The 144179-nt window shown below is 39.9% G+C and overlaps 1 protein-coding gene, 1 long non-coding RNA gene and 1 pseudogene across 5 annotated transcripts; 1 reads left to right on the forward strand and 2 right to left on the reverse strand.

Annotated features, from left to right (window-relative positions):
• Positions 1–14992: 14992 nt before the first annotated feature.
• Positions 14993–87699, reverse strand: LOC122068794 (SH3 domain-containing protein 2-like). Of its 4 annotated transcripts, none has more exons than XR_006137244.1 (10): positions 87321–87698; positions 62150–62263; positions 61933–62002; positions 61701–61849; positions 44657–44758; positions 44377–44577; positions 28237–28299; positions 27934–28083; positions 16631–16727; positions 14993–15359 (listed from the first exon to the last, which is right to left on the reverse strand). XR_006137244.1 is itself a non-coding variant. In XM_042632700.1 (10 exons), exons 2-10 carry the CDS (start codon positions 62230–62232, stop codon positions 15243–15245), a joined length of 1020 nt encoding a protein of 339 aa, XP_042488634.1. In that variant the 5' UTR covers positions 62233–62263; positions 87321–87697; the 3' UTR covers positions 14993–15242. The 4 variants fall into 4 exon arrangements, 3 of the variants coding, with proteins under 3 accessions (XP_042488634.1, XP_042488633.1, XP_042488635.1); XM_042632700.1 differs by having other exon boundaries at positions 16631–16705; positions 61933–62012; positions 87321–87697; XM_042632699.1 differs by having other exon boundaries at positions 16631–16705; positions 87321–87696.
• Positions 87700–108002: 20303 nt separating this feature from the next.
• LOC122068792 lies at positions 108003–116072 on the reverse strand (annotated as a pseudogene).
• Positions 116073–121003: 4931 nt separating this feature from the next.
• On the forward strand, positions 121004–123416 carry LOC122068793. The gene is made up of 3 exons (XR_006137243.1): positions 121004–121138; positions 122935–123010; positions 123275–123416. It is a non-coding gene; the product is annotated as an uncharacterized LOC122068793 (long non-coding RNA).
• Positions 123417–144179: the final 20763 nt, after the last annotated feature.

Below are 144179 nucleotides of genomic sequence, written 5' to 3' on the forward strand. Positions count from 1 at the left end.
GGAGTCCAAATTCATTGTATATCAAAACCAAAATCAAGATATCCAGTCCCACAGTCAAAGTGGCGTAAACCAGTTTTGCATAAACTGGTTCGAAAGACCTAGTCTAGGGAGACTAAGAATTGCCTAGGTTGGTTCAAAAGACCTAGCCTAGGGAGACAAGATTTGCTTATACTGGTTCGAAAGCCCTAGTCTAAGAGAGAAGAATTTCCTAGACTGGTTCAAAAGACCTAGCCTACGGTGACAAGAATTACTTAGATAGTTCGAAAGACCTAGTTTAAGGAGGCAAGAAATGCTTAGATTGGTTTGAAAGACCTAGTCTAGGGAGACAAGAATTGCCTAGACTAGTTCGAAAGACCTAGCCTAGGGAGATAAGATTTGCTTAGATTGGTTCGGAAGACCTAGTCAATTGCCTAAATTGGTTCGAAAGACCTAGCCTAGGGAGACAAGAATTGCCTAGACTTGTTCGAAAGACCTACTCTAAGGAGACAAGAATTGCCTACACTGGTTCGAAAGACCTAGTCGAAGGAGACAAGAATTTCTTAGACTGGTTCGAAAGACCTAGTCTAAGGAGACAAGAATTGCTTAGACTGGTTCGAAAGACCTAGTCTAGGGAGACAAGCATTGCCTAGATTGGTTCGAAAGACCTAGCCTAGGGAGACAAGATTTGCTTAGAGTAGTTCGAAAGACCTAGTCCAAGGAGACATGAATTGCCTACACTGGCTCGAAAGACCTAAACTAGGGAGAAAAATTTCCTAGACTGGTTCGAAAGACCTAGGCTAAGGAGACAAGAATTGCCTAGACTAGTTCAAAAGACTAGTCCAGGGAGACAAATTTTCCTAGACTGATTCGAAAGACCTAGCCTAGGGAGACAAGAATTTCTTAGACTGGTTCGAAATACCTAGTCTAGGGAGACAAAAATTGCCTAGGCTGGTTTGAGAGACCCAGCCTAGGGAGACAAGAACAGAATCAACTACTAACATCCTTTACAGGAATGGTGCGAATCCCTACAACCGTTGGCCCAAGAATGGCATGAAAAAGGATTACCAAACCAAGTACTAATGTCTTTTGCAGGTTTGAAAGTGCTCAAATTTCTTTCCTCTGATCAACAGTCTAGGTAAGATCCTAAACTTTGAGTAGTTAAGAGATATTTTCTGTTATATGTTCACCTCTATCATAGTTGAGCAAAATGACAATAGTACATGCTCTTGGTGACAAAATGTGGTCGTTCTTTTCTTTGGCCTTCAGCTGTGGCACAGGCCTCGGCCAAAGAGGAGCATTCTGTAGACACCCAATTTTGTCACCCTCCCTTGGCTATGATGACTTACGGATCATAGACATGGCCTTTTGCTTTCGATCAACAGAGATGACAACTGACTGAGGTAACCTAGCCCCGAAACACTCGTTTCACACCCAGAAATCCTAGAAACCCTAGAAGTCTTGGTGTCAGAGAAAAGAAAGGTCCAATTATGACCTCACATATATGAAGGAATCCAGTCCAAAGTGCAGAGAAAGTGCTCAGAATCACGATTCCAACGATATATGGTACATCAAAATCAGACCGACGAATCTCCGGCAATCATCACCGAAAGATAAAACTCATGCACATCCATGCACACCCCCGTGCACACACCCACATACACCCATGTACACACCCGTGCACACTATGCACACCCATGCACACACCCGCACATACCCATGCACACCCCTGCACACTTATGCACACACCCACACACCAACGTCCCCGGCCCCTTGCCCTGTGCTCCTTGCCCTGTGGCCCCTCGCCCACTATAGCTCTACCCTGCTCGCATCCCCGTGCCGCACACCCACAGCCCAGCTCCTAGTGCCCATGACCCTAATTCGGCTATGGGATTTTGGTGGATGTTCCCTCTTCACCCGCTTTCGTACCCCGCACCACTCTGCTAGCGTACCCTATGTCGTTGCACCTTATTAACTGAAAAACCATCTTTTCACCCCATTGGCTAAGAAAATTCCTTTTTCACCCCATTGGTCCAAGAAACCTATAAATACCCACCTCCTTGAAATGACGCACTTGAGCCACTTGGTGAGCACCCTTGTTGGAGACATCCTGCCCTTCTCTCCCTCCCCTTTAAAGTTCTTCCTAATTCCTTCGAAGTTTTTTGGAGTTCTTCAATGATCTTTGAAGTTCTTCAAAATTCTTCCCAAGCCTTCCCAAGCCTTCCCAAGCCTTTTAAGCCCTTCTATAGCCTATTCCCAGTGGAAGCTCTACCGGAGTTCCACCTCAGCCTAAGCCCTCCTATAGCTTATCCCCAGCAAAAGCTCTGTTGGAGTGCCATCTCAGCCTAAGCCATCCTATAGCCTATTCCTAGCAGAAGCTCTACCGGAGTGTCACCTTAGCCTAAGCTCTCCTTTAGTCTATCCCAAGCGGAAGCGCAATTGGAGTGCCACCTCAGCCTAAGTCCTCCTGTATCCCCTTCCTAGTGTAAACTCTGTCGGAGTGCCACCTCATCCTAAGCTTGGAAGTAGCCTTCCCTACCTGAAGCTCTACCAAAATTTAAATCCGAAAGTAACCTTTCCTAGCTGAAACTCTGCCCGAATATTACCACACACAGTATCTCTCGAGAAAGAAAGTTGGAGGTCAAGACCATCTTCCCCTGAGTGTGGAGAATCCATAAGAAAGTTCATACCCGCACCAATCAAGGGTCCACCCCTCTTGACCCGAAATAGGGGTCAAGCTCAAGTATAATCTCTCACCTAAGTTAGCATAATGTAGACTCTTTATTGACCTTGTTTTAGTGTACACAAGTAATCAATTCAGTTAATGTATATGCGTAATAACTCACACCCCTATGGGTCACTTTTCACTCAGTGACCTCCTTTCTTTGTCTTCTCTCCATGGCTTGTCTCACTAACCAGTCGACTCTCCTTACTCTTTGTTAGTCGGATGGTCATCCTTTTGAGCCTTTATGTATTCCTTGAGGTAGCCATCCTTGAGGAGGTCTTTAATATCCCTCTTCAACTGCCTACACTCATTAGTGTGGTGACCTCTATCTCTACGAAACTTGTACTATTTCTTGGAGCCGCGCTCCTCAGGCTTTCGACTATATGGGCTTTGACTAGTGTATGATCCTCTTGTCTTTGATCTCTATTAGAATTTTGGACCAGGCCAAATTTAATGGTGGGTTGTCAAGACTTATCGCTCATGACTTCTTTAAATCTCATGCATCATCTTTGGTGCACGTGGTGGTACTCTTCTCATCCTGGTTTGACAATGTAATACCCTTATGTGCTACCAAGTTCTCGTCTATAGTCATATGCTTGTGGCAGTGCTGCAACAACTTGGTCTTTCCTATAGGCATCTTCTTGGACAAGGATTTGATGAATTCCTCAATGGAAAAGAGCATTGTAAGCTACATAATCCTTGAGATTCTTGATCACTATGGTTGCTTCCGTGAACCTGCTGAGGTAGTCTCACAATGCCTCTTCGTGGCCTTGCTTTGTGGCGAAGAGGCTCACAGAGTCTTTCTGCTGGAGGATGCAACTCTGAAATCTTACCATAAAGGCCTTATCATAGTTATTGATGCACTTGGGCTTTATGGCGAAGAACCAAATCAGAGAAACTCCATTCAAAGAGGCTGGGAACACTCGACACAATGTCACATTAGAGTTCCCTTGAACAGATATGATGGAACTATAATAACGCAGGTGATCCACTGGGTCAATTGTTCCATTATATAAGACGAAGCTTGGCATTTTGAATTTCTAGGGTACAGGAGCGTTCATCAGCTCATCAAATAAGGAATTGTGGATCAAGACAACTGGCATCCTAGTGGTCGGCTTCTTCAGGATGTTGACCTTCTTGGAAAGCTCGCAAATGTGGTAGTCCAAATTACTTTCTCTAGTTGGACATGTGGTTTTAGTGCCTTCCCTTCCTTTTTGTGGATGATCCCCTTTGCCACTTCGAGCAAAGATCATGGCAAGCTTTGCCTCAACGAGTTCCTCCTTTTGGGGGGACTTAGCCTCATTAGGGATCAGACCTTCTTAGTTAGCCGGATCTCCTTGGTGGCCTGTCCCCATGGCACGGATCCTCTAGCCGATACCCATGAGGTATCGATGCTTCTACTGCTAAGGTATCGCCTCTTGGGCCTCTGGAGGGTTATGTGTGCTTGCTAGGGGTTCTCGCCGCTCAGCTGGCAATGGGTCATGTTGTCGGCATGTAGAAGGACCTGTATAATTGCCCTCATCTCTATTTCGACCAATAGGTGGTAGATTGTGTCGGTGTGTATTAGCAGAACCCACACGACCACCATCTTCGTGTCAGTTGGAGAGTGGTGGGTCTTTCAGGTGTGTATTCCCACAACTCATGACCACCATCTCTACATCTGTCAACAAGCGGTAGGCCGTTCCGGTGCATATTTGTAGAATATGTATGACCAACCGCTTCTCGAGCAAGCCTTGGTCTTGTTGGTAACACTTTGATCGACTGGACGACAGGAGGTGGTACTTTAAGAAGCGCTAATCCGAACTGCAAAATTAGGTTTCTGAACAACGAGTTCATCTCCAACACTTAGAGTTTCTATGCCTACAACTATGAATTTGTGGTAGGAGAGCTAGGGTCTAATTGCTCTAGTGGTGGAGGAAGGATTCCCACAAGTTGTGGGGTGGTGTCAGTGTCCTGCTAGGCTCCTTACTAGCTGATCCCTGCTTGGTCGTCCATGGGACAAAGTGATTCTAGATCTAACCAGCTAAACACATGCTCTTCCTTGTGGCCATGAGATAGTTCCTTTGCTTGTAAGTTTCCCATGGACGACTCGAATTTGTTGCAGCAAGAGATCGCCATAGGATTTCCATGCAACTTGCAAAGAGGAATAGACAAAAGAGAGTGAGCATCGGGTTGATCCAACAGGAACTCTTTGATGCCTAAGTCAGATCTCTTTGAAAATAGTATTTCATGGAATTTGGGTTTACCTGAGTATTTATAGTTGTAGCAAGACAATTGTAGAGAGTTTCCAACTTGGTACTTGTCCCAAGGCTGGTAGGAGTCCAAGTGTAGTAAGAGTTATATTTGAAGTGTGCGTAGATAGGGAGTGTCTTGATCGGTGAGGGATTCCCCTTCCTTTTAGGGATGATTGAGAGTCCTTTTTAGTGATAATCTACTCCTTGCAGGGCGGTTAAATATTTGACTAGGAGTGAATCTCCTTGCTGGGAGTGAGCTATCACACTTATACAGGATTCTTCGAGTGCCTACAAGTAGCTTAGTAGCTCAGTCACAGTTCTCTGAGCATTAACAAAAAACCTAGTAGCTTGATAAGGGCACCATGAGCATCCATGAGTAGCTTGGTCGCTCAGTTGTTGTCGAGCTATAAAGGTATTCCAATGACAGCTAGTCCTTGGGTGAGCCTTGGTTCATCTGCTGTCTCCTGGGACCAGTAGGACCAGTTTGATCCTGGTTTGCCTCGTCTAGTTCTGGTTCAAGTGTCATGCTGGTATTAGTGAGCATAATTTTTCCCTAACAATATCCAAAAAGTTATCATAGATTTCCAATCTTTTCATCCTCTGTGCCACTCTCAGACAATATGTCTTTGGGGCATGTCATATTCTCCTGTTCTCTCTGATAAATTGATATATTGTGGGTTGAATAACTACTAGGGCTTAGAGTTGATTTCACCTTATGCCCACCATAAAAATGAGATATCTGGTTATTATCTTGTGGGTACATTGCTAACCTATTCGATTTGGCATCTACGAAACAACATAGTATATTTGCAAATTACATAAATGAAATCCGAATCAGACTCTTCGTCATTTTCAACAGTTGATTTTTTGAACCTATCTATGACCAAAATTATAGTAAAGCAGTGCCAGATTATTCATCTTATAAAAACCCAATTATCTCTGGTTCTAATAATAATATGTTGCTAAAATCCTCCATTACGTGGTTTGATGGGTTTATGGAGAATAACTCAAGGATCAAATAGATTAGTTTCTATCCATTATTGATGAACAAGGAGAGGCACTAGCACGTCATGCCCAGAGTTATCAATTCGGCCGAATAATTCGCGAATTATTCGGCCGAATCGAATTTTTCCGAATTTTATCAAAAATTCGGACCGAATCCGAATTAAAAATAAAATTCTTTAAAATTCGTGACTTTTTCAAAACTGAATATAAATCGCGAATAATTCGGACCGAATCCGAATTAAACCGAATTATTCGGTTTATTTAAACATTATTTAAAAAAAAAAACAATAAAAAAAAAAATTTTTAAAAAAACAAAAACCCAATAAGCTTTTTTGACCGCTTTTTTGACCGAATCCTTCAATTAATCATCCGAATTATTCCGAATAATTCTCCGTCCGAATAATTCCCGAATCCGAATTTGTTAACTATGGTCATGCCCAAGTGACCCTCCTTGCATTGGGAAGATCTCCTCATCTTTTGATTTATAAATCATAGCTCTCTTCTACATTTCCAATTATATTTCTTCCTACATTGTCGAAAAGTCTATTTTTATTTTTATCTCAAAGTCATCGATGATTATATAATATCTGATGGTAGGGGCTACATACATTTCTTTTTCCGAGTGATGTAAAATTCTCCTTTTACTTGTCGGGTTCATCATCTTAACTTCTCCATATTATTGAGTTGGGAGCGGTGAAAGCAACAAGAATGCACTTGAAGCCAAACTCAAAAAGTAACCTAGTTGGTAGTCGATCCGGTGCAAGATATCAAAATGCAACAACAAATTTTATTGTACTGCTTGGAAGCTGATGTATATGATGGATGGGACTGGAAAACTTTACAGGTGTTGAATGTTTTATATTTACATATATATATATTAACATCTAAACAATTGCAAACTCACTCACACACTCATTGGGGCCATATTGGGTTAGCTAACCGGCTAGCTCATAAGGCGACCTATGAAAAACTATCAGGTGAGTATGTATGGGACTATAAGTATTGTCATTATCTTTAATTAAAATATCTTTCTTATTCTCGTATTTTCTCCATTTGCACTTGGGCTAGGCCTGGGTTTTCAAAAAATCAGCCCAGGCTGAGGTCCCCAGGGCTTAGCCCCCTGTTTATTTTTAATCCATACAAGCGAGAGAAGGTACCCAATAGTGCATGTACACACTAGCACCCATGACTAATGGAAGGTTGCGCGGAGTATCTTCAGTGCGAGACAACATAGTCTTTTTACACCTGCTTTGTCTTGGCATAGGTACACATTATTGGATAGCATTCTTTCTTCCATATATATATATATATATATATAGAGAGAGAGAGAGAGAGAGAGAGGAGAATGTTTTCTGTCCAGGATTGTAGGGGTTGCACCAGCTCAATGGTCAATGGGAGCAAACCTAGAAGTATCAACAGTGTGGGCATTTCCACCTCTCATGGGGGCATGGTTATCGTTTTGCCTGCCTCCATGGCTAATTGCAGCCCTACACTCCTAGAGATAACATTCACCCATATATATATATATATATATATAAGCAAGAGTATGCTACCCTGTTGGCCTTGCACACCAGTGCAGGGGCCAATGGAAGGGCGCGCAGTAGCAACTTCATCACAAGGGTAGCAATCTTTTTGCACCCACTGTGTCTAGGCAACTACTTGCACCAATGGATAGCATTCTTTTTTCCTATCTATATATATATATATATATATATTAGTAAAAATGCACATGTGACCATATAACCGGGGAGAAAGAAATATAAATTGTGGAGAAAGGGAGTTAAGAAGCTTAATCAAACATAGAAAGATTTCCAACAAAATACCATAGGAATTGTGTTAAAAAAAAAAATTAGTGAAGAAACAAAACAATTGATAACATCACAACAAAAGTATACCAAAAAAATTGAAATAAAATTATAAAAAAAAAAAATCATTAAAAAACTTTACATGTAAAATAAGAAAAGATAGTATTGAACTATTAAAGAACCATAAGATGAAGTTTGAATAAATAACTTACTAGCAACTAATATCACAACATAACTATTTGCTATGGGATATCATACATTTTAAGTTCTAACCATCACAAAATCACATCTCTTTTTATGTTGTAATAAAATGTTATGTACAGAAGTTGTGGGTGACATGGCATGGGGTAGTGGGTTAGTAATTATTTTTATCATTTTATATTTATTTTTTAAATAATTATTGAGTACTTTTAGAAGAGTAATATGTTACGTGGGAAGTGTTGTACGTGGGTAGGAGTTATTATTTAAAATTTAAAACTACTTATAATCCTATTTAATGGGATAATCTTGAGTGAAAAAATATACTTAAAAGACAAAAATTATTCCTACAATTTATCTCTTGAGATAAAGAAATCATGGTTTCCTCAACAAGACCAAGAGGCGGGCTACCTCCCAATTAGTCAAGACATATTTATCTGTAAAATTATCTATCCTTTAATTTATTAATTTATTTCCTTGTTTATTTTCTTCCTTCAATCTCCTATTTTCTCTTTGTTTTATTCACCTTATCAACATTTGAGGAAGGAGATCAACCACGCATACATCAAGTGGTATCAGAGCCAAATAAAAGATGGTGGAGGAGGAGTCTTCTAGCATATATGAATTTCTTCTAAGGAGTTCTTTCTTCGACATAGACTTCACTTTTCATCCCAAAAAAATACAAGTAACACTTGACCAACAAATTCATGAAAAGAAAGTTCAAATCTTTATCCATTGGTAAAGCTTTCATGGTTGAAGTAAGTTGGAGGTTTAGAAACCATAAAAATTCAAATTCCTACAATTTGGTCTTAAGGACAAGACCAATTTTAGGGGGATCGATTTATTACGTACGGGAGTTTGGGTGACTTGGCATAGGGTAGTGGGCTAGTAGTTATTTTTATAGTTTTATATTTATTTTCTAAATAGTTATTGGGTAGTTTTAGAGGAGTTATATATTATGTGGAAAATATTGTACGTGGGTATGAGTTATTTTTTAAAGTTGTAACTGCTTATAATCATATTTAATGGGAATATTCTCAAATGAAAAAAGTAGACTTGAAAGATAAAAGAGGTTCCTACAATTTCTCTCTTGAGAGAATGAGTTCATGTCTTCCTTAATAAGGCCAAGAGGTGGGCTACCTCCTAATTAGCTAATATATAATAGCTTCGTCTCTAAAATTATCTATCATTTTAATTTTCAAATTTATTTCCTTGTTTATCTCATTCCTTCTATCTCATATTTTCTCTTTGTTTTACTCACTTTATCAACATCCCAAGAAGGAGATCGGCCACACACGCATCATAAAATATCACAAAAATCATTACCAAAAATAAAATATCACAAAAGTAAGAGATTTTTAAAACCATGAGAAGTTTTGTAATATAACATATGTGGGCAATCTTTATGCATTAATATGGTTAAAACTGTAGAAGAAGAATAAATATTTTTAAGTGAAAAAGAAGCCTAAAATGCAGTGTGGCTCCAATGCCTAGATACAAAGTTGGATGAAATGCCCATCCCACCCCTCATGAAGGGTAGAAATTCCATTCTTGTTGATGCTTCCACTAGTACACCTATTGGACCCAGTGCTAGCGCAGGGACCATGCTGCCTTTTAAGGAACTTTCTCCATATTTTCAGTTATTAAACAAGCATACCATTTAAACTCCATTCAACCAAAGAGATTCATAATGAGAGAGAGAGAGGCATTACCTGTAATTATGTTATTGAAAATCCATTCAACTACAAGGATTCAAAATGAACCAAAATTGAGAGACAAAAAAAAAAAAGTAACGTTTTCTACTTGTATTATTTGTTTAGCTGGTAATCCCTGTTGACAGAGAATAACATTTGGCAATCTCTATGCATCACTATACTTAATGATCAAATATTTTCAATTATTAAACAATACATGCCATTGAAAAAATTGTTTCATTTTATAACAAAAAAGTGAAAATTGTGGCTACCTTTTTGTGAATATAAAATTGTTCTCATATAATAAAAACGTGAAAATTGTGGCTACTTTTTTGTGAATATAAAATTTTTCTCACTCATAAGCCTTTCAATAGTATCTCTAAACATTAAATTTGGTTCAATCAGCATTAATGTCCTCAAAAAAATTATTAAAAAAAAAAAAAACGTAATTTTTACAAACAATTAAATTCATAAAGATAATAAAACATAATTCTAAAGAAAAGAAGCAAAATGATTTTATATTATTGAAATTCTCTCTCTTTTTTTTTTTTTTTTGTAGGAAAGAAAAGATTTATTTATTGAGAATGGATTACACTTCTGGAATCTGAAACAACATCAGCACATACACAGGAATCGGAATTGGGCCAAACTATCCTATACGAAATAGATAGAGCCCTCCTAGAGGATTGAATGGTTGAGAGAGAACGCAATAGTGGACCCTATATTGGATGCAATATAAAAAATAAACATATTGATATAGTTATAATGGTGTTGCACGGAAAAATCAATTTCAATTAATTGAAAAGCTTAGCTTTTTTGCTTACCTTCGAGGGAGCATTAAGAGATCAAGAGAGCCTATTTGAAAGAAAAATAGTAGATACTATAGATGGTTAGGGTGAATTGGAGATTGTGTGGACAGACGCACGGTCCCAGGTTCGATTCCCCATCATGGAGACTATGGCAGTGGGTTGTTACGCTTATCTCTTCGAGGATTAGTCAAGGTGCGTATAAGCTGACCCGAACACCTTGGTTTTCGTTTCAAACACAAAACGAAGTCTCTTTCCAAAGTTTAATCCTTTCAGCACATTAACTGATTAACGAGGTTTCACTCTACACTAACGACATTGTATTAATGCAAACACGAATACAAGGTTCGATAAAGCAGACACATCAAAGTTTGTGAAATCTTACAGTATAGGATGACAAAAGAGGCATTCCCATGCAAAACAGTTATGCCCATAAAATTAGCCATACGTTGTGCAATCAAATTTTTAAAACCCTGATCTGAAGGAACCTAACATTTTTTTTTTTTTGGGTTAATGCGAACCACTTAAATTCATATATATCAATTTCAGCACTAAAAATTTAGACTGATTCAACTGACTTTTCAATGTTGCCCCAAATCAAATTGGTCTCAATCACTTATCTGAGTCAGAGAAAGCTTCAAGTGTAAGGTTCACGTTCACAAAGCCTTACAGTGACCAACCATTAATCAACTTCAGTTTAAATTGGAAGATTAAAAGAGTTGGAAGTTTTACAGAAGGAAAGTAAATAATGAAAAAAGCTGAGTCATGTAGATTTCGGAACCATGACGACAAGGATTGCCTTCTCATTGCACAATCTATAAATGGGTCTTGAGTTTCACACCTTGTTTAGAAAAGTCAGGGAATCATTAAAGTGAACTGAAACCCTAGGTGCCAAAATTTCAGAGTCTTAAGCATTATATTATGCCCTTCAAAGAATTAAAATTTTCCATAATTGAACAGATATAAGGACAGATAAAAAAGCAATCACCTTTTGACAAGAAGTAAAGAATCTAGAATCCACAGGCTAAGAGGAAGATTCAAACCCATGTCTTTAGCATAATCAATCATCTTAGAAAATATGATACCAAACCCAATAGGAGAATGTTGCTTCTTATTATTTGCTGAGGCAAAGTTGGACAAAATAAAATGGATGCCAGTGACAGAACTGATAACTTAACCTATTTTAACAGACAAAGATGGAAATTGAAGTGATAAGATTGGACTTGAACAGATTAGTTGTAAATACCCTTTTTGATAAAAAAAAAAAAAAAAAGGGCTGAAATAGAGTTGAGTTGGGCCGGGTTTTAAAACCCCAATCCAATCTTAGGTTGTTGGAATTTAAATGGTAATTTAATTTAAATTATTATAAGATTCAAATTACTTTTTGGTTTCTTGTGTCTTTTCATATTTGACCATCTTTCTATCTTTTTGTATGACCTCTCATATGTTTATCTCTATGTATTCTCATAACATATCTTGTATTTACAAATAATACTTAATATGGTCTCTTCATTTTTAAGACTTTATCTTTTCATCTTTGGGACTCTTTACTTTACTTTATGAGAGTCTTTGTCTCTTCATTTTGAGGGACCTTATCTCCTCATTTCTTTTCTAGAAGTCTCTTTTCCTCTATAAATAGAGGGGATCTCTATGCATTATACACACCAATGTTCAACTATAAAGTCCACTCAAGTTATGGTGTGTTGTGAGAATTGAGATATTGTTTTACTCTTATTTTGAGTGTCTATAGTGTATTTTGAGTTTTTCATCTTTAGTTTGAGCACAACATGGGAGTACTCGAAGGGGTCTAGCAGTTGAGTGCACAACTATTAGGGGTGCCATTGGGTTGTTTCATTTTGGAAGTCGATTCGTAATTCACCCGGTTACACCATTGGGGGCGTCTATGGTCTTAAGGAGAGTGTCAAGTGACACGACTCAGCCCATCTATTTTACTAACATATTTTGTTACAGGTTTTCTAAGAGTTCATGGTTCGAAGATCTCGTGAAAGCTCAACAACCAAAGATAAGTGTGCTCTCTCAATATTTTGATTGAACTAATTTTCTACATAGACCCAAACCAACCTTGTTGGGTTCATGTTCAAGCCCAACCCTGTCGGGCTCAAGGTTGGGTGAGGTTGACCCTTACTACTCCTGTAATTTTTTTTCCTACAAAGGGTTAGAAATGTTAAGCCTATACTTACCAAAAGGGAGTGGGGAGATATTAAGATTATGGCCAGCCCTTATCCACCCTCAATCCATAAATTTGCACCAAGCAAGATTGTCAATTTGGTTATAAGATAGACCTTCTAATCACCTAGCAGCACCACATCTCCCAGAAACTGGACATGCCAAATTTTGTCCCAATTCTTCATGATTACTACTATAACCTAGTGTTCATATCAATACATGACAAGATACAAAAAAATAGCTTACGTAAAGAAAATGGGAGAAATAGTTTGGCCATTTGGTCATCTTAGGTCAATAGGTAAGAATATGTGGCTTGTGTAACACATGATGTGGGTTGAAGTCATATAGACAACTTGTGTACTGCCTGTGTAAGGCTTGTGTAACACATGATGTAGCCTAAGAGAAGGGAAACACTATTACTAAACACAATAATAGATCAGGGTTATAATCGGGCCAGGTCGGGCCGATTGGCTGGTTTGGACTGGGCCTAGCTTTCAACTCAGGCCTAATCGAGCACTAATCAGAGTTGGCTCGAGTTGGACCAAATTAACCCTCATAACCGGGTTAGACAGGATTCGGCCTTAGGGCCAAACTTACACCCCTACTTTTAACATGTTCTTCACCAACATTCCAACGTTGAGTGCAAGCACACATGCCCAATGTGGAGGACGAGGCATCTTTAATACGTATGGATTGGGAATGTGGAAGACCCCATCAGCCATCAGGGAGCTGATTCTCCAATATCGAGGTCATACACTCAGGGAAACAAGAATAATGAGGGGAACATGAAGAAGGGACCACTGTTACCCAAGTAGTGTCATAGGAAGAAGCCGAGAGCTCAATCTTTGTGATTAACTCCCTAATTAATTCTTTCCTTAGGCCCTTGGAAGCAATTTAATAGGATCAAATTATTTTCTTCATTTATACATTCATCGAAGAAAAAAATTTCATGAAATAAAGGAAGAAGAGGGTCATCATACCGCAGTTGCTATTTAGATCTTTGGAAAATCTTCAGTCCATAATCCCAAGAATCTAATCAAGAAAAAATAATATCTAAATGGAGAATTGCCAACAGGAAAAGTAATCAAATTATACAATATTTGAACACGTAGAGGAAAAATCTCAGATGGGTCCAAGGAGAACAATCAGGTACGGGTTAGCAACCTCAGGATGGGTGGATTTTTTGTGAAAACAAGCATAGCCGTTGGATATGTGTCAATTGCCCAAGTAGCTATGGATAAGAGCTGAACGATTGTACTCGATGATATGTGTTTGTAAAAGTTCTAAGAGAAGTGAGAGTGGGAGTTGACGAATGAAGATCGCCAGGAATCCTTTGCTCAAATATGCTATAGATTGTTAAATATATATATAGTTCAAGAGAACGGCACTGACTGGTGCATGTACACACAAGCAGATACAACCAATGATAGGACACACACAAGCATCGTCAACGCAGGGCAACACGATCTTTTCACACCTGCTATGTCTAGGTGTAGGTACGTGTCAGTAGGTAATGTTCTTTCTTTTATATATATAGATATATATATATATATATATTTGCTATAAATTGTAATAAAAGTTTTAGGGTTATATAATATTGTACAACAGAATGCTAACCGGGGGTGGGGCGATGAGGATGGCCAAGAATCCTTGGTCAAATTATAGATTGTAACAAACCTTTTCCCCTTTTTTTTTGGGGGGGGGGGGGGGGTGGAGGTTGGGGTGAAGATTGTAATAAAAGTTTTAGGGTTATATAATATGGGCAAAAGAACACTAACTGTCAAGAGGCTATTGTGATAGCAAACAGGTCAATGGAAAATTAGGTAGAAGCACCGGCCACATGGGGGTAGGACTATCTTTTAATGCAACTAGTGTTTGGGTGTAGAGGATGCGACAGGTTAGCATTATTTTTTCTATATAATATAAATAAGCATACCAAACTTATTTCTTATTATATAATCAATCATATAAATAGTAACCAAACGAATATTATTTGCTGTCCATAATTTATTATAATACCAAAGAGAGCCTCATATCGATTTGAGGTGCACACTTTCAACAAGGAATACAAAAATAGTAGTTCAAATACTCAAACCTGCCAAAACTGAGGAAAAGAGGAAGATGAACAGTCTTGAGCACCCAATAAATTAGACTTTTAAGATCATCTGGCTTGGTCAACTTCTTGCATCAACCAAGTTGTTGAAATCCCTTCTAAACCCACGCCCCCCCACCCCACCCCCCCCCCCAAAAAAAAAAAAGGGGTTTTTCAAAACCCACACCCATGTCTACCTCACGTTTAGAGCAGCAACAAATTTAGATTTATATATGACATTTGTGGCTGTAAGACGGGTACATGTGCTTCTGCTACAATCACATAATAATCACTTATTAACCAAAATAATTGGAAGTTACAGAAATAGACCCTCTCTTAAGACATAAGAACACCTCAAGACTTGGAAGGCAATCTTTTACACCATTACGTATCTACAAAGAGCTTGAGGTTTATTATGTACCAAGAAGTAACATTGTTACAATGTGGTAGATACAAAAGGAACAGGATATGGGAATGCATATACAATATAATCAAGTGAGGAGGTTTGGCACCAGGACGGTTATGTTGATTCAATTGCATTGCTTGTTGGAGTTTGATCTCGTCTTTCAATATAAGCAGAGGGAAACCATCCAGCCTTGCCCTTATTCTCACCTTCGGACCATCCGTTAGGAGCTACCTGGTGAACATCACATGAAGAAATAATATAAAAAATAAACGAACTCCAAGGAACTCGATGTCAAAAAGAAAGGGCCTAGCCTTCCATCTAACAGCATCTTCAAATGTTTACAGATTGATAGAACCTAATTAATTCATTAGTACCAGTGCAGCAATTAGGAGCACATTGGCTCAATCCAAGAACGATCAACAAAGGCTGGTGTTGGGCCAAGGAACAACATTGCTTGAGATTTGAGCAACCTGACTCAACCCAATGTAACTCCATGTTTCATGTAACATATATATCCTCCATCCCATCTTAAATTGCATTTTATAGCTTCATTATGTAGTTCAGACATAACTTGCCCGAACCGATCAAACCAGCAGCTAAATGATTCAATTAGTTCCACTAAGTTTGGGTAGAACTTCTGATTAAGAATCAAGGGCTGGCTCTGGTTAAATGTTGACTATTCAGTTTTGGGGTTGACTTTGGTCAGCTATATGAGTGTCCAACTCAAAAGCTTAAGCTATTAAAAGGAGAAGCTCATCTGACTGGTTTTTGAAGGCATCCAAGGCTCTAGAGTTAGTCAACATGGGACTATTCCAACATTCACCCCCGACATGTTGCCCCTTGTATGGGTGGTAGTACATGTGGTATGTGTGACCTCTCTTTCGGATGGCCGTACACGAGTGAATCATTGATATAGTAGGCCTGGTGGTTATAATACCATGTTGAAGTATCAAAACCAAAAGCTTCAGCTATTAACTGGAGAGGCCCAACTTGTATATGAAGACATCCAATGTCGCATAGCTAGTCGATGAGGGATCTTTCCCAACACTAAGCCTTTCCTTTGAAGCTGCTTCCAAACTTCAGGTCAAAGCAAATTAATACTGGAAGTTCCCATTGAATTTCATGATATAAGCGTTTCCAGTTCAGTATAGACACATGCAGCAGTCACTAATATTGCCAGCCTAAATTTACAAGATGGATTTTGTGCTTGACAGACTGACACAACACATCTAAGCTCAGTAGTCAATGAATATGAAATATCTGGTATGTCCATCATAGCCAGGCAATACGACATATGGACCACCAAGGCACCAACATATCAATCTAACTTCATTTCCACCTCTTTGACAGATCATGATCCAAAACAAATCAATTAGGGAAATCCAAACTGGCCAATCCAGTATCAGAAATTGGACAGTTGCGGGGAGAAGAGTTAATAAATGGGAAGAGAAACGCTGCACCAAAAATGTGCTACAGCATTGATACAAGCAAGTTTTTAGTACCTGGCGAACCACAACGTAGTCACCAACAGAGAGACTTAGCTCCCCATCTGCTTGGGCATCAAATGGGTGCATTACCTACATGAAGAACAGTTGAGAGCTATCACCCAAGAAAGAATCAGTTTAAAGAACATAAAATGGGAAGAAAAAAATATTATAGATGGGGAGATGCAATAATCTTATAGAATCAAGGTTCAGTTAAAGAACCTTCTTGTTTTCAAGATTCTCAGAACATAAGTCCTTCAAATTTTCATAAAAATATGGTTCAAGGTGAGATTAGTTTACAGGCATGCAAATGACATAAATTAGTAAATACACAGATAATTCAACCCATCATTGTGTTCAATCTAGAAAGGTAGTTTACACTTGAACCTTATTGTACAACAGTTACATATTACTCATCCAAGTCAATCTAGGGATGTGGAAGTTATTGAAACTTGATCACATCCTATAATTGCTGGTACTAACAACCTTTCAGGCTGGAGGAGTCATAAGACTGCAGGGACCACATTGTAATGTTGTGACCATGTTTTCTGGAAATGCTCTGATGTGATCAATTTTTCATAAGGATATTGGATAGTTACAGGTAAAAGGTTCGCATGGGATAAGGTAATTCACATGGGATAAGGAAATCATGAACTTTGACCGATATACCTTGCAGCTCGTACTGTTTGTTGACCATAATTTATGAACCCAGTTACCATAGGGAGCATATCGTGAATATTACCATTTAAGGCTGGAAGAAGTAAAAACACTTTTTAAAGACTTACAATGTGCAATGTGTCCATATTGGAAGAGTACTCTGAACGCAAGTGAGAAACTGAAATATGGTCTGCTGAAGAGCTTCTTAGGCAGAAAAGGATATTTGAAGATGAAGTATTTAGCATTATGGATGTCCTATGATTTGGAGACCAATCTAAGTATTCCCACGATATGCCTTGTATAGTATCCCTATAGAGGAAGAGTCCTCCCCCATATTCAAACAGTGATTGATCTGTTTAATCTTCAGCAAGTAGAATCCAGTTACGTTGAAAAGCGGTTGTGCTGCTAACCAAGGTTCGAAATCTCGTTTCGTTTACCACCGAAATACCAAAATCTCGGCAAGATTTCAACGAGTTGGGTGTTTTTTTTTTTACAAGGTTGACTGTTTCGGTGGTCAAACGGCCATATAATGACCTGAAACTTGGTGGGGAGCTTGTTTTAAGGTAATAAACATGCTTAGAACTTGAATTTGCAAAAATATTAGAACATGACAGTGTTTTAGAGTTGCACCCTAGTTTGGCAGCAACCGTCGAACTGTTCTGAAGATTTTATGAAATATTGCTAGAACTAGATATAATATGATAGTAAAACAAGTAAATAATGCATCTAAGCCATGATCAAAACATACCTTAACATTAATTAAGTAATATTTAAAGTACTAGAGTAACATACTATGCAACTCCCTAACTCCCTAACTCCCAAGTCCCAACTAAAGCCATCCACTGAGCTTCTTACTCTTAAATCTCAAAGTCCCAAATGGCAATATCCCAAGTCCCAAACATATTAGTCATACAACACTAATCATAATGACTGTCAACTAGAAAGAACTATGACGGCCTAGTTGGATTCCACACCTAATACGATAGAGTCAACGTGCATTTTCCTCTGATTGCACCACAAATGCATGTTACGTCATATTCTGAGAGAAGAATCGAACGTAGTCTTCCACAACTGCCAAAAAAACTGATTCATCTACATACTAAAGGCAACCTATCCGAGGGTATGTGTTACCACCATAGTACGAAGAAGAAGAACCCGCCATTGAGCTATTGCCAACTGATGCTTCCGGCAACATGTATGGCTGGGCTGCGTAGGAGAATAAGCCGTCTACAAAGCCACCACCATGTGTCTAGGTCTGGGAGCTATAGTCAATACTAGGAATGGATGAACCAGAAGTATGCCTTATCCCATTTCTGGACTCAGGAGCTTCAAATCACATGGCTAGTTCTTTTGAGTTGTTTCATTCCTACCCTCCGTGCTCAGGTAAGGACAAAGTTCGTGTTGTAGATGGATCCTTATCCTCTATTTTTGGGAAAAGGTCTGCTCATTGTTCTCCTACCATATCCCTTTGCTCTGTTTTATATGTGCTTAATCTTTATGCTAATTTGCTTTCTATTTATCGTCTGACTGTTGAACTAAATTGTTGTCTTGTTCTATTCTCCTATTTGTGTTTCAGGGATCTGGTGATGGGGCAACGATTGGCTATGGTAGATGATGGGCTGTACTATCTGGATCCACATCTCACTGCTATGTCTTTGAAGGTTTCCGCTCATACTCTTTGGAGAGATAGTGGTCTCCAACAACTGCATCGCTAGCATCATAAACTTGGTTATCCCTCTTTTTTCGGATTTTGAGTTTACTATTTCTTTCTTTAACAAAGCAATGTAGCCTGGACAAGTTTGTTTATGACATTTGTGAGCTAGCCAAACATACTTGTTCTTCTTACTCCCCACATTTAAATTATAGTATGTTCCTTTTGTATCATTCACTTTGATGTTTGGGGACCCTTTCGTACTATAGCTCGGGGTGGTTACAATTTGTTTATTTCCTTTATTGATAATTGTTAGAATAGGAGTAAGTATGCCGCAGGGGCACATTGGGGCTTTTCCCCTTCCACCGACCCAATTCAGAGTGGGGAGGCTGGATTGGGGGGTATCATTGTAATTACCTTATGTTTTTAAACTGTATTCATTATCATAAACCATCTCAGACCATTTCAGATCACTTGATCCCATACCATCTCAGATCATTTAGGCTGATATCATCTAAGCAGGAATTGAAGGCTTTGACAGAGGAGGGGTAAGTAGGGGAGCCTCCCTATTTCTCATGGGTGAATCTCACCACATTAAAGTTACCAGCAATGCCCTAGGGAAGGTAATTGGGATGAGGGAACAACGAAGGTTGTCCTACAGGAAGCCTAGAAACAGCCCTGTTAAGACGATAGATGGTGGAGAAAAGAAAAACGCTACAACCACTAGGGTCAGAGATGCAAAGCTGGATGCATTGAGAGGAGGAGATAGCAGAAACCATGAGCTTGGAAGGATTCCATAAAACCCAGATGCAGCTATTGGGACAAGATGAGTAGTGGTAAGGAGAAACTAGGAAGAGGCACTGGAAGAGGCCAGACGAGAGGTTGGGAACTCTGCTTTCAAGGAGGCAGCAAAGAACAAAATGTCTGGCTTTGAGATAGGATTAAATAACAGCGTGCTTGGCCAAGGAATTTGGATCACGAATATTCCAAATGGACTAGGGGTTCATTGGGAGAGAGGGATGGCGGGTAACAAAGGCTCAGAGTAGCTAACAGAACTGACCTGAGTGGTGGAAGCCTGTTTCTGACAATGCTGATGTCTTCTATACTCTAGGAGAGTGGGCAATCTATTGTTGGAGAGGAGCTATTGCACTGAAGGGTGATGATGCAGGGCTGACTAGTTGGGGGTTGTAGAGCTATTTCTGGAGGCACTAGTATGGTAGGAAGCTGCTGGTTGACACAAAGTAAGGAGCTGAGAGCCTGGTAGTCCTGGCTGGAGGACGACAAACGGCTATGAGAGCTGATGGACTGATTGCTGCTGGAGGTGGGATAGCTCCCCAATCAAATTTTACTCAAGTTGATCCTTCACAAGATATGATTGATTACAATCAATCAAACCTCCATTCAAAAATCAGCAAGCCAAAGGATGAAACCACCCCCTCTATGAAATCCCGGAACCTTTAGGAAGAACCTGTTACAACCAAATAAGAGGGGCTGTTACTGGTGATAGTGATAGCAGTGATCGACTTGCTTGTTCAAGGATCAAGCTCTGATACCATGTAAAGAGAAGATAGAAAGGGAGAAAGAGAGAGAGGTGATGGTGGAACTTGGGAGTCCCAATTGATGAGATTGAGACTTCCCTACTTCCTTCATTATATAGAGACTAACTATTACAGAATAGGAAACTAGAAAGTAAGACTGTTATAGGAAACCTACAAACTAGAAAGTAAGACTGAAATAGGAAAACTACTAACTTACTATCTCTAATATGATTGGGTCCAATAGGATCACAATAACCCTAAGGGGAATTGTGGCTTGCGCTAAACAGCAGGCCACGATTCCTCTCTTTCCTTAATGATCGACTTCTAACAGTATGCAAGTTGGGCATGAGAGAGATCTATGCGCCAACTTGAGGGGTAGTGTTAAGGATAGGATAAGGATGCCACCTCGTATATGTGTCTACACACACTACCTAGCCTTGTACTGTTTTCCGTATTTGACACCCTTTGTATTGCATATCTACATTATAAATAAAGATGACCTGTCATATCTGATGAGCCAAATCATTCTCCAATTCTCTAGTTATCAACTCAACATTAGCTCCAAATGGCCGAAGTTGATTGTCACGGAGACCTAAATATCAATGTACTAACCTCCCCTCTCCCACCCAAAAAAAAAAATGCCATATCTAAATGTCAAGCAACGCCACTTAACCAGATGGATAGTATGTCAGATCTTCAAGTTTGCTGTCAAAAATATATAGCAAACAGGGAAACTTGACTCCAGTTACACGATTTCATTCTATATTTGGTGCAACGGCAGAAGAGAACATTATCTTGACATTGGACTGGCGAAAGTTCTTTAAGTTATAATTACACCTCACCCCACTGGCCAGGTAATTCCTAATATGAATAGGAAGATCATGGATCCATCCATGATCATAGTTCGAAATCTCGCTATTTCGGTTTTCCTTTTTTATTTTTTATTTTTTATTTTTTTAAACGAAATAAGGTACGAAATGAATAATGTACCAAATTTTGGTATCGTTTTGGTATCTCGCCGAAACGATACATTCCAAGGCTTATAAATACATAATTTCGTTGAGACAGTCGAAATCGCCTGTCTCGGTGGTTTCGGTTCCATTTGCATATTTTGACAGAAAAACACTTCAACAAGCCTCTAATTAGCCACATCATAACACATTTTGACTTCCATTGGACTCCTACAAGAACATCTACACATTCAAAGCTTAAGACATCTACACATTCAAAGCTTAGGAAAGGTAAACTTCTTTCTCTAAAACCTTTTTTTTTTTTTGAAATAGTATATAAATACATGTTGGATGCTTGTAGATTTTTTATATGTTAGACACTAGAAGCCGATCTATGACCTCACGGAGTCGAATTTTTTTTTGTTGGTACATAAATTTTTTTTTTCTGATTTAAACATTCATTTTCCATTAACATATATTGTTACTTTTTATGATAAATATTGCTTTGATGGATGTCAACTATATATATGTTAGTCACCAATGGCTGTTTTACGACTCCGTCGGAGTGAAATTTTTTTCCAGCCGGTAATTATTTTTTTTTTTTTTTGAAAAATATGAAAATAGATTAATAATTGAAAAATAATTTTAAAAATAGGGAAAAATATTCTATTTTGATTTAAAAAAAATAAAAATAGCAGATTAATATTAAAGTGTTTTGGAGTGTACTATATATTTTTTATGTTATACCATATTTGATTTTGTTGTATTATGTCATTAAAATATTTTCTAAAATTGATTAAAAAATAATTTTATGTAAATATAAAATATAAGCAACTACCATATACTTGTAAGTTAATAATGACATTCTTTTTTCTATGCATCAGCATCGGGGTGATATAAAATGGCTAGAGGAGGCGATGAGGAAGGTGAGAGAAGAGGGAGAGGTGGGAGACGTGATAGTACTAGTAGTCGTGATAGTGGAGAAATTGCATGGAAACACAGAGAGCCGATTGATGGCGATAAGAGGCATACAAAATGCAACTACTGTCATAAAAGGTTTATGGGTGGTGGGGCCACAAGACTTGAGCAACATCTGGTTGAAAATTTCAAAGATGTGGCTAGATGCAGTGAAGTGCCTGATCATATTGCCAAGATCATAGCTGAAGACATGAAGGGAGGGAATAAGAGAAAAGTGGCGAAGGAGAAGTTGAGGATAGAGTTTGAAGAGGCACTACATGCTCCCATGCATCGATATGTGCCTGATGATAGTGATGATGACAGTGATGACCCGGTATATGTGCCTGATGACATACAAACTGAGCAAGAGGCTAGAGATTGGAGGCAGGGGGCAAGCATTGAGCTGACAAAGTCTTCGTGAGGATATGGAAAGACGTAAACATGGAGGAGTTGGTCCATCTAGAACAGGTGGTAGTGGATCTTCATAGATCTCTTTGCCCTTTAGGAGATCACAAAGTACAAGGGCAGCCCCACCTCCAGTAGTCCCACCTCGTGTGGACCCCGTTCTACAACAGGATCCCCGTGCGTACAGGAAAAAGGGTAGTAAACAACGTAAGATAAAGAGGATGTGGGGTAACATGGAGGCTTATGTTGGGGAAGCTGTGTCTAAGTGGATGTTATTTCATAGCATCCCAGCAAACACCACTACAGGTCCCTATTACCAGTCGATACTTGATGCTGTGGTTGAGGCCGGTCCAGGGATAAAGGGGCCGACTACATATTAGGTGATGAATGTATATTTTCCTAAGGAGAAGAGTGAGTTGAAAGCATATACTGATGAGTTAAAAGTTTTGTGGGATAGCTATGGGGTAACCATAATGTTTGATGGTTGGACAGGGCCCACGAGAAAGTCCATCATCAATTTTATGGTTTTGTGATGGTAGAACCATTTTCCTAAAGTCTGTTAATGCATCTAAGAAAGAAAGGATGCAAAATATATTTACAAGCTTTTGAAGGAGGTTGTGAAAGAAGTTAAGATAAAGAATGTTGTTTAGATTGTGACTGACAATGGAAGTAACTACAAGAAGACCGGACTGAAATGATGAACAACCCCAAATTGCAACTCTTTTGGGCTCCTTGTGCAACACACTGCATTGACCTAATGTTAAAGAACATGGGGAAACTGAAAATTGTGAAGACTATCGTTGAAAGGGCTAGGCAAGTGAGCACATTTGTCTATAATCATGGGTTTTCATTGAACCTATTGAGGGAGAAGTGCGGGGGTGCCTTGGTCAGGCCCGGTCTCATAAGATTTGCTACCAACTATATTGCACTTCAGAGTTTTGAATCCAAGAAAGTTAGTCTTCGATCTATGTTCGCATCTGAGGAGTGGTTTGGTTGGAGGGAAGCAAGATCAGCTGGTGGTAGGGAGGCATAGGCAACCATTTCATCAAAGGAGTTTTGGACATAGTTGGGTAAAGTGGTTAAAATCTTGACACCAATTGTTGAAGATGGGGGATTCTGCTTTCAAACCCACCTTGCCAAATCTGTGGCTGCTATTGCAATGATGAAGGAAAATTTCTATACTGCCAACCCACGTGGAAGTAGGAAATTTGTGGAAATAATAGAAGAACGTTGGGAGCGCCAGCTTTCACATCCGTTGCATTAGGCTGATAAGCAAAGCTAAAAACATTCTTTTATGTGATATAAAAATGCATTAATGTTAACATTGACAATAATATGTTTTGTCACATTTATTTTAGCATACTATTTATACCCTAGGTGTCAATACAACAAGAGACTTGCATTGGATCCGGATCTTCTGGAAGCAGTGAAGCAAGTGGTTGCCAAGTTGCAATCAAACCCCGATCTACAAGCCATAGCTAATACTGAAATTAGTTTTGTACTACTATTACTAAATGAACCTAAATTTCAATATAATGATTGTTAACTAGGGTCCTATTTGTAAATTTATTATAGACGAAACAATTCAAGGATGCATTAGGTAGCTTCGAAGCTCCCGCCGCATCTCAAGTCGTACGACTACTGATCCTGGTATAAAATTCAAATTTTAGTATGTTACTTATACAAGTGTTAAGTGTTTTGGAACATAAATAATCTCTTACACTTGTTATAACTTGTAATGCAACTAAATGGTGGGTGTTGTATGGGGGTTCAACACCGGAATTGAGGAAGATTGCCATCAAAGTACTCTCCCAGACATGTTCTGCATCTGGTTGTGAGAGAAATTGGAGCACATTTTCACTCATCCATTCAAAAAGGCGGAATCGATTAGGTTCACAACGTCTAAATGACTTGGTGTATATGCATTATAGTATGAGACTGAGAATGCAGCACATACGCATGGGAATGGATAATGATAGGGGCTAGATCGAGCTGGCTGATGTTTTCCAGATTGACTCAGATGAGGAGGATCCTCTAGTGGACTGGGTGAGGGATAGAGGCGAGCCATTAATGGATCAGCCTTGAGGTAGGCCAGACCCATATCTAGTGCGAGAGATGGCGGTCGATGTTGGTGATTATATGGCTATAAAGGGAAGGATACATTCACAGACCCCTCGACCATTCGAGCCTGCACCTAGTAGGGATGATTCAGATGAAGATGATGATTGGTCCATTTCATCGGGTGGTACCCACTCCCAGACTTATACACAGCCACAGACACAGACACATGGTGATGGTGATGGTCATGGTCATGGTCATGGTGATGGTGATGGTGATGATGATGACGATGATAATGGTGATAATGGTGATGGGGGAGGAGGTGGTGATAGATTTGAAGGAGTTCGAGAGCAGTATGAGCAGGCCGAGCTAGAGCCAGAGCCGGTGCGATTTACTGGGGGAGAATCAGTTTCAGTATGCCACATAAAATACTGATCAGGGTGTACCCCCATCAAGTGGAGGGAGGAGTTCAGGTTAAACTAAAGGGCCTCGTCGCCGATTCGATGGAGATGGTAGCGAGATTCTATCGATGTTGATAATCTATCTACTTCTATTGGCGGAATGAGTTTGAAAGGAGGGGATAGTCATCCTCACAGTGAGAGTAGAGGGAGGGGGCAATGAAGTGCCCCATCATTTACTGAAAAGAGCACCTGGTTAGAGTATCATAGACCTTATGGTCAATTAACTGGGATGGGGCATACATCTGGTTCATCCATTCCTAGTAGCAGTACTGACCATGGCTCCCAGACCCAGTCACATGGTAATGGAATTGTGGACAGTTTATTCTCATACCCAGCTAATCCGTACATGTAGTCGAAACCATCAGTTGACAGTAGCTCAATGGCGGGTTCTTCTTCATCCTATGGCGGTGATACATTACCTCGGATAGGTTACCTTCAGTATGTAGATGACAGTCTTTTTGGCAACTATAGAGGACTACGTTCGATTCTTCTCTCAGACTATGACATAGCATGCATCTGTAGTGCAGTCAGAGGAAAATGCACGTCAACTCCATCATACTGTGGAATCCAGCCAGGCGGTCATAGTTCCTTCCAGTAGATAGGAGATACTACACACTATGACTACTGTTGTATTGTTGTGTAACTAATATGTTCAGTGTTTGACTTTAGTTGGGACTTGTGAATTAGGGAGTCGCATAGTATATTACTCTAATACTCTAAATATTAGTCAATTAATGTAGATGTATGTTTGATCATAGATTAGATGCAATATTTATTTGTTTTACTATCATATTATATCTTGTTCTAGCAATGAAACAGGTAAAATTTCTAGAACAGTTCGACAGCTGCTGCCAAACAAAGGTACAACTCTAACACAATGTCATTTTCTAATATTTTTGTGTTTTTATGTTCTAAGCATGTTTATTAACCTTAAAATAAGCTACCCACCAAGTTTCAAGTCAAAATATGGATGTTTGACCACCAAAACAGTAAACTGAAAAAAGAAATACACCATCTCGACAAAATTTCGGTATCTCTGTGTTTCTGAACCCACTGAAACACTGAAACGAAACGAAATTTTGAACCTTGTCCATGATACCACGCAAAGGCTTCCGTTTTGTAACGTACTAGATATATGCCATCCATATTGATGGGTCATCATTATAATGAGAACTGGCATTCTGACAGTTAACATATGGGAAAAGAGCAAGTTTCAAGGTATTGGGTTTCGACCAGATTTTGACCCTTGGGGAGACCGAAATTTTGGTCGAAACCTAGGAAATTTCGAGGAAACTAGGGAATTTTTTCCGGTTTGGTGGAAACTTAGGTTTTGACCCTCAGTGTTTTTTTTTGCCTGATTTTTTGTGTGCATCCTATTTTAGACATTTTTAACACATTCACATCATTAGTTTCATAAAAGAAAACACAAAGTCATACTTGTGTGGTGAACCAAAGGTTTGGTAATCATTACGCTGAGTTGTTGACTGAAATATGTTGTAGGTAAATGCATTTTCAAAAAACAGAAAAAAAAACATTAATATGCAAAAGGTAATTCGGACACCGTGAATGCATAGATCGGGTCCTCCTAAGTAACATATAAAAAATTTACATAATTCTACTCTATTTACAAGTATATTTTATAAAAATAAAAAATTGATTTTTGGGGAAGTTGGGACTTACCTTTTTAGTCCAAACTGTTTTTCTTATGTAGATGAAGCAAGAACCACCTTAGATTCAACTCTGTTAGGCAAAAAATGGAAATCTCCACTGCTTCCCACTCCTAGGAGAAAAAACTAAGAAGAAAGGGTCGAATTCTGCTAAGGAAGGCTTGGGTTTCTTTTCAAACTAACTTATATAGGACCTGGTTCCACCTAAATGGTTGAACCAGTTGGTTTGGTCGAAATTTCCAATTTCCAATGTTTCGGTCGAAACATAGGAAATTTTGTCAAAACATGTCGAAACATGACTTTTAAAAGTCACAGGGCATATCATTTCGACCCCTGGGGATACGGTCGAAACCTGCGACATTTTGTAGGTTTCGATCGAGTCGTCGAACCATGGAAAAGAGGCAATGATGTTCAGAAGAGAATGCATGGTAAATTAATCACATAAATAACTAGCAGTCAAAACAAATATTACCGAAATGAAATTTATTCATACTTATTAAAAATTTAAAGGAAAGATATAGTTGTAACCACATTGGTCACAATGTAACCATTCTGCCACATGGAAGAAGTATTGGGCAAATCTGATTGTTGAATTTTTAAGGAATTGCCTAGTTGGCAACGTTTTAAATTTCAGCCTCCAATTCAATCATATACCCTTCCATCTAATGACATACCCTACCATGAATATCCATCCACCCTACTGTATTCCAAGCTGTTTTGACACATGGAAAACTCCAATCAGGCAGAAACTTGACATGCGAATAGGGTCTGTGTGATCTGAGCTGCCACATTGCAGAATCAATGCCATGGTTACAATCTTTGTAACCAGTGTGATTACATGTAGAAGCTCCCAAATTCAAAATATGGAAGATGCAATAGTGCTAAAATCACTTTTTTTTCCTGTATGTAAATGTCCACCAAGATTTTCAAGTCCTGCGGAATAAAGAAACAGATCATTTGAGAGATGTGAATCTTACTTCAGCAACAAAATATGTCTCTTTTTCAGCTGAAGGTACGTCACCAGATCTGTTGGTGACAGTATCTGACTGTGGATGTGGAAAATCCATATCTGTTACTGAACTTGGTGACTGAAACATAGATTCACTGTGCGGCTTCTCCAGAACCATCTATTTCCAGAAATTAAACTTTTCTCATAAGTAACAAACAAGTAAATAATGCAATATTTTTGGCTAATAGAAAATCCCTGAGATACCACTAAGAAGAGCAGCTGCAGCTATATCTCCTGGTTCGAGTGCTAGCTAAGGTTCATTGTTACAAACCTCAGCATAGAGCTTTTCTAGAATTGCAGAAACATTCTTGTGGAAAGATCTCTCGGCATCTACCTGGAAGGTAAGCTCATGTAAGGTTCAGCAACCACAAAACAACAATTAGAAAAACATATGACTACTTAGATTAATAATTTATGAATGTATCCACCCCAAATTCTAATAATTAAATTTTCTGTGGAAAGTGTTTGTTGGAACTGAATGCGTGTACGTTAGCTATGGCATAAGTTGGTTTCTTGTTTTTAACTGTATCTTTGTATTGGCCCTGATTTAAAAGCCATAATTAGAAGTTACCTTATGTCTAATGCTTTTAGAATTTTAGTAGAGTTAGGATTTTGGTATTTATATAAACATGAATTGTACCCCATGAATTGCTACTTTCTAGAGTAAGGATCACTAAACAACAACAACTCAGCCATATCCCAACTACATGGTGTCGGCTACATGGATCTGTGCATAGACAAAAATAATAGTAATGAAAGAAGGAACACAGAAACACAACAACTCAGTTAAATCCCACATAGATGGGGTCGTCTAAATGTTGATGTATAAAATTCTTACCTACCTAACCTACAAGTTTGAGATTTTAGGTGAAAGAGTAGCCTACATGGTATAAGAGTAGGGAGGTCAAGTGTTCGACTACTGGGGAGTGCCAAAGGGAGTTTTCCCCCCACTTCTTTTCCCTCGGTGTCAAGTGTGGGCATGCGATGTCTCATGTGTATGGACCAAGATGGCCTGCACATGCGGAGAAGCATTGACTTATGCAATTCCTACCTACCCTACAAGTTCGACCTTTTAGGTGAAACGACAGAGAACACTAAATGGATCCTTGCCCTCCAAACAACTCTATTTGAGGTCATATTTGAGACAAGACCTAAACTATGCTTGTCTTTCCTCATTACTTCCTACATTGTCATATTAGGCCTACCCTTTAGATCCCTCAATCTGAATCAAGTCACTTCTCCTTCCTAGTGCATTCCAAGGCTTCCATTGAACATGGTCACGCCACCTCAAACGACTTCCTCTGAGCTTATTACGTATCAAGGAAACTCCTAAATCAGCTCTAATATGGTGATTCCTTAATTTATCCTTCCTAGTCTTTCTGTACATCCATCACAACATCCTCATTTCTTCTACAATTAGTTTATCTATGTGACGCTTCTTAACCACCCCATACATCATAGCTAGTTGAACGACTATCCTTTAGAATTTTCCTTTAAGTTTTCAAGGAATCCGTTTAGCACACAACACTCTGGACATAGCACTCCACTTCATGCATTCCACTTTAATTCTTTATGAAACATCATCCTTTATATCACCTTCTTTATTTATGGTTGACCCCATATATCAAAAAATAATCACTTTGCGGTAGCTCTCTCTCTTCAATCTTCACCATTTCGTCATCTGTCATAGTGTAACTAAAGTTACACACCATATACTCTATCTTTGTTCTACGTATCTTAAGACCTCTCAATTCCAAGGTTGATCTCCATAACTCCAACGTAGCATTAATCCATACTTTTGTCTCATCCAATAAAACAATATCATCAACAAAAAGAATACACCTCGGAGCCTCATCTTGGTCGTTATTGGTTAAATCATCTATGATTAGCACCAAAAAAAAAAAAGCTTAAATCATTGATGTAACCCAATTGTAATTGGGAACTCACTCACTACCTTGCACTCCAAATAGTTCTCACACTAGTTACATCTGCATACTTACTCACCACCCTTCTCTTCTCTAGTGTATGCCAAATTAACTCTCTAGGGACTGCCATAGGTTTTTTCTAGATCAATAAAACACCATATGGAGCTCCTTTTTGCAAACTCCAAATCTTTCCATAAGCCTCCTGGGTAAGTAAATTGCTTCTATCGTGGATCTAATTGGCAAAAAGCTAAATTGGTTCTCCAAGATATTTTTTTTGGATGAATAAATTAATTCATTACCAAAAGGAAGAGAAAAACAAATACAAGGGAGGGAGGAGCCGAAAAGGGGCAAAACTCTAGGGGGAAGGGAACAAAACGGGGAATAACCCTACAACAAGAGGTAGCTAGACTAAAAAAATAAAAAGGGGGAAACATCATTGGAGGGGGGAAAGAATGGAGATTGGAAGGCCCTAAGAGACAACAATGAGCATGTTCCTTGGAAAATCACGGACATACCGATGGTTGAGGCAACCAAGCTTGGAGCTAATGTCAAAGTAGATGACTTTCCAAATTTTGTCAAAGGAGCGGGGTTGGAAGTCCAACTTCGAAGATTTCGCTCCATCTAAATCTGGGTACTGGATGCACCAAAAGCAAGCTTCCCAACAATGTCACATATCATATTCACAAAGTGCCTTCCTACTCAGGCTTTCCTCATCTATAGAGGGATCCCGGCCTCCCCGCGTTGCTACCTATGTGGTTTGAAGCCGGAGGACATAGAGCACCTCTTCTTTGCTTGCCTGTCTCTTACTCCATTTGGAGTCTAGTCCTCTCCAAGTGCTGGCCCTCTTCGAGAAGAATTCTCCCCTTCCACATGGAATGGATCTGGATGGACATGACGTTCCATGGAAAGACCATCTGCGACTTAATGGGCAAGCTTGCCTTTTGTGCAACCATCAATCAAATCTGGATGGAGAGGAATCATAGAAAATGGACCTCCAACTTTCAGCCTCTTGGAAAGATTTGGAGCTCCATATTTTTTTATGTCAAAACAAAGATCTCAAAAGTCTCCTCCCTTTGTTCCCCATCCCCTAGAAATGATCATATTGTAACTTCATGGGAGCTTCCTAGCTCTGTGATCAGGACTCTGGATCCTCATTGAGATCCTCTTTGTCTTCTTTCTTCTTCCCCCTCCCCTTTCTAGGGGCTTGTACATCTTTTCTCCTTTGGTTTTGAATTAAATTATTCACAAAAAAAAAAAAAAAAAAAAAAAAACCCCAAATCCATTCTCTGATTCTTTGGAAAGGGGGATGATGGTCATGTTGGAGGGCCAACAGGAGGAAAGAACCCTTTTCCAGATAGAGGAGGAGAAGGGGCAAGAGAAGAAGAGGTGATCCACGCTTTCGGTCCCATTCCAGCAAAGGCAGTAAGGAGGGACCTGAATGTGGCGATAAATGAGGAAAGACTGTGTGAGAAGGCAGTTAGAGAGGGCACGCTAGGAAGTGAAAACTATAACAGGGAATGTGCCCTTTGAACCAGATGATGTTACGCCAAGGCAGAAGGGGGCTTCTGGAGCGAATGAATTCCCAAGTGGAGGTAGAGGTGAACAAGCCCGAGGAGGAGGGGAGCCAGATGATGGTTCTCCGAGATATTAGTTTCTCTTCTCAAGTGGACTTCAATAATCCTCTCCCATAATTTCATTGTATGACTCATTAGTTTTATGCCTCTAAGTTATTGTAGCCCTGAATTTCACCTTTTATTTTGTAAATTGGAGTTACAGTTCTTCTCCTCCATTCATTCGGTATTTTCTTTGTGTTCATAATCTTGTTAAATAGATTGGTTAACTAAGATACACCACATAATCCTAAGCTCTTCCACACTTCTGTTGGAACCTCATCTAGGCCTGGTGTCATGCCTACTTTCATCTTTCTTAAGGCCTCTTTAACTTCAGACACCCTAACTTTTCGAATATATCTATGGCATGTGGTGTCTCAATGAGTAATGCAGTCATCTAGGCCATTCTTGCTCAAAATGTCTCCATTTAGTAGGACATTAAAATATTCTTCCCATTTCTTCATATTGTCCTCATCCTTTCAGATGATTATAGAGATCATCATACTTCTTTGCCCTTGCCTTCCCTATACTCTTCTTAGCTTCATCTTTGGTAGACTTTTACCCTTTTAGATCTTTCACGTATTTAGTCCTTTGCCAACTCTTAAAGCTAGCTTTCTTAGTCTTAAAAGATGCTTGAACCTCATCATCCCACCACCAAGTCACCCTAATGGGATGTTATTTTCCTTTCAATTCCCTTAGGAAATCTTTAGCAACCTTTTAATACAAGTCGTCATCATCTTGTTCCATATCATGTTAAGTGTCACCTTAAAGTCCCACTTTCCTTGTTTGACCACTTTATCAGTGAATGAAATCAAGGTATTCCCCTTCAAGCTCCACCACCTAATCATAAGGTACATAGTCTCCATTTCCTTATGCTCCAATGGAGTGATGATGTAACGCTAGGTAGGAACTACCCAACCCCAATTAGGATCCTAAAACTCCAATTAAAAGCCCACCAGGCCCTTGGGAGATCTGGAATCAAACTTAAAACAGAAGTCCAAATCTGGCTGAAATAGGAGGAAGCCTGCGTTTGGCTGTAGGAGTCTCTGATAGATCTCAAATTTTGATCGAATGCTCCTCTTGTGGTGCTAAACAAATAATTCCAATGGTTCGACCGAATTGACCGTGACCCGATGGGTCGACCCGCGACTTGGAGTATATAATGTACTGTTGTCTTGTTGAGAAAGTCACTGTATTTTGGGGGTTTTTCAAGCTAGGGTTTTAGGGCAAGTTTTCTGGCCGCTGCTTGGGTGTAATCTCTCTTCTGCAAAGTGAAACATCTTCTTCTTCACCTGAGGACGTAGCACACCACACCGTTGTGTGAACCTCGTTAAATCTCTATGTTGTACGGATCTATTATCTATTTATTATCATATTTTCTTGTTGTTTGCTCTAACAAGAGTTATGCTGTTGACATGAGTTAGAAAACTTTAGACCACTCTTCAGAAACTAGGGTTCTTGGCATCGGATGATCCTCAAAATTGGAATGAAGATCCCTTGTAACCTGTCTAGGTATCCTTCAAAAGATGAGCTTGAACTGCTGGCTGGTTTGGGAGATCTGGACTTCGGTCCAAGTTTCCAAAACCCTGACTCTTGCTGAATCGATTTCCGCTTGGGCTGTTCTTCAAGCTGCAATGATGGTTGATCTTCAGGACTTCAATTAGTATTCTAATAGTTCTCAAATCACTCTCCCTTAATAGGACAAAAGAGAAAATAAGAAAATAGAATAGAATCAGTGGAGGGTTGAGAATGGGGAAGAAGGTAAGGTTCTGGGCATCTCACCCCTCAAGTTTAGGCATCTCACCTAGGGCCTCTCTGTAATATCCCACTTATATGTCATGATTATTATATTATTATAATGCGAGACATTACCTATTCTATTATTATTTATATAATTTTATAGTAATTTAAATGCGTTTATGTTATTTATTTGAATTAATGTATTTATGTGAATAGTGAAGCATGAGGTGGCATGATTAGTGGTAAATAATAATTAATTAAGGCTAATTATCATTAATTAAAATATGGAGTGATTAGGAATTAATGGGGTTATAGGTGGCAGCACCCTATTGGGCCAAGTGTGAAGTGTGGCAACATGGCATAGCCAAGGTTCAAGAACTTGTTTCGTTTCGGTGGTTTTGAAACCAACGAAAAACCGAAATTTCGTGGCATACTTTCCCCATGTGTTTTGCTGGCCATTTTGGGGGTCTAATGGTTCAAATGGCCGAAATTAGCGAAATGAGCAAAACGAAATGACCGAAATGGTCGAAATTTCGACGAAATAGTGTACTTTTGGGGCCGCAATGAACGAAATTTCGAAACGAAATAACCAAAACGGCCGAAATATGACCGAGATGACCGAAATATGACCAAAATTATGTACTTTATATTTCGTCTGCCATTTCTTCTCGGTAAAAAAAATTTACCGAAATACCTGAGATTTCAGCAAGTTTTCGAACCTTGGGCATAGCCACCATGTGAATGATTAAGTAGGTGGTGGCAAGGTTGGTGGGGCAGCCACATGGTTAGAAGGAGGTGGTGGCCATTGACTTGGTTTGACTAAGCATACAAGTGGATTATATGGTGGCTTTAGAAGCAGCCACCATATGCATGCTTAAGTGGGTGGTGGCAAGGTTGGGACAGCCGCATGGTTGGCACGAGGAGGTGGCCATGGACTTGATTTGACTAAGCATACAAGTGGATTATATGGTGGCTTTAGAGGCAGCCACCATGTGCATGCTTAAGTAGGTGGTGGTGAGGTTGGGACAGCCACATGGTTGGAAGGTGGTGGTGGCGATGGGCTGGATTTGACTTAAGGTAAAGTGTGGTTAGTAATTCAATTAGTTAGAATTATTTAATAAAAAAAAATGCTTAGTTGATTGATAGATTAGTAGTTAGCTAATGGATTAGTGTTTTAGCCCAAGAAAAACTTAGGCTCAATTGATTGAGTCCATGGCTGTTTTTGCTGAGTTTTGGAGTTAGAAGAAGAAGAAGGTGAGGGAAATCATGAACATGCAAGTTTTTTTTTGGATAAATAAATAATTCATTACCAACGAGAAGAATATACAAGGGGGAAAGAGGGGGGGCCAAAAAGGACAAAACCCCCGGAGAGAGGGGGCGGGCTTAGCCCCAAACCTAGCTAACTAAGGGAGACATCAATGAGTGGGGGAGATGATAGAGGTGGGGAGACCCCAGGAGACAACAATGAACATGTTCCTTGGGGTGTCACAAACCAGGCGGTGGCAGAGAGATCTAAGCTTTGAGGTAACACTGTTATAGCAAACACCAACAAATACGAAAATAAATAAACATAGATCCGCACAACACAGAGATTTAATGAGGTTTACACACTGATGTGGTGTGTTACGTCCTCAAGTGAAGAAGAAGATGTTTCACTATGTAAAAGAGAGATTACACCCAAACAACAGCGAGAAAACTCGCTCTGAAACCCTAGCTCGAAAAACCCCCCAAATTACAATATCTTGCTCAACAAAATGATAGTACATTATATACTCTTCCAAGTCGCGGGTCAATCTATCGGCTCAACCCCTCTACTTCCATCACAGATCTCAGGAAACTTCCCATTCGGGGTTGCCACCAAAATATGTCAGAGCAGGTCATTCTTCAAAACGGGTCAAGAATTCGAGACAAACTTAACAAACATCAAAGTAAATGGCTTTCTAAATTCCTTCGAAAGAACGGGAGTTGGGGGTCCATCTACGAAGATTTCGTTCTATCCAAAGGTGGTTGATAGTGGTGCAAAAGGCGAGCTTTCCGACTGTGTCACATATGGAGGAGCCACTAAAGGTCATGTCAACCCAAATCCATTCGCGGGGAAGGGGGAGGACGGGATGGGTGGAGGACCAGCATAAGCGGAGGACCTTCTTCCAAATGGAAGCAGAGAAGGGGCAGCAGAAGAAAATATGGTCAACATCTTCAGTATCATTCCAACACAACCAGCAGCAGGTAGGGACCTGAATGTGGCGGTAATTGAGGAAAGACTATGTGGGGAGGCAATAGGAGAGATCTCGCCAGGCGGTGAAGCTATGACGAGGGATGTGCCCTTTAAACCAGATAATATTTTACTAAGGAATAAAAGGGTCCTTGGAGCGGATAAAGTTCCAAGCAAAGGCAGAGGTGAATAAGCCCGAGGAGGTGGTAACCCAATTAACAATATCCTCTAATCCTCTATGACCAGGGGGACTGGGGGGGAGGGAGTACCAGAGATCCGCCAAAGGGGGAGGTAGAAACGGAGGGGACCAGCCATCGAGGGTGAGGATGGAGGCCACGGTGGCAAATCTAGTAAAGCCAAAGGAGGAGATGATTCTAGGGGAGACCAGGGGAGAAGGATGCCAGCAGGGTGCCAAGGGTCAAGCCAGAGTGAGGTGGAGGAGCCATTGCCAATAGTGCAGGATATGGCAGAGAGGGCAATGGGTATGGAATTGAGAATGCATCGCCAAATCTATGAAGTATCAGGGGAAAGAGGGTAGTCCAAAGGGAATCATTTTTAAAGGGGACGAAGTAAACCCAGTGGAACCAAATACTACGCTGCTTGGAGACAATCTTCCAAATGAGCTTAAGGATGGCAGCGTAGTTGACATCCTTGATTTTACGAAGGCCCAAACCTCCTTCAGCTTTTGGCCGACAGACATTTGACCAGCTCATGGGGTGGAGGAATCTGGTGGCATCAATTCTTTTCCAAAGGAAGGCACAGAGGAGAGCGTCAATGGCCTTGAAAGTGGAAGCAAGGAGGATAAAGATGCTCGACCGATAAAGGTAGAGGGATTGGAGGACAGATTGGATAAAGACAAGATGACCAGCATAGGAAAGGAGCTTGCCTTTCCAAATTTATAGCATTTTCCTGATGGAATCAAGGATGGGGAACAATGGAGGGAAAGAGAGACGAGAGTGTAGAAGGGGGAGGCCAAGGTATCTGACGGGGAGGGTTCCCAATGAGAAACCAGAGATGACAAGAAGCTAGGCTTGATAAGCGTCAAAAACACCCGAAAGCAAGAGGTTGGATTTGAGGAGGTTGATTTTCAATCTAGAGAGAGACTAAAATAGGTGAAGCAAGGCCATGATGTTGGTGATGGAGCTAAGGTCGGCTTTAGAGAAGATCATGAGATCATCAAAGGCCAGGTGGGTTAGCATGAGGGCTTTGCATTTAGGAATGGGGGAGATAAGGTGGTGGTCAGTGGAGGATTGGACCGAACGGGAGAGGAGTTCAAGGGCCAGACAGAAAAGGAAGGTGGAAAGGGGGAACCCCTGTTTGACGCCAGCAGTGGAGGAGAAGTAGCCTGCAGGTATACCATTGATGAGGACTGAGAAGCGGTGGGTGGAGATGCAGGAGTGAATCAAGTGGACAAAAGAGGGGGGAAAGACATTTGAAGGAGGACTTTGGAGATGAAATCCCAGCGGATAGAATCAAATGCCTTATAAATGTCAATCTTCAGAAGGGCAGCAGAAGAGTGGGACTTACGATTGAAGCCTCTGACGATCTCATGGCAAAAGATGATGTTGTCAGAGATGCTTTTTCTAGCAATGAGAAGGCCGTGAGCTTACTTAGGCCTACTTTTGCTTTTTACAGCCTTTAGATGTCTCTTTCTTCAAAGGAAAAAACCCCTTTGGTTCCCCGTGGTCTCCTTGCATGCCTCTCAAAAGGTTTCTTCAAGCTTGTCACATAAAAGTCCTTTTCCTTGGAACCCCTTTGTAACCTAGGGTTCCAAAGAGAAGAGAAGGGAGGAGACTAGTAGGTCGACTCTCAAACCAACCTTAGATGCTCTAATACCAAGTCAGAATATATAGATGAGGATGAATGAGATGAGAGTTGATGAAGAAGAAGGAGAGGCGATGGTATGTTTGAATGTTGTGTAATGTGAGTAAAGTCTCACTTACACCTACATATTACTTCACTACTATATTCACAAGATATTACACATACCTCCCTAAGGAGGGAAATTACATATACCTCCCTAAAGAGGAAAAGGAAAATAAAACATGACAAATTACCAAACTACCCTTACAAAAATATAACTAATATCTCTCTAACAATGGAGACCGGCCCAAAATTTGTATCTGGATCAACTCATACTCGGGATTCAACCCACTAAGCAAAATAATCCCGTTCCTTTTCAAGTTTCCAGTAAACCTTAGCTTCATCATCAGGATTGGACAGTTGGAGGTCCCTATAGTGAACATAGTCTCCCAGAGACTAATGACAGTGTTGGAAGCATCACAACCACATTCCAAAGGCAAAAAAGACCAAAAAACAGGATGGTGGTACCCTGTGAGCAGCAAAGAGTTGAGTTCTACAACCTCAACTCAAGAAGGCTTGCAGCGAGTCTAAGAGGGGTGCGAATACACCTTAGGGCGATCCAAATGAGCCTGGTTTCAGCTCCAAAGCTGACCAGATGAGAGAGAAAGAGAAAAAATGGTCCAAGGCCGGCGGTGAGCTTACCTAGACCTGTTTTCCTTTTTGCAACCTTCAAGGCTTCAAATGGCTCTTTCTTCAAAGGATGTCCCCATGGTCTCTTTGCATGCCTCTCTCAAGGTTTCTTCAATCTTCTCACATAGAAGTCCGTTTCCATAGAACCCTAGAGAAGAAGGGAGGAGAATAGTAGCTCGACTCTCAAACCAACCTTATATGCTCTAATACCAAGTTAGAATATGTAAATGAGGAAGAACAATAAGATGAGAGTTGGAGAAGAAGTAGAAGAGGGACAAGGAGAGGAGGTGATGGTATGGTTGAATGGTATATTGTGAGCAAAATCTCACTAATATATTACTTCACTAAAATATTTACAGGAAATTACACATACCTCCCTAAGGAGGAGAAAAGGGAAAAATAAAACATACATAATATGAAAAATTACTACACTATCCTTAGAGTAACATAACTAATATCTCTAATAGTTAGAGCCTCTTGCTAGCTTTGGAAATGAGAAACAAAAGATAAAGAAGACACAAAAGCACGATATAAAGATGAAAAATGGTTTTCTAAACCAACTGAACAATAGGGTGTTGGGAACAAGATCTCGTCTCCATATGGACAACAATAGGTAAGTCCAAAGATGGACCAAATGATGTAGAACCTGGATCAAGAGGTGGCAGTTGACTGAGTAGAGTTGGTGCAATTGTGGTGGTGTATTTGCTGCTTATGATTCCGACGAACATACACTTTCAAAGTAGGTTGATCAATGTCTTGTATCTCCCCCTGAACTGAAGGAACTGAAGGTAGTTGAGTAGGAGGGTCTAGGTGAGGAACAACAAGAGGTGGCACATCTTCACCAAATATAGAATCCCCCTAGTAGAGGTGCCAAAGAAAAATAGGCAGCAAACTTATTAAACACCACATCCATAGTGACAAACACGCGATAGGACAAAGGATGGTAGCACTTGTAGCCCTTTTAAGTGGTAGATTAGCTAATGAACACGCACATGAGTCCCCGCAAATCTAACTTGCCATGGAGATGGTGATTCTGCGTAAAGCAAACACAACCAAATACCTTTGGTGGGATAAGAAAGGTAGACAATCCCTGGAGAGCCTAAAGTGGAGTATGAAAGTCGAGAACTCGAGTTGGCATCTGGTTAATAAGATATGTAGCTGTCAAAATGGCTTCACACCAATATTAGGAAGGAACATACATTTCAAACAAGAGGGAATGAGCTACCTCTAAAAAATGGTAATTATTGCATTCGGCAAAACCATTCTGAGCCAGTGTATCCACACAATGTTTTGATGGAGGATCCCTTAGGTTGCAAGTTAAGTCTGAAACAAACCAACCATATATTCTTTACCAGTCACTATACAAGATTTCGATGTTGGAGTTGAACTAAGTGCAAACCATACCATGAAATAGCTAAAAAATAGTGGAAGACTTCACACTTACTGTTGAATCTAAAGAGATCTATCGGTTGGATAGATATGTTTTGGATATGAAAAGCACTATTGATGTGATTGGGTGTTCTAACATGTGTGTTGTGACAACCAATCACTAGTTGTGTGTTGTACCATGTGTGTAAGACATGTGACGAGCAATGTTAACCAATTCTAATAAGGACAATCCTTGGAGTCAAGAGCAAAGCATGTTGAAGAAGATGAAGAGTTGCTGAAGTCAGTCAACCATGAAGATCTACGGTCATCTGCAAATGCATTTGAGACCAAGAAGAGCTTCAAAGCTACATCAGCATATGAAGATCAAGATTAAAAGAGCTTAAATTGTAATATCTAATGTAATCTTGATGCGAGGCAAAGTTTAAAGTATCAGTATCGCATATCATATTGATACCCACCGACACTGATACATATACGATATGATACAGACCCATACTTTAAACCTTTCATATAGTGACCCTTTTAAAGATACCGATACGTGTATCGATATGATACGTATCTGTACCCACCAATACAGCCGATTCAATACAATATGGACCGATACTTTAAACCTTGATATAAGGATCTGAGCAATATCAGAAAAGACCACAAGATAATGAGACCCAAGTGAAAACCCAAGAAGCCATATGGTTTAGCTTAGAGTAAGACCTGTGGACAATAGTGGCGGTCAACCGTGTGATTGTCCATCCAAACAGAAGCTTGGTTAGCTAAGTTCACTATTTCTATGGTCAACCATGGTGGTGCGTAGTCAACCGTGAACAAACATTATTGATTCAAAAGTGGCAATTTGGGTCATTAAATGAAGGAGCTTGGTGGATAATCAAGTGTTAAGTTCTCAAGGAATCCTAATGGAGTTCAAGAGAACCTAACGGCTAGTTACAGACTTAAAGTGGATGATGAAGGCTCCAATTTGGTCATCAAATGCTAGAGCATAGCAAGGTCATCCTGAGATAAAGAGGAACTGATATTGACAGGGGCACGCCCAGATGCCTTAACGTGATGATCATTTGACTATTGGCGTACGATGTTTTGTATTCCATTGCAGTTTAATCCAAGGAGTACTAGCGCAGGCCCCCCAACATAGCGTGGATGTAGGGGGCGCAGCCCGCCGCTCAATTTTTTGATTTTAGGGCAGTATTGTACATTCCGGATTAGAGTTTTTTAGCTATATATTTGTAGCGAGGTTTACTTCCTCTGTAAGCAACACTGAGAGATGTGAGGACGAGCATATATATTCTATTCTTATTATTTTATTTTGACTCTATTCTTAAATTAATTTCTTTCTTTTTCTTCTTATTTTCCGACCTAGGATAATAAGCTCATGAGCTTGGTCTTACTTCACCATCGAGAAACGAAAGAAGACTTCCATCTCCAAGCTTAGCTCAACGTAGCCGCTTTCTTTTTTGGTGTGAAGTAGTGTCAAACCAAACATACCCAACAAGCATTAGCTCTCCCCTAAAAAAAAAAAAAAAAAAAAGTGCTTCCGAATTGATCTCATCTTTTCATTTTCAAATTCCCAATTTTTCTTTGTTTTAGTAATAACTTAATCCTTCAATAAAATACTCATTTTGTCAATATCAATAGAAATTTAAACCCATATCTTTCGATTACGAAAAAGAAATTAGACTTTAGATTAGTTCATGAATCATAATAAGAATTCTATCTCCATTACTTCAGCTAGAATATGGATAAAAAAAAAAATACTCTTATTTTTCCCTTTTTCCTATTGCATGCAATTGCATTCCATTTCTTTCGTTCATATTCTTCTTTATTGTAACCCTAGTCTCCATTGATAGTAAAGCAGAATCTCATCTCACCGAGGACGTAGGCAATCTTGCCGAACCTCGTAAACTTGTGTGCATTGTTTATTCTTGTTTTTTCCATTACCTTCTACATCGTTTTTAGGGTTGTGCTTCTCCAGTGACTAGGAGGACCTGCCACAATCGTGGCCTTTTTAGTTGGTGGAAATAGGTCGACCATGAAGTTTCCAACTGAATTCCTTGATATGTTCTTCTTTACCATAGTAGTCACACTTGACAGGCTCCCGCTCAGAGGGAGGACAATTGTTAGAACGGGTAAAAGCCACCTCTAGGCTATGTACTAGACCCAGAAAGTAAGGCTGAGCATTCTTGAGAAATGGGCTGCAACATAGCAGTGCGACAGCTATCCTCCAGCTGAATCAAAGAGTTGGATTGATCGAAGGTTGGGAATGAATCTCGGCTAAGCACTTGGGCACGAACCTGATCATACTCAACATTGAGGCCAGGAAAAAAATCATACACCTGAAACTTATCTTCCCACTTCTTAAAGCTACTAGCATCGGCAGTACAAGTGACCAAAAAGGTATCATAGAAATCTAACTCCTGCAACAGACTCTGTAACTCAAAGTAATATTGGGACAGTGTTAGGTCCTTTTGCTTGGTCTCATGAAGTTTCTTGGGCAGTTCATAGACCTATACATCATTCCCAACCTGAGAATATGTATCCTGAGCAGCTTTCCAAATATTGGCAGCAATATCCAAGAGAAGGTAACGCTGAGAAATCTGGGGTTGCATAGAGTTGATGAGAAAAGACACCACCAAATAATTATAAATTTATAAGAACTCCACCTCTTCGATGGGGCATCAGCAATAGCAGGCTTCTCAGTTTCTCCTGTAATATGTCCAACAGATGTAAGGCTAGATCATATAGAACCTAACCCCAAGCAGGATTTGAAATTCTGGGCTGAAATAGAATAAAATTCATATAATAACAAACAAGGCTCATCTCAAACTTAGGTCGAATGTAGTTGGCTGGAATCCACAAAGTGGTTTGGAAACCATTCGCTTTCCAGAGCAAGATAGGAATTATGGTTCTCCAGAACATGGGAGAAAATCTGCTGTGATCGAACCAGGCCTCCAAAGGCCTCTATCTGCTGGTCGAGTGGCTCTCATGGGGACTGGAAAAAAAAAACCCTAAAAGGGCTCCTTAAATAACCAACTAGTGGGGGAGTTATAGTAGGTCCAACACAAATAGGTCTCAATCTGGGAAGATTGGGAGATGAAGTTGCTCTCTGGTTTGGAAAATTGGACTCGATTGGGTAACACAACCCTAACAGGTCTGATTCGATTCTGGCTGTAGAACAGGCTTCTGATCTCGAATCTTGATGGTTGAATTTGTAACTCTAATAATGATCTTCAGCACTCAAAATAAAAGGAAAACAAAAGAAGAAAATGAGTTTGATGGAGGGAAGGGCGAGTTTGGTTCAGGCCTCTCACCTTCCCCTGGGCATCTAAAAATGACTTTCTCAGCCATGGAGAACTGTCAAACTTTCATTAATCAAACTGGTTAAAACCTTACAATGGAGGTCTTTAAAGAGGCTAAGAAGCCGTTACAAAATAGGAAATAAATATATAGGAAACGAACAAATTCTCCAAATGATTTACTTGCTTGACAAGAAAAAACAACTAACTACTTTGTTTAACAAATAAAAAGGAAACTAACTTCTTTTCCACTAAGAAAACATAAAAAAGGAAATAGATCTCTAGCACCCAAAAAGGAAACAAATCCCTTAATGTGAATGAAATCGATGGACAGATGAAGACTTCTTCAAGAAGGCTGTGATATCTACACTTAATATGCTGAGCTGGCTGGTCTTCTATAAAGTAGAGTTACAGTTCATGGGTACTGTTCATGTGAACAGTGATTTCTGGTTTTGGGCTGGTTGAGCCAAATAAAACCAGATCAAAACTGAACCAATTTTATTGGTTCGAATGGCACAAAATTGATCCAGATGTGACAAAAATTGGACCAGCATTGAATCCTCATTTTGACAGCTCGATCTACATCATCCAACAAATCCACGTGATTCGATGGAGAGGTAACATGAACAAGACCACATCAAATAATTGCTTCCATGTCGAAAAATGGTAAGTTCTGACATAGTTACCAATCAAGATTTGGACACAGGTTGAAGGAGGCAGGCTAGAACATGCCGCAAATGAAAGAAGCAGTGACCAGGATCTGAAAACGATCATCATCAAAAACCAACAGCAAGGAAACAAACCTTGAAAACATCAATTAGGGAAAACCCTGAAAGAAAAATCGGTTCTGGAAAAAAATAGTCTCTTAGATCATTTCATGGTTGAAGATCTGAGAGACCTAACAAAGAGAGGACAGAGGAGTCTTGGTTTAATAAACCACCACCGAGAGCTGGCGGGTGCTAAAAGCGAGAAAGAGAGAAGAGAGTGGGAGGAGGTAGGTGAAAAAGAGAGAGAGAAAAGGTAGAGGAGGTGGTAGTTGAAAACCGAGAGGAAAAGGGCTGCAGCTAGGGGTGGATCCCAGCTCTGATGCCATGAGAGGAACTTTGTTTATAATAAGTGAATAATAGATACAAGTACAAGAATGCCCTTATGGACAGATTTACCCTTATACCCATATTGACAACAGAGTATTTAAGCAGATTACAATCACCCAACAAGATTGTGTATAGGAAAAATACATTGCAGATGAAGATTGTTTTTAGCTTCTGGTCTGTGGTATCCGACAATAAAAAAGTTTAAAAAAAAGGAGCACACACATGAGAGAGCATTGTCTGCTCTAAAAACAGCATCTTGGTTCAAAAAGCAGTAGCATTCATAAGTCACATGTAGTCGCAAGATAAAAACAGCAAATACATTGAGAAACAATGTTATTAATGCATACATATGAGAGTTAATCTACCCAAATCATGAAGTTTACTAAGTTAACAAATTTAAAGGCTCTGAATTGATCAAGGAAAGTCCAAATGACACATTGGATATAAGGTTTAAACATAAATAAAATACATGATTAAATTCCTAGTAAGTATTTACAATAAAGTTTGGAGGCTCAGGATGGACTAGAGGATCCATATTAAAGTTTTGTCAACAAGTCCATGTGCTGCATAGGTAAACAAATAAGAATTTCAAGAATATAATCAGCTCAGCTAAGGAAAATTAAAGGCGTATATAAAATTATTTTACCATTATAAAAAGTTTTTGGAAAGTGATTCGCTGCTGTTGCGCTTCAACTGATGACATTGCAGCTGTTGCTTCTCTCCCCAGTGCCATCATAGCAGATTTAAGCTCAGACAATTTTGCTTCTGCATTTTGAAACTTTGCATCACTCTCAGGAGGAACACCAGCTTCCTTTAACTTTGACTGCCGCCTTGAAACTTCAACCGCCTGATGAGTACAAATTCAATATGCATTTCACCCTTCATCATTTGTACTGCTCAATGCATGCAAACAAGGCGGATAATACCTGAGCTTCCACCTCATGGCGGATTCTTTCATAACGATGAGTTAGATGTCGAGCATCCTCTAGTGGAGCTCCTGTTATTAAGGCTCGTAGTGGCTCAGAAATCTAGGCAGAGAAAAAAATTCTAGGAGTTATAAACGAATAGGGGGATTGCATTTACAAACTAGAAAAATAAAAACTCCAGATAATGCATGAAAAATTCACTGAGTGAATAATGTTTCCATAAAGTGATCAGCCAAACCAGAAGCATAGAGCCTGGCCAAATAAAACATACCTCAAGATATGTCAAACCTTACCTAAATTTGTCAAATTGGGGTGCCTAAAGTAAAGAAAGTGATAGTAACCTAATCACCTATTACTAGTGACGAGGAAAAACCAAGAACAACCAGGATTACAGGGCTAGACATAAACCAAAATGAAGTATGATCTGCAACTCACAGCAGGCTAATCAGATGGGGACAAAAACTCTGGTCGAAACTACCTACTGATGTGATGAACAATATCAAAATCTGGCCTGGATCCAATGGCTAGATAGGAAGTTATGGTCAATGACAGCACTTGAACTCCCACCAGAAACCCTACAAAACCATATTAGAAAGCTAGGAAATAGCAGTCACTAATTCGGCGTAGGGGGTTGAAAAACAGGAGCAAAACTCTTAAGGACCTAGTACAATATGCACAGGTTAGTATACTGATTTCTTGGACTTCAGAACTACAGATTGGAACACCCAAGCATGAATCAACAGAGTAGAGATAAGAACGCAGAATTCTGGAAAAATTATAAGGCCAACAGAACTTGATCAAAGAATGACTTATCAGTTGCAGAGAACAATGAAAATAGAAATTAAGAACTGATGGAGAAGAAGAAGAGGAAGAAGAAAGAAAGAAAAGGGATATTTTGGTCTCCCAAGTCGCACCAACTAGGAAATGGCCTCTCTCCAATCTCAACCTTGGAATCTCACCAAGGTTTGCTGTTTCTCACAGCATGAGTGTGTCTCATTCTCACACACATGCAACTAAGTTGCAGATGGCGGCTGAGAGAAAGAGAAAGAGAAAGAAATGCAGGGTTTTAAAAATCCAAATGTTAAAATACACTTATACTCTCAGTTTTTAAGTTATTGGTTAGTTAAAGTCATGGGCCAGGTCGACTACTTAAGCAATTTTGTAATGGGCTTAAGTCATATGAAGTTATAGGTTGGGTGATGTAATACTGTAACAGAGGAAGCTCAAAACAGTACCAGGGTAGGATCATTTCCCAGAGAATAAAGAAACCCAGATTTGGAGAATAGGATCTTGCTAAAAAATTGTTGAAATATGAAAAGGATAGAAAAATAGACAATAAAAGTAACACCGGGCTTCACACCCTAAGGTGGATCGATTGGATGAAACATCAACCTTCCTTGATCAAACACAAGAAAAAAGTTGTATAAGCAAACTTTGTTTTCAAATTCTGAGTTGTTTGAATGCGTATAATTGATTCCTATTTATAGGACCAACCCAACAAAACATTACATATCCAATTTTCACCAAACAAGAGTAGAAAGTCTTCACCTATGAAAGTTGGGTTAGGAAAGTCCTCACCTTCCAACTACTAAAATTGAAAAAGTCTTCACCTATTAAAGTTGTAATAGGAAAGTCTTCGCCTACCAACTACCAAAGGTGGAAAAAATCACCTATTAAAATTGGAACGAGAAAGTCTTCACCCACCAACTACCAAAGATGGAAAAGTCTTCACTCTTCACCCATCATCACTTACAAAAGTGAGTTGATTCCCCCCTTCTAGAAGAGTAAAAAGTAAAAGTAACTTCTAAACTCTTATTGACCCCATAGTTGGTTCAACTAATGAACCAAACCACTACTAAACTAAAATATCTAAACCATAGTAACTAATCTTGTATGTATACTTATTACCCATGGTTTAGACTCATTAAAGTGCCCTATTACATTAAAAACCCTTTAGACTAAAAGCCCAACATTCATATAACCCAACCCTAGGCTTATTCCTAAGAAAACAAGCACATTTTGGTGATGAATCTGCATCATTGGGTCTACTTCTTAAGTAATTCCGGAATGGGCTTAAGTCAAGGGCTAAAACATAGTTTGCTTATTGGGTTTGGCTTGGTCTTTAATGTAAGTAATGGGCTAAGCCCATGTTCTGTTAAAATGATTTAAGTTATGAGTAGTGGGCTTAGACCCATTGACCATAATGAATTGTTGTGATTCATGTGAACCAAATAATGTGGTACACAGTTCAACCCAAACCATGGTAAAACAAACAAACCAAACCGTTTCCACCGAATCAGGCCAAGAATGAACCGGTCGGGTCGGGTCGGGTCGACCCGAATACCCAACCCACTAACCCGGGAAATGACCCATTTGACCAGTCAACAGAAAACATGTCGGAAAAGTCACCGACAACAGTTTTCGACTAGCGTTGACTGTGAAGGTAATTAAAAAAAAAAAACCTATTTATTTTTTCTTAAATGAACAGTAACTTAAGGGCTTGTTTGGATTCTAGTGGTTTTTGGGTTTTAATTCAAATTGTGTTAAACATCAATTTAAAGGCCGTTCTAAAGCCAAATTGAAATCCATTTTATTGCATTGAATTCATTGTTTTGGGACACATTTAATGGTCTAATTTGTTTTATGACATTTTTATTTGTAATTTTATATTTTATTTGTATTTAGTCATAGAACCAAGAGGCCATTGATTGATGTTTTGAAAAATGACTATGTTATTGGTCATCGTGAGATTGTAAAGGATTTTATCACTTGAAATAGGTCTTATTTGGTAATGGGGGCAGTCTTCACATAATACCTGATGAGGTTTTTCAGATTTGAATCAATTCTATTAAGAGTCCCAAGGTCTTGTGAAAAATAAAAAACCACTGGTCATCATGATGTTACTTTATCATGTACTTGGGATGTTATGGATTAATATTTGATCGTTTGAATAAATGGGAGGATGGAATTATATACTCTGAAATGTTTTATATGATTTGAGCAGTGGGTGGATCTTCAATATTCTGGGTCGCTTTCAATACAAGAAAACAAGACCCAGGTTTTTTGTTCAATAACTGTTCCAAAACAGTTATAATGTTTTGTCTTTGTTCTATAGCGGCTTCGAAACTGTATTTTTATGCATGTTTCTACATTGGTTTATCACTACCATGATATTGAAAAGTTATTTACAAATAACATAGGTAGAAAGTTAATGGCATTTTTATGCTTGCATGTCATATTTGGAACACCTCACGATAAATAAATATGTTAAAACTAAACTGGGTGTAAACTTCCCAACATGCTTGGCTGCATAATACATTTCTAGAAAACCATGAAAGGGTGGGGTGAAATCCACCAAAGTAGCATATCTTATTCTTCCATGGTTTTCTCTAGGAGATCAAAGTTGGTGACATCTGCCCAAAGGTGATGTCATCAAAGTTAAAGAAAATGACAGTGAATTAACCTCGAAAGTCATTATTCTTTTCACAGTATATGTGGATTTGCAAGAAGACCAGTGCATTCTCAGCCCAAAGGATAAGAATGTAGTTACAATTATAGTTTTTAAGGTGCTGCTAAGCCGTCGCCTTACCAGCGCCTTGGCGCTGATGCAGTCTAGAGATGGTAAGGCAGCGCTCTGCCTTACGTGAAGTGGCGCCTTATGGGGTTTTTTTTCTTTTTTTAACACATTTTAAAATTACTTGAAGATTCCAAATATAGATTTTTTATTGGTAGGTGTAAGGTTTTGTTAACACTTGAGATGTATGGGATCAGCTTTACTCCACCCAAAATAACCAAAACAAAAAAATGATTCACAAACAGGGTTTGGATTTTGTCAAAGGTTTTAAGAAAGGGCTTTGAGAAGGAATCAAGGAACAAGGAAGAACCACTGATCCAGGTGACCATTTTGCTCCGGTAGCGGTGAGCTTCATTTTTTCTTTGACAGGAGTAGAAATATAGTGGATGACCTTAGGGCTTAGGCACTCATTTTGGCATCATAGAGGTAAGTATAATAATTACTTGTATTTTTTGTCTTCTTTTCTTTATATTTATAATTTTGTTTCATACTTATGTATTTATATTATATGTTAATATGTTATGATGATTGATGATTGATGATTGATGAAGATGAACTTAGTTTATTCACTTTATTGATTTGTTTTCTTGATGAATATCTTACATTAGTATGAATATGAACCTTTAATATTTATTTTACATATGAATAATAGGATTCAACTAGGATTTGAGCCAAATAGATTGGTTTTATAAAAAAATTACACAGGAGCGCTTCAGTCAATAAGGCGATGCTTTATGCTTGCCTTATCACTAAGTCGCTCCGAAAGACCCTTAAACACCTCTGTCGCCTTACCGCCTTAAAAACTATGGTTACGATTGTGACTCTTGTATGGTTTTTATTGTCCTAGTGACACATTTAAATGTATGCTTCTGTACATATAGATATATCTCTAATGGGGAAAACATGATAGGATTAAGCGAGATCCACCAAAGTGGTACATTCAATTTGATTGTGTCTTCCTCAACAGTAAAGGTGGCATTTCCCAAAGGTGATGTCATCAAAGTTTGTAGACATTCAATTTAATTGTGTATTTCTTGACAGTAATTGTGACATTTTCACAAAAGTGATGACATCAAGGTTTATGAATAAATATTCACATGATAAGAAGGGACATTTGACTTAGGAGTTTTTTTTGCCAAAAGGTGATTGAATTTTCGAATGTTAGTGTTCTTTTCACAAAATAAGGAAATAAGAGGATCAGTGAATTCCTATCCCAAAGGATAGGGATACAAATTTAATTATAACTTATATTTAAAAGGCATCAATGATATTACATGCTTTAATATTTTAAAAATTGATATGTACTGTGTTGTTATTACTGCCCTAGTAGGATGGCCATTCCCTTAAGTTATTTGTCTTCCATCTCAGTTCTTACTGGTGACAACAACCAAAATGGTTAGAGATATTAGAATTGCATTTGGGTCTTTTTTACTTAGACTATGCACTTTGAGCCTACTTAATCCTCTCACAGGCACAAGTTAGCGAAGGAGCGAGTAGAAGTTGAAGCTATTAGAGTAGTTATGATTTCTTGAAGTTCAGACACTTAAATTAAGTCGTTTGATATGCTTGGTCAGTGGGAGCTTTGTTTCTTGTTGACTATTTGTTTATGTTTGAAACTTTTAGCCCATATGTTTTAAGGCACATTTTAATGGATTATGATTACGTTTTAGCATTTATGTTATATAAGTTTATTCTATTTGTTAATTGCTTTATGGTTTCATTTGAGCATGATTTATAGGCAATTTTTACCAGGCAATATTTGCCACAATTATAGGCAATTTTGCCACAGTTTATAGGTGGAAAATTACAGTTAGATATTAACCCCAATTCAAAGGCGGTTTGCCACTGAAAAGGTTAATATCACAGTTAAGAACATACATTGAATGACAACAATGTTATTCGAGGATATGACAATATTTCCATGTTAATATCCCACATAAATTTGTGTTCAGAAATTTACTTTAGTTTGGAATGACAAAAAGTTGTATGTTGTATATTGAGGTGTATCTTCTACTGTTGTTCGATGTGAGTGGTTTTTCAACTGAATCACAGTAAGAGTTGTTAATGTAACGAGATTCTATGGCCACATCAATTTGGAATACAACCTTATAATTAATGTAGCCCAAGTGGGAGATTGTTGGATTTATAAGCTTAATTAATTATTTGGGTTGATTAAATGGGTTAGAGTCAAGTTACACGAACTGGTTCGGTCCACTCTCAGTTTTAGGGATATGCTGGTCTAACCCATTGTAGATTAGGGCTTTTGGTGCAGGATAGTATTGTAAATATTGGGTTTTGGGTCTCTATAGCCATCATTCACTATTCCCCGTTTTACCACTAAAGTGAGACAACTCAAAGAGGTCTAAGGGGCTATAGAAGATCCATAGCCAAGAGAAAGAAACTGTGAAGAACTGCATCGATCGTCCTCAGCATACTAGGTGTAAGTTACAAATCGATCCTTTATGCTTTGATTCGACTTCATGTTTTAGGTGTATATATGGGAACCTATTAGGGTCTATTGTGAAAGCCTAAACAGTCTAACAGTCCTCCTCTATAATATGTCTGAAGACATGGAATTGGAGAAGTTTCAGCCAATGTATCGAGTAGTGTTCATCCTACTATGGATTTTGATAACCCAAATACTTAGATCTCTCTTGTGAAGTTGGAAAACACCAATTATTTGGATTGGACTCATTCTATGAAGCTTTCCTTACAGAATAGAGGGAAGCTAGGGTATGTTATAGGTACCATTAAAGCTCCTAACCCATGTGACTCATTGTATCCGAAATAGGAGACTAAAAACTCCATTGTTATGACTTGGCTGATATTCTCTATGAAACCTAAGATTGGAAGAAGGTTTATGAGAGAGGAGACTACAAAGGACATCTGGGATAGCGTCACCAAAACCTTTGACCTTGTGGATGACTCGGCTAAGGTTTATCAACTACACCAAAAGGTCATTACTATGAAGCAAGGAGATATGATCTTTTCTGAATACTAAAACATTGTCATTGGTCTCTGAGAAGAGTATGATCACTATAGGCACCTTCAAATGTCCAATCCTGAAGATGAAGCTTAGGGTTACCGAACACTCAAAAAGGAGCGTGTTCTTATCTTGCTTGGTGGTTTGGATCGAGAGTATAAGCCAATCCGAATACAAACCTTGGGCCCATCCCTTAATGAAATGTGTAGCTATCTACAGAGTGAGGAGACTAGGTGAGTGGTCATGGAACCTGCACCTCCTCTTGAGTGGTCCGCTCTTGCTACTAGTTCTCAGAGAGATTGGCGTGGTGGTGGCAAAGGTCAAGGGCCATCTCGTGGAGATGACAGGGATAGATTTCGATGTGATCATTGTGGGAAATCTGGGCACACTAAAGATCGATGTTAAGTTCTTAACGGTCCCCCTCCTGGTATGCGTGGTGGTCATGAAAAGCAAGGGGGCGACCCTATTGACCCTTCCTCGGTTGACCCTTTTAATGAATGCATTGAGGACATTGGAATAAATGATCTCCGCTGGTCAAGAGCTAAACTCTCTTGGAATATTCGTCATTGTGGGCCCGATTGGGTTGCTTGCAAGCTTGACAAGGTCCTTGTCAATGAAGCTTGGCATACCTCCTTTCTCTCCTCCCATGCCTCCTTCGATCTCCCATGTATATCTACTTTTTGTCCATCCCCTGATCTCCTTTTGTCCCAAACTGTTCAAATTCTTCGACATATGGTCCCTTCATCAGGACTTCCTTCCTATTGTTTGCGAGGCCTGGTCCATCCCTATCTCTGCTTCCTCTTCTCCCCTCATCTCTTTTTCCTACAAGCTCAAGAATGTTAAAGCTTCCTTCAAATTTTAGAATGCTTCCACCTTTGGAAATATCTCCTTGAGGGTCTCCTCCTACTGGGACAAGCTGGACTCTATCCAGTCCAGGCTTCAAGTTGATCTCCTCAACCTTGTCCTTGCTAAAGGAAAGAAAGTGGTCGCCTCTGAGCTTACCCTCCTCCTAGCCGAGGAGAAGAGTTTCCTTCACCAAAAGGCAAGAATCAAATGGCTTGAGCTTGGAGATTCTAACTCTGCCTACTTCCACCGATGCCTCAAAGCCAGGAACAATGCCAACTTTATTTCCCTGCTTATTTCCCCAGATGGCTCTTCCCTCCATGCCCCTGAGGAAATTAAGTTTGAAATTGTCTCCTTCTTCTCTGACCTCTTCCATCCTCCTTCCTTTCCCACCAACCACCTCTTCCTCTTGGCCTTTTTAACAAATTAGTCCTCGACCACCTTCTCCCCTCTCTCCATTCCATTCCCTCTAATGACGAGATCTTAGCTGCCATCCTCTTCCACAAGGAAAATAAATCCCCTAGCCCTAACGACTTTAGTATGGGTTTTTTCTCCTCTTGTTGGGATATTATTAGAGCTGATCTCATCTCCACGATCAAAAGTTTCTTCTTTGCACCCAATCAAATCAAAGGGATCAACTATACGTTTCTTTGTCTTATTCCTAAGACCAAGGGTGCTTGCTCCATGGCTGACTTCTGGCCAATTTCCCTCTCCAATCTGCTCTACAAATTCATTAGCTGGTAGAAGCATACTGACAACAGCATTCTGTGTCATGAGGTTGTGCAAGGTTTTCATATGAAATCTCACTTTGCCTCGGCCCTCATCAAGATTGACACCCACAAAGCTTTTGATTCCATCCATCAAGACTTCATCTCCACTGTCCTTCAAATGTCCTTTCCACCCTCCTTCGTCCATTGAATTCACTGTTGTATCTCCTCTTCTCGGTTCACAGTCCTTGTCAACGGTAGCCCTGCTGGATACTTTTCCTCCCCTGTTGGTATTCGTCAAGGCTACCCTCTCTCCCCTTTCCTCTTTTTCCTGGCCCTCGAGGTGCTCTCTAGATCCATCCAATCCTCCACTGACCACCACCTTATCTCTCTCATTCCTAAGTGCAAATCCCTTCTCCACACCCACCTTGCTTTCATAGATGATCTTATGATCTTCTCAAAAGCTGATCCCCAATCTATCTCCTCCATTATGTCGTCCTTCAATCTCTTCGCTTCTCTCTCTGGCCTCCGCACTAATATTCTCAAATCCAGGCTCTTCCTCTCTGGCGTCCCTGTCTCTGTTAAATCCCACCTCCTCCAGATTAAGGGCTTCACCCTTGGTTCTCTTATGGTCAAATACCTCGGTCTTTCCCTCATTTCTACCACGCTTTCGGCCCACCACTGTACTCCCATTCTGAACCTCATGAGGAGAAGGCTTCAGCTCTGGAAAGGCAAAATTCTCTCTTATGCGGGGATTTTTTTTTTCTTTGGATGAATAAATAATTCATCACCGAGAAGAAGAATATACAAAGGGAAGAAAAAAAGGGGGAACAAAAAGAGAAAGCTCACAAAAAAAAGGGGGGGAGCGCATCTAACCCTCAAAGAGACTAACTATGGGAGACATCCACTGGGGGAGATGAAAGATGTAGAAAGACCCCAATAGACAACAATGAGCCTGTTCCTTGGGGGATCACGAACCAGACGGTGAGTGAGAAATCTAATCTTGGAGGAAACATCAAAGTATATGGTCTTCCAAATCCCTTCAAAGGAACGGGAGTTGGGGATCCATCTCCATAGATTTCTTTCCATCCAAAGGTGGTTGATGGTGACGTAAAAGGCAAGTTTCTCAACTGTGTCGCATATGGTGGAGCCACTATAAGTCATATCTACCCAGATCCATTCACGGGGGAGGGGAAGGATGGGACGAGTTGAGGACCAGCATGAGTAGAGGACCTTCTTCTAGATGGAGGCAGAGAAAAGGTAGGAGAAGAAAATATGGTTTACATCTTCAGTGTCATGCCAACACAAACAACAGGAGGTAGGAACCTGGATGTGACGGTAGTTAAGAAAAGACTGAGTAGGGAGACAATAGGAGAGAGCTCGCCAGGTGGTGAAGCTATGGCAAGGGATGTGCCCTTTGAACCAGATGAGATTTCGCCAGGGAATAAGAGGGTCTTTGGAGCAGGTAAAGTTCCAAGCAGAAGCAAAGGAGAAGCGGCCCGAGGAGGAGGGAACCCAATTGATGGTATCCTGTAATCCACGGTGTCCAGGGTGAATGGGGGGAAGGGTAACCAAAGGTCCGGCAAGGGGGAAGGGAGAGGAGGGGACCAGCCTCTAGGAGAGAGGATGGAGGCAACGGTGGCAGATCGAGTCGAACCAACGGAGGAAATGATTCTAGGGGAGACTAAGGGAGAAGGATGCCTGTGGGGTGCCAAGGGTCAAGCTAGAGCAAGGTGGAAAAGCCATTGCCAATGGAGCAAAAGATTGCAGGGAGAGCTTGGGGTCTAGAATTGAGAATGCATCTCCAGATCTAGGAAGCATCAGCAGGGAGGGAGGCAATCCAAAGGGAATCTCTTTTGATGGGGACAGAGTAAACCCAAGAGACCCAGATACTCTGCTACTTGGAGATGATTTTCCAAATGAGCTTAAGGATAGCAACCGAGTTAATGTCCTTGATTTTGCCGAGACCCAAATCTCCTTTAGACTTGGGCCAGCAGACTTTCGACCAACTCATGTGGTGGATGAATCGAGAGGTCTCATTCCCTTTCCAAAGGAAGGCACAAAGAAAAGAATAAATGGCTTTAGAGGTGGAAGTATGAAAGAGAAAGATGCCCGACCAATAAAGATAGAGGGACTGAAGGACAAACTTGATGAGGACAAGGCGACCTCCATAAGAGAGGAGCTTGCCTTTCCAAAGTTGAAGCCTTTTCCTGATAGAATCAAGAATGGGGGAGCAGCAGTGGGGGGATAAGCGAGAGGAGATAAGAAGGAGGCCAAGGTATTTGACAAGGAGGGTCCCATGGGAAAACACAGAGATAGGAAGGTCGGCTCGGCGGGTGTCTGAAACTCCCGAAAGGAAGAGGTTGGATTTGAAGAGGTTAATTTTTAAGCCAGACAGGGACTCAAAAAGCTGGAGTGAGGTCATGATATTAGAAATGGAGGCAGGATCGGCTTTGGAGAAGATCATGAGATCATCAGCAAAAGCTAGGTGAGTGAGCATAAAGGCTTCGCATTTAGGGATGGGGGAAATGAGTTGGTGATCAGTGGAGGATTGGATAGAGCGAGAGAGGACTTCAACGGCTAGGCAAAAGAGGAAGGGGAGAAAGGGCATCCCTGCCTGATGCTGACCGCAGAGTTGAAGTACCCCGCTGGACTCCCATCGAGGAGGATAGAGAACCGGGGGGTGGCAATGCAGGAGAGGATCTAGTGAACAAAGGAGGGGGGGAAAGACATTTGAAAGAGGACAGAAGAGATGAAATCCCAATGGATCGAGTCAAACGTCTTGTGAATGTCTATCTTCATAAGGGCCACAGAGGAGTGAGATTTGCGATTGACACCTCTGACGATCTCATAGCAAAGGATGATATTGTCCGATATGTTTCTTCCAGCAATGAAAGCAGATTGATTTGAACTGACAAGGGAGTCGATTACCTTTTAGATCCTATTAGCAAGGATCTTGTCAATGAATTTATAAAGAAGATTACAGAGGGAGATGGGTCTGAAATCGTTCATGCTTTGAGCTCCATACTTTTTAGGGACGAGGCATAGGAAGGAGTGGTTGATGCCAAAAAATTGGGAGGGGTTGAGGAAAAAGCTGCGGATGGCAAAGATGAGATCATCACGAATGATATGCCAACAAGTGGAGAAGAATCCTATACTGAAGCCATCAGGGCCCAGAGCCTTGTTGGACTTCTGTTGGAGAACAGCAGAGAGGATCTCCTCATCCGAGGGAATGGCTTGAAGGGATGGCAAAAGATGATCAAGGATGTATTTGTTAAGGGTGTTGGGGGGAGGGGGGAGGAAGAGATGGGGGGATGGAAGAGATCGTCAAAATAGGAGACAGCTTCACCTTTGATGTCATTGGGGGAGGTAAAATCCAGACCTAAGCGGGAGATGAGCTTAAGAATGGAGTTGGCATCAGTAAGGGCTTTGAGGGAGTGATGAAAGAAAGCCATATTGGGGCCTCCAAGCTCAAGCCATTAGATCCTGGATTTCTGACGGAGGAAGGATTCTTCTTGGGCTAGGTGCGAGGAGAGGTTCAAGGCTGCCTGCTTTTCTTCTTCAGCCGAGGGGTTAAAGGGATCAAGCTGGAGCCTAGACTATATAAGATTGAGCTTATCTTGGCAGTAAAGGACTTGATCCGAAATGTTACCAAAAGTGGCCAAATTCCAAGCATTGAGGGCCACTTTAACATTTTTTAGCTTTTTTGCGAAGGCAATGAGAGGGGAGGAGATGGAGGTGGGGATGGCCCAGGTATCCCTAACCAAGGGAAGGAATCCCTCATGAAGGGACCACATGTCAAAATACTTGAAGGGTTTGGGGCCAAAGGAGATATAAGGCTACACAAAGAGGGAGATGGGGGAGTGATCAGAGATGCCAGGGAGGTCGAAACTGGCATGAGAGGTAGGGAAAGTGGAGAGCCAAGCTTCATTGACAAGAAGACGATCGAGCATACAGGCCACCCAGTCATGACCACTACGGTGATTATGCCAAGTGAATTTCGACCCGGTCCATCTAAGATCGTCCATCATAATATCCTTAACGCAATTATTGAAGAACTCCACAGATGGGGAGTTGATAGGAGTACCACCAAGTTTATAATGGGAAGCCCTAACCACATTGAAATCTCCACCAATGCCCCAGGGGAGAGAGGAGTGGTGGTGGAGAACGAGAGGAGGTCGGACCACAAAGGGAGTGTGGGGGCCCGATTAAGAGCATAGACAGCCAAAAAGGAGAGGGGAGAGCCCAAGGGTTGGGAGAAGGAGAATTGGATGACTTGGGAAGACGAGGCAAATTGGGAGATGTGGATGACGAGAGGGTTCCAAAGGATCCAAATGCGCCCATTGGAGGAATGGGCATAGTTGGAAATGAAGGCATTAGGAGAGGGGGCAATATAAGCGGCAATGCATGGGGAATTTGCTTCAAAGACATAGGTTTCAAGGAGAGCAAATAACAGCTTTGGAAGATTTGATACGGGAGTGGATAGAGGCTTGTTTGGCAGAGGAATTGAGACCTCTGACATTCCAAATAGTCCAAAGGATCATTTGGAAGGGGGGAGGGTAGGCATTCAAGGCTCAGTAGAGCAGGAGGACAGGGCAGGTTTGGACTTAGACCGGCGTGAGTACTCTTTGAGAGGGGAAGGCAAGGGGTGGGTGGTAAGCTTGGGTTTAGAGAGGCCTTTTGGTCGATGGAGGGTAGACATGGCCTTTGGCATACGACCAGCAGCAAGGGGTTTGGAGGGGGCCGGAGGAGCCAGATGGGGTGGGAAGAGGGAGGATGTCAGGGTTGCAGGAACAGAGAGACAAAAAGGGGAGGAAGGGGGCGATGTCAAGGTTGCAGGAAAACGAGTTTCATCATGACAAGCGAGAGTGGAGAACTAGTTATTGCCCAGCAGATCAACCAGTGGACCCGTGGAAGAAGACTCCAGGGCAGAGACGCCGGAGATGGCGACTGCAGGTGACAGCATTCGACTTCGATTCCTTTTAGAAAGCTTTCTCCAAGAAGGGTGAACCCTGAATTGATTGTCAGGTTCTTAGGGTATCAAGGACGAACATATAGTAGCAGCTTGGTCGTTCGACGAGAGGGGAACTTCAATATTTTTCGACGTGGTATTCCTTTGAGATGAATTTTTTAGATATTTTTTTCACAAAGCACTGTGGGGTGCCCAAAATATTTGCAAGTGGAGCACATAGGGGGAATCCAGTCGTATTTTATTTCTTGTTCAAAGGAAAGATCATCGCTTTCCAGGACAATAACGGTGAGGGAAGGATCCTTTTAGCCGAGACCTCAATGCATATGCGAGCAAAGGAGAGGCGATTTATAGTTTTTGTTCTCTTGTCTGAGTATAGTGGCTTGCCAATGATGCTTAAACCCTTAACACACCAGAAATGAAGGGGAAGGTTGGGAAGGGAGATCTAGAGAGGGATGGTCGTCGGTTAAAAGCGTTACAGGGAGGTACGAGCATCCCATTGTCTCAAGAAGATGGGCTTCTTACCCATAAACAAAGGGCCTCCATCAATAGCAACGTATTTGTCTTCAGAGGAGAAGTTGAAAACAAAAATTCCAGTGTCTAGCATGTAGACAGAGAGAGGGCACAGGGGTCTCCACTGCTTGAGAAGAGGATTTGACAATCGCAAACGGTGGTCGACTACCCAAGAAAGACCCGACGACACAAAGCTTCCATTTGTAGATTTCAGCATCAAGGAGCCCAGAGGGGCAATGTCCGACAAGGATGGAGTTCAGGGAGGAGGGAGGGGTGGTAGTGGAGAGAGTGGCCAGAGGTGGGGAGCTGAGAGGAGGGGATTGGAGAAGAGGCTACAACAGAGGACCAGAGACGGCTATCAAGAGGGGGGCAAGGATTAAAGTATCGGTATCGGTCACCATATCGGTCGATCAAAATTATGATACGTATCGGAGGGTATCGTATCGTGTCGGAGATACGTCTAAGATATGCTAAAGATATGCACATAAATGGATATGAAACACATTTTTAAACACTTTTGCATTAAAAAATTGTTAAAAAAAGCTATTGATAACATGTATTATGCATAAATACTAAATTGAGGGTATTACACTAAGAATTCAAGGTTTGTAGTTGTCTTATAAAAGTAAAATCCTTTTTCTCAACCTTGATTTCCACTTTAGTTAGAGAGAAATATGGCTGGCAGCAACTTTGGAACAAAAACCCCTCAAAAAGCTGTGTTTTCTGAAAAATACCCATCTTGGCCATTATATGACCGTAGTGCACTGTATCAGTACATACCGACACTCACCGATACGTACCGATACATACTGATCGATACATACCAATACTCATCGATACGTACTGATACTCATCGATACGTACCGATCGATACATACAAATACTCACCGACACTTACCGATACATACCGAAACGTATATTTCACCTCAATTTTATATTTTCCATAGAGTATCAGTTGGTATCGATAGTGTATTGGTGCATATCGATATGTATCTTAGAATATATATCGATACAAAAGGATTTTAAAAATTCCATGTATCGTATCAGTGTGTATCGTATCGGTCGACTAAATTTAAGATACATATCGTAGGGTATCGTATCGGTATCGAAGATACGTTAAACCATGGAGGGGGGAAGTGGCGGTAGAGGGGGATAGATCATACAGGTTAGAGGCGCCGTCGATCGAAGCCGCCGGAGGGGAAGGAGGGGGTATAGGATCAGGTCATCGTCGGGAAGGAGAGGTCGACTAGGAGTGACCCACACACTCTTGATTCAATGAACATATGATTACTATTAAGTCCTATACGAGGACATTAGTCCTCAGTTAACCCAACCAGTCGACTAAACCCATTTAACGGGGTGTTAGTCCTCGTCAAATGGGTTCAATAGACTAGTTGGGTCATGCAGGTATGAGCTCCATCTTCCCAAAGGTTCTCATTTAGTGTACAAGGTATAAAGGGTCCTTTCCTTAGTTTAGGTTATGATTCTATAGAGGGAAAAGAAAGAAAATACTTGTACAAGGGAGGGAGGAACCTCCTTGGCAACAGGGAAGAGCGGCCTTCACAAGAAATGCTTGGGGAAGCTCCTTCCTCTACTTCCTCTTCCTTCTCCTTCTCTTTCCTCTTCTTCTTCTTGTCCTCCTTTTCTCTCCTCCTTTACTTGCAGAATGAGTAAATGAGCAATGAAAGGATAGTTGGGCTTTTAAATAGGCATATAAATGACTAAAGCATATTTGGCTAATTAATGAGTCTTGGCCAAACAGGGTTAATTGCTTGTGGAATGGTGTGGGTCCATCCCCACGGGGCACATGTCTATTAATCTATCACTATGGAGGTGTGGACACCCATTGGAGAGGTTCCGGGCCATACGGGTAGGTAGCCATGGGCCCCACCACCAATTAACTTCATTTGGGCAGTATTTGATGTCTCAGGGGGTGCAACCGGTCAACCGGTTAGACCATCCAGTTTCCTAAAAACGCCATTTTTGGCTAGGCTGCTCTCTCGATCTTAGCCTCTTGCTCGGGGACTTATGTGAGATTCTATAGCCTTATTATGGGTTTGTCCAACATATTGAAATAAGGAGGAGATTTCTAAGGTTAGAAATGTTACCCGAGTTTCATAGGAGGTTTGAATCCCTTCTAATGTTGCAGGCACGGCCAACAGTGACACGAGGGATCATTCTTTTCCACCCGGCAATAGATTGCTACTAGCCAGAAGCCATTGGTGCTAGTTAGATCTAGCTCATCATCTGTTAACATGAAATGGATAGTTAGCTTCGGGCCCGGGTGTAACAAGGGTATTCTTTTTTCTAATTATGGGAATTTGAAGATAGAAGCCTTCATTGATGCTGACTAGACTAGATCTGTTGATGACTGCAAATCCACATCTGGGTATTGTTCCTTCCTTGGGGGTAACCTTGTTACATGGCAAAGCAAGTAGCAATCAGCTGTATCTCGTTCTAGTGTTGAGGCTAAGTATCGTGCAATGGCAAAAGGGATTTGTGAGCTCATATGGCTTAAGAGCCTCATATGCGATCTTGGATTCACCTTCGAAGATCCTATGTGGCTTTACTGTGACAACAAGACGGCTATCAACACTTTTCACAATCCTGTCCAGCATGACAAAACCAAGCACATTGAGATCGATAGGAACTTCATCAAAGAAAAGCTCAAGCAAGGGACGATTTGTATATCTTTTGTTAGTCCTGTCGATCAGCTACCTTATGTGTTTACCAAGGATCTATTTTGTAAGTTGTTTCATCCTCTCATCTCCAATTTGGGCATGTATGATATTTTTGCACCAACTTTGGGAGGTGTTGAGATAACTATGGCTACTTCATAGTTACCATGGTAATTTTCTTAGTTGTCTTAGATAAGGATGCTTAGTCAGTGACACCTTACTTTATCTGTTATGATGTAATCTCATTATAAATAAAGCTCACCTCTGTCATTATGACAAGTCGAATCATTCCCTAAATCTTTGATTCTCAACTCTTATCCTGGTCATAATTTTAGAATATAGATTTTGTAAGGGATGTGTGTCATAGTAATCATACCGGATCTAATATAGGCATATATGTATGCTAAATAACTGAACCAGATATGGATTGTCCATTGACAGCCACTTGAAGGGGAGTGTGTGTGAAGAGAGAGAGAGAGAGAGAGAGAGAGTAGACAGAAGATAATGCACCAACTGCCAGACAGAAGATAATGCACCAACTGCCAAAGTGAGGAAACATAACGAAATGTTCTCATTGGCTGTCTCACCATAAATCATTCAATATCGTTATGAGTCCTTTCCCTCGTTTTATTATGAAGATTATTGTTCACGTGTATAAGCATTAACTTGTTCTAGCAAGCAAAAAAAAATCCACAGAATTCATTCCCTGAATAACAGAAGCACAGACTAGCATCTCAATAATGCTTCTTAGATAAATTGAGCAGTAAAAAATATTACCTGATCACCAACAACTCTAAGCAAATTCTCTCTCTCTTTCTCCATTGAACTGTGTGAAATACCAAACTTATGGGAGGCCCTTGCAAGAGAAGAATCAGAGCCCTGATTCTCATTAACATATCTGCAACAATCTTCGGCCAATTTTCTCACTAGGAATGCAATATACAGATGTACATGTCAGCTTGCTAATGAAGAAGACAACCATGTAGTTGCAAACCAGAATGATGCTCACCTATTTCCATTTGCTTTGAACTAGTTGTAATAAAACCTTCAACACCTCTAACAATATCCTTCTGGAAGTGCTGAATAACACTTAAAAAACAAAAAGTGAGAATGTGCTTATGGTTTTCCCATGAATCAGGTGATTGCAATTGGAACTAATTTACCAGAAACTTGTCAAACTCAAGGAACCCAGGATACATCAATAAAAAATGTTGACGACTGCATACCTTAGCTGCTCTGGTAGAATTATATAGATTTTGAAGTTGTTGGTGGCACTGGACTTCCGCTTCATCAGGTATAATAGCTTCATTAGCTGGATGCCCCAATTGCTTCAGAACGGCCTATAAAGTAATGGAAACCTAAGTTTTACTGCATGATTTTGGACAAAACCTTAAAAGAAACATGAGAATATTCTATGCTAGAAAACTTAAATTGGTGAACATTCTCTTTCTGCTTCAATGGAATCGGCAAATGGAAACATAACAATAACAATAAGCACCAAAAAAACATATCAATAGAAAGCAAGATCCATTTCATTATTCATGATCGTAGAGTATTTTTCATTTCCGAATCCCACATACTAGCAATGGTTAGGGAAACATATCCTATGTCTCTCATAGCAATATATAATAATAAATGCTAGGAAATTCAGCAGGAGTACTCTATTTTGAGAAAAAAACACCGATGGCCACAATTCTCCAAGTGATCTATCCAAGCCCTTAAATACTCTGTTATTCCTTACATCACATATGCTCCACAGACCACCAGTATAGAATTATAGATATCCTCCATAGTACCGCTGCCAAATAAATTTCCTTTGCATCCTCAACCTATCCAGCTAGCCGTATCATAGTTCAAGGTCTCGCCGAGATCTCGCCAGCTATTATCTCTTTTTTTTATTTACCGAGTCGAGATGAGAGGTAATATGTAAAAGAGAAAATAACGAGATCTTGACTCGACCAAGATCTCGTTCATGTTTCGATTTCAGTTCAACTCAAGGCCTATTATGTAAGGGTTTTATACCCTATTTCGACCCGTGATCTCGCCATTCGCCAGGATCTCACCTGTCTCGCCTCAGAAATGAGGAAAACGCTCCCAACCAAGGTCTTTGGTGCTTATGTTTCCCATATCTCACCTGAACTGCTTCAGCATCAATATTAATCCTTGGAGATTGAAGATTGACCCTTTAACGTCAACCTTTGGAGCTCCATTTCTTCTTAAGAACACTTGTAGCTGGAAAAAAAAAAAAAAAACCTAAAACTACCAACTTAGATATTGTATGGAATAGCCTAAGGCAGAGCTCACCTAGACCATAGACTAACAACCTAGGGTCCGAAGTCAAAGTACCATTTTGAGTATAATTTTTTAAAATCTAATGTTTCCAGATTGTTTAGAAAGCCTAAAATAAGCTAGATGGCAAGTTTCAGGGGCTAACTTGGCCTTATGGCCACTATAACTCATCCTAAGTTGTCCTAGCAAAAATTACCAGATCTCGTCTCGGTTTTTGGCCTGGGAGAAACCAGTGGTGAAACCAAGACTTCAAACTTTGGTCATTATTGATCAAAGAGATATGTACTGTGATCTACTTTTTTACTAGGTGGGTTGTGAGATTTAGATGAAAGGAAGGGTGGTTAAATACTGCCATATAAAATGTGGGAATGCTGCTGCTCACTAAATCGAATATCTCCATGAAAAAAAGGGGTAAGAGGCTCAGCTACAAGAGGTTGTTGTAATGCCCCAAAAATTAGAAACCTAAGAGCAAGGATTAAAGTATCGGTATCGGTCGCCGTATCGCTCGGCCAAAATTAAGATACGTATCGGAGAGTATCGTATCGTATCGGAGATACACTAAGATACGCTAAAGATACACACATAAATGGATAGAAAACATTTTTTTAAACACTTTTGCATAAAGAATTTGTTAAAAAAAACTATTGATAACATGTATTATGCATAAACACTAAATTGAGGGTATCGTACTAAGAATTCAAGGTTTGTAGTTGTCCCATAAATGTAAAATCCTTGTTCCCAACCTTGATTTCCACTTTAGTTAGAGAGAAATATGGCTAACAGCAACTTTGGAACAAAAACCCTTCAAAAAATCGTGTGTTTTCTGAAAAATTACCCATCTTGGCCATTATATGACCGATACTCACCGATACGTATCGATACGTATCGATACTCCCCGATCCGTATCGATATATATCGATACTCACCGATACGTGCCAATATATACCGATACGTACCGATCGATACATACGGATACTCACCGATACGTACCAATACATACCGAAACGTATATTTTACCTCAATTTTATAATTTTCATAGTCGTATCGAGGTATATCGTAGCGTATCGATGTGTATTGGTGGTGTATTGATGCATATCGGTATGTATTGTAGGATAAATGTCGATACGAAAGGATTTTAAAAATTTCATGTATCGTATCGATGTGTATCGTATCGGTTGATTAAATTTAAGATACGTATCGGAGGGTATCGTATCGGTATCGGAGATACTTAAAACCATGCCTAAGAGTATGTTTTTCAGCCAAGGGTATTTTCGTAATTTTATATAGTAGTGGTAATTTCGTAATTCTTTCTTAATAACCTTATGTAGAACTTAATTCTAGAGTCAGTTAAGTATTGGATGGCATATAGGTGAATAAGGTACTTAGAAAATTAAAGAATGCTTTAATTCTTTATTTATATTTGATCGTGGACATAATACATAACCAAAGTGTTAGCACAATGGTTGACTTAAAAGGAAGGGTGATGCCAATTAATTATCTAATTGGGATTATTTCATTAGAAATAAGTTTTGGAATGGGTTATATATGTGTTGGACCCTTAGTTCCAAGGACTTTCTTGGTAATCGGTCACTTTTATGGGCCAATAATATGGATATAGGCTAGGCATATGGGATTAGTCCTTTTTTTTTTTTTTTTGCTAAAAGATAATTGAATTAAGGATATAAGAAAAAAGGAATGTACAGGAAGAACACTCTCACAAGCTTAGCAACCTAAGAGAGCTTGTCCACCTTCGGCATTGCCATCAGCAGGAAAGCTAACCAAAGGACACTAAACTGAAAATAAAGAACACAGCAAATTATAAAAACCGAAATCTCGGACAACGCAAAGCATCCATTTCCAGGTCCATTCTGACCAAGGCAGGCCAGAGAAGAATCGGAGTGGAAACGAAAAGCTTCGCAACAGATTTAGCAAGGAAATCAGCAACTTGGAAACGGATTAGTCAAGTAAGAGTCTTATTTATTTTACTTGTTATTAAGTATTTTAGTTGGACTAGATTAGGAATCTATGAGTCTAGTTCTGTTTTGAGTCTATTTTCTTTGTTTGAGTTTCTTAGTCAATTTAGGTTTCCCAATTAGTTAAGGATTGGGTTAAGCCTTCTCTTTTTAGTGTCAGTCTATTTTTGAGTTTTCTATATGAGTTTGTATAGGGGTCAAGTATTACACATGAATTTGATTAATGAAAGTAGTTGTTGCTACTCCTCTCCTATCCAAGGTGCATGTGGAATGGGCAGCGGTGTGTACAAACCCGCATTCTTCTTTTCTCCTTTAGCAAGTTGACAAGTATGCATCATTGGATGACATGATGAACATCCCTTTGCAAATGAGGCCAATAGTACAAATCCACCATCATAGAATATGTCTTGTCCTTGCCAAAGTGTCCACCATAGTTTTTAAGGCGCTGGTAAGGCGCTATTAAGGTACGCCTAGACGCTGATGCGCTCCAAAGGCCTTAAGGCAGTGCTACGCTTTAAGTGCAACACGAAAGGCGACCGCCTTATAAGCTAAGGCGTTATAAGGCATTGCCTTATAGCGACTTATACACAAGGCCACCGCCTTATACCCATTTTAGAATTTACAGGTTTTAAAAAAATACTTTAGGTAGATTCCAAATATAGATTTTTATTGGTAGGAGTATGGTTTTGTTAACACTTGAGATGTATGGGATTAGCTTTACTCCACCAAAAATAACCAAAACACGATTCACAAACAAAACAAAAACACGAATCACAAATAGGGTTTGGATTTTGTCAACGGTTTTGAGAAAGGGCTTTGAGAAGGAACAAGGAAGAACCACTGATCCAGGCGACCATTTTACTCCGGTAGAGGTGAGCTTACTCCGGCGAACAGTCGTACCCCCACTACAGGCATTTTTTTTTTTAATATTATTTCTTGTTCATGCAGAGCTACGGTGAGTGGTTTTTTTTTTCACTTCTTTCTTCTTCTTCTTCTCAGTTTTTTTCTTCTTCTTCTCTTTTTTTCTTCTTCTTCTCAGTTTTTTTTTTTTTTCTTCTTCTCGGATCTCGCTTCTTTCTTCTTCTTCTTCTATTCCAGAGCTACGGTGAGTTTTTCTTCTTCTCGCTTCTTTCTTCTTCTTCTCGCTTCTTTCTTCTCGTTTTTTTCTTCTTCTATTCTACAACTATGGTGAGTTTTTTTTTTTTCCTTTTTCTTCTTCTTCTTCTGTTCTGCAACTACGATGAGTTTTTTTTCCCGGTCTCGTTTTTTTCTTCCTCTTCTTCTGTTCTGCAACTACGGTGATGTTTTTTTTTTTTTTCCTTCTTCTTCTTCTTCTGTTCTGCTACTACGATGAGTGTTTTCTTTTTTTTTATCTTCTTCTTCTTCTGTTCTGCAACTATGGTGAGCGTTTTTTTTTTTTTTTTTTTTTTTTTTTTCTTCTTCTTCTTCATCCGTTCTACAACTACAGTGAGTGTTTTTTCTTCTCACTTCTCGCTTCTGTCTTCGTGTTTTTTCTTCTCACTTCTCGCTTCTGTCTTCTCCTTCTCCCTTCTTTCTTCTTCTTCTCGCGTCTTTCTTCTCACTTCTTTCTTCTTCTTCTGTTCTGCAACTTCAGATACGATACTTTTTTTTTCTTCTTCTTTCTTCTTCATTTTCTTTTGGTTCTTCACTGAGCGGATGAGCTCTGCTATCTCTTTTTTTTTTCCCCTTCTTCAGATCGTCTTTCTTCTCCCTTATTTCTCTTTCTTATTATGTTCTTCATTCTTCCTCTATTCTGCAATTTCTGCAATCTGCATACCATACCTCTTTTTTTTCTTTTCTTCTTTCTTCATTTTCTTCTGTTATTCCTATGGTTCTATTTTTAATTAATTAATTTAATATTTCAATATGCTTATAGCCTCTTATATGCAGCTATATATTAGTTTATTAGTTATTATTGCCTAGTTTATTCTGTTAGATTACCATTAAGTAGGTCATCAGTTGGACAGTTGCTGAATTGTATTTTGTTCTTAATATGCCCTATTTTGATTTCAATTTTTAATTCTGTTTGCTAGTTCTCAGCTCTAGTTTAGTCAGTGTTTTCAAAATCCCAAAGAAAATCAATCATTTATTGTCTATCTTCAACATTATTCTATTTTGTCTAATGTGTAAATGTGTAAAATTGTATTTGTAGACAAATTTTCATCTAACTCATCTATGGAAACAGTTGGTGGTAGTAGTGGGGGTGAAAATACAAGTACTGCACAGTCAACAATTGATCCAAGCAAGGATCCAAAAAGAAGAGCTAAATCAAATGATCCTGGATGGAAATATGGGTATTGGCCTAACGTATCAGATAGAAATTAGATTAAGTGTACCCTATATGGGAAGGATGTCAAGGAAGGAATAAAACGATTGAAGTAACATCTTATTGATGGCTACGGAGATTTAGCCAAGTGTGCGAAAACAATGGAAGCAATTGCTAAAGAGATGAGAGTTGCAATCTTTAAGAACCAGAGGAAGAGGAATCTTGATTGTTTGGATGATTTGGATGTTAGTGATGAACCTACAGAAGTAACGGGACCACAACAGAATATAGTATCCAATTTGGGGGTCTCATGTCCTATCCCTAGCTCTGGGACAACTTCAAGAAGAAATAAAGCTATCATTCAAGCACAATCCAAATAACAAGTAAGGGGTCCCATGGATAAGCATGTGAGGAGGACTCCTGAAGAAGTGGCTGCAGATAGGTGGGATAAAGGTCCATATCAGACAACAAGGGAGAACTGTGTAAGAGGAGAAGAAGAAAGAGATAAACTTCGTTCTTACTTTGCAAGGTGGGCTTATGAGAGCGGTGTTCCATTTAATGCTTTGAAGTTAAGGAGTTTTGAGGAATTGGTAGAGGCTATTGGTCAATATGGACTAGGTTTCAAGCCCCCTTCAATTCTTGAGTATAGGGGGCCTCTATTGAAGTCCAAAACTGATAAAATTGATGAGTTAAAGGTGAAGTATCAAGGATATTGGAGGAAACATAGGTGCACACTCATGTCTGATGGATGGACAGACAAGAGAGGAAGGCACCTAATTAATTTTCCTATCAACTATCCAGAGGGGACTTTTTTTTTAGAGTCTATGGATGCATTTAACCAATCACAAACAGCTGAAATGTTATTTAAGCTACCTGATAGTAAGGTTGAAGAGATTAATGAAGATTATGTGGTTCAAGTAGTCTCTGATAATGCTGCCAACTATGTAACAGCGGGTTGACTGTTAATGGAGAAAAGGAAGAGGTGTTTTGGAGTCCATGTGTAGCTCATTGCATAGACCTTATGATAGAGGAAATAGGAAAATTGCGCTCTTATATGTCTGTTATATCGAAGGGCAAGAAATTAACTGCATTCATCTACAGGCACACTCGCCTTCTTGAAGCTATGAGGCAAAAAACAGGGGGAGACTTAGTGGGGGCTGGAGTGACTAGATTTGCCTCTTCCTTTTTAACACTCCAGAGCTTATACAAGCACAAAGAATCTTTGAAAAAATTATTTTTTGATAATGAATGGTCCCGTTCTAAGCTTGCATCTACAGAGGCAGGGAAGAAAGCTTCTAAGACTGTTTGCTACAACATTCTAGAATGGTGTGATGGATTGTATAAGAGCATCACAGCCTCTTCTTCAACTCTTGAGGATTGTAGATGGTGATGAATTGCCTGCTATGCCTGAAATATATATGGCATTACAAGTGGCAAAGAAGAACATCAAAAAAAATTTTAGAAACAACGAAAGGAAATGAAAGAAAATCATAGGGATTGTTGATCACCGTTGTGAGACTATGATGGATGGACCAATATATTTAGCTGCCTTTTTCCTCAATCCAAACAAGTTCTTTAAGCCAATAATAGATAATCTAGAAAATGAGTTGGACTTAGCTCAAAAAACAAGTGATGCCTTCAATGATGTTCTTACAAGGTTGGTGCCTAATGAGACATTACAAAATAAGATCATTCTCCAGATTGACAAGTATACCACTACTCAAGGAAGTTTTTCAAAGGACATGGCGATTAGACAAAGGGACAAGTTGAATCCTAGTAAGTATATTTTCTTTTAAAGTTCTAATTAGTTTAGAACTTTGTATATTGATTTTTTACTTAACCTATTTTTTTTATATTATATATTTATAGTCTCTTGGTGGTCTCGACATGGAAGTACTGCTCCTGACCTTTCAAAGCTTGCATTGCGATACTTGGTCTTTGTTGCTCATCTTCTGGTTGTGAGCGCAATTGGAGCACATTTGAATTTGTGAGTATTGAGTTCTGAGTACCTGTACTCCACTTAACATGGTTTTATCAAAGATAAGTAGATAACCTCATATTATTAATGTTTTTCATATTCACACCAAGAAGAGGAATAGGTTAGAGCATCTTGTCTGCATTCAGTATAATCGCCGACTTCAAACAAGGTTCCAAGAAAGAAAAGAACAGTACAGAAACTACAATCCATTCTTGCTTGATGAGCTTAATTGGAGTAGTGAGTGGATGATTGGAGAATCAGAGGATGAATTAGTTCATCCTGAGAATGATCTCACTTGGAGAGATGTTGATAGAGCACTTGGGGCATCTTCATCATATCAAGGCCATAATAGACCAAGGAGGACTCCAGCATCTGCCAGTGGAACCAATCTTTGCTATACCCAGCGTGGTAAGAGGTTGAGCTTGAGGATTCTTCAGATGAAGAAGTGGATGAGATGAGTGAAGAGGATGTTCGTGGTGATGAAAACATTGAGGACGACTATAGCATAGCTCCAAATTATGCAATCCAGCAACAAAATGCAGAAGAAGAAGAAGATTTTAATTTTATTACTGATTTGGATTGAAACTCTTTGAGTCTTTGAACTTTGAAGTATTTTGAGTCTTTGAACTTTAAAGTTTTTTGAGTCCTTGAACTTTTAAGTATTTGACTTTCATTGTTTACTAAATTTTTAGCATTTTAGTTTATTTTATGTTTTTTCTTCATTGAAGTTTTTTAGAATGATTAAGAATCCCTAGGTTAGTCACTTCTCATCCATTTAATTTGGTATCTCGATTTTTACTTTCATTGTGTTTTAATTCTAAGTTCTTAATTACTTCTTTGACAGGAGTAAAAATATAGTGGATGACCTTAGGGCTTAAGCACTCATTCTGGCATTATAGAGGTAAGTAAAATAAATACTTTTATATTTTATGTCTTCATTTCTTTATATTTATAATTATGTTTTTATATTATAAGTTAATATGTTATGATGATTGATGATTGATGAACTTAGTTTATTCACTTTATTGATTTGTTTTCTTGATGAATATCTTATATTGGTATGAATATGAACCTTTAATATTTATTTAGTATATGAGTAATAGGATTCAACTAGGATTTGAGCCAAATAGATTGGTTTTATAAAAAAAAATTACACAGGAACGCTTTAGTCAACAAGGCGACGCTTTATGCCTGCCTTTTCGCTAGGGCACTCCAAAAGACCCTCAAACGCCTCCGTCGCCTTACAGCCTTAAAAACTATAATGTCCACCCATTCCTCCTCCATGTAGCTCTCGAACCAAGTGGTACCTTAAAGAGGTATTTGGAATACAAAGACGTGTGCCCTTAAATAGGTATCCATCATGAATGGAATACGTGTCATCTCGACCTCCTTGTAATTTTTCGAACACTTCCGCAAAATCAGCATCATTAGCATACTTGTCTTTGATGTGTTCCACCCATGTGCTTTGTACGGTAAAGGTATTCATCATTAGCACCTTCCGACTAAGCGCATCAGCCACTTGATTCTCTTTTGCAGCCTTGTACTTGAGAGCAAATACATACTCTTGCAAATAAGAGATCCATTTAGCAATTCCGATTGCTAATGGACTTTTGGGAATGCAAGTACTTGACTGCCTCGTCCGAATAGAGAATGAACTCCTTGCCGATCAAATAGTGTCTCCAATGCTTGAGAATTTGAATAATGACATAGAGTTCCAAATCATATGTAGAATACCTTCTTTTTGCTTCATTCAACTTTTCACTGTAGAAGGCAATCGGATGGCTAACTTGCATAAGCACTCCTCCTATCCCAACATGGGATGCATCGGTTGCCACTTCAAACATGAGATCAAACTTAGGTAGCCTAAGTATCAGGGCTTCCGTCATCTTCTGTTTGATCAAGTTGAATGCTTTAATGGCAGCCGGGGTCCATTGGAATGGCGCTTTCCCTCCTTTCGTGCACTCCGCGATAGGTGCTATAATAGCGTTGAAATTCTGTATGAATTGTCTATGGAATGAGCCAAAGCCATGGAAACTTTGAACCTCCATCAAAGTCTTAGGAATAGGTCAATCTACCACACTCTTAACCTTCTTGGGATCGGCTTCTACCCCTTGAGAGGACACAATAAAACCAAGGAATAACCTTGGGCAACTTAAAGGTACACTTCTTCAAATTGATGTAGAGCTTCTCTTCCCGTAGCACCCTCATCACATGCCTTAAATGTTCAAGATGTTCATCTTGTGCTCTTGTGTCTTGCTGTAAATTAAGATGTCATCAAAGTACACCACAAGGAACTTGCCAATAAAGGGGCATAGCACATGAGTCATCACTCGCAAAAAGGTCCTAAGTGCATTGGTAAGGCCAAAGGGCATAACCTTCCATTTGTACAGCCTTATTTTGTATTGAATGCCGTTTTCCATTCATCCCCAGGGCGGATCCTAATTTGATGATACCCTCTTCGTAGATCAATCTTCCAAAAGATAGTGGCTCCCATTAGCATGTCCAACATATCATCCAAATGGGGAATGGAAAATCTATACTTTACCGTGATTTTGTTGATGGCACAGCTATCAATACACATATGCCATAATCCGTCCTTAGGTGTCAATAGGGCTGGTATAGCACATGGGCTCATACTTTCTACTAGAAATCCCTCGCAAAAGGTCATCCACTTGTCTCTTAAGATCAGCATGCTCGGTCGGTGGGGCTGAGACGATAAGTGGGCAGATTTGGTAGTATTGATCCAGGCACTAGATCAATAGCATGTTGTATGTTCCTCATAGGTGGTAGCTCGTCCGATAACTCATTGGGCACCAAATCTGAAAAATCAGCTAACAAGTCTCTGATGGGTTGAGAATGTGTCACCTCTTTCACCGGTTCAACTTCCTTTGTAACAAGCGCTAAAATCAGTGTCAAGAACTCTCTATGGGGCAGCACGCACAATTTCTTGTCCACCATGTTTTACTTGTTTGTGTTTGCTTCGTATGATTGCTTCTTTGGTTCAGTGGCTTCTTTGGAAGGGGTCTTCTCAATATTCTTTAAAACATGTTGCCTTCGTACTTGGGCAGCCCTCAACTTAGCTTTCATTTGAGGTATGTTGAGTGGGTTTAATGTAAGTGGCTTGCCGTTATGATCGAAGAAATACTGGTTCTTATTACCACCAACCAAGACATTATTGTCGTATAGCCACGGTCTTCCAAGCAACACATCAGTTAGCACCATAGGGATGACTTCGCACCACACATTCTCTTCATATCATGAGATCTTCTATGGCACAGAACATCGCTGATTTACAGCCATGGTGTTATTTTCTAGAAGTCACACCTTGTAGGGTTATGGAGGTGTTCGGTCTTGAGCTGTCCCTCAATCACAATAGCTTAAGACACCACATTCACACAACTCCTGCTGTCCACAATCACTTAAGCCTTGTGAGGTCCACAAGATATCAACGTATAGAAGATGTTATGCCTCCTCCATTCTTCTCTCTTTGCTTCAGCCACCAGAATTTTTGCGACCACATTAATAGTAGCATATGGATTATCATCATCTTGTGCATATTCAGCCTCATAATCATCTTCCATTCCTTCGACAACGACATTCATAGCCCAATCATCATCTTGGGGTTCATTGACTTGCATGTCCGAGTTAGATTCATTTGCAGTGTTGATGGAATTGGCTCTTCCACGTTTAGGACGGAATTTGGCATAGTGTCCAGTACCACCACAATGGAAGCACTTCAAAGTCGCTGTCTCTCCCCCAACCATAGGACTCTTACCCTATATCCCGTGTGACTTGTGGAGCTCGGGCAGGGAATCCAATAGGTTTATTTGGCGCAAATAGCCTATTAATTCAGTAGGCTGATTATACCTTCTAGGGGCTGATTTGATCAAATCTGCCGCCTCTGAAGACTTTTCAATACATGCATTCAAAGATGAAAGTTCTACCACACCAATTTTATCACGGATATCATGTCGTAGTCCCAACTTGAATCGAGACATAAGCAGTTCCTCATCTTCGTGATAAGCACCTGTACGTGAGAGCAAATTATTAAACTTATCAATGTATTCCTCGACAATCATGATACCTTGTCGAAGAGTGTCGCGCATGTCATAGAGATGGCGTCAGTATGTTGGGGGGAAGGTATCTCTCACTAAGTATTAATTTAAGTTCCTCCCAATTGCGAGGCTCTCTCTGTCTCCGGATAAGTCTACTCTCTTGAGCTTTCCACCAATCCTTAGCACCACCTGTAGGCTTAGTGATAGCAAATTGGACCTTCCTTTCCTCAGACATGCGGTACCATCGGAAATAGTCATCGAATGCATTCAGCCAGTCATGGAAGTAGAGGGGGTCATGTTTTCCATTATACTCCTTTAAGTCCAATTTCACCTTATGTGTGTCATCATGGGGAAATTGGGGTCCATCATGTTCATCAAACTCCTCACCTCCACCATATGTACGGGCTGGCACGTTCCTTCGAGCGGGGAATGGAAACCTTCTTGGTGCATTAGGATTATCATTCACCATAGGTTGAGCATTAGATTGGGCAGCAATAGTCTCCTTCAATTCTTCAAACTTTAGGTCATAGTATCCATCCTTGTATTCAGCCATTGGAGGGATCTCATCACATCCTCCGGTGGGTATTGGTTGGAGCTCTCTTTAGCCATAGCACTGATACCAATTAATGTAAAAGTAGGTTTACACTAGGTAAACAAACCCCCAATATTTAAATAGCCTCAAGTCGGTCTTAACAGACACCAGAAAATAGGATCAGAAAAAGGAAAACAAGAACCAGAAAATAGGACGACCAAACCTGTCCCAAGGAACCAGAAATAACCCAGAAAATTACTTGCAGCAGCAGGAAATAACCCAGCAACCAAACCCGGCAGCAGAAAAACAATTCCCAGGTAGAACTGGGTTTCGGCCAGAACAGGGAGAAAAACTTGTGATTAAAATCTGGCTAGGTAGCCGGGGCTGAAACCCTGGTCGAGTACCTCCCTTGAAGTAACCTTTGAACCCTCCAAAGGGCCTTCAAAGTTGCTGGACAGAATAGGAGAGAAAAGGCCCTGCCAGATTTGATTCAGAACCATAACAAGCTGCAATCGACCTTGAGATTTGGATCTGGTCTTCCACAGGCTTTGATCCTTGTTTATGTCTTCAAATTGGTTTAATTTAATTCACACACACACCCCTCACAGTAAGTAAGAACAGAAATTAGAAGAGAAAAGAAAAGAAGATATTAAGCAAGATAGATGTCGGTGGGAACGGCTATCTCAGCCTGGATACCTCACCCACAGCTATCCCAGTTGTTTGTCTTCCTTTCTCAAGAGAGGGAGCAAGCAATAGCTGCAGCAAACTTCATTAGTTCAAAACTGATTTGTGTCTACAACAGGCTCTCTTTATATAGAGGTCTGAAATTACAAAAATAGAAGCTTAACTCAAATTAAAAACCATTGCAAAATATAAACTAATGCAAAATAGAAATTAATGCAAATGCAAAAATAGAAACTACCTCTATCTTCTAATTTAAGAAACAAAATAGCAGCTACTAGGGACTTTCTAAAAGTGTAACCAAATACTAAAAATAGGAAATTAAAGGGCTTCCTATGCTGGCCCATGTAGATCAAACTCAGCCCAAAGGCTGGTTCGATGGCTGCTTCTTCCTCCTATGGTATTGTAGCCCATGATGGGAATCTACATCAAAACCTATCCCTAAGTGCAAGGCTTTGAAGATCACCCACCTTCTATTTGTTGATGACCTTATGATCTTTGCTAAAGCCTCTCTCTCTCATCTGTTTCTGCTATTTCTAATGGTTTAGCCTCCTCTCATATGTCTGGACTTTCTATAAATCCTCACAAGTCTCTCTCCTTCTTTGGAGGAGTTTCAGTGCATCTTAAGATGCAACTTAGCGCAATTTTGGGCATTCCTGAGGGCCACCTTCCAAAGTCACATATCTAAGATTGCCTTTAATTTCCTTGAAGCTTGTTGCTCATCACTGTTCTCCTATTTTTGATAGGCTTCACAAGAGACTTCAACTATGTAAACGTAAATTTCTATCTTTTGCTATGCAAAACTCCTATATTTACGGGTCTGGGGTTTTTGGGCTTCCAGCTTCTATCTCTGCAAAGATCGAATCTCTTATGGCTTCCTTCCTTTGGAAAGGTCAGGAGAGTGCAAATTTTATGCATCCCATTAGTTGGAGTAAGATCTGTCTTCCAAAAAGGGAAGGGATCTTGGTCTTTGTAGAGTTAAAGAGTGTAATATTGTAGGGGTTGTTAAGCTTATTTGGCATATTGCCTCTCAAAAGAAGAGCATTTGGGTTGACTAGGTGTATTTTAGATACCTCAAGTCTGACTTCATTTGAACTGCCCCTTATCCTTTTGATGTTTCTTAGGCCTGGAGGAAAATTCTCAAACATAGACATTTTGTATCTGAGAAAATTCGGTCTTCTATTGATGATGGCTTTAACACATTTCTTTAGCTTGATAATTGGCATCCTAATGGTGTCCTTACTTTAAAATATGATGATAGAATTAGGTATGATGCTGGTTTGGATAGGTTTACTAAGGTTTCCTCCATTTGAGAAATGGGAATTGGCTTCCCGACCCTTGTAATTCTCTTTCTCTCATAAAGGTTTGGAATAAGCTCCCCAATATTCACTTCAGACCTAGGGGTAGTGGGCATTTGGTTCAATGAGATAACTCTACTAATAAATTCACCAGTTCTACTGCTTGGAATCTGATGCGCCTTAGAGCTTCTATTGTTCTATGGTTTAGGTCTGTTTGGTTTAGTTCTTCCATCCCTAGGCATTCCCTTACTGCATGGAGGGCTATGACTAAACCCCTCTGTTCGAGATATCAGTTATGTCAGTCTAAGGGCAGTATTGTAATTTATCTCATTATGTTTTATTTTCCTTTTCCTCCTTAGGAAGGTATGTGTAATTTCCCCTCCTTAGGGAGGTTTGTGTAATACCTTGTAAATATATTAGTAAAGGATATATTGGTGTAGGTGAGGTTATCTCTCACAATACACTATTCCAACATCCATCGATTCTCTCTCTTCTCCCTCTTCCACTTCTCCATCTTCTTCCTCATCTCACATCTCATTGTTCCTCTCCATTCACATATTTCAACTTGGTATCAGAGCTCCTTATTGTAAGGTTGGTTTGAGAGTCAAACTACTTGTCTTCTTCCTTCTTCTCTTCTCTTCGGAACCCTAGGTTACAAAGGGGATCCAAGGAAAGGGTCTTTTATGTAAGAAGATTGAAGAAACCTTGAGGGAGGCATGCAAGGAGACCATGGAGACACCAATGGGAGTTTTTCTTTGAAGGAAGGGACACTTGCAGGTTACAAGAACCGAAACCAAGCCTAGGTAAAGTTACCACCAGCCCTGGATTGTTTTTTCCATTCCTCTCTCATCTGGTCAGCTTTGGAGCTAAAACCAAGCCCATTTGAATCGTCCTAGGGTGTACTTTCAGCTCTATTGGTCACTACAAGCCTCCTTGAGTAAGGCAGCCACAACTCAAAGTTATCAGTCCAAATAGGGTACTGCCTGCCCTTTTTTTTGTGTCTTTACTCCTAAAAATTATTTGTGATGCTTCAGATGACCATTTGCTTGTGAGGTATGATGTTTAGGGGTATTTAGCTCCTATGTTATGATCCTACACCTTGAAGGAGGTAAATGTTGTGAATTCCTTTGAATTGTTTGCTTGGATTGGTGGTTGGAATTTTTTTCTGGTTCAGGGAAAGCAATTTATTGGGTAGAGTTTGTACTCCCCACCTTGTGTGTGACCCTTTATCTGCAATATGTCTGAAGATAGTGGCCTTGGAGCCCTCTTTGGTGATGTTTCAGCCACTGCATCGAGTAGTGTCCCTCCTAATCCTATGTTTTTTTATAACCCCCATACTCAGATTTTATTGTGAAGTTGGACACAACCAACTATTTGGATTGGGCCCCTGTGAAGCTTTCCTTGCGGAATAGGGGAAAGCTAGGGTATATTACAGGTTCCATTAAGGCTCCTCAACCAGATGAGCCAACATATCTAAAGTGGGAGACTGAAAACTCTACTGTTATGACATGGCTGATTTTCTCCATGAAACCTGAAATTGGAAAAAGGTTTATGAGGAAAGAAACTGCCAAGGATATTTGGGACAGTGTTACTAAGACCTTTGACCGTGTGGGTGATTCGGCCAAGGTTTATTAATTACTTCAGAAGGTTATTGGCATGAAGCAAGGAGACAAAACCATTTCTGAGTACTACAACATTGTCATTAGTCTCTGGGAGGAGTGTGATCAATATAGAGATCCAATCCTGAGGATGAAGCTAAGGTTTACTGGACACTTGAGAAGGAGAGGGTTCTTCGGTTGCTTGGTGGGTTGAATCCCGAGTATGAGCCATTCCAGATACAAATAATAGGTCAGTCTCCACTTCCATCCCTTAATGAAGTGTGTAGCTATTTGCGGAGTGAGGAGACAAGGCGGGTGGCCATGGCACATGCTCCTCCTCTTGAGCGGTCCGCTCTTACTACTAGCTCTCATAAAGATTGGCGTGGTGGTGGCCAAGGCCAAGGCCCACCTCGTGGAGAGGTTAGACATTGTGATCATTGTCGGAAGTCTGGGCACACCAAAGATAGATGTTGGGCTCTTCATGGTCGACCTCCTCGTGGCGGTTCTAGTAGTGCTCGTGGTGGCCGTAGTGGGGGAGCTAGAGCCCACAGTGTTGAGACTGAGCATGCTACTACAGGGTTTACCACTAGCCCACAGCCAGAGCACAGTTCCCTTACTAGGGAGGATATTGCAGCATTTCGCAAGGTCATATCTCAACTAAGAGGCTCATCATTTTCTTCCCCTACAGTGCCAGAGTCCTCAGCTTCTGCTTTGCAGGTTTCCTCATCTGCTCCTTCCACAGCTCCATCTTGGGTTATTGATTCGGGTGCTATTGATCATATGACTGGTACCTCTCATTATTATGATACATACTCTATTTGTTCTGGTAGAGATAAGGTCAAGGTTGTCGATGGCTCCCTTTCCTCCATTTCTGGTAAAGGTAGCATTCATGTTACTTCTTCCATTTCTCTTGATTTTGTCCTTCACGTTCCTGACCTTACCCGTAATCTCTTATCTGTGAGCCATCTGACAAAATCCTTATACTGTTGTGTCGCTTTTTTTCCTTCTCATTTTCTCTTTCAGGACTTGGTGATGAAGAGGATTATTGGCAATGGGCGTGAGGAGAAAGGACCCTACCTACTTGAACCTCAATCACCTTTTTTGGCTACAGCTCAGTCCTATGTGTGTGGATGTACTGATAGCAGTTCTGTGGATTCTGTGATGCTGTGGTACCAACGTTTGGGGCATCCATCTTGTGTTGTTATGAGGAAACAGTTACCTCATTTATTTACTTCTTTTCCTAGTTCCCATGTCTTTCATTGTGAACCGTGTATTTTTGCTAAACATTGTTGTTCCTCTTATCCTTATCATGGTAATAGATCGACTATTACTTTTCATATTGTGCACCCTGATGTTTGGGGCCCTTCTACTACTACTTCTTTACTTGGCTTTCGGTACTTTGTTTCTTTTGTTGATGATTTTTCCCGTGCTACTTTGGCTGTTCTGATGAAGCACAAGAGTGATGTGTATGATGCCTTTAAAAATTTTTATCATATGGTATGTACACAATTTGACACCAAAATTAAAATTGTTCGTTCTGACAAAGGGGGGAGAGTATATGTATGGTGGTCTTCAAGGTTTTTTTACTGACCATATCATTATCCATCAGCTAGCTTGTGTTGACACACCCCAACAAAATGGGGTAGCTAAGAGAAAAAACCGCCATCTGTTGGAGGTCAATAGGAGTCTTCTCTTTGGCATGCATGTTCCTAAAACTTTTTGGTCTAATGCTCTTCTTACTGCTGCTTTTTTGATCAACCGTATGCCAACACCACTCCTTGGCTCCAAAACTCCCTTGGACATCTTGTCTCCTCAGTCTTCTTCTTTCTCTTATCCACTTAAAGTGTTTAGGTGTATCTGCTATGTCCATGTTAATAAGTATTCTCGGACTAAACTGGACCCCAAGGCACTTAAATGTATCTTTCTTGGCTACTCCTCCACTACTAAGGGATACAAGTGATATCATCCTTCTTCTAGACGAAGGCTTCTCTCTAAAGATGTCACCTTCCTTGAGTCTTCTCCTTTTTTTGCCTCTCCTCAGCATCCTTTCCAGGGGGAGCATAATGGAGGTGAAAAGGCTACTGATGAGATCCCTTTTCTATCTCCATTGCCTATCTCTCCTTTTATGCTTGACATTGGGAAACATAAAGAGGTGGATATTATTGATTTTGGTGATCATTCAAGAGGTGGTTCAGGTTCAGGCAATGATAAGGAGACCATTGTGTACACAAAGAGAAACAAGAAGACCTCCCAAGAGTCCTCTTTAAATCCAACTCCTGAGATCCACCGTCCTCAGTCAGGTAATATTCTTTCTTCCACATCAGAGTTAGATCTTCCTATTGCTATTAGGAAGGGAAAGAAAGTTTGTACTAATCCTATAGCCCAGTTTGTTTCCTATGACTCTCTATCCCCTGCAGGTGTTGCATTGACTATTGCTCTCTCATCTGCTTCTATTCCCAAGAATGTTTCTGAAGCTATGTCTGACCCAAAGTGGAAGCAAGCTATGACTGAGGAAATGATGGCCATTGAGAAAAATTGTACCTGGAAGTTGGTTGACCTTCCAAGGGGGAGAACTCTAGTTGGATGTAAGTGGGTCTACACAATCAAGTACCAGTCAGATGGTACTATTGAGAGGTACAAAGCAAGGCTGGTGGCAAAAGGATACAACCAAGTGTATGGGATTGACTATCAGGAGACATTTGCTCCTGTGGCTAAGCATAACACCATAAGGATCCTTTTATCTCTAGCAGCAAATAAGGATTGGCCATTGTATCAATTAGATGTGAAAAATGCCTTCCTACATGGTGCCTTAGAAGAGGAAGTGTATATGCAAACTCCTCCTAGATTCAAGTTCCCTTCAGCTGCAGAAAATGTGTGTCTTCTCAAGAAGGCTTTGTATGGTCTTAAACAATCCTCAAAGGCCTGGTTTGAAAGGTTTAGACAGGCAATCTTGAAGAATGGATATTCCCAAAGTCAGGCTTACCACACTTTATTCACTAAGTGTGGTAATGGCACCATCACAGCTTTGATTGCCTATGTTGATGACATTGTGGTAACTGGAGATGACAAAACTAAGATAGTCAATCGGAAGAACTACTTAGCCCAACAGTTTGAAATTAAGGATCTAGGGTCCTTAAAGTATTTCTTAGGGATTGAAGTGTCTAGATCCAAGAAGGGCATAAATATATGCCAAAGGAAGTTTATTCTAGACCTCTTGAAAGAAATAGGAATGTTGGGCTGTAAGCCTACAAGTTCTCCTATTGAGGCATTGAGCAGAATCATAAGCTGGTGGAAAAATGCTGGCCCTTCTCTTGTTGATACGGGGAAATATCAAAGGCTAGTTGGGAAGCTTATTTATTTATCCTTGACTCGTCCAGACATTACTTATGCAGTGGGGGTGGTGAGTCAGTTTATGCATGCTCCCAAGAGTGGGCACTTGGATGCAGTTTACCACATCATCCGGTACTTAAAGTCCTCTCCAGGAAAAGGACTATTTTTTGCCAAGCATAACCACATAAGGATAGAAGGCTTCACTGATGCAGATTAGGCTGGCTCAGTTTCTGATAGGAGATCTACATCAGGCTATTGCACATTTGTAGGTGGAAACCTAGTTACATGGCAAAGCAAGAAGCAATCTGTGGTGGCTCGGTCTAGTGCAAAGGCAGAATTTAGAGCTATGGCTCATGGAGGGTGTGAGATTCTCTGGTTAAGAAGGCTTGTCCTAGAATTGGGTATTGATACTGAGGCACCTATGAGGCTTTATTGTGACAACAAGGCTGCCATAAGTATAGCCCACAACCTTGTGCAGCATGACAGGACTAAGCACATAGAGGTGGACAGACACTTCATTAAGGAGAAGATTGACACCAGTTACATATGCACACCTTTTGTGAGGATTGGAAATCAGCTGGCTGATATCTTCACAAAGGGTCTAATTCATCATTAGTTCAGTTCTCTGTTGTCCAAGCTGGGAATGCATAATATTTATTCTTCAGCATGAGAGGGAGTGTTAGAGATATCAGTTATGTTAGTCTAAGGGTAGTATTGTAATTTATCTCATTATGTTTTATTTTCCTTTTCCTCCTTAGGGAGGTCTGTGTGATACCTTGTAAATATATTAGTAAAGGATATATTGGTGTAGGTGAGGTTATCTCTCACAATACACTATTCCAACATCCATCGATTCTCTCTCTTCTCCCTCTTCTACTTCTCCATCTTCTTCCTCATTTCACATCTCGTTGTTCCTCTCCATTCACATATTTCAACTCCCTCCGCACCCAAAAGTTTCTTCTTCAAAGAAATATATCCATTCCCAATTGCTGCCTACTTTGGAACTCCATGGAAAGTGTGGATCATCTTTTTTTCTCCTGTCCCTTTTCCAAGTTCGTTTGGAATGGTATCCTCAGGAAATGTTGGCCCCTCCCTAGAGTTATCCTTTCAAGGTGGATCTTAAAAGAATTCAGAAGCAAAATTTCCTCTGATATTGTAAGTAAGTTAGCTTTTTGTGCAACAATTCACCATATTAGGTGGGAAAGAAATAAAAGGAGATGGACTTCCTCCGCCCGTTCTATTGATCAAATATGGAATGCCATCACCTTTGAGGCGAGGAATAAAATCCTTTATAAGTGTGCCAGGTGCCCTGATTCTTTTAGAAATAGGCACCTTGCCTAGGCTTGGGATCTTCCACTTGTCTCTCCCTCCCTTTTTTTGGATGAATAAATAAATTCATTACCAAGAGGGGAAGAATATACAAGGGGGAGAAGGGGGGAGGCTAGACTAAGGCCATTCAAACAAAAGGAAAAAACAAACAAATACAACCAAACTGAATCCACAACCGGATCAACAGACAAGAAAATACCCAACAAAATCCCAAAAAGGGGGGCAACCAACAAGGAGGGATGGCTAAACATAAGGAATTGTGTCAATATGAAGGTTCCAAGAGGCAATGATATAACTATTCCTAGTGGAACTGGGAACAGGCCTAAGGAGGAGGGACTAGATTTTGGAGGTAACATCAAAGAAGATGGCTTTCCAAATCTTGTCCAAAAAGCTAGCTTCCCAATGGTGTCACAAATATAGGATCCCAAGAAGGTCATGTCAATCCAAATCCATTCTCTATCAAAAGGAAGAATAGGCATCGATGAAGGCCAACATTTGGAGAGGACCAATTTCCAAATGGAGGAGGAAAAGGGGTAGGAGAAGAAGAGGTGAGGGATGTCCTCAGAGCCATGAGGGCAAAGGCAACAGGAGGGGGGAACAGGGATATGGCGGTGGATGAGGAAGGCTTGGGTTGGAGGTAGTTGGAGAAACATCTCCAAAGAATAAGGCCGTGGCGAGGAATGTGGCCTTTGAACCAAACAAGGTTACGCCAAGGAACCACAGGACCTAAGGATCGAACAAAGGACCAAGCCGAGGCAAAAGAAAAAATCCTATTGGATGAGTGAATCCAGATGCATTTATCTTCCCTACCACGGTGGCCAGGAGAGAAAGGAGGGAGAGAGGACCAACGGTTGAGAAGGGGAGGAGCGGAAGGAGGAGGGCACCAGCCAAGAGGGGACATGATACAAGAAACAGTAGCAAACTTGGATATACCAGAGGAGTAGATAGTTCTGGGGGGTACCAAGGAGGCAAGGATACCAGCCGGTGCCAAGAAGCAATGCTTCCAGCTGGACATGTTTGTGTAGTGGCTTCCTCCCCTTAATTTTGATGTAATCTCTTTTCTTTTGTTTCTCCCCTCCCCCTTTTTTTAGTGTTCCCTTCTTTCTTGGCATGTAATTTGCCCCCACTCCTAGTTTTCTTGTATCCCCCTTGATGGTTGTTTTGTCCCCACCTCTTGGTTCTTCCTTTGTTGGGGCCTTAACCTTTGGTTAGCCTAGTGGTTTGGCTTTATACTTTTCCTTTTTCTTTTCTTTAATATACTTTCATTCACCCAAAAAAAAACACAAGTTACAATTGGGAAGGGACATAGAATAAGGTTGGGATAGCTCATCAGTATCTCCGTCTAAGAAGCAATGCATTGCTAAGATTCCTCATTCAATCCCTATCTATGCATTCAAAGTATGCTGTTTTGATCTATATTTCCTGCATTAGTGGATTCCTCTACAGTTTCCTCACCTCTGTTACCTTTTTTTTCTTTTACTCCTTTTCCTCTTTTTGCAAGTGACGAAAAACATAAAAACACAGATATAAGCAGAAAATTTATTAGGCGCCTTAAAAACAGAAGACAGCTACAAAATAATTGTCCAAGTTGTGATACTTCATATACATTTCAAACAAACTGACATCTGTTAAGAGGGAACCAGATTCAACCATTTGTTTTAGAAAGATGCTGTTTGCAGAGAAGCCACTAGACGAACATGTCCATTTGGCAGCATATCAAAAAGGAACCCATATATGAATAGAGCCATTGGGTGGATATAATTTATAGCTACAAAATAATGTACAAGTTGTGATACTTCATATACATTTCAAGCAAACTGACATGCATTAAGAGGGAACCAGATTCAGCCATTTGTTGTAGAAAGATGCTGTCTGCAGAGAAACAAAGCCACTACACAAACATGTCCAGTTGGAAGCATATCAAAAAGGAATTCATATATGAATAGAGCCATTGGGTGGATTTTATTTTATTGCCGCACGCTCTTTGGTAACACTAATCTAAACCCCGCTAGAAATTGCATCTGGAACCATCCTCCATAACTGAATTTATATTTATCATGGTGCCGAGGCAAAACCAAGGTGGTCAAGAGGACAAAAAAATAAGGCGACACCAACAAGGTGCCCATCCAAAGAATTCTGCCTGGACGCCTAGGCAACGCCTTGACAACTATGACTGAATCCATTTTTACCCAAATAAACAGAAGACCCTTTAATTGAAAATATTAAACTCCACTGAACACCCCCCAGCCAGCCCACACTCAAAGAGATCCATAAAGGTGCACCAAATGACATCCACCTCCTCACACTACAAGAAAAAGGAAATCATCTAACTCTCGTAAACTACTCTACCATTTGGTACTACACAAAAATTAGTCGTGCACCCTCCCCAAATCTTGGCTCCATTCTATGTTTACCACCTAACTTTAACAGAGAATTCAAAAATAAGATTTGATTGAAAATAGTCCTTTTGCTCCACTGATACGATACACTATTTTAAAAATGAAGCATATCCTAATGTATCAATACGATATACACCGATACACAATCAATACATACCGATACTTAAAATACTTATTTATAGAACACATTCCACTTTCGATGCAAAGCCTATTCTTCTCACTGGTGGTACTTAAGTTTCCAAAATTTTTGAAGCATAACTGCACAATCGATCTCCCTTTCATTTCTTGGACTTGGGGTTTTGAATCATTCATAGAGAACAATTAAAATCTATAATAAAACTGATTTGTAAAGGATTGAAGCATAAAAAATCATCCATTGAAATGCACTTGTCTCTCAATACGGTGCTCTCCATTTTAGTGTTTATGCATGATACATGTTATATATTTCTTATTTATACTGTTTTTTTATGCAAAAGTGTATTTTCATGTGCATTTTGTCCATTTATGTGCGTATCTTCTGTAACTCCGAAAAGATACAATACGCTCTGATACATCTCTTAAAATTACTCGATCGATATGGTGACCAATACCGATACTTTAATCCTTGCTCCCACCTGAAAATCTCACCTCCCCATTCCCACTTTCATCTAATTTAACAGTTAAAGTGAGTTTGCAATTGCACGATGTTCTTTTACATCCCCAACAATTGTAAGAGCATCCACAATATATCAAAAACCCTGCTCCTTGGTATCTTTTGAGGCTCTAATACATTTTGAATTTCCCCCTTGATATTAGCTTTTTTCCTAGGTGCTGCTTTCCATCTGCATTTCTTTAGCAGCTCCCAAGTTCTGCATATATGTTATAGTCACTGCCTCAATGTTTATCTATTGTCCTACACCCTCTTCTGCTCATGCAGAAAGTGTGGGATTTGGAGTTTTGGATACACATGATAGGCATGTATCTACCATTTGCTTCAATAAGATTTCTTTAAGATGCTATAGTTACACCCAAAGGCATGTATCATAGATTCTCCGTCATTTATGAACCACGAACAAGAAACCAATGTCTCCCTATTCTTCTTTAACCTACTATAAACCTTGGAGATTCTCAAGCACCCCAAGAAAGTTCATATAGAATTTGTTCTTCTGAAGTGGTCACAACTCACAAGCACAGATATCAGAGTTTATCTCGAACAATGATCCTTGATCGCAATATAACCTATGCATGTAGACTTTTGCTTATCTCAATCAAAACTTTTTTCAGTTACAACAGTTAATTTAACAATTGTTTTGGTGCCTTGTCGCAGAAGGACTAGTCATTATGAACTTCTCAATAAAGTAAACATTTCACTAAAAACAACTGCAAAATTGGCCACCTGTACATCCTTTCAAACAATTTCACTTACTAACTGGTTTAAAATCAACCTTCTGTTAAATAACTCTAAACAGGACCATTGTAGGAAAATCAATCAATCTTTTCTCTTGATAGGAAAAGTTCTGGTCATAGACTATATCATTTGTTTTTAGATTGCAAGACTAAGGAACTATAGTGTAAATGTAAATATCACTATCTACAATTAGGGGGGGGGGGGGAATCCTCAATAATGGTATAAATGTGCTTTTTTTTTTTTTTTTTTTTTTTAAGAATTATATACATTAAATGCCATTCCTTGGTCAAAATAAAATTGAAATATGGAAAAGTTGTTGAATTATCCAACCTAAAAGCTTAAGCTATTAGTGGAGATGCCCAACTAGTACGTCCTAGAGTCCAATGTGGGATTATTCCCAACACTTCCACCCCTCAAGAGTTGCCCCTCTCTTTTAGGTGGCAGTGTGGCCCCTCTTTTGGATGATCATACACAAGTGCATTAGAAATGTAGTGGGCCTAATGGCTTTGATACCATGTTGAATTATCCAACCTAAAAACTTAAACTATTAGGTGGAGATGCCCAACCGGTTTATGAAGGCATCTAAGATCCTAGAGTTTTCCAAGGAGGAATTATTCCCAACAAAGGTCACTATCTATAAACAGTTATATAACATAACATCATTCATAATTGGGTTTCTACAATAATGCTAAGTTCACAAACCTTTGCAATTGTTTTGTAGTGTTATTAGTATATGTTGTGGGTGTGGGTGTCTATGTAGGGGTAAGTAATTGGTAGAGCATTAGAGACCCCAAATAGCTGGGTGAGGCTTCCTGGAGTAGTGTAGGTAAAGCATTGTTCCCAACATAACCGCTAAATTCATCTTGGATTCCAAAACTTTGGGAAATTCATCTAGTCCTACTAAAAAACTGCCCTTTTTCTTCAAACAGAAAAGGGGGCAAATAGAATTTCTTAAAAACAAACGGAGGCTAAAAGAAGAAATCTTACACTACTATCAATGTATCAAACAGGTACGAGAAGTTGAAGACCACAAAAGAAATCATTTCCTTTGCTATCTTTTCCACAAAATGAAAGGGGAAAAAATCCAAAATCAGAATGAACATGCACCAAGCTGTAAAGGGATGTGGTGGAAACAACAAGAACACCAAATTGCATAAAAATTAGTAATAAAGAAAAGCACATGCATATTCCAACCAATTCATTAAACCAAATTATCATTTCAATCGGGAAGAAGCCCAAAACAAGCCATAAAAAAGAGTACCTGCTGCTGTTTTGCCACTTGTTCTCTGAGCTTGCTTGCTTGCTTCCTGATGGCATCCATGGTACACAACTAGTCAACCATATCACTTCTTCAGCTCAGAACAAGGAATAACGGTCGAAAGAGCAAAGAGACAGGATAGGTTTCAGATCAAAATTATCATCATTAACTCAAAATTCTTACTAAAATTTCAGTTTTAAAAACCCAAAAAAGAGTATTATCTAACTCATGCACATTCAATACTACAAGTTCTGGAAGAACCCTAAATATACGGTTTCGAATCGGACATCATGTTGCAGAATGAATGTTTTCTCTATTTTCGGATTTAAAAAGCATTTTGCTGACTGTAACGGTTGATTGGGTGGTGAAAGCTGGGAAACTCTCAGGGGTACTGTCGGGACTCTGGCTAAGCCATAATAATTGCACAAAGACACGAGTCCAAGTACACTGCACGTGCGGTTGGAAAAGCACGCGACAAAAAAAAAAAAGGTTGGTGAAATGGTTTTTTTTTTTTTTTTTAATGAGAACTGTTAATTGAAATCACATGACCCGGTTCATGTGGAGTGCCCATGTGAGGCAGACCGAACCAAGTTGGCCAGATCCCGATAAATTTAAAGGTCTGACCACATCAAATGAGACTTTTGATCGAATCTCAAAAGCTTTGACTTTCTCTCCCTATTTTTTTTCTCTCCCAACTATGAGAGTGTTTGAAGACTTTCAACATTGTCAATGGATTTGGAGGGTGGATTATCTAATGGTTCTCGTCCCACAACCTAGCGAGATTGTCGCCACCAAGTTTCGGATCATGACTATTCGTGCGGGTCAACTCGTAGGGCAACAAGATCCATTACGTTGCGAGGAAAACTACTTCGAGGTAACCCTAGATACTCATTTGCTTTCTATTTAATATTGGTATCAAAGCCAAGTTATTATTACAAAAATCACACAAGTCGCACTTGGTTGTGCATTGCTATGCCTTACTACGCTTGGCCGCAACCATGCTGCATCATGAAATCCATTCCATGGGAGCACACGACTGCTGCCTTATAGATGAGCAGATGGGGCAGGCATTTATGCTGACTTTGTCGTGGCCGGCCTTGAGGTGGCTAACACAATTGGAACCCGCTTAGACTCAGAATTGGGGAACAATTTTAAGGGCTTTTAACAAGCAGTACTCTTACAATACAGAAGTTGATGTTAAACGGCGTGAGTTGGAGACCCTGAGGCAACAGCCACATGAAGGATTTACGGCATTTCTGATGAGGTTTCGTGATAAGGCCGCCTAAATGGCGGATCGTGGAGATTTTGATTGAAAATCTCTTCAAACCCTACTATGAGGTCCTTTACTACCAACATTTGTAGACTTTGATGCTTTGATAGCCACAGGCACTCATGTTGAAAACAAGTTGTTAAGGGGTGCCCAGTATCTGGTAGTGCCTCTGAACTCAGGAAAGAATGCATAGTTTGGATGAGGCAAGAGCTCAGACTCAGGCATGCTAAATGCAGTCCAACAGCTGGTACCATCAACAGCAGTGTCCCAGTTATAGCCATTTGTTATACAGGCAGATCTCGCAACCCAAAGGGCCCTGCAGCCCAGGAGGCAGTTCACATATATGGGAATGCCGTTGGCCATAGTGTATGAAAAGTTGAAGAAGCAAGGTCTCCTAGGCACAGTTGCTCTCAGACCCCATTAGCAATCCCCCACCTGTTTGGTACAAAGAACATGATATTGTGCTTACATAACCAAAAAGGTCATACCACAAAACAGTGCTTCAATTTGCATTATGCTATCCAAGATTTGATAGATAATGGGATGATAGAATTAAAAGTCAAGCAGGTTCCCAATGTCACAACCAACCCCCTCCCAAAGCATGGGGCAGTTAATGCATTAGAGAGAGAAGAAGCTCAAGGGGATCCAACTAGACTCATCCGTTCGAAGAAAAGGAAAAGTCTTATCAATTCCCAGGTTTAAAGAAAAGTCATGGGGAACAAAGCATGGATAATGAGGAGAGCGAAGAGAGCCATTGATAAAGAAGAATTGGGAGTCATGGATCAACCACTTTCTAGCCCTCTGCCACTCGAAGTTCCTATAGTCCATGCCCCTCCATCACCTATGCACCATTCCCCTTCACCACCATTGGAATCCCCATCATACCATCCAGGATCATATTTTTCATAACCTTCATATCATGTAATACCTTAACTTGACTTTTATACCTCTACCTATCAATAGGCAAGATTACATAATAGAGAAGGCCAGTGCTAACTTGGTTAGCAATTGTGGAATGCCCAGAATATAGAAGTGACCCTACTTGCTCCTGTTTAGCCCACCAATATTGCTAGAGAAATCACCAGGAAGTGTGGGCAAACAGATAATTTCAACTTATAAGAGATCAGGTATGGAGGGAAATATGATAGGCAATAGGGGACAGAAAATGGGCAAACCGATGAGTACAAACCGGCCAGCCAATTTTGCCTGGCAGAATGTATTTTATGGTTTTTGCACTATGGGCCCCACATCTTTGTTGTGCAAATTCCTATATTTCCCTATGCAAATAATCCTAAATGAGGAATAAAATGTATACTTTGATGTTAGTAAATAAATGGGGGAAATAAAATGTATACTTTGATGTTAGTAAATAAATGGGGGAAAATAAAGTATAAAATTAATTATATATTAATCAATTAAGATATATATATATATATAATACTAGGGCCAGCCAAACAGACCTTTAGGACTGTTTGGGGTGCCTTATAAGTAGGTTATTAGGGTAGTACCTCACATAATCTTGGGTTGCTATTAATAATAAGAAGAAAAGGAAAGAAAATAGAAGAACAAAAAGAAAGGAGAAGGAGGAAGAAGAAGAAAGAGAAGTGAGGGGAGAAATAACTCACCTCAGTCTGCTATTGGAATCGGCTCTGCTTCCAGGTGAGTAAACACACTGCTATGTTAGGGTTAGAAGGGTAATTTTGTATGAATAGGGTAGTTAGGGTTAGGGTTTTGCTAATTGGAGACAGCCAAAGAATTGCAATGTAGGGTATTGCTACCCAGTAGGAAAAACCCCAACCCAAGAGAGATTTCAGGAACCCAGTTTATTAGGAATTCATCCCTACAAACCCTAGAGCCTATGATTTCTATCAATTCAGCAAGTATTGGTGCAAATTGGAACTAAATGGGTGAGACTTCATAGAAGCCCTAGAACAGAAATTTATATTAGGTTTAACACTTAACATAATTTAATAAATTCTGCCCAAATAATTTTATTTGAATTCAATAGAAGGGGGAGTTCAATCCTATGCTTTTTAAAGGCCGAATTCCAACTTCAATTTATGTAAGAAAAGTGGAATAGGGAATAGATTATGCAGAAATGGAAAAGGTACTTATGAAACCCTGGTTTTTCTAAGGATTTGGGAATTGTTTAACCTAATCTTCGTAATTAGGTGTCAAAAACGGGTCAATAGGGAAACTATTCTATGAATTGAACCTTATGGGACCAATTCGGATTATGGAAAAAAAAAATAGAACCTCAAATTGGCCAGGATATGATTCAGTGACACTGCAGAAGTAAAATTCTACAGAAAATAGGGAACCGGTGGGTCCCGACTGGCCAGCCCATTTTTCCTAGGTAACCTGCTGGTTTTGGTCCTAGAGGCTATTTCTGTTGTATAGTAGGTCAACATGCTTTGGACTCTATATGAGACTGTGTACATGAAGGTTTCACTGAAATGGAACCCAATGAGGGGGGGATAGTGGCTGACCTCGATTGGATTGTTAGAGTGATTTCAGAACTAGATGTGGAACCTACTAGTGGTTCCCTACATGCAACCTTAGTAGTAAGAGAAAATTGGAAAAACTAGAATATACAGGGAAGAACAGTCAAATGCCTGCCTAAACTGGGAATAGGGATATAGTTCCTAAATAGGTTAAGGTAGAATGTAGAATTTTGTTATGTAATTAATGATTTGAATATTTTGTGAAATAGGAGAATAAGTTGCAGTGAAAAAACTTAACTGAACTAAAGAGGTGAATTTTTTGGATTTGAACACCAAGGTGAGTGGGTGCCCTGACTTATTTTATGGAGTGTTTGTTATTTTACATTTTATCTATAACTCATGCATTATGGTTGTGTGCATAAAATTATTGTTATTATTCTGACACTGATTTGTGGAGCTGGAAGCCAAAACAGGTAAGATGGGACACTAACAGGATCCCAATGGTTATTGTATGCATGTTGTGAATGGTTGATGTTTGGATATGCATCGAGTAGAAATTGTGTGTTATGTATCACCACCCGAGTGCTACGACCCCTTGTCAGTAGGGGATAAGTACTGACTAATCCCGACTCGTGGTTGCCTGATTAGCAGTACACTTCCATGGTACGACATACTGTACCTTAAGACAGATAACAGCAGGGTATGATGTATTGTACACTTGACTGCCAGAGGTTAATAACCTAGGGGTTAGTTGGAGGACCGAGTTCTTTCCAGGACTAGCTGACTCCCACCTGCAACAAGCTTGTATTCCTGAGGCCCAACGTACAGGGTAGGGAATACCACCTACAATGCATAGAACTACACCACTAATCTCAGACCTATAAATGGAATAGGAAGTAATGCAATGTTAAATGAACTCATGAACATCATATAAGGTGTGGAGCATACATTGCATCATTTGTATTGTGTTCACTTGATTTCCCCCATCCCATTACTGAGCATGATGTGCTCGCCCCACTTATTTATTTTTCTAGATGACGAAGCCAGTATTTTGCCGACTACGTACTTTGATCATGAGACAGTGGCCTTGGATTTCTTAGCACATTTTTCAGAGGATGAAACCAACTATGGACCCGACTGTGGATGTGATGCCTGTGCCTATGGAGGCCAGTTCTTCTGAGGAGTAGATCTGTCTTTTGACATTATTTTGTGTAGATACTTCCGCTGGAGAAACACTCTAATGTATATAATTCTAATGTATATAGTTTACTTTTGAGACACTATAAACAGTGTAAATATTCTTTTGGTAATGTATATGAATATTATTTAGATAACTGTAAATATAAAATATCACTTAGTGACACTGGAAATGATGTGATATATTTCACTGATGGACTGTTTATATTCATATGACCTCTGATCTTTAGTTGTGTTGTTGTGGAGTTATGATCTGCCCTAGTCTAGATCCTGGGGAAACAGGCTGATTGGATATGGTGAGGTGTCTAGTGCCGCATACCTTAGCCTATTGAAGGTAGGGTGTGATATATCATCCCACCTCATACCTGTCAACTCCATCAGTTTGACACCCGCTCTGCATATAACCCAATAATAGTGTATGATCCCCGCTTTTAGGAGCCCGGATGGATGGGTGGTTATGACATGTTACCAAGGTCATCGGATTATACTTCCTCAACGGGTTAGTGAATGCTTTGGATGATGAATAACCAGAGATGGATCCTACCTCATTGATACACCTTGTTAAGCAGGGGAATGACCTTCACCAGTAATTGAAGAGATGACAGATAAGCTACATAAGGTAGTTATGGCGTTAGCAGTCAGGGAACAAATTAAGGAAGAAGGCCTGTCTGATTCACATAATGAGTGACACAGAGGGAGAGTTTGATTATGAGGAACTTGATAGTACTGATGGCAAAGGTGTTGATGACACGGTTAGCCACATGACCCTAGTTCACATATGACCATATGGAATTAAAGGGCAAAGTTGTGCATTATCCACAAAGATAACATGGTAATATAAATGTAATCTAATTAATAACATTATGTGTATTATTTCAACAGTAAAATAAAAAAGAGAAGGAAAAAAAAGTTCAAATGAAATAACAGCCTATATGTGGAACTCCGGGTCAACTCGATGCTGTCCACCCAGTCCGCCCTCTGCATCCAACCCATCCACCTCCATATAAAGCTGAAGCTCCTCCATAGAGAAGATGGGACCCTCATCAGTCTCCCTACTCCCGAAGTCAGATCCACCATCTCTGAAGGAGGATCTCCACCTCCAAACCCAAGGCCAGACCCTCCACCTCTATAACTCGGGTCGATGCCTCCATGCTTAGGATCAGGAATCCCACCTCAGTAACCTTGCAGCAGGACATCTACCTCCAAAGCTATGGTCAAAATGGCGTAATCGTGCCTCGATATCAACAATGTCTGAATTCTTGCAATAAAATGGTGTTCGCAAAAATCCATTATCAGAAAGGGTGAAATGTCAGAAGGTACCTAGTCCTGGATCTGCTCCGTATGGCGGTACAAATAGGTGTCGAGGCTTTGGATCATCCAGAAGCACTCGACGTAAACAACAGGAGAGATCTGTAATGAAAGAATGTCTAAAGAATACACAAAAAGAAAAAGAAAAAAAATGTGTCTCAAAGAAAATCAGAAAAGGGAAATAAAAAGGATAAAATAAATAAATAAATAAATAACAGCCTCATGACCCGCTAGGTTCAAAAAGAAAAAAGGGAAAATATAAATAAATAGAAAATAAAAAATTAATAATAAAAAAAAAACAAAATCTCATGGTCCCGCGGAATTCCCAAAAAAAAATTAATGATGAAAAAATGAATGATAATTGGAATGATGGATAAAAAAAAAATGGATCAGTTCTCCCTAGTGGGGTCTGCCATTTTTATGTTGCCATCACTCGGGCGTGGGGCATGCAAGACTTTATGTTGAAACTATAAAAGTATTGTTTGACCGTTGGTCTCCAGCTACGTATAGTGGGACACCATCAGCGGCCCCAAGACATTGGTTGACTCGTTATCCAACTTGGATACCCTTTTGGATTGGGTTTTTTCGGTTTGGTATAATCAGAATACCATTGGACGGCCTAGATGCCTTGTGGCTCGGAGTTTTCCAATTTGATACAATCAGAATACCATTGGAAGACCTAGAAACCTTGTGGCTCGGGGTTTTCTGATTTGATACAATCAGAATATGATGAGCACATTTTTGTGTGAAATCTAGTGGAGTAAAACATGCATTTTACAAATTTAGAATGGAGCTACCTTGGGTTTTACTCTCTTTTTGTAGGTTTTATAATTTCAAGGCCTTAAGGACTATCGGACGCTATATCTCCAATTTTACATGTAAAGAGGTCATATTTCTTTTCATGGTTGCAAAGAGGACGAAATTCTAAGCAAGATGGATGTGTTCAATTGCAAGTACACATTCGTTTGGTTAACCGTACAAGTGATTATTCTTTTCGGGCCAGAAAAAGAATAATGGATCAGAACTGAACCGAGATGCAAAACCTGCCCATCTGTAGTTGTCCCAAGGGTATAAGGAATATTCCAAATGCCAACAAGGATTGATGGATCACATTCTTAAGTGATTAAAGACTCATTTTTTGTAACAACAACTACCTAGCGTAGTTGATGAGTTGTGGTGTGTAAAATCCCTTGCTTATTAGGAGGTCTCAAGTTCGAACCTCTAAGCTGTCATTTTGTTGAGTTTTTTTTTAAAGATTTTCTCTCTCCTATTCATCACTTAAAGGAGGTCATCCAAGATGGTTGTACGCAAGTTTGAAGAAGAGAGAGAGAAAATAAAGAGAAAAAATAGGAAAGAAGAAAGTAAAAAAGAAAAGATAAGGGCATAGATGGAATTTCCCAATAAAATAGAATATTGTTCAAATCCAAGCAAGAAAAATCGGCCAAAGGGGGTTTCTTATGCAAGAAGAGAGAAAAAATAGAAAAAGGGAAAAAATAGGAAAAAAAAGGCAAGAAAAATCATGGGAGATCTCTCTCCACACGTTTTTCCTCTTCTCTCTCCTCCACTTTATCAACAAGATAAAAAAATCTTTTTTTTTAGAAGCTAAAATCGTTAGCTTCCCTCCCCCATTCTCTATATAATAGAATTAACACAAGGGGAGGAGGCACTTCATTCTTCTTCTAGGGTTTTTTCTTAGTTGCTTTATCTCTTTCTCTAGTTTTCTCTTTCTCTAGCGTTAGTTCTAGGTTTATGCTTTAAACACTTTTGTAAGCTCTTTTTATTCAATTAATGCAAGCACTTTTGTTTTTTATTCAGTCTTTTATTTTTATTATTTAAACAATTGAAGTTGTAATTTTCAAGTTCTAGTTCTAGGCTTAGTTCTAGGTGACAAGAATTAGCTATGAAACATGTTTTTCAAGTTCAATTTTTTTCTTCAGATTTGTTTTCTCTAGTACTAGAAATTTCAGATTTGGTTTATTCCAGATCTGGTTTTTAGTACTGGTAGTATCTCAAATCGATCAAGTTTTCAGTTTAAGGGTTAAAGTTCAAGTAAGTAGACTCCTTTAGTAGTCTTCTCTCCTCCCTCTCATTCCCTCTTCTGACTATCATTTCTTTCTTAATTTAGGATTTTAATTTCAGTTATTACATTATTGCTATCCCTTTCCCCTAAGGTTCATGGCTAGTGTATGTGTTGGTTTTGCCCCTCCTGGCCATAATACCATCATTTTATTATTTTTATTTAATTGTCTCCCTTTTCCTAAAGCCAAGTAGAGTAACCCTTGTAAGAGTGACTCTCTGGTCAAGTAGGGAAGCTCATATTATGAGGCATTCCTCGGGCTAAGTAGAGAAACCTACTTGTGAGTCTCTACTTGTGAGCCTTTCTCTAGCTTTATCTCCTTTCTTTTACTTTATTTTTATTTCAGCATTTTTTTCCTTCATTGCTTTTTAATTGCGTGGGGTTTTTATTTTCAGCTATTTATTTATTTAATTTTAATTGTGTGGCTTGCGTATTTAAATTCTTAGATGACGAATGGTTAGGACATTATTTTAGATACATATGTTTAGGACGGTAATTAGAATTAGATCACAATCATTAATCGGTTCACTTTCGCATTATTAAAATAAGCAAAAAAATAAAGTGGCTACTCTCCCTGTGTTTGACTCGTAGCTACACTGATCCGTATGCTTGTGGTTATATTTTAAAATCTCAAACAGAATACCATTGGACGGCCTAGATACCTTGTGGCTTGGGGTTTTGCGGTTTGATACAATCGGAATATCATTGGACAACCTAGATATGTTGTGGCTCAAGGTTTTCCGATTTGATACGACCGGAATACCATTAGATGACCTAAATACCTTGTGGCTCAGGGTTTTTTGGTTCAACACAATAAGAATACCAATGGATGACCTAGATACCTTTTGGCTCAGGGTTTTCCGGTTTGATTCAATCGGAATACCATTGGATGACCTAGATACCCTTTTGGCTAGAGGTTTTCCAATTTGATACAATTGGAATAGCATTGGGCAGCCTAGATACCTTTTGGCTTAAGGTCTTTCGGTTTGATACAATTGGGATACCATTGGACAGCTTAGAAACTAGGGGTGTAAATTTGGCCCTGTCGGCCCGAACCCGCCCTAACTTGCCCTAAGCTTGAACTGGGTCTGGGCCAAGTTTTTTGACCCTAAGGGCTGGTTAGGGTTGAAAAACTGTGACCCTGGGTCAAGGTTGGGTTAGGCCTGGGTTGAGGTCTCAGCCCGACCTAACCTGGCCCGACCCAACCCTGATTGTAATGACCAATTGGTTTTTTCCATGAGTTAATGACTAGTTGACGTCAATATATAATCTCATGTTGAAAACCTTAGAGAGTCATCTCCCTTTTCCTCATTTCGTTTCTCATTGCAGCCCTAACTTCCTCCTCTTCATAGCCGGCAACCACTTCCCTTCATCCTCTTCTCAGCTAACGAATGCAACCCTTATCTTCTCAGTCAATGGTTGCAAGACTCGTAACTGTTCCTCCACTTCTCAGCCGACTACCACCACCAAGTTACCAACTTTCTGCGATTGCTTGGTGGGTTTCAATATCCACTGTTCCACTCCATTAATTTGGCAAGCTTCAATCGAAATGATAGTTTACTCTTATATGTGAATGATTTAAATCCTTGAGCAGAATATCAGTAAATGCACAGCTAGGAACCAGATGATGCATAGCTTGGCCTGAATGCCTCCGCACAAACCCCCAATGCTGAGAGAGAAAGACAGAGTTTTGAAAATCTTCTAATCCTCTACATGTATTTACTTATTTATTGACTTGTGAGACCCAATAAAACAATGATGGGTATCTTTGATCTGGTCTATCTAGATATTGATTAGGGAAAAAAAGCCAACTTTACCACCAGAATCAATGGCTAGTGGGGTGGTGGTTTGAAGAAGATAGTCAAATATCTTTGATGGTAGAATATAATTGGAAGTGAATTGAAGTGGCAACAGCCACATTTGATTTGTAGATATGCAGAACCATAGTCTAACCCAAATTATGGAATTGTCAATTATGATTTCTTACTATGAATCGTTTAATCCTTGCTATTGGTAATTAATTTTTTTGACACTTTTGTAAGAAAAAAAAAGTAGGACCACTCACGGTCAACCCGACCCTACCCTGAGCCCGACAGGGTTGGGCCTGAGCTTGAACCTGGCAGGGTTGGGTTGGGCTTGGGTTGAGTTTTGGAGATCTAGGGTTGGGTTGGGGTTTTAAAAAACCCGACCCAACCCGACCCTATTTCAACCCTACAGCAACCTTTTGGCTTGAGGTTTCCGATTCAATATAACTGGAATACCATTAGACGGCCCAAAAATCAAGTCAGCTTGGTGTTTCAAGCTTCATACAACTAGAATATCGTTGGATGGCCCAAAGATCAATTGCAAGTTGAATTATTGCGTATTGACATCTTGGTAGGAATTGATCAGGGATTGTCATGCAATGGCATAGGTGAGATTCCAATTCTCTCGTTAATAAACCTAGATAGGATCATATTAATTTCTTGATTAATCGATAATCTAACTGATTTATGAAATTTAGTAATGAGTTATTCGCCCGCGTTTGTGCATTTGCACCTCCACCATCATTGAGCATGTTGGCGACAGTACATGCTCATGGTGACAAAATTTGGGAAGATCTTTTCTTTGCCCTTCGGCCATGGATTAGGCCTATGCCAAAGAGCGGCATTCTGTAAACACCCAGTTTTGTCACCCACCATGACAGTGATGATATACAATGAATGATTAAGGCTCGTGATCCATATCAGAAGGGAATCTTGGCCTTTGGTGACGATACAGATGTTGATTGTGACTCGAGAATCAAACCTTAACCTTAATTCAACCCTTAACCCGGCAGTGGCCTGAATCAGCCCAAAACCCTAATTCGGCTCTAGGTTAATTTTTGACCTGATCTTGCAGCACCTGATAGTAACATGTCATACTGACAAATTGATTCTAAGTACTCTTTGATGGTGAGGGAACAACATGAATAAGGATTGTCGAAAAAACCCCAGTTTGCAAAAGGGCATAAGTAGTTGTTCTCTCGTTCAAGGGCAAGTGGAGAACATATAGTGACTTGCCTAGATCTTGTATTTCCCATGTAGTCTGTCAGTCAAACCAATGATTATCTTCTCAAAGTAAGTAATAGAGATAGTCTTTATTCTTTTTCTGGTATGTAGCTCCGAGAGCTAGGAGCGCATCATCCGGGCAGGGCGAAAACAAACATAGGATCATCATTATGGCCCTCTTCCTTAGTGGGCCTGGATGACTGGGGCATGAAACAAAAGAAGAAAAGGTAAATTAAGGATTGATTGGCTAAGGGATAGGCATTCTATTCTGAATGCTTTCACTGAACTACTTACCCTATATATGACGAGTTGAACTAGCTGTTTTCTTTCTCTTCACTAGAGTACTTCACTTGTCATGCTTCCCGATGTGAACAATCTCGGTAAAACCATACCACATGTGCGATATATATATAAATAATAATAATAATTTTCTATAAAATACATTCAAAACAAGTATTCCACCACATTACACATGAGCACACAGAAATAAAAATATAGAAACACTCTGTAAAATAAATCAAACACCCACTCACCTTGATACCCAAATCTAATGTCCTTTCGTTGGATTCCCGTCAACCCGTATCCTCGTCGAGTGCCTTAGGTTCCTAATTTAACAATTTAATATTTAAAATTCGCTCCATTATTTACTATCCAAGGATAGCTTCACTCATAAAATCCTATTGAATTCCCCCATCAAAATCTCAACCAACTGGTGAACAGAGGCAGTAACCCCAGATCAGCATCTCTCTCAACCCATTAACCTAATTGGTCAACTTAGCTTCCTAACTCATATGTAGGTCACTGACCTGATTTACGTAGCTACAAGTCCTCTATCTGCTTATCAAGACAATGATACTGAATATTGGTCCCCCCCGATACCGAATAAAGGTTCTCTGTAACTTTTCTCAACCCTTGGCTAACCAGGCTGGGTTCCCTACCCAACTAGGATCCATACAGACAATCTCTCCCTTATTCATTCTTTTCCAAAATATCCTCCTTTCTGTGTGAATCAATTCTGTCAAGTGTGGGTTACATGTGCTCGATATAATAGAAACCACACAGCAGCACTAGGGGTTCCCAATTTTTCTTTTGCCCCTAACAGTAGGTATGGATTGTGTCCACCGGTTGGCTGTAGGCCACCTCCTAGAAATTGTCTTCAGAAAAACAAAATCTGCCCTCTATGTAGTCAGAATCTGACAGGACCAATTCTTGGGTTTCGGGCCTAAATTTGTGTTTCACAATTCCTTTATATGACGTACCACATGGGTGAGGTGTTAATTTGGCTGATTGCAGCCCAATTCCCCTAAACGCTAATCCAATTCATTTAGTTCCAGTAGGGTTTTCTGGGAATTAATTGGGATTTCTGTCCAATTGGGCAGATAGAGGTCCATCCCACTTAATTCACCACCTATTCACCATTAATTGGTTTTATTAAAATTAATTGAACTCTTGTCTAGTTCCAAGTCAGATTTATTCATTAGGTATAGTGTCAATTGGGTCCCAACTCCCCAATTTTCTTGCCTGGGTGGCATAGCTACATTTTCTACTCATTCCAGGACAAAATTGGGGATATGTGTGACTTTATCCCACTTCTAATTTCAGTCCAATTTCACAATTGGTAGAAGCCCCTTGGTCTAGGGTTATTGGGACAATGCTACAGCCAATTGGATCCCAATTCGAGTCCCAAATTTGGGGCTTCAACTATAGGGAGTTAAATTGGGACCACAAAGCTGATTCCCCATCATAAATTTCATTTAATACTAACCCTATGCTACTGGCCAAATTCTACCATCACAATTTTACAGGGTTGGTGAGGAATCTTACCTCTTTCCCAGTCCCTGGGACTTGTAGGTGCAGCAACAACTGTCCCTGTGCAACTGTACAACTCCTATGTATCTTCCTAGCAGAGGTAGCAACACTGGCAACCGTAGGGTTCCCTCTGGCAGCATCTTAGGAAGGGCAGCAGCTGCTACCCTTCACAGCTATAGCACCCCAGCAGTAGCAAGAGTAGCCATAGCACAGTAGCCCTTCCCCCTTCTTCTTCTTCTTCTTCTTCTTCTCCTCTTCTTCTTCATCTTCTTTCCCTTCTTTCCCTCTTTTCTTTCTGCCACAAATTCTGTAGGATGAGAAATGAGAAAGGGGGTGGGAGTTTGCTATTTATAGCCACAACCCCCTTTCAGCCTGTTTGGCTTGGTCCTTAAATGACCCAATGAGGTTATTCCTTAATAATTCTTTGTGGGTCCCACCTCTGACTGAGTAGTAAGGCAGTATACAATCAATGTGTGGACCCTACAATTGAGGTCAAGATGATAGTCTAGGGTATAGGAGTGTGGGCCCCAGAGCAAAAGATACAAATTTTTTCTTGATGTTAGGCCTCTGGCTGGCCGATTGTCAGTGGGATAACCTCCCGGTGACCCTATTTTTGGTTCACCAGTAGCCTTAACCATTGAACCTCTAAGTCTTCTTGGTGTGGGACTTGTTCTACACATTTCTAGCCATTTCATCCCTCTTCTTGGCTTGTGAATCTGCCAATTAGTTTTCCCTTTTGACTGTATATGGTGACTCATAATAGGATAGCCATTAGCCTTAGTGTCAACTAAGCCCTAACATTGGGACATTTAGCTGCTTCTGATTTCTGGGTGTTACAACTTGATTCTGCTGCCAGCTTGGTACTAGGGGACGAATCGGCATGCCTGGTTAGCCTGGATTGCACCTTTTCCTATGATGGGTGTCCTTTCACTGGTTCGCCATTAAATGCCCACGCCTTTCAAGAGGGAGAGAAACGTCATTTTGGCGTACATCATTGTTCATCTTCTCCACTCCTCCTTTCTTGGTATGCTAAGAACTTGCTACTTCATTGTTTCCCTTTCCTGTTTCTCCATGACCTTCAAGCTCTTCTCCTATAGGGTTATTGCGGTTGTTACTGCACCTTCTTCCTTCACCGAGGGTTCTCTTGCTCCCTGCTAAGTTCCTTTTTTCCCCTCTTTTCTTCATTTTCTTTGATGTATTCTTCATTGTTACCACCCACAGCCTCTAATCAAGGCCCGGAGGCTAAAAATGAGGTAGTCTTTACTACCAGTCGGGAAAACCTCGCATCTTTCTATCCCATCTTATTAGTTTTTTTCAGGGAGTAGTGTTGGTCCTATCTCCGTATAAGTTCCGACAAGGGTGTCCATAGAGGCAAGCTTTGACCTCACCGTCCTTTGTATTCAGTAGTGGCCTTGTTTTTGCTCTCATGAGTTCGGGGTTGGAAGCCCTGAACGTAGTTCTCAGAGGGAAGGAGTCTATATATGATTCCTTGTCCACTCCACTTTCTTATACAAAGGGGTTTCAAAGAGAAAAATCCTTTCTTGGGCCCTAAGCTGACCTAGATAAATTAATGAGTTCAATTTCGATTATTCTTTCCTATTCCTAGTCTTAAAAACTATGTGAGCTCTGAATCGTTTTATAACTCTCGTCCGACTCCGATCCCACTATCACGTTACTTCCTCGGTGGCCCTGGGGGCCCCATCGGAGGATGAGTTTTCTTGCACACTGCTAGCGTATGAGGTTTGTCTGTATAAGGATTTTTTAAGGTAGGGTTACCCTTTCCAATCCATCCACTAGTTCAGGAAGTTTTCATATATTATGGAATTAGGCCTTCTCACCTTCAACCGAAAAGGTGGCGGAATCTATTGGGTTTTGCGCCCTTGTCTTGCTTTCACCTGAATCCGCTCAGTGGTCGATGTGCATGGTATGCCTTGAGCCAGCGCTTAGGGATTAGAGTCGTGGAAGATAAACCTTCCTCTATTAAAGGATGGAATATCCAATTTTTTTTTTTTGCCTCTAGGATCGTGGGTTTGCTGATCGGAAACAATTGGTATGAGCCAGATATTGCATCCCTGAACATCCATCCTATCCTTGTGCCTTTGGATGAGCAGATCTTCTGGCTGTTGATGGACTCGGGTCGGGTCATTAACACCTCTAAGCTAGGAGATGATGATTTTCTTGCTCGGCATAACTTGCAGTGTTGCTCAACCGTCATGCCATTCAGGCGGCTTTCGCTGCTTATGATGCTCAGGGTTGGAGTATGGGAGAGACACTGAGGGAGGAGGAAACAAAGAGAGGCAGAGATGGAGATGACTAGATCACCCGCACAATAGAAAAAAGAGAAAAATCGAAGTTCCCCCAAGTCCACTTGCTTCTCATCCTAATGAGGCCGAAGTTATCGCTCGTTCTGTGGGTCAGGCCGTTCAGGGAAGTGATACCCCAGGGGCTCCTCAGCCTATATTGAAGATTTTCTGATATATGATAGGTCGGGGAATCCTCCAAGGGCTCATCCCATCTTTCTTGGTGGGGCTTCACAGCTGCCAAGGTTGTTGAGATAGAGGAGGTCGAGGCCAGGGGTGATTGTGCGACCTTAGATGATCAAAACCATTTGAGGATTGTGCCTTTCAATGACTACTCGGTCTTTGGTGATGACTTTGTGGCTAGCTTTTGGACTCATTCGTGTATCTTTCTTGTCGATTGTCGTCGTTTAAAGGTGATGACCACACGTGATTTATGTCAACATAAGAGGACGACTCTCGCTCAGGTGAGTGCTATTCTTTCATTACCCTCTGTGTCTCTTTTTTTTTTTTGGATTTTTATTTTGCTTTAAATCATATAGGCCTCATTATACATTTCAGAGGCATATGACCGGGTGGAGAGGCTGTCGAACTAGGTCGAGGAGCTTTGTTCCTTCATTGCAAAAAAGGATGAGAAGGTCACTTCTCTGAATGAACGACTCAGGATCTTATCGGTCATGGGTGATTCGCGCTCAACTGATCAGGAACAACTATCTATTCTTGAAGCCCATGTCACGATGGCAGTGGAGGCTCATAAAGCCGAAGGATCCTATTGGTCAGATAGGGTGAAAGAGTTGCTCAGTCACCTCACAAGTGTTTGTTTAGATATGGATTCCACTCGAGCCCTTCTTCAGGAGAGGGATATTGATTTACAGTAGGAACATGCAGCGAGGGAGGAGGCCGAGCATCTCATGGTTCAACTGGAGATCAGTCTCAAACCATCACATGATCCATTGCCTGTTGTGCGAGACAGGGAGATCGAGACGGTTGAGGCTTGAGCGCTTTTGCACTTTCTCTGTAACTCTTTATGTAATCCTTTTGTGACCCTTTTATGATGAACTTTCCTTAAACGTCGTGCATCGTGTTTCATCTTTGCTTATGTTTCTCCAGTCGTTGGAGATCAGGTTATCCTTTTAAGCCAACCATAGGTGGCCAGCCCATGGTTGGTTTTTTTTTCGATCAGCATAAATCTGGCTTAGTCGCCGACTTAGAGTCGATCTTTTGGACATTTCACATATCAGTACAGATCGGGGCTTGGTTGCCAACTTGGATTTGGTCTTTTAAAATTCCCATAATGCCGTGAAAACAGTGAGATTCCATTCATATTAAGTAAAGATCTAAAAGAGGTTGTTCAAAATTAAAACTAGTACATAGAACAAAACTATAAATAATAAAATAATAGAATAAAATTAAGATGAGATGACATATAGTGGGCCCATCATCAACTTCCTTACGCTCCTTACTCAGTAGCCCTACTGCGCTTCGATGCTAGACGCTTGGGATGAACTGGTGCCTTTTTTTCTCTTTGATGAAGTTTCCATAGCATTCACGTGAATCCTTCTTACTCGAATGGCACTCCCCAATCCCCTGATAGGTAGACAACTTAACTTTGAGATGTTTGGTAGAGGGTATGGCTCCTAGGCCATTCAAAATGGGACGGCCTAAGATGGCATAATAAGCTGATACCATCTTGACGACCATAAAATTGAAAAGTATCATCGCCAACGTGGGGCCCTCTCTGATAGTGACAGGTAGCTCAATGCATCCTTTGATAGATGATTCCAATCTAGCAAATCCATACAGGGGTCTTGTGGCAGGTTTTAGCTTGTTGTCCCCTAAATCGAGCTTCTTATACACCTCGTAAGACATGGCATCCACGGAAGAACCTGAATTGATCAAAATTCGACAGAATGGGCAATTAGCAACCACCAGCTGAACTACGATGGTAACTTGGTTTATTTTGGAAACTTTTAACGACTCTTCTGCCACGTAGAAAAATGAGTGTGTGCCTTTGCTTTCCTTATAGATTCTTTCCCTGAGCCACATAGAATGGTGTGTATAGTAGGACTAGTTGGCATGTTAGTGTATTCTAACCTTCGATCACTCGGATGTCCCTTATACGATTCATCTTCCTTACGTGAGTCACCCTGTTGCTGACCTTCTACTGGTTCCTTCTACTTTGCCCATTCAGCTTTGGGGTTCTAGAGGTATTCTTTGAGGTACCCTGCTTTGATTAGCTCCTCTAGCTCCTTTTTCAATGCTCAACAGTCATTTGTGCAATGCCCAATTTCCTTGTGGAAACGGCAGTACTTCTTTGGGCCACACTCTTCCGGTTTGGACAATATTGTGTGGGCCCAATGGACAAACTTCTTGTCCTTGATTTCGAGCAACACCTTAGAGGGTACCCTATTGAGCTGGTTGAGTGACAAGTCTTTTGAGTTGGTAGCCCTCGTCTTTTTTGTGTCCTGTTCATCGTCATTGGGGTTACAGTTCCCCTTTTCTTCTTTTGAGGTGGTTTGAGTCACCTCTTTGCGTGCCATTAGATTTTCATCCATTGTCACATATTTCTAGAATCTTGCTATGAGTTTCGATAGATTTGATGGATAATTCTTGGATAGGGAATCAGTTAGCTTCTCGTGGCTTACTCCCTGGTAAAGTGCGCTAAAGGCCGTGCCATATTCTAAGTCTTTAATTACTATAGTTGCTTCGGTAAAGCGAGTGACGTAGTCGTGGAGTGACTCATCTCGACGTTGCTTAATGTCGAACAGGCTATGTGTAGTCTTCTGCTGCCAAATACTGGTATGAAATTTGGAGATAAAAGCGGTCCCTAACTAATCATAGTTGTGGATTGATCGGGGCTTTAGTTTAGAATACCACTTCAACGCCGCCCCTTTGAGTGAGGTAGGGATGGCTTAGCACAAAGCCACGATCGAGCTAGTCTGGATGGACATTACCATGTTATAATACTGGAGATGGTTCATCAGGTCAGTCATCCTATCATATATAATGAAGGAGGGCATTTTGAACTTTCTAGGTACCTCGATGTCCGCGAGTTTGGTCGATAGACAGTTATGTGTAGGGACGACCAACACTCCTGTTGCCTCCTTCTTCATATTGTTCACTTTCTGGTCTAAGTAGCGAATGCAATGCTCTAAACTTGTTCTTTTATGGGAACAAGCGGCCTCCAGAGGAAGGTGGCCCATCCGTTCGGCTCTGGAGTTTTTGGATTCTTTAGGAGACCCACATATCTCGTGGCCATCCCTCAATCTTTTGCAACATCCATGCCTGGATTCGTCTTCTCGGGGGACCCTTGGGTGGTGAAGCCTTTCTGATGTGCGACGCCGGCTTCGTCGAGGGGGGGGGTTCCCATTCACATTGCTACTCAACCCAACTTCCCCTTGTGGAGTCTCCTGGTGATCTTCATCTTGAATAACTCGTTCTCCCAAGACTAGCCCTTGGTGGTGGACTGGCCCTCTTGTTACTATCACCCGTAGGGGGATTAGCCCTGCGTGTGGGACTTCGAGCTTGTGATTTGGTTATTTAGGCGGACCCTTGTGGAATTTACATCTCCACCGATTGGCCCCTCCCATTCTTGCCTCATGAATGCCTGCTAGTGGCCCCTATGAGCACAAAGGGCAGAGGCTCGTGGCGTCAATGCTCATTCAGGTGGCCTGTGTAACTCCCTTCGGCTCTTTGTATATTTGCTCACTCGGGGTTTAGACTTCATCTATTGGTGGGCTCTTCTAGCTCACTATGTCGGTCAACCACCAGTTTCGACTGCTACTTATTTTCTTATGTTTCGTCGAGTAATTGTCCTAGGGAAGAGTTGGTCTGAAGTGGCGGATGAATCTCCGAACCATGTCGTTGGTATCCAGTAATTGCAGTTGTAATTCATTTACCTGTGCATTCTTCACCAGTCCCTGGGGTGCAACTAGGTAACCAATGGGAGGAGGTAAGCCTCCTCCCGTTTGCCGAGCCTGCTCAATGGCCGGTGGGTAGTTCTCCCTCAGGTGTGGATGCGACGAGCCAACATAGATTATTGGCAAGGAAAAAACTTCAAAGTTCAGCTATCCTGCTGGAGGGTTTTCTGTGTCAATTCACCCTGCCTACTGGTTGTTGACATCCTCTCTTACTACAGGTTGAGCCCCTAGGTTTCCTCGTCCTTCCTATTTTGTGGGGGGTGGAGACAGGGATCGTCCACTACACAGATTCATATCTTCGAGCAAATGGCTTGATCAGTCTCAAAATCCCATGGATTGCACCAATCTATTGCGTCAGGAAATTGGTCCAAGACTATCTTCGTTACTTACACAAGACAACGGACACAGGAGAGTGAGCGTCGTGCTGCTCCAGTGGGGGACTCTCTGATGCCTAAGTCAACTTTTTAGCAAATAGATAATTTCAGTAAGAATGAAAAAGATCGGTCCCTTAAGAAGAGGATTACATGGGTATTTATAGTTGATAATGGTGGCCATGAAGTGAGAGTCTCACTTTGGTAGCTTTCTAATGCTGGTAGGAGTCTGAATATAACGAGAATTATAATAGGAAAGTGAATATGGAGATCATCCTAGCTATCGGAGCTACCGGGTGTCTATTGGATGGATGACCTTGCCAGGCCTAGACTACTTGGCAGGGCTTACTCCCTCCAAACCCGTTGCCTGCTTGGTCCCGTCTGAGCATGTCCCTGATGGTTGCGTATTTTTATCATAACAACTCTAATACCACTTGTTAGGATGTTTAGGGTTTTACAACAGACCCTAATAGGTTCCCATACAAACAACTAGAACACGAAGTCGAATCAAAACATAAAGATCGATCTGTACCTTGCACCCAAGTGTCTTGATGACGAAAACGATTTAGTTCCTTTCAATTCCTTTCTCCTCGTTGTGGATCTTCTATTACTCCTCAGACCTCATTGATTTCTCTCACTTTAGTGGTAAAGTAAAGAGAAATATTTATAATATTGTACAGCACCCAGAACTCTAAACCACAATGGGTTGGGCCCTCATATCTCAAAATCTGAGTGGACCGAACCGGTTCATACAACTTGACTCTCACCCCTTTAATCAATACGAATAATTAATTAAGCCATAAATCCAACAGGATCAACTCTCCACATGAATGATATGGGACCGTAACAGCCCCTCAACGGTGTACCATGTTCTCACATCAGGAAGGGTTGAACCAAATATGTTAGAAATACAAATCCGAGCGACAGTTCTCACATTGTGTCTAGATAAATTTGAACAAAAGATTTATCCAACTGAAATATTTTTCGCTTAAAAGGTATACATATATAGAAAGGCCAAGGGACTTTGACCCATCAATATTTTCTGTTTCCATTGAGAAACAACAAAGGCTCAGGTCATAAGGCTAGAATACAAGTTAAACTCGGATCATTAAGGTTAGGCTCCTGAGCAAATATTCTAATTCCAAGCTACACGCAATGACATCATTTGAAAATTTACCATTTTTCGAAATCTGCACAGAAATCTAAGCTTCCAAGTATCAACGACAATAGTTTATATGAGAAGACTGTTATGACAGTAATGAAACAGCATGAGTTCTTCACTCTATTTTTTTCATGTTTCCTAGTCTTCTCTTTCTCTAATATGTAAATTCATTCAGCCTTTGGTTACAGCTAACGGGATTTCACTATTGGAGTTCATTCCTTTAATCTTTTCATTTTGTGTAGCATTTGTAAATATGCCGATCAAAACATGCTTGATTGTTTCCTTGCTTTCGATCAGGGGCAAAGCAATAGTGACAAAAGATCCAATGGTACCCCAGGCTATTGCAATGACAGCCCAAAATGTGAAGTATCCCAAACTGAACTCTTCTGCAAAAGAGAGAAATAGATTCAGGACAATATATCTTGCAGAAATCTCTGAAAAAGCATACATAAATTAATAATGTCAAAACCAACTAATTCAAGTGTAAAGGACAGGTTTTAATGTAAGGTCTATTTGGACCTCTTAGAATCCAAATTTCCTAGAAAGATATGAAGATATGATATATGTTGTATCAGTTCAGGTCGATCAGGAATCGAAGGAGTGGGTTTTATGAATGACCTGATCTGAATGCCATGACCATGACCATTAGAGAACCAAAAAATATATCTAAAGTGCTAAACATTGACCACCAAAAAACATTAGTTATTGTTGTAGCCATCTGGGAGTCCAAGGCTTTGGTATTACTTCTTATATTTTAGAGTGATTCTTCCAGGAAGTGCATCTTCGATTCTTTCATGTGGTTCTTATAGAAAACAAATATTTACTGTAAGAAATCAGAACAAAAATGAAGTAGTTCTTAAGATTGAGAAGTGATTTTATTTTATTTTTTTTCTTCTCAGAGAACCACTCTGGAAGAGTGAAAAATCAATGTTCTCTTAAAAGGGGGGGGGGGGGGAATCAATGAAATGCGTCATAGAATCAAACTTGGACCAAACATGTGTTGATGTACGATGTCTTGTATTCCATCACAGTTTAATCTAGGGAGTACTGGTGTAGCGCCATGATAGGCAGGAGAGCGGTCCCGCTAGCCAGTTAGCGGGCTGTGGGGGTTGCAAGGGGGGAAGGAGCCCCCCCTACATAGTAGGGGTGTAGGGGGACGCAGCCCCCAGCTCAAATTTTTTTATCTGAGGGCAGTTGTGTACTTTCCGGATTAGGGTTTTTCGCTATATATTTGTAGCGAGGGTTTCTTTCTCTGTAATGCAAGCAATACTGAGAGGTGTGAGGGACAAGCATTGTAACCCTATTCTCCATTGATAGTGAAGCAGGATCTCATCTCACCGGGGATGTAGGCAATCCTGCCGAACTTCGTAAATCTGTGTGCATTACTTGTTCTTGTTTTCTATTATCTTCTGCATCGTTTTAGGGTTGCGTTTCAACATGTTTGTGGTCAGAATCACTCTAATCAAAAACCCATCAGAATGTCCTTTGATTTATTAAACAATCCAAAAATAGAATTAGGAATGTCTTGAAAGCCCCTTAAAATCCAGATCAACTAGAAAGAAGTAATAGATGAACTTACTTGCTGGAAGAGAGAGAACAGGCCAGAGTATCAAAATCAGAACAGTGAACCAAATGCCCCATTTTATTATCCAAGCTTTTGCTCTTTTCAGCTTTTCCTCCTTGAATTCATCATCTGGCAAATCTCTCTTATCCCTTTCAACCATAGTAATCTGCTTGGTGCTCTCCCAATCATAATTCTGTGATCACAGTAGACTAAATACAGCATGAATAGCTTCACCAGTTAGTATAGAGACAAGGTTTCCAGAAAGCATTGGCGCATTCCTGCCGGTTGTGTCAAGATTTACTCGTCCATACTCTACTTCTGTCACCGATAGCCACGTTATAATTCCAAGAATGCAGCCAGTGATTGTTCCAGCAATGGCACCTGATGAGTTTGCCTTTGTCCATAGAAGCATGAAAGCTATGGGAAAAAAAGCAGAACCAATGATAACTCCCATGGCTAGATACATCCAGCCTAATGAAACTCCTGCCATATTCAGTAGCACTGCTAGCACTCCCGTGAAACATCCGAAGGCCAGAATGACAAACCTCGAAACATTTAGAATTTGCTTTCCAGTGGCATTTGGATTGATATATGTCTCATATATGTCATATGTACACAAGGAAGAAACAGCAATCAGCTCAGCAGAGCCAGCAGATGTCACAGCCCTGAAAATAGAACACAAATTTGATTAAGCATATATATGAACAATTCTATTTCTTTGCCAGGAATATTACATCTATGCATAAATACTTGTTAACCATCCAGTTCAACTTTGGTCCTTTTTCAGAAAGTATCTTGCAGGAAAATTTGTATTCCCATGAATTACATGTCCTCCATTTTTCTCTGCCCAAGATTTTATAGTTCTCTTTTTCAATTCTAAGAAATCTACGAAACATGAAAATGAAGGAATTAAACAACAAAGCTGTTAAGGGAAGCAACTATTCTTACATAAAAAGCATAGTAAGAAGTATAACAGATCCTGCTTTTCCCATCAAAGCTATGGCTATAGCAGGAGGAACAAGTCCACGACCGGCCTCACTTGATGTTAGTGGTAAATCAAGAGCTAAAGCTCCTAAACCCAGTGATGTTGCCAAAGAGAAAGGCACAGCAAACCAAACCAAGCCACCCAGCAAGTAGCCCTTGTGAGTTGATGAAGGTCGTGCAGCAATGGAACTCATCCAATACCCCTAAGGTAGCAGAATGAAAAATATAAGCACTAAAAAGAAGACAAAGTGACATATGGATCGAGTAGTCAGTCGCCTAAATTAAAAATGAACTGAAGCACTGACATTGTGACATGAAAATAAAGCTAAGCTAGGGTCAACCTTGGCTTTCTCAAATTTTCTATAGCAGATGAAGAAGAAATAGAACTTACGTTGTCCACAAAGACAGTACCAAAGTTGCCAATGATGTTGACAATTCCAAAAATAAGACCACCAGAACTTAACATTGTTAGGTAGGATCCCCCATAGTTCCCAGCAACAGGTCCACAGGCCTGTCCAGTATGAGAAATTGGCTCTTGACATATTCTTGATTTGCTGGCAACTTCCAGGAGATGATTGTAGACGACTTTGGGATTACCCAGCTTGCTACTTGCCGTGTAAACCAGGTACATATAGATGACCAAAATCACATGTACTGAGAGAGCATTACAAATCAAGAATTAAGTTTATGAAACCCCAAACAATATAGACCAAAGAATGCAAGTCTATTAGTCCAAAATATTGTATGTACCTACGACAGAATGTATGTAGCTGGCCAAGAAAATAGCTTTTAGTCCCCCAGCCATTGTGTAGACTATGACACCAAGAGGAATTAGAAAGCTTGCAGCATAAATGTTGACCCCAGTAAGTGCATTGACAACCGCAGAACCACCAAGAAGCATGGCAGTTACAATAATATTTGTCAGGAAGCAGAAGCAGAGAAAGACAATATGAGCTTTTGTCCCCCATCTGAGAGAGAGAGAGAGAGAGAGAGAGAGAGAGTTAAATCATAATACAGGAGTGCTAAATTAAACATATAAGAATCATTGTATAACAGTTCATGCAATTAGTGGTATATAAAACTTACCGAGCTCTTACAATTTCAGACCGTATGAGCATTAGGAGCCTTTCGTTTGATCTCTATTGCCATAACACCAAACAGGAGTACCTGTTTTAGTAGAACAGAGTAAAAATTAGAGGTTTTTATTTATTATTTTTTATTTTTTAATATATCCAACATAATAAGATTGTGTAACAGACCTGAATGGTGGCACCACTTGCATACCAGAAAGGACCACTGACACCGTACTCCTAGGTGATTTGCAAGATTGTAGTAGCCCAAGTCCAATTTAAGAATCCAAAAAATATATCTAAGAATGTGAGTTCCTAGAGTAATTTAATCCAAACACAGCAAAAGTTGGCTACTGGAGTAGAATCATGTTACCTGAGATACGATGACACTAGCAATGAGTCCTGTTTTAACACTTCTGCCTGCAGTATTGAACCATTCAGATGTGTGTTGTGCCCCCACATCTCGCTTCTCAAGCCATACCTAATCATAGAAGATAAATAATAATCTTTAAAAAAAATAATAATAATAAAAAAAATAAAAAAAGGGAACAAAACATGAAGGAAAGAAGAGAAAACAAGTTTGAGCTAGCTATAAATTTTAGCTTCTTTGTTCCTACACTAAACTACATGGATCCCAATTTAATATGGTTGGCTACATGGATCCAAGCAAGGAAAAGGAAACTGATCACAAAAATAGTAATGAAGTAGAGCACAGCTAAATGGGGTCTGCTACTGGATCCATGGATTTAGTTCTCGGTCTTGGTACCAGTATCGGAGAGGATCGGTGGGTATCAGTCACTTTTGCCCCTTGCTTTTCAGAAAAGGTACTTTTTTTCTATTATTTTACCCCTAAAACAATATGGGTAACCGATCCGGATTGGTCAAGGATCGGGGACCAGTCTCAGCTGATACGGATACGATACCGATACTTGAAACCATGACTGGATACTAACCCTCCAATCTGCTCTATTCAATGTCATACTTGGAGCAAGATCTTGTACATGCATGTCTTTCCTCAACACATCTTCTATGGTCATTTTTGGCCTGCCCCCAACTCTTTTACATCCTTCTATCTGGATCAGAACACTTCTCCTTACTGGTGCATCCGACGGCCTCCACTGAACATGGTCATACCATCTCAAACGACTTTTTCGAAGCTTATCATGGATTGGGGTGACTCCTAAATCCGCTATAATACTTTCATTCTTTACCTTAGTTTTCCCCTCACATCGATCTTATCATTCTCATCTCTACAACACAAAAATTCTAAGAAAAAGAGAACTTTCGAAGACTCCAAACTATCTGGCAAAAATTATATACTGTTTGCTCTTTTTTTTTTTTCAAATTTTATTGATATAAAGAGAAAAGTTGAGCGTCATAATTTGAAAAGAATGATTAATCCATTAATAATATATAAGTTCAGAACTTATATCATTGAAGTTACACGTGCCAGAATGAAATGTTTTCTTACTGATGGAGTAAGGTTGACTACGTACTCACAATCTTGGACTGTGTTCACAGTCTTTGAGATATTAATTAATGGCTGTAAAAATGTACAGAAATATTAACAAAGAGTAGTTGAGCCACATATTCTAGAGTTAGTACTATTATATATATATATATATATATATTTTTTCCAAAAAAACTAAAATAGGGGTATCATGAATGTACAAATCCTTTAATTTAATTCTTTCATTGTCAATCATGTTTGATTATATGCAGAGCATTGAAGTATTGGACAATACCCAAGTGGCCATTTTGGTAGTTAGTAGGAACAACTCAACTCGTCTATTCATATATTGTTCATTAAGAAACAGTTTCAAGGTTCTTAATATAAGTTTGGCAGCATGATCATCAGAATTTGAAAGGTCTCTTGATCCAATGCAAGTGATTTATTGAATTGAAATCTACACAAAATACATGTATTTTTCACGTCCACAAAATATAAAGATGCCTATCATTGGCATAATCAAATAAGGGTTTGATGCGCGTAACGGAACTAACCTGATCTTTTTTACCAGACACTATCAACGAACACGCGCAACCATCCTTTGTTTTACTTATTTTGTTATAATTTTGAACAATCTATTGGTTGCGGGTTCAAAACTCGAAAACAATCTCCCGTGCGAAGCATTGGTAAAGCTACAAACATTTGCCCTTTCCAGACTCTGTAATAGTGGGAGCTTCATCCAGTGGATTATTCTTTTTTTAATATTTTTTTTCTGCAATTTTCTCAGTTTTATGACATTGTGCTTTATGAATCTGCTCATTTTGAATTGCTTCCTAATCATATAATAGGGATTATGACAACAACTAGGATGAAAATAATGCTCAAAGATTAAGACAATATCAACATATTACCGACGTTATTGCACAAAAAAAAATACCAACTTTATAGCACAATGGTAAACTAGCAGATAGCAGCAATAGGGGGTCATTTCAAAAGGAGGAAGAGAGATATACATAATAGGTGCTATCTTATGGTTACTGACAGCATATACAACCTCTTCCCTAAAATATATGAAAGTCCATAAAAATATTGATTCTGCAAAATAATGATTGACAAGATTTCAAGAATAACATTTGATGATGACAAGAACAATAGTAGCAGTATTAAGAGTCTTTAAAGCAATTCTTCGTATCCAACAGGCAATAATTGTGTTGTTAAATGAATCATAGAATGCTCTACTTCATGGACATGCAGCAGGGAGATTACTACCACCTGGTCAATTTCAAAGTTGCATGCTTTTTGTAATTTGCATGATAATGAGGGTAATTTTAGTAATTAAAATCAAGAATAATGGAATTATCAAGATAACATCTGGGGAAGGATTCCCCACATTGTTGGTGGGGGAGAATCTCTCACCCCTCACCCATGGCAGCGTAAGGAACCATATATAATAATCCAATATGGAAGACACATGGTCAAGGTAAGAGAAAAAAAAATACTTATGTGAGAGGATGATAGTATACTAGTGTCTTGGGAAAATTAAGAGCAACCTATTGCACAAAGTTTCCACTATTGCAGGCAAGAATTAAAGTATCGGTAAATGTCGTCATATCGGTCAGTCAAAATTAAGATACGTATTGGAGTGTATCGTATCGTATCAAAGATACACTAAAATATACTAAAGATACGTACATAAATGGATAGAAAATACTTTTTTATACACTTTTGTATAAAAAAATAATTAAAAAAAGCTATAGATAACATGTATTATGCATAAACACTAAATTGAGTATCGCACTAAGAATCTAAGATTTTTAGTTGTCCCATAAATGTAAAATCTTTGTTTCAACCTTGATTTCCACTTTAGTTAGAGAGAAAAATGGCTAGCAACAACTTTGGAACAAAAACCCCTCAAAAAATCGTGCTTTTCTGAAAAGTGACCCATCTTGGCCATTATATGACTGTAGCGCATTGTATCGGTATGTATCAACCGATGACATACCGATACATAACGATATGCACCAATACATATCGAAACATATATTTCACCTTGATTTTTAATTTCCCATAGAGTATTGATATGTATCGGTGTGTATCGTATCAGTGGTGTATCGGTGCATATATACATATCATTTTAAAAAGATTTCAAAATTTCCATATATCGTATTGATAGTATCGTATCGAGAATAGCAAATACGTATCGATACTTTAAACCATGATTACAGGGTCTAGGACAGATAATGTACATAGCTTTACCCCCTACTACTTCACAGGGAGACTGTTTCCAAAATTTCAAATTCGGTGACCAACATGTCGTGGGAAACCTTTTACCAATAACATTGTTAGCAGTAAAGGATTTGCACTCTATCCAAAATCCAAGTACCCTCAGCCTTGATTCCTAACTGGAAACAGCTTGGAACCCACTTTGGGAACCCAATAAAGTGGGTCCCACCTAAGAAGGCAATCACCCAATGACCCAGAAGAGCCAATCATCAGAACAACAAAACTATATTCATCCCTACATACATCAAAACATTTAACTTTTTTTTCTTTCTTTTTTTTCAAAACCATTCATTTTGAAAGAAAAATTTTATATATACATATATACATGCATACCAGGAAAGAGGTGAAGACAACAAAGAAAGCTCCGAACCCCAAAACAACAGCATAGCCAACTCCTTGATTGAGAGCTACGCTACCCCCAAAAAAGCTACTCTGTCGGACACAGCTTCCATCGTTGCCCACATAATAATATTGCGCCGAGAACCCCCAATGGTGGGCACTGCGCCGAAGAAGCCATCATCACAATATTTTCTGTCTCCAATTTTTCTCTTTTTTTTCACTCTCTCTCTCTCTCTATATATATATATAAAGGTTCTGTGAGCTTGCATTTTCTATGCCAAGATACATACTATTGTTTAGTATTATTTTTTATCTTTTAAAATAAAATATGATAAAAAATAACAATGAATCTTGGCGTAGAATTAAGGTTAAGCTCAGAGCAACATATATATATATATATATATAATGGGAGGTAAAGGAATGAACTTAATTAGTTGGTGACAGCAGGGATCTCCCGAAGTCAACTTATGCGTTTGTGTCAAACTTCTACTCATATATCATACATTGTCACCTTCTACACACACATGATGTATATATTCACGCATACTTAAAACTGGTGCATTTCTTTATCACTGATTCATTTGGGGGCACTTAGATTATAGACTTGTAGGACTTTTTAGGTTATTCATGTTGCATGCCATTTTATACCTTTTAGACATGACACATGTCATATGTAAAGAACAAAATTAAGACATTTAAAAATAACAAGTAAATTCTTTTGAGCATTTTTTTTTGGGGGGGGGGGAGAAGCATATCTCGGCTTTAGTAAGCTATGGAAACATTACATTTCCATTATATTTTAAGAAATAAGAAATGTAGATCTGAAAATTTTGACTATTTAGATATATAATAATGATTTAAATTAACTCCGTGTTAAATATCAGAGTCTTCTTCAATCAAATATCTTCTCATGCATTGGCATGTATCATCTATATGTTTATATTTGTTTACGGTGCTTTGACCAATACTTTGTACTATTCTATATATTGATGTACGATGTCTTGTATTCCGTCACAGTTTAATCCATAGAGTACTGGTGCTAGTGCAGGTGCCTCGACAAGTAGGACGGCGGTCCTGTTAGCCGGTTAGTGGGCCGTGGGGGTTGCAAGGGGGCAGGAGGCCCCCTGCATAATGGGGGTGTAGGGGGCCCAGCCCCCTGCTCGAATTTTTCATTTAAGGGCAGTTTTGTACTATTCGGATTAGAGTTTTTCGTTATATATTTATAGCAAGGGTTTCTTTCTCTGTAATGCAAGCAATACTGAGAGGTGTGAGGACGAGCGTTGTAACCTTATTCTCCATTGATAGTGAAGCAGGATCTCATCTCACCGAGGACGTAGGCAATCTTTCCGAACCTCATAAATCTATGTGCATTGCTTGTTCTTGTTTTTCCATTATCTTCTGCATCGTTTTAGGGTTGCATATCTACACCTATAGTCCTAAAATTTCAGAACTTAAATTTGCTAGCTACTTTAAAAAATCTGTTAGGCTAAAAATTTTATGTGCTCTAAGTACTACATGAACCCGGATAGGGTTCAAGGTGCTATCCTTATAGGCGCTGATTAAATAATAATGATGTTATTATCTCTCTCGATATGCTTACAATAGAAATCTTGTGTGCGCAAAATATTAAGTTACAAGTGTAGAAATAATGGTGGAAATATAAAAAAGATTGTCAAGTAGTCCCTCCCAAAAGAGGAAAGAATTCGGGGGACCCTCGTGGTCATAGGCCTAAGACCCAGAATATGTCTCTCCCTTGGTAGAAAGAAATCTATGACACGTTACACGATAAGGGATGATCCATGTCCAAATCTCTAGACAAGTGTCAATTAACGAGGCGGGAAAGTGTTAGGCACCTGCCTCGCCCTACCTGAAGGTTGGCCTACTTTTATCTAAACCCGTGTAAACCCTGCTCGCTAAGTTAGTGCTTAATCATAAATAAAGCCTAGTCTAGTTTGGGTCGAAGTGTTATACTCTAACCAAGTTTCTAGGTTTAGATGTATCAAATCAAGGTGGGTATAAGTGTGTGTGTGTGTGTGTGTGTGTCCATATAGCATCATATGACAATATGAGAATCAATTGAATGTTAAATATAGAAAGAAAATCCATATACAAGGAGAGTAATCAAAACAGTGCAAGCATATAAAAATGAATCATGCACATTACATAGAGAATGAATGAAAAATGAAAGAAAATGACAAGAGAATCATGGAAATGAGACATTGAGGATGGGCTGGATGATGGGCCAACCCTCCCATCATTGATGATTGAGAAATCAAACCCAACGCTCTTATACTGTGGGTTGATGTTGATGTTGTGGGCCAGCCATGCCCATGCATCCTAGACTATGCCTAGGGACTAGGAGTACCTTTCATTTGCTTATAAATTAAACCAATAAGAATGAATAATTTAAGAAAGATGAAAATGACTCAAGTATTTTTTTTTTTTTTTGGCATACAAATTGGAGTGTAGGGTCTTAGGTAAGGAGGTCTAGTCATGAATGGACTAAACCCAAAGGGGAGAAAAGGTTTTTTGACATACTTAAAACAAATTGAATAAATTGTTATGGACTTGCTACATTTGACTTAAGTGGGCTGAAAATATCAAGAACTAAGATATGCCATTACGTTTTAGAAAAAAAAAAATGGAAGAAAAATGGAGATTTTTGTTAGAAGGCATAAAAATCAATGAAGGATGATGGTTGGGCCAACTTAGTCAACCTAGATTTAAGAAATTTTAATCTCTTAGCCCAACGACTCATGACTAAAACAAAAATCATCTTTTTTTTGAGGAAAAATCTAGGGCCGAATTGATGTGGCTACACATGCACAAGCTCTTGATCAATTAATGATCAAGGCCCATGCTAAGTGGCATTTAAAAGAGATTTTTTGAACAAAAGCATGTTTGTCTTTTAAATTTTGAAAACTTGCATTTTATAATTTGTAAAGGAAAATGCCTTTGAAACTCACTTGAGGAAATATCTATATGCCATTCATGTTTCGATACACTCTTTGGAGAATGGCTTCGTCTTGGAAGTTCTGTGGTTTGCCCAATGCCATATTCAGATGTTATTAATTGCCAAGGCTATTCTTATAATGCATGAGTAGCGATCGGTGTCTTCTGTCTTCGGCTCGAGAGCTCATAATTTGAGGGAAATGGAAAATTCTTTAGGCAGTATCCTTCAGTCTTTGCTCCATCCTGAGCCTCACTTTTCTAGACATTCCTTGATGGCGATGAGGCAAGTCAGTGTTCTCCGAGGCATGGTCAGAGACCCTACCTGTGGAGTTCAAGAAAACTTACCAGATCTATCACAAGTTACTACTATGGAAGCCACTGATGCACAACCTGTGGGGGTTAGAGACATGAATGAACTGAGCATACCTTCTGCTCATCAGACTGAGTACCCTTCCAATCTGCAGGTCTCTTGTTCCAATGCAAGTGAGGCTGTTCCTGGGCCTAATTTGGCACAAGTTAATGTGAATTCTGGTAGTGGGAATTCTGGTCCCAGGTCTTTGAACCCTGTTGCATCTGTGGCTCAGCCCAATATGGAGGAGATTAGTCCATCTGTTCCCATGTCAAGTCAGGTAGCTCAAGCAGCTGGTCCTTTAATGTTAGACATGGCGAATGGGGCAAGGTGCCGAGGTGTGATCTAGGCTCTCGTAATCCAGTGGATTTTTCAGACTTGGAAGAAGATGCTTTGGCGGTCACACCTGCCACAAAAATTATGCTAATCACTTCTGATTATGAGGTGCCCTCTTCTGGGATGGTTCACGGTTCTTCTGTCGTTATCGAGGAGATTTCTAGCCCATGTTTAGACCCGGCCAGTCCTGTTTCCTACAAAAGAAAAGAGGTGGAAATTCCTAGCCCGGTTCTCAGAGGCTTTAAAACGCTCTCTATTTATGCTACCTCTGATCCTTTGCCTTTGAACCCCCTGCTCTATTGGGTTGGCACCCACCTCGGCAAAAACTGAAAGAGAAGGCCAGACATCGTCGTGTCCTTTTCACAGGTTCATGCTCAGCTGAGTCTTCTTCTAATTCATCTCTGAAGGTTTGGATGGCTACCTCAAAGCCATCCGGGGAGCCATGAGTCTTATTTGTTGGAACTGTCAAGGGTGTGGTCGGCCTTTGATAGTCCAATATTTGAGCAAAATTTGCTCTAAAGTTCGACCATGTTTACTACTCTTAATTGAGACTAAGCAGCTCCAGAGTTATATGAATAAAATTAATGGTAAACTTGGCTTCTCGGATTTACTTGTGCTCGATCCTATTGGTACATCAGGTGGGTTAGCTTTATTTTGGAATGATTCTATTTCTGTTAACATTCTATCCGTCTCTAATCGGTTTGTGGATGTCTCTATTTCAGCATCCTTTTTCTCCTCTTCTATTCGTATAACATTTGTGTGTGGTGACCCTAAGCATGATCTCAGGGATGCTTGTTGGCATGAATTAATTCAAATCAGCCACTTTGTTTCTGGACCTTGGATGTGTCTTGGTGATTTCAATGAGACACTTGACAACGAGGAGAAATTCGGGGGTCGGCCAAAAAATTTGGCTTCTTTTATAAATTTTTCTAATGATTTAAATGATTGTGGTTTAATGGAGTTTAATTTTACAGGTCCTCGTTTCTCTTGGTCAAATAAGAGACAAGGTCGGGAGCTGATTATGGCCAGTATCGACAAGGTGCTTGGAAATGGAGAGCTATTCCGTTTGTATGACTCCATCACTGTTCATCGGCATGCTATGGTTGGATCAGATCACACACCTGTGGCAGTTCATTTCCTTCCTCAACACAAGACAAGTCCTTCTCAGTTTAGGTTTGAATCCAAATGGTTAGGCCACCCAGAGCTGGCTGGTGTTGTTGGACAAGGCTGGAGTTGGCATCCTAGAGGGTCGACATCATTCTGTCTTTTCTCTAAATTCAAAACGTGTGGATACAAGCTGAAGAATTGGAGTCGTGCTACTTTTATGAACAGTAGCATGGAGATTGCGAGGTTGTCTAAGGAATTGGAAGCTCTACAGAATGCCCCTGCTCGGGAAAGCCTCGTTGACGAGGAAGCTAACATGAGCAAGCAGTTGGAAGATCAGCTGATCCATGAAGAGAGGTTTTGGGCTCAACGTTCGCATATCCAGTGGCTCAAGGATGGTGACAGGAATACCACTTTTTTCACTCCACTACTGCTAGGTGTTGGCACTTTAATCGCATCACTCGTCTCCATGATGAATCTGGATCTTGGATCACCGACATGGAAAGGTTTGAATAATCACATTATATAGTATTTTTCTGGATTATATTCTTCTTCTAACCCTGATGATAGTAGAAATTTTCTCTAGTGTCTCTCCTAGAGTTACAGTTTCTCAAAACCAGGCCTTGTGTGCATCTTTTTCTGATGATAAAATCCGTGCTGCTGTTTTCCAAATCGGGGCTCTAAAGCCTCCCAGTTTGGATGGCATGCCAACAAAAATTTTCCATAGTCATTGAAATATTGTGGGACCTGATGTCACTAAAGCTATTAAGTGGTGTTTTGAATCTGGTTTCATGTTTAGAGGTTTCAATCATACAGTCCTTGGGTTAATTCCAAAGCAAAAGCACCCTAGTCTTATTTCCCAATTTAGGCCTAATGGCCTATTAGTCTTTGCACTATTTTTTATAAGATCATTGCCAAATGCTTAGTTAATAGGCTTAAACGTGTTGCATTCTCTCATTCGTCCATATCAAGTGCTTTCATTCCTAGTAGGACCATTTCTGATAATGTTTATGTTGCACATAAAATTTTGCATCAAATGAAACATTCCAAAACCAAATCTGGTTTGATGGCGTTAAAGCTTGATATTAGCAAAGCATATGAAAAAATTGAGTGGTCTTTTTTGCATGATATGCTTACTAAACTTGGCTTTCATAATGTTTGGATTAACTGGATAATGCAATGTGTAACTACTGTTTCTTATCACATTAGGATTAATGGCTCTATTATTGGTAAGTTTTTACCCCAACGGGGTTTAAGACAGGGCTGTCCCCTTAGCCCTTACCTATTCATTTTGGGTCAAGAGGCCTTGTCATCAGCTCTTGTTCATGCTGAGGAGTCTAGATTGATTTCGGGTATTAAGACTAGTAGAGGGGGTCCAAGAGTGTCCCATTTAATGTTTGCTGATGATTGTATGATTTTCAGAAAGGCTAGTGCTTTTGAGGCCTTGACCATTCTAGATACCCTTAAACAATATAAAGATGTGCTAGACAAGAGGTTATTTTTGATAAATCTAGCCTTTTATTTAGCCCCTTAACCCCATCGGATGTTCAAAATGAGGTTGATTTGATTACAGGTTTTAAGGTGGTTACCAATCATGGGAAATACCTAGGATTACCCACTGAATTTGGTAGAACAAAAAGGAATTTGTTTTCAAAAATTGTTGAAAGAGTCCACTTGAAATTGTCGGGTAGGAAGGAGAATTTTTTATCAGCTGCTGGGAAGGAAATCCTCCTCAAATCTGTGGCAATGGCCATGCCTTCTTATGCTATGTCTATGTTTCTAATTCCAAGTAGTGTGTGCAAGGATTTAACTAAATGCATGAGACGCTTTTGGTGGAAGGATAGTACTAACAAAGGGGTGTTTTGGATGGCCTGGGATCAACTTTGTCGTAGTAAGAAGAGTGGTGGCCTTGGGTTCAGAGATTTGATGTGTTTCAATCTAGCCTTGCTTGCTAGACAATGTTGGAGAATTATTCATAACCCTGATGCCCTTTGGGTGAAAGTTTTAAAAGGGAAATATTTCTGTAGTTCTTCTTTTTCGGATGTCACTTATAAACCATCTGGATTCTGGGCTTGGAAAAGCCTTTTAAAGTGTAGGGAACTACTACTTAAAGGAATTAGAAAATGCATTGGTGATGGATTTGAGACTCATGTTTATAAAGATCCTTGGATTCCCTCGCAGCTGGGAGGGGAAATTTTCAGTAGCCTAAATGCTAATTCTTCTCTTATAGTAGCTGACCTTATTTTACGGCCTTCTTGTCATTGGAATATACCTCTTATTAAAATGTTATTTTCTGATTCAGAGGCTTCTGCTATTCTCCAAATCCCAGTCTGTTTCTCCAAGGAAGGACGGTTGGCTTTGGTCGCCTGCTAAATCTGGTAAGTTTTCTGTAAAGTCTACCTATTATACTGCTCTTGAATCTAAATGCCATGCTTCCTCTTCTTATGATCCTTTTTGGGTTAAACTGTGGTCTTTGAAGATCTTTCCTAAGATTAAGTTGTTTCTATGGCGTTGTTGTGCTAATTGTTTAGCAGTAAAACAGCTACTGTTTCATAGGAACCTTGCCTCTAATGCTACTTGTTCGTTGTGTAAATCTAATGAGGATTCCATTGTTCATGCTTTGTTTCTTTGTCCATTTGTAGCTATGTGTCGGTTAGTTTCTCCACTTCGTTTGGATACTCGGGAGTTTAGTGGTGCTCATTTCAAATATTGGATTAATTTTCTGATGGTTAAATTCAAAGATGTCTGATAAAGTTGATTTTGATACTATTTGGACTTCTCTTCTTCGGAAAATTTGCATCGAGCCTGATCCAAGGTGTACCATTTCTACATTTTACATTGCTGTGGAGGAGGAACGACTTTGGCTCACTCAACAATCGGGTTCAGGTTCTGGTGATTCTCCTAAGAACACTGTTTATACAGGCTCCCCTCCTCCTGGTCATTTCATTCTTCACTCTGATGGGGCTTGGAACAAGATACGTAAATCTGGTAGTAGAGGTGCAATTATCCAAAATTTCATGGGAGTTTTCGTTGGTGCTACTTGCAGTTGCCGAAAGGGGATCTCTGCAGCAGTTTTAGAAGCAGAGTCTATGCGTGATGGGCTTCTAATGGCTCAGTTTCTTGGGCTAAGGGCCCTCTTATGTTTTTCAGATTGTTTAGCTGTAGTTAATGCCATTAATGGTGGCAGTAGTGGGATTAATTGGGCAACAAGAGTTGTTGTTGATGATATCATTTCTTTAATTCCTTTCTTTTCTTTCTGTAGCTTTTCTTTTGTTCCTACATCTTCTAGTAGAGAAGCACATGTTTTAGCCAAAGGAGCTTCCATGTATGGTCTGTGTAGGTCTTGGGGGGGTTCTCCCCCTTTTGCTTTTGTAAATTTGAAATCTGGGGAAAGACTCTTTACCTCTGACTTTTATTAATAAAATTCTGTGTTCTGACAAAAAAAAATGTATATATATATATATCTATTCATTAGTCTGAAATCCAAATTCAAGACACCCATCAATGCAGCCATAGCAACAGCATCTTTCTTAATCATTTAATGATAAAAATGGGTTCCAAAATCAAATATATGACCATAATAGGGGCATTTTCAAAAGCATAGGACTGACGAGAATTCAGTTTTCCTACCCAAAAAAAAAACAATTTGAGAATGAGTTCCAAAATCAGCTCATACAACATGCACTTGCAACAAATGCATTTTTCCTTAGCCATAGGAATGATAATGTCAATTCTAAATTCAGTCCCCCTAATATGTAATCATGCGGTACACTCACAAACATCAAAATAGATTTTTACTCAATAATGAGAGGGACATGGGATCATAGAATTTTATCCTAAGATGTGAAGAGATGACATAAATTTTCATGAAGAAACTGTTATAAAATCTGAGATTTCATGAAATATTGAATTGGACAAGATTTCCTCAATAGATGAATTAAGAAAATAACCTTCAAGGAATTAAAGAAATCATGTCATGCCATTATTAAATTTGAAGCCATTCATAGCTAAAGAAAAAATTGAGGTCTTTTGGCAATAAATGAATTCAACAAAGATCTTCAGGAAACTAAATATTGTAAACCACACCATCATGAAAAACTGAACCTATTCTTAGCTCAAGAGAATTAGAGAGGTTAAGGAAAATCTCAACAGATGAACTTATGAAATGATTCACAAGAAACTAAAGGAATTATACAATATCATTAGTAAATCTGAACATATCCTTAGCCTGAAAGCTTGGAGAGATTAAGGGATTTCATCATTAAATGAATTAATGAAATGATTCTCAAGAAAATAAATCTGAAAATGTTTTTGGCCTAGAAGCTTGGAGTGAATAAGGAATTTCATCAATAAATCTATTCATGAAAGCAAGCTAACGTTTAATCCTTAATTTCATTAAAATCAATAGACTTAACGGATTTCGAAGGTAAGATCCTCAATAGACTTTATGACTCTACATTCTCTATCTTTTTTGATGATCTATGACCTGATTTAGGCATCAAGCCTCTTTCCCGGAGCTCCCTCCGGGTCAGTTTCTAATATGTGTTGCAGGACCGTGCAGAGTGGAACAGTGCATCAAGAAAAGCCAAAATATATATAGCCCTAACAAAGAGCCCTCTATGGAATTCCTTATGGCTTGAAGGAAGCCCGAGTAGATAATTATACTAGACACTGAGTCAATAGTTCAACCAAGTCTTGAATACTGATAGATAAGTCCCTTAATGAGGTATGCAAGGTCTTTGATGATTGTCAAAGTGTATGAAATGTAGCAGCAACCAAAACTTAAATGCCAAAGGGTCTTAAAAGGGGTGACATCCATTATAGCTGTTAAACTACGAAGGACCTTCACATGCCAATTGGAAGACCCAGCTTGAGAGTAGAAGCAACACAGGAGGTGCTCTCTTTGCATTCCCGTCAAAGTCCCCTTCACCATTGTGTTTCCACATTCCAAACTGCGAACCCTTGATGGAGGTTCCAGGAATGGGATACAAGAGCAATCTAAAGCTTTCAGAGAGAGGGAAGATTCGAAAGAAAGAAGAACCCTCGAGAGAGCAATCGTACGACCCCTCTTGTAACCGTCCCATTCGTTTTTATCTCCCTTAACTTATAGAGTCCCAGTTGGACTCCAATAAGCCAGAGAATAGGGTGCGACGGTTGAGGGAATCTCTCTCTCTCTCTCTCTCTCTCTCTCTCTCACGTTCCCTCAAGCAGCCAACTTAGGCACCAAGTGGGTGGGTCCCACCCCCACAACGGATATGTGGGTGAACCCTACTCATAACTTTTAACATCTCCCACTCGCCGTAAGTAGCGGATCTCTCTTAGATATCAAACAATGCTCTCATCAAACCAAAACCTTTTATGCAGAAGTGGAACGTGCGACCTAAGAGATGTATCTAGGGCAGGAGTGCTATACCAAATCTCCATCTGACCAATATAGCACATCACTCGAAATAATCTCATAATACCCTAAACAGTTCAACTATACCAGATTCCACACTCTCGATCCCTCTTGATGAGCAGTGTGGACCAACTTTATGCGAAGCACTCATGACTTTATCTAACCGAAAGCTGACAAGTCGCCCGGGCAATGAGTCACAACACAATAAGGTATAGAAAGAAAAATTTTCCCATAGCACTCATACCATTTAGATTATCCCCAACTGCTTTCCTAGTCTTGCCCTGCAAGACCGCCTCATCCTTAATCCTAAGGAACAAGTTAAAGTAGCAACATTGGATGTCCTCTTCATGACATAGTCTTAGGTAAAGGGTACTGGTTGATGGCTCACACAGTGACGAAGCAGGGATCCATTCGGTCACTCACATCATCGGTCGGCTTCAGCACATGTAACTAATGCATGCTATGGCGTAACTCCCACTTGCATGGGCATGTCACTAAAAATATAAAACGCCATATGAATCTTGGTTCAATCATTTTTTAAAGCGCCTAACCTTTTAGCACCAGTTGCTCTTGCAGCCAACTGTCTAAAAGATTCACATTCGACTTTAACTCAGGCTACATGAAATTGTGATGATTCCACATTCGACCAAGAAGGTCTCATCTTAGTGCTGACTAAGGAGTCTCTTATTGGTTTTAAAGCCCCCTAAAGCTTTGAAAAACCATAGACTCATCTTGCTTGCTACTCACAAGCGCCAAGGTGAATCACCCGTGTGAGTGGGTCGATTCAAGCCTGGTGACAACTACTCAAATAGAAATACACATATCACTTATTACAAACACATGCCTCAAATGCACACTCCTTAAAAGTAATGACATTATGTCAATAAAATTGTCTTACAAAAGAAAGATACATCATCCACGTCTAAGACCCAGACTCCTAACATGTGAAAGGAACACATCCCTTGAAATAGGTTTAGTAAATGGGTCAGCTACCACATTAGATGTGGAGATGTGCTTTAAGTCAACTTCTCCCTTTGCAACCATATCACGGACATAGTGATAACGGATCGCAATGTGCTTGGCTCTTCCATAGAACTTAGCATCCTTGGAAAATGCCAAAGCTGATGTACAATCAGTATACAATATTACCACATCATCAGCATGTGAAAATAGGCTAAGACTCCTCAAGAATCTCCTAAGCCATACTGCCTCCTGAAGCTGTTGAGCATGCAATGTACTCAGCCTCCATCGTGGATAGAGCAATGCAGGTCTGCTTCTTGCTGCTCCAAGTCACAGCTCCACCTCCAAGGACAAATGCATAGCCTGAGGTAGACTTTTGCTCATCTTGGTCGCTGCCCCAATCAGCATCATTGTATCCTCTCAATCTCAAGTTTGGACCACTGTAGGTGAGCATGAGATCTGTAGTCCCATGAAGGTATCGAAAAATCCTTTTGATTGCCTACCAATGAATTGGCCCTAGGTTACTCTGGTAACGGCTGACCATCCCTACTGCATAGCATATGTCTGGACGCGTGCACATCATCGCGTACATCAGACTACTTACTGTAGTAGCATAGGTACTCTTGACATTTGTTTCTTCTCTTCTTCATTCTTAGGACATTTACTTAGGCTCAATGTGCACGTTTTGTCCATTGGAGTGTCTATGGGCTTTGAATTTAGCATGTGAAATCGTTCAAGAATTTTCTCGAAGTAAGTCTATCGAGACAAACCAAGAAAATTCCTTGATCGATCCCTCACAATCTTGATGCCCAACACGAAGTTGGCTTCACCCATATCCTTCATCTCAAATGTGGAGGATAGCCACCCTTTAGTGGCGACAATCATGCCGATGTCATTCCCAACTAAGAGAATGTCATCGACATACAAAGAAAGAACAATGAATCCTTCATTAGACCGTCTTATACACACGCAATGGTCTTCTTCAATCACCTCAAAGTCAGTTGAAATTACGACGTGGTGAAATCTAAAGTACCACTGCCTGGACACTTGTTTGAGGCCATACAAGGAATGCTTAAGGCAGCATACTTTGCGCTCATGCCCCTTGGCCTCAAATCCCACTAGTTGATCCATATAGATCTCTTCGTCCAGTTCTCCATTGAGAAATGCAGTCTTAACGTCCATTTGAAAGAGTTCTAGATCTAACCTTGCAACAATGGACAAAATAAGATGAATGGATGCTATCCTCACCACTGGGGAGAAAGTTTCATCATAGTCCACACCCTCTCTTTGGGTGTAGCCTTTCGCCACAAGGCGTGCCTTATACTTGTCAATTGATCCATCCACCTTGCACTTGATCTTGAGAACCCATTTGTTCCCAATGGCCTTGCAGTTGGGCGGAAGATCAACTAACTCCCAGACTTAGTTCTGTTTTATTGAACTCAACTCATCCTCTATAGCAGCCAACCAATCATCCTTAGCTAGTGATGAGCGTGCCTCTTGCAAAGAAGCTGGCTCTCCCTCATCACCTGGGGTACACACAAGAGCAGTTTCCCCTTCAATCTCAAATCAACAATAGGGAATGTGTCCTCGTGTGCTTCTACGCATGAGATGATCTCATCTGTGGGTGTGCTCCCGCTTGGTGCACTCCCACTAGGTTCACAGTGTGTAGATGCATTACCATCTATGACATTCTCATTATCTCTGGCGATATTGGATGAGATATAACCCCACCCTCGCTAAGATGATGAGATACACTATGAGGTTCCTCTAATCCATAGAGGTCAAGATCTCTATGCGCATCAAACAGGCAAGGATAATCCGATTCTAGAAAATCGACATCACGTGATTCAGTTTCAGTCAGATGTCCACCAGGATGTTCACTATACATAACGTACCCCTTTGAGTTGTTAGAATACCTCACAAAGATGCACTTCTTAGCTCTGGGTCCTAACTTCCCATACTTATGGGACGAGGAGTGAACATACCCTGCACAACCCCATGGTCGTAAGTGCCCTACAGGCTACAGTAGGCTTAGTGCCTTTCCAAACCTCATAGGGGTGGATGGAACAGACTGAGAAGGTACTCTATTAAGGATGTAGGCAGCAGTCTCAAGTGCATCCCCCCATAAACTAATTAGGAGGTTGGCTTGTGCCATAATGGATCTAACCATGTCCAATAGAGTCCTATTCCTTCTCTCCACTACACTATTTTGTTGTGGAGTGTAAGGAATGGTCAACTGTCTCACTATTCCTTTTTCCTCATATTGTTCAGATAAATATTTGCGTCCATGATCAGTTCGCAGAAACTGTAGATTTCTACTTAATTGATTCTCAACCTCAGTCACAAAGCATTTGAAGCAATCCAATGCTTCATGACGGTGAGCTATCAAATAAACATAACCGAATCGTGAATAGTCATCTATAAAAGTGAGAAACTAGGAGGCCCCATGTCTTGCTTTGACATTCATGGGTCCACAGATGTCCGAATGTACTAGCTCTAAGGGCTGAGTTGATCTGGCAGCCTTTTCAAAAGGCTTACGATGAGCCTTCCCTACCAAACAGAGTTTGCATACAGGCAGGTCAAGGCCTACTCTAACTAAACGGGACATCCTATCCTACCTTATATGACCTAGCCTAGCATGCCAAGTCACAGGATCTAAATTACTATTAACTACAAATGAAGAAGAAGAACTAGAATTTGCATTAATTAAATCTAGTTTAATAAAACCCTTGTCAAGAGTACAGTGCCCCCAAAGGGCATCTTTAAACATCAAATCTAAAGAATTGAAGGAAAAAAACAAAAGAATACCCAAACTCTAAAAGTGTTGTAACAGAAACGAGATTATACATCATGTCCGGAGCATAAAAAACATCATGGAGAAGAAGAAGGCAGCCTATTCGGAAGAGGAGCTGGACCGTTCCAACTCCCAGAACATCAACGCTGGCGCCATTTCCCATTAATACACTTTGTGCTCCCAGGGGCACTTTGAGGTAATCTACGTAGCCTCCTCTTTCCCGCATGATGTTTCTGGCTGCTCCTGTATCAACAATGCAATCTGACTGCGTTAGGGCAACCAAAACATGTGTACTAACACAAGTACAAAGAGGAAAAGATAGGGACTATACCTTCTTTGCCTCAGTGCAATCACAAGCAAAGTGTCCAAGTCCTAGGCAATTATAGCATCTCTTCTTGGATATGTCCTTCTTGTTCCCACGCTTGCCCTTCTTGCGTTTGACCCCACCCGCCTTAGGTGCTTGATTCTGGTCACCTCCCTGATTCCCCTTTCCTTGCCCACGACACTTGGGCCTGTTGCCCTTGCGTTTGCCCCCTTGGGTGAAAAGAGCTGTGATCTGTGTCGCCTTTAGGCGCTCTGCCTCTAGCTCAAGGTGCTGGGCAAGATCAGTCAGTGTCTTGATAGTCTTAAGATAGGCAAGGACAAGTTTCATTTGATGAATCAGGGAGTGTCCGAATCAATGTCTGAATCTGCTGCTCATCAGATAGCTCATGTCCCGCATCCTTAAGTTTGCGGATCATTTCTTTCACATCTCTGATGTGCTCAGGCATCTTATGCTTTGGATCCATTTTGTACATCTCGAACTTGAGGATCATACCTCTAAGTCTAGTAGTGGATGTACCCCTGAATGCACGCTTGAGCTCGTCCCACATGGACTTAGCTATAGGGAACTTCTCATAGTCCCCTGTAATGTCATCACGCATGGCACTGAGCATGATGTAGCGTGTACTTCAGTCCTTTTTGACCCATGTAGCATAGGCATCCTGATCTTTGCGGGTCTGGGTGGTCTCTTTGCCTAAGGGAGGGCAAGATGGTCCTTCTATTTCTGTGGTCAGGTATTCAAGGCAGTCTTGCTCATTAAGCAAATACTGAATTTTTCATTGCCATTGGTCATAGTTTTCATGGCCTTCAAGTTCGTCGCCTCTGTTCAAGTCAGCGATCACATTCTTTGATGCCATTTCTACATCCGTATTGCACAGGAAACATAATGAGTATATTTCTAAGTACTTTGTACATTACTACTTGGAACCCTATGAGTTAATTATTCCAGATGCATAATCTGGGACCAATCATCTTGTATAACTCAATGTCAAACCTCACTTAACATGTATCAGGGATAATTAATTCTAAGGGTTACTAGCAATGTTCAATGGAGGAATGGGCATCTCCAAACACATAAAATGAGCTATACATGAGGGTGCGCAAGGTCCCACAAAAGAACCCTTTTTGGTACTTCTGGTGGCATGTCATGGTGACTCTACTGTATGTCTCACAGTGGATGCACAACCCCCATTACAATGCTTCCAAAAATATAATACATCATGTCCTTAAATATTACATCATCATAAAAAACCTACTACAATCTACTGGGAAGCACACCACTTAGAGACATACACATAGGCACCACTGCGCACATACATAACCACGCCATCACACAGTACCAAAGATACATTCACATTCATATATATATATATATATATATACATAAATAACATGATGTGAAAAATTAGACCCCATTAAAGGTATGTGCTCATGCATAAATGCATTAACGAAGTGGGCCCAACACAAAAGAAATCATAAAGATTTAGAGCCCATATAAGTTTTAATTAAAACAATAAGGCCTATATATAGCATAGGCCCATAAGCCCATTTAGTCTATTAAAGTTTTAATTAAACTCAATAGCCATTACAATTGATACAAATAAAAAAAAAAATATGATTCAGTTACCTAACAGAGTGATTTGGTATAGTGGTATGCCAGCAAGCAATCCATGCAGGAGGTCTCAAGTTCAATTCACTCCACTAACATATTCAATTGTTTTTATTTAAACAGACAATTAATAAGTCCGGCCCAGACCAGACCGAACCAACCATTCCGAGCCGAACCAAAAATAACACGAACCGAATTGAATCAGATTCGTAAAAAAAAACTCAGGTCAGACTCGTCCAAACCAGACCGTTTAAACTGAACTAGTCGGGCCAAACCAAAACGGTTCATGGATCCGGGTCAGGACTCTGGTTGTCAGGTCGAATCAAGAAATTTGGTTGAACTTGGGTAGATGGGTTCAGGTTCAGTCCAACGGGTCTTGGGTTGGGCCTATGGGTTTAGCCTCATGGACTGGCCCATACAGGCTTAGAGAAAAAAAAAATGTTACGAAACAGGTTTTGTCTCTCTTCTTTTTTTTCTTTTTTTTAAATGCACGGCCACACAACTAGCAGCGGTGTTGCCCTTCTTTGGTTTGTTGCGGACGATGCCGACTGGTCCGTGGGCGGCGATTCCACATCCCATAAGCCAAATGGGGAAAAAAAAAAACACACATTTGCTTCCCCATTAGTTACCCACAGTTAGGGTTCCAGACCCTAACCAAACCAAACAACCAAACACCTTTATGCTAACCACTGCCGGTGACCCAAACCGAAATGGGGCTCTGATACCAATGTTAAACTATGAAGGATCTTCACATACCAATTGGAAGACCTGGCTTGACAATAGAAGCAGCACAGGACGTGCTCTCTTTGCGTTCCCGTCAAAGCCTCCTTCACCACTGCATTTCCACACTCCAAACTACGAACTCTTGATGGAGGTTCCAGGAATGGGATACAAGAGCAATCTAAAGCTTTCAGGGAGAGAGGAAAGATTCAAAAGAAAGAGAACACTTGAGAGAGCAATCGTACTACCCCTCTTGTAACCGTCCCATTCGTTTTTATCTCCCTTAACCCATAGAGCCCCAGTTGGACTCCAATAAGCCAGAGAATAGGGTGGGACAGTTGAGGGAATCTCTCTCTCTCTCTCTCACTCTCTCTCTTCTCACGTTCCCTCAAGCAGCCAACTTAGGGGCCAAGTGGGTGGGTCCTACCCCCATAATGGATATGTGGGTGGACCCTACCCATAACTTTTAACAATAGCAATCAAGAGACGATAGCATCAACAATCCCCAACGGAGCAACAAGTGTGCACTTCGGAAACCCCTTGACTTTGCTTTCCGGCAAAATATTTGGTTCAAGGCTGAAAGGTTACCCCAAATTTTCCACTAACTAGATTTTCTATTCCCTGTGGTTTCCTCAAAATATTTGGTTTTAAGGCTGCAAGGCTACCCCAGAATTTTAGCTTACACAATCCTTTATGATTTTAAAAACGATTTCATAGTTTTCAATTGCCCCAAGAGCCCTTTGGTTCAAGGCGTTGACACTACCCCTTGATTTTCAAAATATTTTCATCCCACAGTTTCATTCCTTGAAAAATCCTTTGGTTTAAGGTTTTGACACTATCGCGGAATTTCTCACCCTTGGTTTCACTTTTGATTTTGGTTAGTTGTCTAAGTGCCGATTTCGTTGTCTTTACCTTGATTTTATATCGGCACCCTTTGAGCAAAGTGCTGACAGTTTTTCTCACCGATGAAATGGAATGTTCGAGAATCAATTCTTTGACTTCTAATTGTTTTACAGTCCAAGTTAATGAAGGATATTTTTTACAAACCACATTTTGTCACCCCCGGAGGGGCTTGGAGATGAAGAGTTGGAATTCCTTGGAATGTGATGAGATCCTTTATTTATAGCTAAGAATTCTCTTTCTTTCCCATGGCAGTGTTTTGAGTGTACATGCTAGTTTAGTAGGTTTTAATTTATTACTATTTTTTTTAAAACACGGTAATTAGATTTATGCTTATATTAAACCAGCACCAACCTAAGGACTACAGACCAATCCTTGTTCAAGCAAAGGGCTTAACTGGATCAAACCCTGGAGGTCAGCTCGAGTCAGTTTTACATCGACTCTAGTCGACTTCGTCCATGATTCGACCGATGCCATTTAACCCCTTGGACGTCATTGTCTGGCCCAGGGTATAAGGCTTCCTGCATGTGAGAGGTTCATAATCACTCCCAAGGTTTTTATTTGAATCAACGGAAAGGTGAGTATGAAGAATAACACTCTCCTCCTTGCTCGGTGTGATCATATCTCCCTCCTTAACAAAGAGTAGCTGATAAAGAGAGATTTTCATGTGTAGCTGAATTCTCAAGATTAGAAAGAGTATTATTTTCAATAGGCAAATCTTCTCACTCCTAGCTACAGTTGTAGATGGCTCCTCCAATTCAGCATTCACACCCTCATCAACTATGGATAGAATATTCAAGAGAGAATTTTCAATTTTTTCTTCCATATCTCAACTATCCTTTTCAATCCCCACTTGAGAAAATCTCTCCATTAGTATCAAACCCAAGTTGTTTAGGAAAATTCTCTCCAGCTGACCCCTTATTCCCTATCCCCTAAATAGGATTAATCTCCCCAAAATCCTCCTCCATATATTCCAGCAAAGCAAATTTATTGGAATCAATAACTCCCTTTTCACTCTCTCTACCAATTGGACCATATTAGAAATTTGAAGTTCGAGAAACAAGCTGATCGACTCCACAACTTACTGCCACCATAACAAGCTGAGCTCCACCACCAGACCCTTGATCGTCACCACCACTTGCTCCCGCCATAACAGTTGTGCAACACTCGAGGTCCCCTCACCACCATCTTGAAGATCATCAAGTTGATGTCCTCTACTAGCTGGGACTTTGTTCACCCACTTCTTTCGAGTAATTTGAACAGTAGCCCCACAACATTGGGCCGAGGAATGGCCAAAAATTTTGCAATGAACACAGGAAAACGGTTTCCAATGATACACAATCACTTGATGAAATATTTCTCCATGATATACCATATATCTATTAAGCGCTCGATGGTCTGGAAGTCGTATCCCCAACCTCATTAGTACGAGCATGAGCAGACCCCTTCAACTAGCAAGGACCCTGACCTTACGACCTACTCGCAAATGGAGTCCCCACACTGATGATCAACTCAAGCTATGTCTAAGGCAACTGACCAAGGTTAGACGGTTATCTAACTCCTGGACTCACCAGTTAGCCGTTGCAGAACCTCACCATGGTCAGGTTAGTTGTTATAGGACCTTACCATGGTTAGGTTAGCCATTATGACAACCAACCCAGGTTGAGTTAACCGTTGTAGGCCTAACCAGCTCAGCCACGGCAAGGGACGATCCCTCTAATAAGAGGAGGACTCGTGTCGGAATTCCAGAGACCCTCGACCAATGAGAAGAACCTGAGCTACCTACATAAGGAGCACTCAGCCAAGGCTACAGGTGTCATGCCCCGTTCACATAGAACTGGACTGGTGACCGAGTTCCCTCCGGGTAACCCAAAAACCACCAGGATCATCTGATACAGTAACCACAGCACAGCAAGCCACAAGTAATTTGGTATATAAAATGTAATTCAGGGAAAGTCTTGTCATATATAAATACCTGTAAATCCACATATACTCTTGATACCGAAATTGTTATACATAGTGTATTTACATGTGGGCCCGTTGGCATGTTATTACACAAGAAATAGCAATTTAACTATCGAGAGCGCAGATAGGGGAAATAAACCAAAGAATCAAAAAGAGTACAACAAGTAGAGTCTGCTACTGTTGCCCTGCAACACAACTCTCACACGGGCAACCTTCACCATGATCGAATCCTTCTGGGACCCACCAATCCCCCACTGGGGTTTCATCGGTGGGACCTGACACGGGTTCCTCTATCAAGTAGCCTGCACAATCATCTAAAAAGATGTATATACGAGGGGTGAGCTCACTAGCTCAGTAAATAGAAAGAAAGACGCACATAAGCAATCGCAATTCAAATGATACTATATGCATGAAATTCATTTTAAACCTACTTCTCCTAAACAATCATTATTAGGCCATATGTTACATGCTACTCACAACCACAGTACGCATATGCCCCCGGTATCCGACGTGTTCCCCATCCCACGATACGCCCATAGAGTTGTCCGAGAAGACCATCCGTGAGCACTCGAAAAATTAAATGGTGGCCAAACCACAGCAGAAATTGAAATCATGGCCGAACCACAGCAGAAAATAAAAACAATACGATTGGCCCTCTAAATATATCACCAAGGTTTCCAACTGTCCTAATGATTAGCCAGGCGTACTTCTAACCACCACGGCGGTCCGCGATCGACGCTTCCCCCCAGTGATAACCCAACATCTAAACCCCGTTGGGAAGGGTAATAGCATGAGGGAATGTGAGATCCTAACCAAATGCTCCAATGAGATAGTATGGACTGCATAGTACTTCCGTGTCCCATTCCACAGTGTACCAATGCATTCGTTTTCAAACCGACTACGGCATCTATTTTAGAAATTCCCACACATGTCTGACAAATCATCACCATATTACAACATATGATAAATCCATTCTCATGATTACAAGTAATAAGCATTTAGAAATTTAAGATATAACATATTTAGTTCTAAATGCATCATTCATACATCAAGCATATGCATGGGAATGGCAATCGGAATGTCAATATAGCATATGAATGCATAAGATGCCAAAACACTCCGAAAATAAGATCAAAGTCCTCTCCCCACTTACATATTCTTGTAGGAGAATACGCACTCGCGGTAAGGGTAAGATCCGGAGTGAAGACGAGTGTCTCGAAACCTAACACAGATAGGAATTTAGAATGTCCATTTCAGAATTATAAATGATGTAAGATATGGTTGTGACTAGGGGTGAAAGTTTGGCCCTAACAACCCAAACCCACCTTGGCCCGCCCTGAGCCCGAATAGGGTTTGGGCCAATTTTTTTACCCTGAGGGCAGGTCAGGGTTGAAAAACCCCAACCCTGGGTTAGGGTTGAGGCCTCAACCCAACCCAACCCAAACCAGTCCAAAATTTAACTTTGCATCTTTATAATAGAAATTAAGGCTCCAATAGGTATTTTATTTTTCTAAATTTTTTTAATATATGAGACATGAATGAAAAAAACATGTCAATCAAGTTTAATCCAACCATTATAGAAGCCAAGGTCAACCCAACCCTGGCCAACCCGACCCAACCCGGCCCTGATAGGGTCAATTAGGGTCAGGTTGGGTTGGTATGAACCCGGTAGGGTTGGGCATAAACATGAACCCGACAAGGTTGGGTTGGGCCTGGGTTGTCACTTTTGCATTCCAAACTTATTAAGGTGTCATGGAACAGGGAAATGAATCGACCTAATATTATGATTCCGTCATTCAATATGTATGCGAACTAGAATCTTCCCTGCACAGCCACCATTCTCCGAGTCCATTCAACCATCCCTTCCATTCCTGCAAAACCAAGTCCACACATAAATGCAGTTCCGGTCATTTGCTGCTTTTTTGTTGTTCCATTGACGTAATACACTATTCTACTAAGCCTTTTCGTCAATGGCAGATGAAGAAAAAGAACAAGAAGAAGCAGAAATGGAGAAACTACGGATGGTTTTACAATTATGTCCCGTCCCTGCATTCGCTCCTTTGAAGATACGATTGTTGCAAAGCTGAAAATTCTCAAGGGCTGGGAGTCATCGATGCCCACGCACCTCTTCTTGACTACACAGGCACAGTCAGTGAGAGCCCTGTCGTATGCACAGCATCAGCACTAGAGCCGATCTCAACCACATCAGATTTAATTAATAATAATGCTACCGCAAAATCAATAACCCAAGAACCCATTTTTTCTTAATCCAAGGAAGACACCTAACCAATTGATGGCAATTAGGGCTTCAATAAACCTCGTCCCAAATGGAAGAGATTGAACTAAAAATGGAAACCCTAGACTCAGGAGGTAAAACACAGAGGAAAGTGTAGATTATATTTTTCTTCTCTATTATTTATCTATAAGTAGTACTTGAGAGGGTATTCTGAGATCTAATCATCTGGAAGAGTAGAAGGATCATACAAAAGAAGACTTAATGTTCTCAAACTATCTACAAAACAAACAACATCCAAAACCTTATCCCAACTAAATGCGGTCGGCTAGTTCTCAAACTATCTCTGCTGCACATATATAGGGACGGGAGAAGAGAAAACGATGTGGAAGAAAGGGAGGTCGCCAGCAGAGGGAGCAGTTGCAGTGGGAGGTCAACCGCAGAAGATAAGAGTTGATATAAAAACAGATACAATTTGATGCAGATTAATCACCAAAATAGGCCTGTTTTATTAGGAATAACCTAGGGTTAGGTTCCATACATGCATAGTTTTTAAGGCGCTAGTAAGGCGCCATTAAGGCGACGCCTAGGCGCTGATGCGCTCCCAAGGCCTTAGGGCAGTGCTACGCTTTAAGTGCAACACGAAAGGCGACCGCCTTATAAGCTAAGGCGCCTTATAACGACTTATACACAAGGCGATCGCCTTATACCCATTTTAGAATTTACAGGTTTTAAAAAAATACTTTAGGTAGATTCCAAATATAGATTTTTTATTGGTGGGTGTATGGTTTTGTTAACACTTGAGATGTATGGGATCAGCTTTACTCCACCAAAAATAACCAAAACACGATTCACAAACAAAACAAAAACACGATTCACAAACAGGGTTTGGATTTTTTCAAGGGTTTTGAGAAAAGGCTTTGAGAAGGAAAAAAGGAAGAACCACTGATCTAGGCGACCATTTTGCTCCGACAGCACTGAGCTTACTCCGGTGAATAGTCGTACCCCCTCTACAGGTTTTTTTTTTTTTTTTTTTTTTTTTTTTTTTTTTTTTTTTTTTTTTTTTTTTTCTCGTTTTTTTCTTCTTCTTCTGTTCTACAAATATGGTGAGTGTTTTTTTTTTTCCTTCTTCTTCTGTTCTGCAACTACGGTGATCTGTTCTGCAACTACGGTGAGTGTTTTTTTTTTTTCCTTCTTCTTTCTTCTTCATTTTCTTCTGTTCTTCACTGAGCGGATGAGTTCGGCTGTCTTTTTTTTTTCCCTTCTTCAGATCTTCTTTCTTCTCCCTTATTTCTCTTTCCTATTATGTTCTTCATTCTTCCTCTGTTCTGCAACTTCTACAATCTGCATACCATACCTTTTTTTTCTTCTTCTTTCTTCTTGATTTTCTTCTGTTATTCTTGTGGTTCTGTTTTTAATTAATTAATTCAATATTTCAATATGCTTATAGCCTCTTATATGCAGCACAGCAGCAATATATTAGTTTATTAGTTATTACAGCCTAGTTTATTCTGTTAGATTGCCATTAAGTAGGTCATCAGTTGGACAGTTGCTGAATTGCGTTTTGTTCTTAATATGCCCTATTTTGCTTTCAATTTTTAATTCTGTTTGCTAGTTCTCAACTCTAGTTTAGTCAATGTTTTCAAAAGCCTAAAGCAAATCAATCATCTATTGTCTTTCTTCAACATTATTCTATTTTGTCTAATGTATAAAAGTGTATAATTGTATTTGTAGACAAATTTTCATCTACTCATCTATGAAAACAGTTGGTGGTAGCTGTGGGGGTGAAAATACAAGTACTGCACAGTTAACGATTGATCCAAGCAAGGATCCAAAAAGAAGAGCTAAATCAAATGATCCTGGATGGAAATATGGGTATTGGCCTGACGTATTAGATAGAAATTGGATTAAGTGTACCCTTTATGGGAAGGATGTCAAGGGAAGAATAAAACGATTGAAGCAACATCTTATTGGTGGCTATGGAAATGTAGCCAAGTGTGCGAAAACAACGGAAGCAATTGCTAAAAAGATGAAAGATGCAATCTTACAGAACCAGAGCAAGAGGAACCTTGATTGATTGGATGATTTGGATGTTACTGATGAACCTACAGAAGTAATAGTACCACAACAGAATATAGTATCCGACGGGTCTCATGTCTTATCCTTAGCTCTGGGACAATTTCAAGAAGAAATAAAGCTATCATTTAAGCACAATCCAAACAACAAGTAAGGGGTCCCATGGATAAGCATGTGAGGAGGACTCCTGAAGAAGTGGTTGCAGATAGGCGAGATAAAGGTCCATATCAGACAACAATGGAGAACCATGTAAGAGGAGAAGAAGAAAGAGATAAACTTCATTCCTAATTTGCAAGGTGGGCTTATGAGAACGGTGTTCCATTTAATGCTTTGAAGTTAAGGAGTTTTGAGGAATTGATAGAGGCTATTGGTCAATATGGACCAGGTTTCAAGCCCCCTTCAATTCATGACTATAGGGGGCCTCTATTGAAGTCTGAAAATGATAAAATTGATGAGTTCAAGGTGAAGTATTAAGGATATTGGAGGAAATATGGGTGCACACTCATGTCTGATGGGTGGACAGACAAGAGAGGAAGGCACCTAATTAATTTTTCTGTCAACTGTCCAGAGGGGACTGTTTTTTTAGAGTCTGTAGATGCATCTAACCAATCACAAACAGTTGAAATGTTATTTAAGCTACTTGATATTAAGGTTGAAGAGATTGGTGAAGATTAAGTGGTTCAAGTAGTCTCTGATAATGCTGCCAACTATGTTGCAGCAGGTCGACTACTAATGAAGAAAAGGAAGAGATTGTTTTGGAGTCCATGTGTAGCTCATTGCATAGACCTTATGATGGAGGAAATAAGCAAATTGCGCTCTTGTATGTATGTTATATCGAAGGGCAAGAAATTAACTGCATTCATCTACAGGCACACTCGCCTTCTTGAAGCTATGAGGCAAAAAACCGAGGGAGACTTAGTGAGGGTTGGAGTGACTAGATTTGCCTCTTGTTTTTTAACACTCCAGAGCTTATACAAGCACGAAGAATCTTTGAAAAAATTATTCGTTGATGATGAATGGTCCCGTTCTAAGCTTGCATCTACAGAGACAGGGAAGAAAGCTTCTGAGATTGTGTTTGCTACAACATTCTAGAATGGTGTGATGGATTGTATAAGAGCATCATAGCCTCTTCTTCAACTCTTGAGGATTGTAGATGGTGATGAGTTGCCTACTATGGCTGAAATATATATGGCAATACAAGTGGCAAAGAAAAACATCAAAAAAAATTTTAAAGACAATGAAAGGAAATGGAAGAAAATCATAGGGATTGTTAATCACCGTTGTGAGACTATGATGGATGGACCAATATATTTAGCTGCCTTTTTCCTCAATCCAAACAAGTTCTTTAAGACAATAACAGATAATCCAAAATAATGAGTTGGACTTAGCTCAAAAAGCAAGTGATGCCTTCAATGATGTTCTTGCAAGGTTGGTGCCTGATGAGACCTTGCAAGATAAGATCATTCTCTAGATTAACAAGTATACCACTGCTCAAGAAAGTTTTGCAAAGGACGTGGCGATTAGACAAAGGACAAGTTGAATCCTAGTAATTATATTTTCTTTTCAAGTTCTAATTAGTTTAAAACTTTGTACGTTGATTTTTTACTTAACCTATTTTTTTTTATATTATATATTTATAGTCTCTTGGTGGTCTCAATATGGAGGTATTGCTCCTGACCTTTCAAAGCTTGCATTGCGCATACTTGGTCTTTGTTGCTCATCTTCTGGTTGTGAGCGCAATTGGAGCACATTTGAATTTGTGAGTATTGAATTCTAAGTACCTGTACTTCACTTCATATGGTTTTATTGAAGATAAGTAGATAACCTCATATTATTAAAGAGGAATAGGTTAGAGGATCAACGGTTAAATGATCTTGTCTACATTCAATATAATCGCCGACTTCAAGCAAGGTTCCAAGAAAGAAAAGAACAGTACAGAAACTACAATCCATTATTGCTTGATGAGCTTAATTGGAGTAGTGAGTGGTTGATTGGAGAATCAGAGGATGAATTAGTTCATCCTGAGAATGATCTCACTTGGAGAGATGTTGATAGAGCACATAGGGCATCTTCATTATATCAAGGCCACAATAGACCAAGGAGGGCTCCGGCATCTACCAGTGGAACCAATCTTTGCTATACCCGGCAAAATGATGCAAGCTAACAACAGAATGCAGAAGAAGAAGAAGAAGATTTTAATTTAATTACTGATTTGGATTGAAAGTCATTGAGTCTTTGAACTTTGAAGTAATTTGAGTCTTTGAACTTTAAAGTTTTTGAGTCCTTGAACTTTTAAGTATTTGACTTTCATTGTTTACTAAATTTTTAACATTTTAGTTTATTTAATGTTTTTCCTTCATTGAAGTTTTTGGAATGATTAAGAATCCCCAGGTTAGTCACTTCTCATCCATTTAATTTGGCATCTCGATTTTTACTTTCGATGTGTTTTAATTCTAAGTTCTTAATTACTTCTTTGATAGGAGTAGAAATATAGTGGATGACCTTAGAGCTTAAGCACTCATTCTGGCATCATAGAGGTAAGTATAATAAATACTTGTATATTTTATGTCTTCTTTTCTTTATATTTATAATTATGTTTCATAATTATGTATTTATATTATAAGTTAATATGTTATGATGATTGTTGATTGATGAACTTAGTTTATTCACTTTCTTGATTTGTTTTCTTGATGAATATCTTACATTTGTATGAATATGAACCTTTAATATTTATTTAGTATATGAGTATTAGGATTCAACTAAGATTTGAACCAAATAGATTGGTTTTATAAAAAAATTACACAAGAACGCTTTAGTCAATAAGGCGACGCTATATGCCCGCCTTATTGCTAAGGCCCTCCGAAAGACCCTCAAACACCTCTGTCGCCTTACTGCCTTAAAAACTATGCATACATGTTAGGCCTTTGATCCCATGTGTTTTGAGTGCAATAGGCCCATTTTTATAGGCCTAAACTACTGGCTTTAAGGTTGAATATGGGATAAACTAGTTTATTCCTTTTTCATTAGTTTCCTTTTTAGTTGGATTCAATTTAACTTGTTAGTCTTTGTTATTTCTTAGGAGTTAAGTTATTAGTTGAGTCAGATAGTTGGTTTCCTTTTTCAGCTAGTTTTTAATTACAGTAAGTTCCTAATTTCAGCTTTTAGTAAGTATTGTATTAAGAGACTAAATTTAGGTTTTCCTTTTGAGGAACCTTTTATTTGGTAATTCCCTCCCCCATTAACATTATAAATAAAGAGGAGGCTCCAAAAGTTAAAAACGATTTTGATAAACAAATTAATGGCTGCTGCTATTGTCTCATCCATGAAGAGTTGTCTTGTGTTTGATCAAGGCTGATGGAAATGATGTTTGATCCAACTGACTCTCTGCGGTGTGAAGCCCGAAATGTCCTCTTCCTTAACTTATCTTCTTCTTCTCTCAACTACACAAAGTGCTACTGATCTGCTCAAGTTCTTACAGGTATTAAATTCAGTTTTTCCTCTCAGTTCTGCCCAGAAATTGCAGATTCTGTGAGAAATTTCCAGAACCTGCCCAGACCTAACCAGCCATCAGTTTTGGCTGAATTTTGGATTGAAGTTAGGCCCTAACTAGGGGTGAACTCAAACCGAAGGAGATTTTTCTGTCCAGTGGTTTGAGAGATTTTAGGAATCTCCCTAATTTTATCTTCTAGTGACCTATTCTGTCCAGATTTGAAATCGATAGACCTGCCTGGATTTCTGTTTGTTTCTTCAGGTGTTGGACCAAATTATCAACCGGGATAAGGCTCTTACAATCCCTGTTAAGGCCCCATCATCTATCATTAGTTCTGTTCACAGATTCTTAAGAGTATCCTGTAGCATTTGGATTAGGTTGGCCTTATCAATCCTAGTTCTACATCACAATTGGCCTCACATTAATAGAAATAAACAATTCAATGGATGAGGTTTAATAAGGTTTAATCAACAGTTGATTGAACCTTGAAGTTAGTGTTAAATGACTAGGATAACATAAAATAATGAAGAAAACAACTTCAAACAAGGCTAGACTCATTAAGACCCAGTCCAGCCAAACTAAAATACTTTACAACAACAACAACCATAACCTTATCCCAACTTAATAAGGTCGGCAACACAGATCCGATCAAGTCTAAGATAGCAGTAGGCATAAGAATAAAAAGAAGTACCAAACTAAAACACTTTAATAACAATTAAAATAAAGGAATAGGACTTTGACTAGACCCAAAAACTTAAATATTTAATAAATCATGTATTCAATTCTCCTACCCATATTTTAGGCCTATTCTAATAAAATCATATAGGACTAGAGGCCCAACATGTATAAAACCTAACCCAAAGCTTATTTTCACAAGAATAAACTGACTTTAGCTAATTTATCTACATCAAGGACTCTTGTATAACTAATGATAATCTTGGCTTCTAGACATAGGATCCATTAATAAACAATAATTTTCATGTAACCCTTAAACCCCCGCACTTTTGGCCTTATATTTCAGTACATTACAATAGATATAAATCAAAAGACAAAAGATTTTCATCAAAAAAAAAAAAAGACT

This window comes from Macadamia integrifolia, unplaced genomic scaffold, assembly GCF_013358625.1.
Source record: "Macadamia integrifolia cultivar HAES 741 unplaced genomic scaffold, SCU_Mint_v3 scaffold459, whole genome shotgun sequence".
Lineage (NCBI taxonomy): Eukaryota > Viridiplantae > Streptophyta > Magnoliopsida > Proteales > Proteaceae > Macadamia > Macadamia integrifolia.

What these genes read in the sequence shown, in the direction of transcription:
- LOC122068794 (XM_042632699.1), bottom strand. Translation starts at nt 87,380, where the DNA reads ATGGATGCCATCAGGAAGCAAGCAAGCAAGCTCAGAGAACAAGTGGCA. An exon ending in TCCAAAAACTTTTTATAATG is followed by an intron (nt 28,300 to 44,376) that starts GTAAAATAATTT and finishes CTTACCTTCCAG; the next exon opens with GTAGATGCCGAGAGATCTTT. An exon ending in ACTACGTTGTGGTTCGCCAG is followed by an intron (nt 15,360 to 16,630) that starts GTACTAAAAACT and finishes GATGTTCACCAG; the next exon opens with GTAGCTCCTAACGGATGGTC.